At 48.8% G+C, this 132,970-nt stretch overlaps 3 protein-coding genes across 11 annotated transcripts; 2 read left to right on the top strand and 1 right to left on the bottom strand.

The window, feature by feature from the left end:
• Positions 1-1,941: 1,941 nt before the first annotated feature.
• Positions 1,942-6,611, bottom strand: Gsdmd (gasdermin D). Of its 6 annotated transcripts, none has more exons than XM_063231187.1 (11): positions 6,447-6,605; positions 5,060-5,279; positions 4,737-4,929; positions 4,074-4,242; positions 3,698-3,800; positions 3,446-3,499; positions 3,065-3,139; positions 2,808-2,980; positions 2,588-2,732; positions 2,411-2,484; positions 1,942-2,295 (listed from the first exon to the last, which is right to left on the bottom strand). In XM_063231187.1, the coding sequence occupies exons 2-11, from the start codon at positions 5,274-5,276 to the stop codon at positions 2,053-2,055; spliced, it is 1,446 nt and encodes a 481-aa protein (XP_063087257.1). In that variant the 5' UTR covers positions 5,277-5,279; positions 6,447-6,605; the 3' UTR covers positions 1,942-2,052. The 6 variants fall into 6 exon arrangements, with proteins under 6 accessions (XP_063087257.1, XP_063087258.1, XP_013001155.2 ...); XM_063231188.1 differs by having other exon boundaries at positions 3,446-3,481; XM_013145701.3 differs by having other exon boundaries at positions 3,698-4,242; positions 5,060-5,353; positions 6,447-6,611.
• A 26,044-nt stretch (positions 6,612-32,655) lies between these two features.
• On the top strand, positions 32,656-122,901 carry Zc3h3 (zinc finger CCCH-type containing 3). Of its 4 annotated transcripts, none has more exons than XM_003463670.5 (12): positions 32,656-32,814; positions 34,148-35,432; positions 37,170-37,366; positions 68,468-68,621; positions 93,773-93,960; positions 99,565-99,607; positions 99,680-99,838; positions 99,935-100,004; positions 102,261-102,392; positions 119,850-120,034; positions 120,570-120,910; positions 122,446-122,901. In XM_003463670.5, the coding sequence occupies exons 1-12, from the start codon at positions 32,727-32,729 to the stop codon at positions 122,475-122,477; spliced, it is 2,874 nt and encodes a 957-aa protein (XP_003463718.1). In that variant the 5' UTR covers positions 32,656-32,726; the 3' UTR covers positions 122,478-122,901. The 4 variants fall into 4 exon arrangements, with proteins under 4 accessions (XP_003463718.1, XP_063087246.1, XP_013001153.1 ...); XM_013145699.3 differs by having other exon boundaries at positions 32,704-32,840; XM_063231175.1 differs by lacking the exon at positions 32,656-32,814 and adding an exon at positions 32,932-33,226.
• A 5,184-nt stretch (positions 122,902-128,085) lies between these two features.
• Mafa (MAF bZIP transcription factor A) lies at positions 128,086-130,667 on the top strand. Its single transcript, XM_005008669.4, has one exon. It carries the CDS (start codon positions 128,461-128,463, stop codon positions 129,535-129,537), a length of 1,077 nt encoding a protein of 358 aa, XP_005008726.2. The 5' UTR covers positions 128,086-128,460; the 3' UTR covers positions 129,538-130,667.
• The last annotated feature ends 2,303 nt before the right edge of the window (positions 130,668-132,970 follow it).

The raw sequence follows: 132,970 nt of genomic DNA, 5'->3' as shown, positions 1-132,970 counted from the left end.
GAGTTCTCAAGGCGGCCTTCTATCCAGGTGTCACTCACATGTAGGGCTGGGTGTCAGGACACAGCCTAAATGGATCCCCTCAGGAGCAGCTCTCCCCCTCAGAAACCTGTTCACCCCACCCTTCTTGCGGAACCCAGGGGTGAATATGTGACACCATCTCCATCATGCAGAGGTTTATCTGCATCCCTTACAGGGTATGGCTGAATCATCCAGTGGGCAAGTTCAATAATGCCTGGACCCACCCTCAGATAGGGGCTCAGGTTGGGAGGCAACTGTGGTAAACAAGGCAATACCCTGTAAGCCCAGCTCTGTGGTACTAGGAAGAGCTCACACACTACCCTTTGGAAGACTTCTGGGATCCAGGCTGTCTTATCTTGTGTTCCCTGTTTTGGGTACATGTCTACCCCACCTACTTAGCCCTGTTCCAGAAGCTGCAGGCCACACTGAACTCTCTGCCAAGAAGTTTGGTTCACGTAAAATATATATGGCCCCTGGGAATGTGACTTTGCACTAAACCACCTCTGCCGGAATTGCAGGAAAACCACCAGTGGCCTGGCCCCTCGACAGGGATGCCACAGCTGCAGCATCCAAGCCCATCTTCCAGCTGCAGCTGCGGCTCAGAGGACCAGGGGTGGCTCTACCCTGACTCAGGCACTCCCTTTCCAGATCAGGCCCTGCCCTGTGGCCAGCTGGCATTGCTCTCACAGTCCTTGTTGCTGAAGACCTCATTGATGGTCCCAGATTCAAGGGCCAACAGTTGGGCCCTCCAAATGGAGCTTGGTTGGGCTGGAAGAACCTGCTTACAGTCTGGCCTTGAGGGTTTTGGGGCTTCAGAGTGGTGCTGTGGTGCCTACCTGGTCAGCGCTTTATAGGGCTTGATCCCATTCACCCAGGTTTTACTTTCAAATTACCTGAAAGGTTTTCAAAAGAGGACTGTGAACCTGAGAAGAGCTGAGCTTCTTCACCATATGTGGAGACTGATTTCTAGAGTTTTATAATCTAGATCTGAGATATTTTCAGTGTACTCTGCCTTTTGTTTCAATATTAATTCCACTGCTGGGTTTTCTTGGAGTTTCAGTATCGCAGCCATAGCAAAACCTACTGTTCCTTTTTGTTAGCAATTCCTGCAAATGAAATGGCCAGGTGTGGTGGCACATGCCTGTAATCTCAGAACTCAGTAGGCTGAGGTAGGAGGATTGCTGTGAATTTGAAGCCAGCTAGACTACAAACTAGTTCAGTGCCAGCCTAAACTTCATAAGGAAACCCTGTCACAAGACAGTACAAAAAAACAAAACCAAAAACAAAAGATTGCATGCCAGTGGTGTTCTAAGACAGAAGAGTGTAATGCCACTTTCTCTGCCTTCTACCAGGCTGAGACAGACTGCACAGGTGGACTGTGTTTCCTATCAAGCAAACTCACTCCTGGCATCTAAGCTTTCAGGGGTGACCATAGGACCCTGGCTATATCAATTATGCGCATTTCTCCTGAGGGACAGAGTAGCTAGGATGCTGGGTCCTACAGTAAGTGGACTCACCTGTGCCCTGAAACCCAGACTTCCCAGAGACCCACAAGCAGTTGGGAGGCCCTGATCTCTGTGTCTACAGGATGGTCATCACTTGCTGCTCGAGGAGCCTTTGTGTGGCCCTGCAGTTCTGGGTATCTGCCTGTCAGCTATTGCTCATAAATCTCTTTGCCCATCTTTCACAGGCAAGCAAGAGTGCTGGGGAGACTGGGGGCATGAGCACACCCAAGAGCAGGCTCTCCTCAACCTCAGGAAGATGGGGAGAGATGCTTGTTCTTGGTCTCTATGTCCCTTCGGGTCTTACAATGACATGGTTCCCACCCATACCCACCCTACTCCGATCCACCACCCTTCAAAACACTCAGTGACCATCCTTTCCTTTATACATCCCGCTTATTACATGGGCTGCCAAAGCAAACACATGTATATCGCATTTATTGAGTTCCCCATCTTGAGAATCATGGTGAACTGGCCCTGCAGTTGAGTTGGACTTTTGGCTTTCCTGAGGCTGCTAGGGTGTGGGCACAGGTTAGCAGGACTCTCGGCTCAGTCCTGACAGCAGGGCCAGGGAAGCATAGAGTGCGCAGGTGGGGCCTTGGGCTTGAGGCTCCCAGTGTATCTGGGGGGCGCCCACCTGCAGCTCCAGACCACATTCCTCCAGCAAGGTCCACGATGGTGCCTCCTCTCCCCAGTTACTCTCAGAGAGCCTGGGGGGCAGGGACACATCACTCTGCTTTTGCCATGGGGTGCTCTGTTCTAAGAGGTGGTCCACCTATTAAGATAAGGAGCACTGGGCCTAAGCCCCTGAACATGAAACACTTGCCCATACCACCTTTTCCAGAGGTACCAAGAGCCCTATTTCCTCCTCCACGTGGTGCCTTTCTCACCAGCTCAAGTTGTGTTGACAGGTCCCCTTTGTCCAGCAGCTTAGCCAGCAGCTGTTGCTGGGTTTCACTCAGTGCTGGGGAGAGACCTGGGCTGAGAGGATATTTTGGAAGTCCCAGCAGGGAACCCAGTCCTTCCTTTTGTGCTATACATATCTACCCACCCTAGGAGCTACTCACCACTCAGTGCCCCCAGAAGGTAAAAGACAGGGGCAGCAAGTTCAGGCACCAGCATCCGGGAGGGGAGCACCAGGCATTCAAGGATGTCATCTGCTGGACCATGCAGAGGCTTCACCTGCCTGGCGCCACACAGACCCTGTGCCAGCTACAGTAGAGGTGGTGGTGAGCCTTGGCTGGTTGGGGAAGACCTTGTCCCCCTGCCCGCTGCCACACCACTCACCAAAGCCTCTAAGTCCTCTAGGGCTGAGGGGTCGCACAGGATCTTCTCCAGGTTCAGCAGCAACTGCTGCCTCAGGTCCCTCTCCATCTTCTGCAGTTCTGCAGAGCCAGCTTCCACCTCTGTGCGCAGGCCCTGGAAGTCTTCTGTGATCTCCCATTTTTCAGAGACACTATCTGCATGGGACAACACTGGTCAGGAAAGGCACGCTCATGGAGAGGAACCTGTGGGAGTACCAGCAGTGGTCAAGGGGTACTGACCTGTCAGGAGCCTGAAACGCTCATGGATGAGTCCCAACACTGAGGAGAGGCTGAAGGTATGCTGTGGCTGGCTTCCTGGGAAGGATGTGAGATGGGAAGGGAGGACTGGGCTGCTCAGTGCTTGGAGGGGTCCCTGAGCCAGAGAGTACTGAGGCTTCCCTGGGCTCCCAGTCCATACCCTACCCCACTCCTAACACTGACCACCCAAAGAAATGCAGGAGACCAAGCGGTCCCACCATAACCTGCCACCACACTTGTTCAGAGGCTCTGCTCAGAGGCTACCTAGCTATGCTGTTCCCTGAGCATGAGAGATATCCTCAGTGGTAAAAGGAATAGGCTTATCTCACTGGACAGTCTGGGCTAGAGGTCCTCAGGTCTCACCTGTCGAGGGTGGCGGGAAGGTCCTCTGCTTCTTATCTGGGAAGTGAAAGATGCCTGGCAGCAGGTCAGAGCAGACAGGGAAAGGCAGGTCGTTGGGTTGCCTCTACCCAAGGGGCTTCCCTGCCAAGTGAATTCCTGCCCCAGTCACCCACACACCAGAGCACAGCTAGATGCCCACAATACTCTCTCCTCAGGCCTCCTGCCTCTGCCATAGAGCCAGAGCCCCAGAGACACACCCAGTCCCTCACTCACTCCAGTCAGTGTCAATGACCAGCTGGGCCACCCGGAATGCAATGATGCTGCCTGCAGGGATGGTCACTGTATTCTCCTGGCTGAAGTGGCCCTCACCATCACCCTGAGGGATGGATACAGGTTCAGGGCTGTGTTCTGGGTTCAGAGTTATAGGCATGGGTTTGGGTTGGGTACTGGGGACAGGCTTGCCATTGGTGGTGGCCAACTCAGCCTTTGGGAAGCTCTGGTTCTGGTCAAGTATGGAGCTGTGAGATCTCCTGGAAGGGTCTGGAAAGAATCCAGCCCTACTGATGCCGGCACCCTGGGATGTTGGTCTAGCCTCTCCTACTCCTGCTGCTGTCATGGGGTCAGGCAGGGCCCAGGGCTGGCCACACACCTTCAAGCACATGGCTGCAGGCAGAGCACATTGGCCTGAGCCCTCCAGCTTGCGAGTACAAGAGACCACCACCTCCTGTTGTATCTGCACCACTTCCTTCACCACATACACGTCGTCCCTGCGACTCCGAAGTTCCTGTAGAATCTTGTGTTCTGGCTGCCGCAGTCGCCTGTAGGAAACTCACTGGGATGCACCCACGACAGACTGGCTTTCCTCTCCAGACCCCACGAGTAGGCAGGGTCCAGCAGGGAAGCCATCCAGAGTCCGCATACACCAGGCATAGACATATTTCCTGAGCATACCTGATGGTGTCTAGGTGGGTACGAGGTGGTGAGAGGAGGTTCAGCGGGGAGACAGCACCCTGGGGGTGCTGTCCATACTCCACTCCCCGTCATGCTGTGTCCCTACCACTCGCTTCTTACAGCAGCCTGTGGACAGGCTCTGCCCACCCAACCCAGCCCTCAGGATCACTACTGGCAACTGGCCCACGTAGTCTCCTTCCTTGACGACCCACCATCAGCCACAGTACTCCCTTACCTCTGGGACTTCCCTACTCAGTGCTCACACAGACGACCTCTGGGAATTGTCCTAACGCACTCCTGTGGCCTTCCCAAGAACCCAGCTACTTTGGTTCAGAGGGCCTTTGTCCCCTCTGGGACTCACCTCTCTTGTTGCATGTGATCCCAGGTGTTTGGGTTCACACTCAGGGTGCACAAGTTCATTGAGGTGCTGGAGCTGCCAGACACTGCAGCCCCACCTGCGATCTTCCCTTGTCCTGGGACTGCCACCTCCACTTTGCCCTGCACCTTCCCGTCCGTGTTATCACAGATGTGGATGGTACTACCACGCTCCAAATCTGAAGCAAAAACAGATTTGAGGCCCTGTCCCACCGGCTATGGCCTTGTCCTGCCCCCTGGTAGAGGACACGGACCACTACCTTCTTCTTCCTGACCCAGTGGGCTCTGTCTCAGCGTGAGTTTGGATACCTGGCACGGGGACATCAGGCTCCAGGATGTCTTTGATTGATAGATTGACAGAAGAGTAACGGGGTTTCCAGAACCACGAGCTTGGGGGCTTCCTTCTCAGCAGCGAATAGGGCCGGAAGCTGGAAGAGTTCTGAAGGCTGTCTACGGGGATGAGCTTTCCGCTGCGGTCTAGCTCCCAGATCACACGCCGGACCACGTCCTCGAAGGCTGAAGGCATTCTCTTGAGGAGGACAGATGGGTCGGTCAGTGCTTGGATGCCTCCAACACAGGGAACTTCGGTCCTTCCAAAGTGGCCTGTGGTATTGGGGGGAGCTGCAGTTTGACTGGCTTTGGGATCTGCTCTGGAGACTGATGAAACACACTGACAGATATGACTGGATCAGGGTGGCATGGCCTTAGGTTCTAAATGGACCCCCGTCCCTTCCTCACCTTCTTTCTACTCTATTCCCTCCTCTGTTCCCTGGCTACTAGGAACTAAGCAGCTCTGCTCTGCCATCCTTTTTGCCATGAGGTCTCTGCCTTGGAGCTAGCCAATCGTGTACTGAAACTATGAGCAAAATTAACTTCTCCTTTAAGTTTTGGGTGTCAGGTATTTTGTCCAGTGATGGGAAAGCTGAGTAAAACATGTCCCTATCCAGATAATACTGGGACACATTGTGAGTGGCAGAAAGCTCTTGCCCCGAGTACTACCCAACACAGAAAGAAACATTGTCTACTTTGTCCCTGAGCCACTGTTTGTCTATCTGGGCTAGAACACGCCAGAATGAGACATTGCTCATAGCCCTTAGTGGGATTCGAGCTATCCACACCAATGTTGTGTGGTGGCCAGTGGTAGCCCCTCACAGCTAAGGGCTATATATCTTGTAATGCCAACAGGCTTGTGGTAGCTATTGTGGTCAGTGCCCACTCCTACTACAGCCTTTTTCCAGCTGAGGAGCAGAGAGAAATCCCCACCTCCAGGAACTTGATATAGAGCCCCATGGACAAGTCTGGTCAGTGTCCTCCAGGCACTCCTGTGCCCACAACTCCGTGAGCCAGCTATCCAGGGCTTAGACTTCAGAGGCCTGGCCCAAATCTGGCCTGCACCATACACCAGGGCCCTGAGTAAGTGCTGGAGTAGCCAAGTGCGGGGGTAGCCAGACTGGGAATCTGCTGCAGATGGGGGGGGGGGGCTGCAATAGGTCTGGGGTGCCTGTAGGGCTGCCTTCAGGGTCAAGCCCAAATACAGCCTGCCAGCCGTGTGTGGAGCACTGGGCAGCCTTCCCAGAATCTGGCGAGCGCCCTCTGTATCTGGGGTTTCTGGGCTTCCCAGAGCGGGTAGGATGGGGTAGGGGTGGGAGGAACGCACAGGGAGTGCTTGCTGCGCCCGCGCTCGCGCACAGCTCACCTCGGCCGGTACGGTACGTCCTGGAAGCGAAGGAAGCCAGGCAGCGAAAAGGGTCTCGACGCCTACTCAGCTCAGGACCCCACCCGAGATCACACGCCGACAGCAGATGTCCGGACCCAGAAGTGAAACCGCAGCCGGACGTAGCTGAGCGCCGCGGGCGCCCTCCCGGAACTAACTGCGAGCCCGCCCCGAGCCTGCCTCGTTTCCTTCCTCCTAGTAGCCCGGCTGGGCTGTAGGAAGCCCGTCTTCTCCGGAATGGAGAGCCTTTGCCACAACTGGTCCAGGTCCTAAAACTGCATAGCGCTCCAAAGATGCACAAAATGTACAAATTCCCTGCAAGCACGTGTAAAGATGCTCAGCATCCCCAGCACCAAGCAAATGCAAATTAAAACCGTAAGATAGTATCACACCCACTAGGATCACTCTCAGGCTGTCACATAAAACAAGTGACACGCAGTGGCAAGAAGACGTGGAGAATCGGAAACCAGGGTACATCGCAGGTGCGAATCTGAAAAGGTAGAGCCGCTTCGGCATAAACCCAGTAATTCCTCAAGCAGGTAAACAATTTACTGTGTCACCCTGCGATTTCATTTTTGGGTAAATACTCCCCAAAAATTGAAAGCAAGAGGTCAAACAAATACATGTTTATTCATGATAGTTGAAAGTGAAAATTGAAAAAAAAAAGTGAAAATAACCAAAATCTCCATCAATCTATGGGTGAATAAGAATATAGTAGCCAGGTGTAGTGGTGCACACCTATAACCCCAGCACTCAGGAGGCTGAGGCAGGAGGATCGCTGCGAGTTTGAGGCCAGCCTGGACTACAAAATGAGTTCAAGTCAGCCTGATAGTGAAAACTAGCCATATAGTGAAAACTTGCATCAAAAAATAAATAAATAAAAATAAAATAAAACGAAAAATAAAAAAGGCAAATGCATACTATCTCTTGCACAATTATGTGTGTGCAGAGCTCAGGGCTTCATGCATGCCAGGCAACAAGCAAACACTCTACCACTGTACTGCCCACATGGAATATTGTTTAGCAACTGAATGAAACGCTGACACATTGTATGAGGTAGATTATTCTTGAAAACATTGTAGAGATGGGGCTATAGCTCAGCAGTACAGTGCTTGCCTGGCAAGAAAGAGATCCTCAGTTTAATGCCTGGTACTAAAAAATAAAAAAAATAAATTCACAGAGTTAAAGAAGCCAGACACAAAAGACCACATGCCATTGAGTGCATATATGTTGGGGGGGCACATGCCTGTAATTCTGGCCCTTAGGAGACTGACACAGAAGTGTTGTCACAAGTTTGAGACCAGCCTGGGCTACATAGTGATTCAAGACCAACCTAAACTACTTAGTGAGACCCTGTCTCAAAAAACAAAACAAACAAAAGTCCAGAAGAGGCAAATCCATTTGTGATTTCCAGGGTCTTGTGGAAGGGGGAAAAGCAGTGACTGCTAATGAGTATGAGATTTCTATTTGGGTGATGCAAATGTCCTAAATTTGATAAAAATGTTCTAACATCGATTGTAGTGACAGTCACACACATCTGAATATGTTAAACCTCACAGAATTATACACTTTAAGTGGATGAATTGTGAATTGTATCTCTATAACCTCTACATTTTTTAAAATGTGGAAATCTATAGCAACGGTCAAGTTGGTCACAGGCTCCTCAGTACCCTATTTCTCGGGTCACCCTGGGCTAGTGTCAGCTTGACCAGTTTGCTGTACATCGTTGTCCTTAACCTCAGTCCTCACAGCCCACCCTGAGATTATGAACTAGGGTGTTCTTGTGTGGGGCTCTTGTGAGTGTTCCCTTTCCCACAGCTAGTGTTGTCTACAAAGTTGGTACTGTTTCACTCTTTAGCCCAGTTTTTGGTTTTTGAAATCTGTCAGGACCTTGGTCAGATCAGCATGCTGACCTTGGTCAGAACAGCAACTCAGCCTTAGCTGAGTTCTGTCCAGAGAATGTCTCAGTTGCTAGTCTTGGAGTATATAGAAGATAAACTTCATTACAGAAATCTGTGCATGCATGTGCCAGGTATGCAAATCCTGTAGTGCAGTAGAATAAGGAATCTTTCCTGGGGCACTTCAAAAGTCCTTGAAGCAGTGCTTATCTCAGACACACAGAGGTCTTCCCTGTTACTGTGCCCAAGCTCTAGCTTTGTCTGGATCTGACAAGAACCATTTCCTCTTCAGATCATCAGCTTTTAACTTTAATAAGCTTGCTGACAAAAGGATCTGATTCAGTGGGTCTGGCAGGCTTTGCGATGGACAGCAGGTCAGGGTGGGATGCTGGGTTGGTGGAGTACTGCCTGATCTCCAGCTGTCACCATCTAGTCACTTCCTGTCTCCTCTTAACAGGATTCAGGGCCAGGTGGGGCACTCATGGGGTGCCAGACACGACTCATGCTTTCCATACATTCCCCTCTTTGTAAAAGTTTTTTAAAGGCATCACTGATCAATCATTGTTTTCATTGTGCCTTGTGGAGGAAATACGGTTTTGGTTGTTGGTGTCACCTGTTCCCACATTGGAAGGAAATGACTGACCACAGAGAGTCAGCGTCATAACCCCTTTACCCACATTTGAATGACAAGGAGGTTTGGAAGGAACAACCTTAAGCATAACAAAACCAATAAGAACAAAAGGTTAAGAATAACTTTATAAGCCTCATCCTTCACAAAAAAAAATTTTTTTTTTGTCTTTTTGAGACTGGGTTTCACTATGCAGTTCAGGCTGGCCTGACCTCACTTAGTAGCCCAGGCTGGTCTCGAACTCACAGTTATGCTCCTGCCTCAGCCACCTGAATGCTTGAATGACAGGCATGCACCACCACGTCCAGCACAAAACTCTTTTTGATTTATGTCTTAGTTACTTTTTCATTACTGAGACAAAATACTTGACACCCACAAATTAAAATAGGAAAGGTTTATAGTAGTTCATGGTTTGTAAAGGTTGATTTAGTCCACAGGCAGCTGGCTCCAAGGCAAGGTCACCTGGAGGGCCATGGCAGAGGAGAAACAGTCCATGGCCAGGCAGGCATAAAGCAGCAACAGTGAAGCAAAACTAACCTTTCCCTTTTACCCCATCTGTGCTGCCATCCTTTTGGGTGCTGCTGTCCAGATCCAGGCTGGGCCTTCCCATTACCATACCTAGAACTATGCTACATCAATCAGTGGACTAATTTAGTATCACACACCTTAATCCCTTAATCTCAGTATCACGTACCCTAAATCTAGCCATATGTAACTTCAGAAAGCCCCACTTAGCGCAGGAGGTTTTGGAGGAACATCTAGACACAAGCCACAACGACTTACTCAGATTTCCTCATTTTGCTCCCAGCTGTCATTTTTCATTTTAGTAGGGCAAATTCTTAAGACACAAAAACCTTTGCTTACCAAGAAATATATCCTCATACCCATAACTTTGTTTTATTTTTCCGTCTTTGTCCTGTTTATTAGTTCCCTTCTGTAATAAGCTCTGTGGGAACTTTGGATTTTAAAATGTTCCTGGTATCTTTATAAAAAAATTTGTTTTTGACCTCGGTCCCACAGTTTGCTCTCAGATATTTACATTCCTATTAGGACTGGATGAATAACGGTTCTCCAAGTAAACTTGAACAGCAATACTATTTTAGTATATGCAGAAAGCAGGAAAAAGAGCAAGTTGGACTTCCAGGAAGATGGTGAAGTGGTGGGCAGCAGAGAAAGAGCCTCCCTGAGAATTCATGTCCAGACATTGGACTATAGCAATGTGAGGAAGAGATGAAAGAGGGAAGTGAGGCCCTGGTGGCCCTGAGGCCCTGGTGGCCCTGAGGCCCAGCAAGGATCTGAAGCAAGAATGAAAGCCCACAGGATGCGCTAAGAGAGAGACTTCAGTGAAGAAGAAGGTAGCAAGCGATTCTTTTTTCTGAGCCCTGACTAGTCACTGCATGGGAAGGGTGTGTGCCACAACACCCAGCCAGTTTATTTCTTCTTCTTTTTTTAAATTTTATTTTGAATGCAGTAAAAATACAACAGAACAAGATAAAACAAAGCCAATCAAGACAATGCAGTGAAATTGGTACAGAATTTCACGGTAGGATACTGGGATGGTAGTAATAGGTACCATGGTAAATTTCATATCTTCACAATAGTTGTCCAGTCAATTAGGTATAGCAAAATCAAACCAAAAACAGAACATTATAAAACCAGTTGAGAGTACTGAATAGAGCAAAAGAAACATAAAAACACAAAATACTGAAAACAACCTTTGCCTTCAAACAGAAGAGGGCAGAAGAACAAGCTACCTAAGTTCCACTGTGGCTGCATCTCAGGAGTATTGGTTCTCCTCCTGACCCATGCCAGGAGCGCTTCAGTTTATTTCTTCTTAAGGTCCTGTTTGCTTAAGGATATTTCAGATGCCTGAGCTTTGTTCTGTCTTCAGGCTGTTAGGCAATTTTTCAAAATGTATTTTTATTGTTATATTTATTTATTTCTGAGACAGAGGTTCACTGTGCAGTTTGGGTTGGCCTTGAACTTACTTTGTTGCCCAGCCTGGCCTCAAAATTGCAGCAATTCTCTTGCTTCAATCTCCCAAGTGCTGGATCATGGGCATGTGCCACCACACCAGGGGTTAGGCATTTTAACTGCTAGTAATTTTTCCATTCAGAGTTAACTACTGTGTCTTGAAAATGGATTAAGTTTCTATTTTTTACAATTTTTTCATTTTATTTTTACTTTACCTAGATTGTTTTTAAATTGTATTGGCATTTGTGTTCTTTTTTTGTGACAAGAGGTTGAGTTGAATTTAATTTGACCTCTGATCATAATAAATTATTCTGTTGGTATGTTAGGGACATTTGTTCATTTATTGTTTTATTTGTTTCTTTCAATTTTTTTTTAAGACAGAGCATTACTCTGTAGCCCAGGCTGGCCTTGAACTCACACAACTGGCTATTTGTTGTTGTTTTAACTAGTTTTTGGGTTAACACTGTCATGCAGGGATAAGATAGTACTCAACTGAAGTTAGGACTTTTTATAGATTGCAGTACATTGAGCTCTGTAGAGAGAGCACAGGGCAAGTGAGAGCTGAAAATTGTAATGTGTCAATTTTGCCAGTCGGGGTAAAATTCTGTGCCTCACTGAGGAAAACAGGTAATCATGGACAAAGGAGATTTTTTTTTTTATCGATACCAGGGATTGAACTGACAACCACATGCTTACAAGGCAGGCACTTATGCCACTGAGCTAAATCCCCAGCCCAGGGCAAAGAAGATCTTAGGAAGCCAAGAGGCAAAATGTCATCATACACAGTCTTTGTGCAAACTTGCCAAGAGGAGCATAAGAAGTACCCAGGTGCTTCTGTTAATGCCTTGGAGTTTCCTAAGAAGTGCTCAGAGAGGTGGAAGACCATGTCTTCTAAAGAGAAAGGAAAATTTGAAGACATGATAAAGGCGGACAAGCCTCATTATGAAAGAGAAATGAAAACTTGTATTTCTCCTAAAGGAGAAACCAAAAAGAAGTTCAGTGATCCCAATGCTCCTAAGAGGCTTCCTTCAGTCTTCTTGTTCTGAGTATCATCCAAAATCAATGGAGAGACTTCCGGGAAGATGGCAGCATGGTAAGCAGCATGGAAAGCGTTTCTCTCTGAGAGTCGCCATCCAGATGCTGGAATATAACATCATGAGGAAGACAAGAAGGAACGAAGTGGGTCCCCTGGACCAAGAAGAATCTCAAGTGTGAATTGAAGCCTGCAGAGAGAATAAAAAAACTTCAACGAAGAAGAAGGTGGTAGCTAGACTTCTTCCTGAAATGGGATTCACAGTACTAGAGGAGCTGTGCGAACCTGGGGACACAGGGTCACCATGATGGTGACAGCTGGCAACCTCAGAGGCCTCTGCAGAGAGACGTGGCAGTGGAGGGGAGCAGCGAATGTGAAGGGCTGCATTGGTTAGCAAAGAATGCAGAGGACTTAATCCTCTCAGGGGAGAGAGTGATTGGCCAGGAGCCATCTTGGAGACAGGCTGGATAAACCCAGAACCCAGAACTGCTGCTGGCTTCCCCTAGCAGCTCCCAGCTAGGCACAAACCTGTGGAAATTGCTTGGATTGCAATAAGCAAATGAGTCTGGTCTCAGGGCAGGCCTGCTGGGATAGATCAGTACGATTCAGGACTCTGTCTCTACAGGTTGTCTTCTAGTGAAACCAGATAGAATCTAGGAAGTGGATTGTTTTTCTTTTTCTTTTTCATTTTTTTCTTAGTTTTTGTTCTTTTCGCTTTCTCTTTTATTGTTTACATATGAGCGTGAGAGTGGTTCCTAACATCATTGTGGGTGTGCTTCTGTCCTGTTCTTCCTTTTATCTCTTCTATCGCTCTTTTCCTTCAGTCTTCTGCACCAGTTTCCCCAAGCTGGCATGATCCCCCTTTGTCCTCAAACCTTATTTCTAATCTCTTTCTGTTCTTCCATTTCTCTATTTTCAACTTAATCTATTTTAAATGTTAACCTGAATGGCAAAATTGACACATTAAAGATTTATATATTGCATTAATTATCTGGTTTGTTTCACAGTTTGTTATGTAATCACACATTTAGTTCATACAGTTAAAAGTTGCAAATTAAGAGTTAGCCCAGTTTGTTGTTTTCTAAGCTGTTTGGTACTATTGGTACCATTACAGCCAAAATTGACATAATTGTTGTAAACAGCTGTTGCCCTGATAATCCATGACTGAGATTAACTAAGGGTCATGGAAAATATGGTGGCACTGTGTCAAAGAACCAGGGACTAGGCTAAATGAGCAGCAACTCTGCATCTTCAACAAACTGAAGAGGTAAGATTTTCCATTAGACTCAAAACCCAAAAATCAGCTATACCTGGAAGATACTTCAGAGAAGTAATCATCATCTAACTGTCCTAAATACTACCAAGAAAGCAACCCACCATAGGCAACTTACAAGTATCACCTCAGGAATTAAACTAAAAAAAAGAAAATTAACGAGAAGACACTTAAACAAGAAATCCCAGACATCTAGTTCTCCAAAGGCAAATCCAGGGGGCAATGAAGTAGAGCAATCCAAAAGCCCCCCCCCCACTAGTTCTTTCTGAAGTGGGATCAACAAACCAATTGAATGAGGCTCTGGAAAAAGTGAAATCAGAAATAATCGCTCAGATAGCTACAGAGATTATCAAAATACACACTATGCCTATTGCTGTTAGAGCAGATATAGACAAAAAATAGATGAGCCTAGGAAAATAATGGAAGCTTAGCACAGGAAAGAAGTAGAGGGGCTGGGGATTTAGCTCAGCAGCATAATTGCCTGCCTTGCAAGCACACAGTCGTAAGTTTGATTCCTGGTACCAATTAAAAAAAAAAGAAATAGAACCCATAAAGCAGATTCAAGCAGATACCCAGGAGAACAAAAACTCCAGTGCAAATATTCGAAGCCGAGTAAGCCAATGTGAAGACAAGATCTCAGATATTGAAGACAGGCTTGCAGTTAACAACCAGGAAAAGAAAGATTTCTCAAAAATATCAAATGACCATGAGAAATCAATCCAACAGCTGCTAGATGAGACAAAGAAGAATAATTTAAGCTTAATTGGAGTGAATTTAACAAGGAGGAGATACCACAAATGACATTAAAAAATGTTCATGGACATCATGTCAGCAAACTTTCCTGATAGAGAAAAAGAAATTGACATACAAAAAACCAAGGCATATGGAATTCCAATTAGCAATGATCAAAAAAAAAATCTATGGCTAAGCATATCAGAGTCAAGATTACATAGATTCAACACAATAATAGAATCTTAACAGCTTTTGGAGAAAAGAAACAAATCGCCTATAAAGGAAAGCCCATCAGAATTACAGCTGATATAATCTCAAGTCAGAGAGCTTGGAGTGAAGTACTTTAAATTCTGAAGGAGAACAACTTTCAACCCTGATTGATGTATCCTCAAAAACTATCTTTCAGAATGGATGGAGAAATAAGATACTTCCATGACAAAGAACATCTGAGGATATTTATGACCACCAAACCAGCACTCCAAAATGTTCTGAAGGACATTCTAGAAAGAGATAATAAGGACCACAACTTCATAAATCCCAACAGAAGGAATCTGTTTTACCAGGGAAGGCAAATAATTAGAAGGGGGGGGGGAAGGGGTTGAGATCCAACAACAGGAAAATAACATGACAAGGATAAATCAATACATATCACTTTTACCCATCAATGTTAATGGTGTCAGTTCACCAATCAAAAGACACGTGCTGGAAGAATGGATCAAGAAGCAAGATCCAGCAATATGCTTCAAACAAGAAACACACTTAATTAAAAGAGAAATTGATAGACAGAAAGTGAAAGGATGGAAAATAATACTCCTTGTGAGAGGAACCCAGAAAAAAAAGCAAGGATAGCTATTCTATTTGCAAGCAAAGTGAATTTCAAGCCAACACTGATTAAGAAAGATAAAGAAGTTCACTATATCCTTGTAAATGAAACAATCTAAGAGGAAGAAATAAAAATCACAAATATATTTGCAACACATACCAGTGTGCTATATAAAACAATTACTAACAGACATGAAAAATCAAGTCCTAATACAATTGTATTAGGAGAACTTAATAACCCTCTATCACAAAAAAACCAGATCAGCCAGACAAAAAATCATTAATGAAATAGTAGAAAGGGGCCGGGGATTTAACTCAGTGGTGTAAGCAGCTACCTTGCAAGCACGCAGTCATGAGTTCAATCCCCTGTACAAAAAAAGAAAAAAAAAAAAAGAATGAAAGAAAGATTAGAACTAAATCAAACTTTTGAACAAATGGATCTAGTAGATGTCTATAGAATATTCTACCCTGCAACATCATAATATACATTCTTCTCAGCTGCATCCAGGATATTCTCCAAAATAGACCACATACTGGCTCATAGAATGTCGATGTCGCTCCTGGCCGGCAGGAAGGACACACGACAAAGTCTGGCAGTGGACAACCTTTTCTTTTATTTTCTCTCCGTACAGCCTGCCCTGGGATCGCTCCCAGCCGAAGCCTCCTCTGGTCCGCTCCCCGCGGCTCCTTCCGTGCTTCGCTCCGAAGCCTCTACCGGTCCGCTCTCCGCGGCTCCTTCCGGGCTTCTACTTCCCCCCAGGGGTGGCACCAGTATATATACGGATACAGTGTCCAATCATATTAAAGTAAGCAAGGCAAGCTGATTGGCTAACATATTATTGAGCGGGTTGTTTACGCGGTAAGCAGGAAACTAACGTGCTCGATGGGAGGGGTAATCTAACTCAGGCTTTACTCTTTACCACAGGCCGCATGATCGCTATATGCGGCGGCTCGGCAATGTGGTGGCTCCCAACATCTCCCCCTTTTTTATTTTAAATAAGTCTACGCATCGCAGCCCGTCCTGAATTGAGTGTAGAGGCCTATGCCCTGATAGGAGGCCCACCAAGGGCTCTCGGCGTCGGCCCGGGTCGGCCGTCCCCGAGTCTGCTGAGGCCCCGCGGCCCTCGTCCTTTTTCCAGGGCCAGGAAGGAACCGGACGGAACCTGGATGCACACAGGCATACACTCATGTCGCTCCGCATGATCCCCCCGGGGTGACATTTGGTTCGGGCGGAACCTAGTAATTCAGCGGCTTTCGTGCGGTATGGGGTAGGGCCTGTCTTAGGTTGAGTCATGCTGGGGAGGCATGCTCTTACCCGTCATTGACTCATCTACCCTGCTATATCATAATTTTTTAGAGGAGGAGTGTGGGAAGCTCACCGTCCCTAGACTCGGTCGTAGGCTAGGCGAGCGAGCCATGCATATGCCTGAGGATCTTCTTGTCTATTTTGGGCTACCGCTATTTCTATTCATCTTGTTGGTTGGTCTGTGATGGATCTCCGGTAGGGCAGGTCTGATCTTCAGTCGAGGGCTTTGTCACCCGTGTCGGTCTCTCCGGTACCCACAGTGGTTCTCGTCCCGATTCCTGCAGAAAAACACAAACCGCGCCTCGGTTCCAGCTGATTACCGGATCCGGGCCCATCCATTGTCATGCCATAGATAACCGCGCCTTTGGAGGCAGGCCTTGGCTTACTCCCCCTTTTTGTTTTTTATTTTTTATTTTTTATTTTTATCTTTTTCGTTTTTTTTTTTTTAATTGGTACCAGGAATCGAACTGGCGATTGCCTGCTTACAAGGCAGGCACTTATGCCGCTGAGCTAAATCTCCAGCCCCCATTTCCTCGACCGGCGTTTTTCTCAGCCTGCTCGGCAGAGAACTCTGTGTACCAGGCTCGCCAATCCAGGTAACTACCCGAGGGCAGACACGCCTTTGCCAGATGAATCCAGTCCGCGGGGGTGAGGGGCCCAGAAGACAGGTTCTCCAGCATGGCAATGGTGTAAGGCGCAGTCGGCCCAAAGGTTGTAACTGCATTTTTAAGTTCTCTAATCTGCTTTATCTCAAAAGGCTCCCATGCATTACGTCCCTGGCCCATAGCTACTTGTACAGGAAATATCCCGTAGGGGCCACTATCTATCCCAGGTGGTGGATGTACCTCATGAGACAAACGTCCCCCCTGCCAAAGCCGCCTGTAAAAATACCGACCCGCCGGCGGCGGAGCATAAGACGGCGGCCGTGATTGGGTGGAAAATGGGGGCCCGTGCATCACTTCCTGTTCTGGCGAAAGGGGAGGGAGCTCCCACGCGGCCGCCTCGTGGCGAGGGATCGCTTCCGGGAACAGCTCCCAAGGTGGGGCGGAAGGCTTCGCCTCCCTCTCGCGCCAGGGGGCGCTCAGGAGCTCTCTACTCCTCCGCAGACCAAGTTGAGCAGAGCGCAATTCGCGGCGCAACGCTGGGAAAGAACCTTGCGACTCCTTATCGAGCGGCCTATCCTCTTGGCATCTAGGCTCCTTGGTCTCATCGTTGTCTAAGCCTTCCTCGTTCTCGGAGTCAGACGACTCCGAGGCCTGAGCCCCGTCTTCCTCCTTTATATCTTTGTCTCCTTTGACGGACCCCTCCCGGGAGCTCCCTGACTGGGCCTGTTCGAATGCCCTACGCACTTTAATGAGCTCTTGAGAACCTTCCCTGCAACCACCCTCGCTCTTCAAGCATGCATATATCATTTCCCACAGTGGCCGAGCGAAGACCGAAGCCCCGCCCTCCCTTTCCGCTAGAGAAAGATCCCTGCCCAACTTCTCCCACGAGGGCAGGTTTAAGTGCCCTGTGGGCAAGAACCAGGGAGCGAAACTATCAATCTCCTCAAAAAAGCTCTCCAGCGTTTTGCGTCCCACCTTGAGGTCTCTGGACTTTAAGAGCTTCCGGAGGACCTGTACCAAGGGCTGGGTGTCGTTACTCGGTACGTTACCCATATTTAATATGTTACTCACCGCGTGAGGCCCAAAAATCCGCCACTTACGCGTGAGCCTGAGGGGAGTCTAAAAACCCTGTAGGTGCGCGCCACCCAGGGCCCAGGTTTATCCCCTACTCACCTGTCTCGCAGTGCTGTATCAAGGAACGTTGTCCACTACCACGTCTCGGGGGTGATCAGTTGTTCCCCGTACGGGCCACCAAATGTCGATGTCGCTCCCGGCCGGCAGGAAGGACACACGACAAAGTCTGGCAGTGGACAACCTTTTCTTTTATTTTCTCTCCGTACAGCCTGCCCTGGGATCGCTCCCAGCCGAAGCCTCCTCTGGTCCGCTCCCCGCGGCTCCTTCCGTGCTTCGCTCCGAAGCCTCTACCGGTCCGCTCTCCGCGGCTCCTTCCGGGCTTCGCTCCGAAGCCTCTACCGGTCGGCTCTCCGCGGCTCCTTCCGGGCTTCTACTTCCCCCCAGGGGTGGCACCAGTATATATACGGATACAGTGTCCAATCATATTAAAGTAAGCAAGGCAAGCTGATTGGCTAACATATTATTGAGCGGGTTGTTTACGCGGTAAGCAGGAAACTAACGTGCTCGATGGGAGGGGTAATCTAACTCAGGCTTTACTCTTTACCACAGGCCGCATGATCGCTATATGCGGTGGCTCGGCAATGTGGTGGCTCCCAACAATAGAACATGCTTATGTAAATGCAAAGGAATTTAAATTAACCCATGTATAATATCAGACCACAGTGCAATGAAATTGGAAATCCATAGCAAAAGAAACCACAAGAACTTCATAAACACATGGAAATTGAATAGTACCCTACTGAAAAACCAGTGGGCCACAGATGAAATTAAAGAAGAAATTAGACAGTTTATATAGTTCAATAAAAATACTGGAATTTATAGGACACAATGAAAGCCGTCCTAAGAGGGAAATGTATAGCAGAAAATACCCATATCAGGAAAACAGAGCAAGCACTTAATGCTGAACCTCAACTTCTAGAAAAATAATAGAAAGTTAAACCAGCAGCTCATAGGAAGGAGGAAATTATACAGAGCAGAACAGAAATTAACACACTGGAGACTAAAAAAACAATACAAAGAATCAATGAATCCAAGAGTTGGTTCTTTGAAAGATTAAATAAAATTGACAAACCCCTTAGCTAAGCTTATCAAAAATAAAGGGAAAGAAATGACTCAAATCCATGCAATTAGGAATGAAAAGGATGAAATCACAACAGACCCTACAGAAATCCAGAAAATCATCTATATCTACTTTGAGAACTTGTAGTCTAATAAGATGGAAAATACAGAAGAAATGGACAGATTCCTAGACACGTATGAATTATCAAACTGGGCATGGTGGTATTTGCCTGTAATTCCAGCATTCAGGAGGCTGATGCAAGAGGGTAACTGTGAGTTCAAGACCAGCCTGGGCTACAAGGTGAGCTCAAGGCCAGCCTGAACTGCATAGTGAGGCCCTATCTCAAACCCCCCTAAAAAAGAATTACTAAATTTGAATCAAGAAGATATAAAAATCCTAAATAACCTAATATATATCAATGAAATTGAAGATATAATTCAAAACCTATCAACAAAGAAAAGCGCAGGCACTGATGGATTCACTGATGAATTATATAAGAAATTTAGAGAAGCCTTAACACCACTATTTTTCAAACTGCAGCAAATCATCAAGAAGATTGTATACCATGGTCAAGTGGGATTCATCCCAGGGAGGTCGGGATGGTTCAGCATATGTAAATCCATAAATGTAATGCATCATCTTAACAGAGTCAAGGACAAAAATCATATGATCATCTCAATAGATGCAGAAAAAGCTTTGACAAAGTCCAACATCCACTCAAGATAAAAACCCTACAGAAAATTGGAACAGATGGTCTTTATGTCAGTCTGATAAAAGCCACCATGTATGACAAATCAACAGCCAACATCATACTAAATGGACAAAAATTGAAAACTATCTCTTTAAAATCAGGAACACTACAAGGATGTCAGTTGTCTCCACTCTTATTCAACATAGTCCTGGAAACACTAGCTGGAACAATTAGACAAGAGAAAGAAATAAAAGGAATAAAGATGGGAAAGGAAGAAGTTAAACTATCATTGCTTGTAGATGATTTGATACTCTACTTAGAAAATCCCAAAAACTCCACCAAAAGATTTCTAGGTTTCATATACAAATTCAGTAATGTAGTTGATTACAAAGTCAACACTCAAAAATCAATAGCCTTCCTGTACACAAATAACAAGTTTACTGAGACAGATATAAGAGAACAATACTTTTTACAATAGCATCCAAAAAAGAAAAAAGAAATAGCTAGGAATCAATCTAATGAAGGATGTAAAAGACCTCTACATTGAAAACTACAGTACTCAGGAAAAGGAAATTGAAGTGGATATTAGAAAATGGAGAGATATTCTGTGCTGTTGGGTAGGAAGAACCAATATAGTGTAAATGGCATACTTCCAAAACTGTTATACACATTCAATGCAATCCCAATCCAAATTCCAAACATATCTCACAGAATTAGAGAAAATAATCCTAAAATTTATCTGGAATCAGAAAAGACCTAGAATAACAAAGGCGATCTTGGGCAACAAAGACCAGACAGGGGACATCACAATTCCTGACTTGAAATTATACTGTATAGCTACTATGATAAAAACTGTGATACTGGGAAAAAAAAACAGATCTGAAGATCAGTGGAACAGATTAGATGATGCAGAAACAACTCCAGATACACTAAGCCACCTTATCTTTGACAAAGGTGCCAAACACATCCATTAGAAGAAAGAGAGCCTCTTTAATAAATGCTGCTAAAAAAAAAACTGGCTCTACATATGCTGAAAATTAAAACTGGACCCATATCTTTCACCATGCACTAAGCTAACATCAGAATGGACCAAAAATCTTAATATTAAAACAGAAACATTAAATTTGCTGAAAGATAGAGTACCAAAACCTCTTGAAGACATTGGTGTAGGCAAAGACTTTTTGAACAAAACCCCAATTGCACAGAAACTATCACAAAGAATCAACCACTGGGATCTCATCCTATTTAAAAACTTTTGCACAGCAAGAGAAACCACCAACCAAGTGAAGAGACAACCCACAACATGGGACAGAATATTTGCCAGCATTCTTTAGACAAAGGATTACTATTGAGAACACATAAAGGACTGAAAAAAATCAGTCCTCTCAGGTTTAAAGACCCAATCCAAAAATGAGCATCTGAGATGAATACACATTTCTCAAATGAAATATGAACAGCAAATAAACATGCAAAAAAAATTCAACATCACTGGTCATTTGAGAGATGCAAATTTTAAAAACGCTGAGATTCCATCTCACCCCAGAAAGAATGGCTACTACCAAGCAATCAAGAAATAAGAAATACTGGAGGGGCTGTGGAGAAAAAGGAACGCTTCTCCACTGTTGGTGGGAGTGTAGACTGGTGCAATCACTGTGGAAATCAGTGTGGAGAGTCCTCAAAAAACTAGGATTGGAGGTCCCATTTGACCCAGATATTCGCCTTCTGGCTATCTTCCCAGAAGAATTAAAAACATCACACCACAGTGATACGTGTGCATCCATGTTCATAGTAGCACAGCTTGTAATAGCTAGATCTTAGAAATGACCTAAATACCCATTAACTGAGGAATTGATAAAAAGATGTGGTATTTTTTTACAACGGAGTATTACTCAGCCATAAAGAAGGACAAACTGAGAATTTTATAGGAAAATGGATGCAACTTGAGAAAGTACTTATTAATGAGACAAATAAGACACACATGTATAAACATTGTATTGTTGCATTAGAGAAGCTGAAAGAAAAAACATATATGTGTGTGTACATATGTATATGTATATGCATATAAAAATAGTTAAGATAGTTATACTACTGATTTCTCTGAGTTCACTGAAGAGAAAGATTTGCGCTGATATTGTTCAGACAACTGAATGCAGATGTCTTGTGCTCTGTGTGAATGATTTGGGGATGACAATGCGCAATGTACGAACATACCATTGTTGCCCCTGATGGTCTTGTTTTGAAATTTTGTTGTAGTTTGTCTTTTTTTCATCTTCAAAATAAAATGAATTTGGAAAATAGAATAAAAAGGCCACTGTGATTAATTAAAAAAAATCAGAGGACAACATCTTGGCCTCTCCACGGTGATGTCACAAATAAACGGAGAGAAATGTGGAATAAACTGCGGCAGATGAGAAGCAGCCTTATAAAAAGCAGGCTGCTAAGCTACAGGAAACGTACAAAAAGGACACTGCTGCCTCCTGAGCTACAGGGAAACCTGCGCAGGGAAAAAGGGAGCTGTCAAGGCTGAAAAAGCCAAAAAAAAAAGGAAGAAGAAGGAAGGAGGAAGATGAGGAAGACGAAAGGAGGAGGAGGCTGAGGATGAAGATGATGATGAATAACGTGGTTCTAGCGCATGTTTTCCTTGTCTACAAAGCATTTAAGTCCCTGTACACAACTCACTCATTTTGAAGAAAAAATTGAAATATAAGGCTGTATAAGATCTTTTAAAACTGTACAGTGCCTTTTTTTTGTTGGGTTAACACACTACTGAATGTGTCTTTAGATAGCTCTGTCCTGGTAGTATTTTTAATAGCCACTAACCTTGCCTGGTACAGTATGGAGGTTGTAAGTTGGCATGGAAATTTAAGGCAGGTTCTTGTTGGTACACAGCACAAATTAATTGTATATGGTGATGGTAGTTTTTCATCTTCAGTTGTCTCTGACACAGCTTATATGAAATAATTGTTCTGTTAACTGAATACCTCTCAAATTGCAAAAAAAAAATTGCAACTGTTTTGTTGACATTCTGAATGCTTCTAAGTAAATAAAATATTTTGTTAGTTAAAAAGACTGTTATGATTATAAAAGAGGTGAGGATTGAGACTATTTTTTCTTTTTTTCCTTTTTTTCCCCCAGGTGCATGAATCCAAGATTGAGACTATTTTTTAAAAAATATTTTAAACCACTCTTGTAGTTTCTCGGTGTCTTAGTTACTTTTCTTGTTGCTGAGACAAAATATCTGACAAAGTTAGAGGGGAAAAAGCTTTATTTAGCTCATTGTTTGTAGATGTTTCAATCTACAATTCACTGACAAGATAGCACATGGCAGAGGGGCAACTGTTCAAGGTGGCACCAGATAGAAAAACCAACCAGGGAGAAAGAGACAAGCTACCTTTTGTCCTTTATATTGCATCCAATTACCAGGACTAGGTGTCAATCTAGTCATTGGACTGATCCAACAATCATCCACCCTTAACCACAGCACCCTTAATTCTAGCATTCAGTCACACATTCTAGATTCAGTCACCTTTGAAAAATCTCCATCTTGGGCCTTGAAACATAAAAAAAAAAGCCCCATCTAAACTGCATGAGGTTTTGGAGGACCATCTAGACACAAACCATAACACCTGGTGAATAGTAAATCAATTTTAACATTTTAAAAATTTCTTTATTGGCCAAAGTTATTGGTTTCTGTAAGGTGTTTGTAACAGTTTTATCAGAAATTGTATTACTGGGAATGAAGGTACATTTTTTACCCAGCATGACATAGACTTTTTGGGGGTTAGTATTATATCTAGTGTAATTTTACTTTTTTATGCCATCTAGCTGATGGTATCTAGTTGGTTGACTAGATTTTGTAGGGCATTTTTGGTATAGTTGATGAATCCCTGTTAATTACAACATATATAATTAATTTAATTTTTATTGTACTAATTGCAGACCATCAAAAGAGTGTTGATTTAAACACTATTATTATTAACTTTTAGTCTTGAACTTCTTAGGAACTTCCTAGGGATATTTAGTGAATCAATATACATATTTGAAATAAAGTACCCCGTTACCAGCGTTTTATTTTTATGGGCAGAGCCTGAATTGCAGGCCTTATGAAATGTCTGGGTGAGGAGAATAGCCAATTGAATTGAGACACAAGTCCCTGTGAAAGTAGTTTGTCAAGCAGGCTCTTTTTATTATAGGCCCAGAATATATGGTGGGGTTGAGTAGTTTTTACTGTGTGGCTCACAAATAAGGTTTAAGATGTTGACATAGGCCATAAGTTTTTCTATAGTATGTCAAACTTTGTCCCCTACCTAGAGAGGCAAGAGAGTGGTTCACACTTTTTATGGAGAAGGAGGGGACTGTTTTCTCATAATGGGGGAAGCAGTAGTGTCAAGGTCTTTTAGGTCTCTTTTCTCCCCTATATTTTGGTTTTGGTAGTGAGCCAACATGCAATGCATGCCCTGAGGGTCAGTATCCCATCAGGGAGGAAATGGAACCACCTGTCCCTGTGGGTATTCAGCTGTATGTGGATAACAATTATTTTTATTAAGGGCTTGTATTGTAAAATTAACACATTTAACCCATACTTTTGTATTTTTATGTTTAGTTTTTATTTTTAGAGTTTGTTTTAAATTTTTAACTTTTGTTATTTTTGTTTAGGGTCATTATTGGGTGGCCCCAATCGAGGTAGCCCTGAGTGCTCTAGAGGCTAATGTGTGTGTGTGTGTGTGTGTGTGTGTGCAGTATCTGGTCCTAATCTACACACTTCGGATGTCACCTTGGGTTTTTAAAATTTTTTTTTATTTTAAAGAGAATAAAACCTGAAATTTTATTTTAAAGAGAATAGAATCTTAGCTCAGTGGCATAAATGCCTGCTTTGCAAATGCACCTGGTACCAAGAGAGAGAAAGAGAGAGAGACAGAGAGAGAGAGAGAGAGAGAGAGAGAGAGAGAGAGAGAAAGAGAGACAGAGACAGAGACAGAGACAGAGAGACAGACAGAGAGACCAAACAAAATAAAACAGGATAAAGCTAATTAAAACAAATAGTGAAAGTGATAGAAGAATTCAAAACAGGATAATAGGAAGTCAGCAATGGCTACCATAATGCCTCTTGTTGTCTTTAAAATAGCTGCCCATACCATCAGACATAGGAAAATCAAACAAAACAGAATAGACTAGAACCAATAAAGACAAAACAATGAACACAATACAGGACTTTAAAACCAAATAATAGCAAATCCAAAATGGCTACCATAATATGTCTTGTCTTTGAAATAGCTGCTCTTGCCATCAGACATGACAAAATCAAACGAGACAAAACAAAATAAAACCAAACCAAACAAAACAATGAAAATGATACAGGACTTTAAAACAAGATAATAGGGAATTAACAATGGCTACCACCTTCAAAAGAAGATCACTCATAGATGCTATATTGTGTATTGTTATCTTCTAAATAGATGATCAGGCTACTGGGTGTAGGCCAGGAAAGTGAGTGAAACATTAAATGCTATAAGCATTAAATTATATTTTACTTCAGTAGCTATCATCTCAGCCTGTGTTTCTCTGATCAGTTGTTCGCTTATGGGGGCAGGGGGTGCACCTTGGCTCTTCTTATCTACGAGCCTGACTGTACTTTTTTGTTATTTATTTATTGAGAAACAGTCTCACCAGGTAGTTCAGGCTGGCTTTGAACTTGCTTATGTAGCCCAGGCTGCCCTTGAACTCATGACAATCCTGCCTCAGCTTCCTAAGTGCTGGGATTATAGACATGTGACCAGCATGCCTGGCTTTGTAATATATTTTTTGATTACTCTCTTGGTTATTTTTTGGTATGTTATACAGCTTCTACAGCTTCTGTTTAGCAATGGTATACATTCCTAGGCACCTATAGTCTTCAACTATTATATCACACAATGCCTAGGGACCCAATGGAGATATATACATATATGACATGATATTGTATATAAAGTCATAACTTTTTGTTGTTTTTTGAGATAGAGTCTTGCTATGTAATTCAGACTGGCATTGAACTCAGTGATCTTTTCTCAGCCTCCCAAGTGGTGAGATGAGATTACAGGCTTGTGCCACCATGCCCAGCAGATATTAATTTTTTATTATTATGGGCTTTTAGGGGCAGATTAGAGGAACATAAACAAAAACTCAGGGCAAAACCTGATGACTAATGAAAATCATCATGTTTATATGTGGGTGATGATTGTAAAATCATCATGTGTTTATCCTTTTGCTTGAGAAAATATACCCTACTGTACTCTTTTGAAAGTATTAGTCACTGTATGCTGACCTTGTCACCTTCCCAGAAAAAAAGGTTAAGATTACGACTGGTGCAAATGACACTAATCAGTGAAGCAGGTATTTTTTTTTTTTGTCTTTTTCGTTTTTATTGGTACCAGGGATCGAACTCACGACTGCCTGCTTGCAAGGCAGGTGCTTATGCTGCTGAGCTAAATCTCCAGCCCCAAAACAGGTATTTTTAGAAACCAGTTTACCCCCATAAATATGAAGCACACTTCAAACTCACTAGGCCACATGGGATGGCCCCTATTTTGTAGCACACTCTGCTGCTAAGATAGATTTTCTGCTTTGGCTGCATTTTTCATACTTTAAGTAAAATTTTGCTTTGCAACATATTACTCTTAACTCCCCATTTTCCTGATAGGAGTCCCACTTCTTCACTCTTTGTCTGAGTGAGGGCAGGGACCCAAAGAGAGGCAGAGAGTCATGACAGGGACACCCACTCCACCCCCAGAGACCCATCTCCCCCAACTGGTCACAACAGGCTCATTTATTTTCATCTCATTAGGTCATGTTTATTTTTGGTTTTTAGTTTGAATGGACCCATATTATTACTTATTTATTTAATATTATTTTTAGTCAACTGGGGCCTTAAGGGTGTCTGGGATTAAAATTAATGCTTTAGGGCCAGGGGTTTAGCTCAGTGGTGTAAGCACCTGCTTGGCAAGTGCAAGCTCATGAGCTCAATCCCAGGTACCAAAAAAAAAAAAAAAAGAAAAAAGAAAAATTAAAAAATAAAATTAATATTTTAACTTTTTTTTTAGCATGGCTTGTTTAGCAGCCTCATCTGTGAGCCTGTTTTTTTATGGCTTTATGGACTTCTCTTTTTGATGGTCACTTATATGAACTCTAGCCATCTCCAGAGGCAGATTTTTTAGTACTTGTCTGTTGTAGACATCCTGTCAGCCAGTATACTTCAGTTTGTTAGTTGCCTAGTTCCTGTTCCAGTTTGCTTCCATCTCTTAGAAAGGCTGGACACTGTGATACATAGCTGGGATAGGTAAAAACCAACCCCAATTGACAAGCCATTCTGCCTCTGTACTTCCTGCTTGCTTATCTCACATAAGCTCTAGACCACCAGAGATAAAGGCCTGATGCGGGAATGATCCTGATCAGTGCTCGTTGATGTAAATAAATCTGCCTCCAAATTCTGGGTGTTGCTTCAGTGTTTCTGCTTGCCATTGCAGTCTAATTAATTTTTATGTATTAGTTTCCTTTCTTTGTTATTTATAAGGCCCCGCTGTTTAGCTGTTCAGATTTTTTGGGTGTGTGTACCACCCCCTAACCATATTAAGAATCAGTGTATGTAGTGTCTTTTTGGCCTTTAAGGAACTTAAAGGCCTGATTAAGAGAACACAATTTGTAAGTTTGAGCTAATGAGCTCCTGTACAATCTATCTCTCTTACATACCGATTGTCTTTTTAAACTTAATTTTTTTTATTACTTGGGAAGACCCATTCATGAATGATATGATCTAATCTTGGAGTGGAGTTTAGTGGGATCTTAGTCTGATGTTTTATAATGTCTAAGCAGTTATGCTGTGGTGTCTCAAGGTCCCCCTTTGCCTTCCATAAAAAGCTGGCTGGGTTTAGCTTATATGACATCCAAGTGACATTTTTTTTAAAAAAACAGAACATCTTTATACTTTAATATTTGAGTCTATTAACCATTTTTTATTTTTATTGGTACAAGGAATGAACTCACAACCTTGTGCTTGCCAGGAGGGCGCTTATGCCACTGAGCTAAATCTCCAGCCCCACCATTTTTTATCTTTTTGATTTAATATAGTGAAAATCTAAGATTTTACTATTAAAGGCCCACTAAAAGTTGGGTTTTTTGTTTTGTTTTGTTTTTCTCAACTAGTAAGGCAGTAACAGCTACTGCTTGAGCACATTTAGACTGTAGATCCTGAATTAGTTTGTTTTGTTTTTTGAGACAGGGTCTCATTATATAGTTCAAGATAGCCTTGAGCTCACTATGTAACCTAGGCTGCCTTAAACTCACTGCGATCCCTCTGCCTCAGGCTTCTGAGTGCTGGGATTACAGGTATGCACCACTATGTCTGACTAGACACTGGGTTTAGAGATGAAAGAAACAGGTTGCCTTTTTCCCTCCTAAATTTGAGTCAGGATTACAAGAGTGTCACATTCTTGTCTATAGCAACAAACAAGTGAAACTGGTTTGTTCAGGATGGGAAGACTAGAACTGGGGCTGTGATAAGTTTCAGTTTATTTATACCTTGAATCTTATTTTGAGGATCATTATAAAAGATCAGGTTGTTTTCTTTTTATTTTTTTTGGTCTTTTTCGTTTTTATCGGTACCAGGGATCGAACTCATGACTGCCTGCTAGGCACGCGCTTATGCCACTGAGCTAAATCCCCAGCCCCATTGTTTTCTTTTTAAATTTAAAATATAGGGCCTGTATGGCTTGTGTCTAGATGCCCCCCAAAACTTCATGCAAGTCATAGAAGGGCCTTTGTCTTTTGGGCATAGGAGTCAATCTACAAATGAAAATAGACTGTCAAGCTTAGAATTTTTTAAAGTTTTCTTTTTGCTTTTGGAGGAGGCAAGCTGATGATTTTTGAGATCTTTTTGATATAGGACATAGGGCATAGCAAAGTTGGCTGGGGAAATGAACTGGACCTGTCACTTATAAAATCCTAGGACAGTGCCAAATAATTCTCAGGATTCCATTTGTGGAATTTCTAGAAGATTCCCACGGGATATAGACTACATAAAAGGGATGAGACACCATGGGAGCCCACTACTGTGACTTCCCACGATAGCCTGTGCTGCATTTACCGGATGCAGCACACACTTCTCTTTTTTCTTTTATCTTTTTGTTTTCCTTTTCTGCCCAAAGTTTGCTCTGCAGAGCTGGTTTCTCCCATATTCATTTACCCCTCATTTTTCAAATCAACTTTTGGCACCATTTTTGGCTGGTCTTGTCTAATTCTTTGTTCCTGGAAAGAAAGACCTAAGAATACTTTTGATTGTTGAGCCATTTCTAAAGAAACTGCCTGATAACACTTTTAGGGCTTTTTTTTTCCAATTAGGTGTCCTAAGTATCTGATTTTTAAAAAGCACACTGTAATTTTTTTTTTTTTTGTCTTTTTCCTTTTCATTGGTACCAGGGATCGAACTCACGACAGCCTGCTTGCAAGGCAGGTGCTTATGCCGCTGAGCTAAATCCCCAGCCCCACACTGTAATTTTTTTTATTAATTTGCAATCCTCTCTTCCCTAGAAAGTTGAATACCTTTACTCTGACACTTTGTCTTCCTCCAAGATTTTTTGTTATGATTTTTTTGATTTTTTGAGACACAGTCTGGCTATGTAGTTCAGGCTGGCCCTGAACTCACTATATAGCCTAAAATGGCCTTGAACTCATAGCAATCCTTCTGCTTTAGCCTTCCAAATGCTGGGATTACAGGCATGAGCCATCACACCTGGCCTCCAAGATTATCTATATTGTAATAATTATATTTTTGTAGGAGGTTGGGACTTCTCCAACACTGCTTCTAAGATTTGACCAAACAAGTTTAGGCGCCCATGAAGCCCTGGGGCAATAGTACTGTCTAACACACTGTTTTTCTAGACAGGGTCTCATTAGTGCAGGTTGGCCTTGAATTTACTTACATAGCCCAGCCTGGCCTCGAACTTGTGGTGATCTTCCTGCCTCAAACTGCTGAGTGCTGGGATTACAGGCATGCACTATGGTTTTAAATTTCTGTTTATTACATTTACTAACATATTTTACATTGCCTGTAACCTTTCATTTTGTAGATTGTGTTTACATATTGTATCATTGTCAGTCTAAAGGATTCCTTTAACATTCCTTATTGTGCAGGTATGCCCGATTTTTAATGTAGTAAAATATATACAACACAAAACTGTCATTTTAGCTAACATATAAAATTCAGTGACATTAATTGGAATCACATGGTTGTGCAAGCATCACATTCTGAAACTTTTCCATTAATCTAAACCGAAATTTTGTCCTCTTCAAGCAAGTTTCCCATTCTTCCCTCCTTGAGCCCCTGATAATCTCATCTTTCTGTCTTTAAGAATTTGATTATTCTAGGTATTTCAGGCATGTGGAATCATACAATATTTGTCCTTTTATGATTGGCTCATTTTACTTAGCATAAAGTTCTAAAAGTTTATCCACATTATAGCACATATCAGAACTTCATTCCTTTTAAAATCTGAAAATATTGAATTATTTGGATATAGTACATTTTGTATGGCCATTTGTCTGTGTATGGCTGGTTGCTTCCATTTGGTTATTGCCAAAAATGCTGCCATAAAAATGCACAAACATGTTTCAGTTAACACTTTACATTCTTTTGGTTGCATACTCCAATATAGGTTTGTTGGGTCCCATAGTAATTCTACTTTATTTTCTTCCTGCATTGAGTCATATCCCAAGCCCTATTTTGAGACAGGGTCTCACTAAGTCACTAAGGCAGTGCTGCAAGAACTTGAGATCCTCCTGCCTCAACTTCAGAGTGCTTGGATTACAAGTGTGTGCCACAAAGGTTGGCTTCCCTATTTATTTTGAAATAGAGTCTTGCCAAATTGACCATATTGGCCTCGAAGTTGAGGTTTTCTTGCTTTGGCCTCCAGTAAACCACCATGCTTGGCTTACATTTACTTTTTTTGAGGAGCCTCCATACTGTTTTCTCTTGGCACCTTTTAAATTCCTCCCCATGTGAGTATACATTGGTGCAACCATTGTGGAAATCAGTGTGGAGACATCTCATAAAATTAGGACCAGAGGTCCCATTTGACCCCACTATTCCTCTTCTGAGTATCTTCCTGAAAGAATTAAAAACATCATACCACCATGATATACGTGCACCCATGTTTATAGCAGCACAATTTGTAATAGCTAGATCTTGGAAACAACCTAAATGCCCATCTACTGAGGAATGGATAAAAAAGATGTGGTATTTTTATACAATGGAGTACTACTCAGTGATAAAGAAGGATTACCTGGCGACTTTCATAGGTAAATGCATGCAACTTGAGACCATACTCATAAGTGAAATAAATAAGATACACATATGTAAACACTGTACTGTCTCACTAGTGAGAAGCTGAAAGAAACAACATACATTTATGAATATGTATGTATATATGTACATAAAAATAGTTATACTACTGATTTCTCTGAGTTTGCTGAAGAGAAAGATTTGTGTTGTTACTGTTTGGACAACTGAATGCAGATGTCTTATGCTCTGGACAATGTGCAATGGTGCCCCTGATTGATATGTTTTGAAATTTTATTTTCTTTTATCCTTTTTTCTTTGAAATAAAGTGGATTTAAAAAAATAAATTCCCTCATAAGAGAAATAAATCAAACTCATATGTGTAAATACCAAATTGTCTCCCTAGTGTAAGAAATGGTAAGAGTATATAAGATACAAAATCCTCAATAAATACAGTGAAAGGGTAAGAATCTGCTCAAAGAGGAAAAGTACTATCTCAGGGAAAAGGAGGAAAAAGAAACACGAAGGGAAAAGAAAAAATATCTAAATTTGTATAAACACACTTAGGATAGCTAAGATGATTGTGCTACAAATTCTACAAGTTTGTAGAACAAAACAGTTAACATTCATAGGATTGGAACAATTTTGATGTTTGTGTCTGGTGACCTGAGGAACTCTTGAAGATCACTATGTAAAATATCATCCTTAGTTCTGTTTCTACCACCTTGTTCTGAAGGCCTATATTGTCATTGTTTGGGGCTCTTTGCCACTGTTATTTACTTGTTTTTGTTCCCCGTTTTTTCAGTAATGTTTTGTTTTTCTAATACAGAAAGGATAGGTATACATGTAGAGGCTTATACATACCTAGAACTTAAACCTAAATACTTTACAAAAATTGATCATGTGTGATGAAACGAACAGCTTTGAAAAAAAACAGACATTATGGTACCCCTTGCTGATTCCGTATTGTCATGCTGTGAAATCCGGTAATGCTTTTATTTTTTGTTTCGAGTTTTGTATTGTTTAATTTCAACATACATAAAGGTATTTTGAAGAGAACAAGAGACATTATGGCAGCCAGTGTTGATTTTCCTATTATCTGGTTTTGAAGGCCTGTAACGCCTTCTTTACTCTGTTCTGATCAGTTTTATACTATTTTGCTTTGTATGAATTCATTGTGTGTGAAGATATGGACAACTATTTATAAGAAAACAAGAGGCATTATGGTAGCCACTATAGATCTCCTGTTGTCTTGCTTTGAAATCTGTGTCACTTACATTGTTTTCTTCTGATTTGCTTTGTTCTGGTATATTTAGTTTTACCTTTTTTAAAATAATAAAAAAATTATCAGGAAAAAAAAAATTCCCACCTGTGCACAAGGGTTTACACATTTAACGCCCGCTTCCATCCACAAACCAGTCCTGTCTTCAGAGGCCTGAACACATCCCTACTGTTCTCTATCATTCTGGCCACAAGAGTGTCAACCAGAACTTCCTTGGTTTAGGGTAACATTTACCCAAACCAAAAGCAACTAGCGTTCGGTTCTAAGCTCTACAGGTGTGCCTGAGGCCAGGTTCACAATGGGCCAGACGCTGCACTACCAGCGCCAGCTGAGCCCACGGACCCACTAATTCCTGCTGCTCCCTAGTGACGTCATCGCCGCTAGCTCTGCGTTGCCCCGCCTTCGCTGCCGTTGCTAGGGCGACGGCGTAACTCCGCAGTCGCCGACCACTGGCAGGTAATAATCTCAGCGCTGAGCTTTGCTGTCCCAGTTCCGCCCGCGGGAAGTTGTCGTGCAGTGATGACGTCATGGGGGTCTGGCCGGGCGTCGCGGACTCCCGAGATGGAGGAGAAGGAGCAACTGCGGCGACAGATCCGCCTCCTGCAGGGTGGGTTGGCCACAGCTGGCCTTGGAGTGCGTGTCCCCTTCTTTGCCCACCGCCTATGGCGGGCTCTCTGCGAAATTGTGGCCCTAGCCAGAGGTTTCGACAGCCGGCTGGCTGTGGCGTCGGTATGACCGGGTTGGGTGGGGCCGCTGAGCTTCCGGTGGGCCTGGGCCGGTCCCAGGCGGAGCTTCAGCGGCCCGCTGAAGCCTGAGGGGCGGAGGGGTGGGACGGGCCGTTGCTCCGGGACCGGCAGAAAGACTCTTCGCCTTCTCCCGGGAGGTTGTACCTGCTCGCGCCCCCCTTACGCCCCGCGCCGGACGGCCCGGCTCCAGTCCCCGGTCCGGTGCAGCCGAGCCGGGTCTGGTTGAGCGTCTTGTTGCCGTGTTGGATGCCCTTTCTCGGTTCATGCACTGAGGTCTGTGATTCCAGAACGATTCTCCAAACCCCATCTTTCCCCCCCTTAAACATTTTAGACCCATGGTGGCCTTTCCCTTTTTGGGCGTTAAGGAGAAAAAACCAAAAAACAACCCAATCCTTTCAAAGGTATTCCCACCAAAAGTAGACTTAGCTAGGATCGGAAAGCACACATGGAGGAGAGTCCAGGTGTTTCCTGTTTTGGGCTACTTCTTGGACTTACCTCAGGCTGGCTCTTTGTACGCCTGGACATGTGGCGACAGTGTTTAACGGGAGGGAGGCTGCCTGCTGGGCTTGTCCCTATGTGCTTTTTTCTTGTATTCCTAATCTGCCCCAGGACAACTGGGGGGGACTTCTCTGAAAACAGTGGTGGTGGTGGTTTTGTAGGAGATATTGTGATGGCTGGCAGGTCACTGGCCTGTGTGCCCAGTGAGGGTGCCATAGGAGTCACTTCTGTTACACTCAGTCCAAATGATTAAGGTGCAGCCCTGATTCTTCCCACCTGTGGGCAAGCCCTAATGCCTCCATGGTGACTTGTGTCTTTTTGTCCAGGCATTACAGCTTGGGACCTGGCTAGTCTCTGCATATGAAGTGACATTTCCCCTCAAAAAATGATAGACCCAGTAGGCAGGCAAATAGAAACTATCACAGTAGAGGTGTGTGTTTTCAGGGTAAACAGGCAAAAAAAAAAAAAAAAAAAAAAGTAGAACTGACAGTCAAAAGTCAAGAAAAAGACAGGCCCATGGGTTTGGGCTGAATGGTTGGTGGTTCCCAGGCAGCATCGACTGCCTCTCAGAAGTTCTCGGGAGTCTGGATATATGAAGTCTGAGGTATTTTGCCAGGTGATGCCCTTCCAGGATAGTTATGATTGCTGCTTTTATTCACATCCCTGGTTAACTGAGCTGCAATTCTGTCTTCTCAGATCTAATCGATGACTATAAAAATCTCCATGGCAATGCCTCTGCACCAGGCCCGTCAGTTGCTTCCCGATGGCAGCCACCAGCTTACCACAGTGGCAGGGCATTTGGTACCTCCTACCCTCGTCCAAGTCGGAGGGGATTCTCCTCACACCAGGGACCTGAATGGCGTAAGAAGTATTCCCTTGTGAACCGGCCCTCAGGGTCCTCAGACCAAGCTGGCAACCATGCTGTGCAGGCAGCCCTTGGGGACAGGAGCAGCCAGGAACCTGACTCCCAGCAGCATGTTTTTGAGAGACAGGTCCAGCTAAGTGCAGATAAGAACATGGTTATCAAAATCAAACCACCATCAAAGACTGGTTCTAGTAGTGCTTCACAGGCCCAACCCGGCTTTTTGGAAGAATATGAAGATACCCTTTGGAGTGACCAACAATCTCATAAAGCTGAGGGTGAGCCCACTGGTACACAGTCACAGCCTTCAAGGCCAGGAAGAGACAAGGGGAGCTGTAGTGTAGAGGACCCACTTCTGGTCTGCCAGAAGGAGCCTGGCAAGCCCCGGGTAGTGAAGTCTGTGAGCAGAGTGAGTGACAGTCACCCAGAACTCCGACGGACAGTCAGTGAGAGCGCAATTGCTGTCAAGGGACACTTCTCATCTTCTGCCTTGCCTCCTGGAACTGGTGTGGCCCTCCGCCACAAGGTGGGCCCTCATTCTGCACCTAGTTGTGGTACGCAGCTCCCAGATCAACCAACTCCCTCAAACTCAGTTGTGGCTTCAGCCCGACCAGCCTTAGGACCCAGGCAGACCCAGGAGCCCTCACTCCCGTTGTCTTGTCGAACCAAGTTCCGGAAAAACAACTACAAATGGGTAGCCACCTCAGTGAAGAGCCCCCGGGTTACTCGAAGGACCCTCAGTCCCAGAGCAGCTTTGGAGAGTGTGAGCAGGGGTGCTTTTGGCACAGCTGGAAAGACAGAGAAGCCACAGCCCAGAGCCAATCCAGAGTCCAAGTCCAGGAAGCCAGCCATGTCCTCCAAGCCTGGGCCCTCCCCCAGCAAGTACAAGTGGAAGGCCTCCAGCCCCTCTGCCTCTTCCTCTTCCTCTTTCCATTGGCACTCAGAGGCTGGCAGCAGGGATCATGCCTCTCAGCTCTCCCTAGTCCCATCTAGGTCCCCTCCAGAGGACACACCAGCAGTAGGATCTAGCAGCTTGAAGTCGCTCTTTGGGGAGACCCCTCTCTCAGCTTACAAAGTGAAGAGCCGCACTAAGATCATACGGAGGCGGGGCAATACCAGGTATGTATGTCTGGTGCTCACAGCGTTCTGTCTGGGTGGGCAGGAGTGGGGCTGGGACTGGCTCTAGGGTTGTGGAATTTAAGGCAGTTGTGTCTTAGCCTCTACCCTCTCCTTGGTCTACAGTGCCACCTCTAGGGAGGAGGAGTGATGAAATTAAGGCTCATGGTGGGTGTATTCAGTGCCTCTCTTCTGAGAAGAGGGGTTGGAAGAGGTTGAGGGCCAACAGGGTCATGGTTCACGTTTCTAGTAGAAGTGAAACCAGGTATACTGTTGTCATGTAAAGCTGTGTAAGGCAAGGCTCAGGGTGGCTCAGAAGCTTGCCCAGGCCTTAGCTAGGTAAGGATAGGGATCTGGCCTTTGTGGTGTTAGTAGCCCTACCCTTTTTTCTGTTGGTGGGAGACCAGGAGATTGATGGGCAGCTTTTCTGCGTCTGCAGGATTTGAGGATGGATGGAATTGTGTCAGGCCAGGCACTGGGGGAGCAGCCACTTTAGGTGGGTCTGTCCAGGGTATAGTGGAGGGGGAGGCCATGGGAGGGGCATGGAGCTGCTCCCTGGTCTAGAGTTTCAGGCCACACATTTGAGCTGGGTGGTGACTGGGGCTCTGGGAACTGCCCTGGGGTGCTGAGGCCTTGCTGCTGTGCGTAGTCAGGCACTCTGTCCATGCCCAGACAGATGGTGGTTTTATTTGTCTCCTCTGGACAGCAGCTGGATGGAACTGCTATGTGGTGGCTTCTTTTAGCTCTATGGCCCCACTTAAAAACTGCTTGGGGGAGGGGGTCCTGGTGGAACAGATTGGGAGAGGAAAGAGATGGCTGTGACCAGGTGACCGGCCCTAGCCACTGCCTTGGGAGTTGCATGGTACTCTTTGATCTACTCTTGCATAGTTGGAGACTCAAAGGTGACTTTGTAGACCAGAGTATTTGATTTGGGGGAAGGGATTTCATTAGGTTAGCAGCTCAAGGCAAATGAGACAGCTGCACTTGCTGAGGGCAGACTTTCTGCCTGTGCCATCAGACAATGGCACATGCCATCCAGAAGTAATCTCCTTGCTGTGAGTCCCCATCAGGAAGTTCTTTCTGCTATCTAACCTTGATTTTGGCTCCAGGTCAGCTGCTTTGCTGGCTCTGACAGATCTGTCTGAAGACAGGTGCCATCTTCAGTTGCTTAGCCTGCCTCCTGTTCCTTGAGGTTCCTGGAGGGTGGCTTTGCTTTAAATGCTGATAGTTTTATGTGTTCCAGGGAGCTTGGAGAGGGAGCCTTGGAGCATCCCTCTGGCAGGCAGGCTGGGGATAGTGCCTAAGACTGATGGTAGTTTGTCCTCAACAATGCTCTTTTCTCTAGCTCTGTGCAATGGTTCATCTGGCCTGGGCAAGGGGTGAACATAATGGACCCTGCCCAGGTTTTGGATTCTCTGGGATGTGGATTCATCTGCTTCTTCAGCCTGGCTGCAGAGGGAAAGGGAACAGCTAGATAATGGGTCTGATTCAGTGGGGATGGCAGGGTCATGGAAGGCACTCTGGCGCTTGGAAGGACCCTAGCTTGCCTCTGTATCTGTTCCATTTCCCTGTAGGATCTGGGTGAGGAAGAATGGGTGAGGGAGATAGTTGAAAGGAGGTGATCTGAGGGAAAAGAGAACACATGATGCTCAGCTTTATAGGTGAGAGTAGCAGTGACACTGAGCCTGTTCAGAGTCACCTGGTGAGCTGTTGGTATTTGCCTGCTGTTTGTCTCTGCAGCCTTCCTGGAGACAAGAAGAACAGCCCTTCAGTTGCCACCACTGCCAAGAACCACCTCAACCTGCGGCGAAAACAGGCTCTCCGGGGGAAGAACAGTCCTGTTCTGAAGAAGACCCCCAACAAGGGCCTAATACAGGTCACCAGGCACCGGCTGTGCCGCCTGCTGCCAAGTCGGGCCCACTTCACCACTAAGGAAGGTATGCCCGAGAGGAGGCACTGGCAGTGGGCTGAGCTCAACTATGAGCTGTGCCTCTCCTGGACCATGAGGTGTCCTACTTGTCATCGTCCTGCCCATACTGTCAGAGGGCCTAAACCCCTAAGGGATCTCTGCCTGATGGGTTGTGAGCAGCCAGACTAATGGATGGCAAGGGGCTAGGGCTGCCCTGTAATTGGGGTAGGGGGCGGGTATCTAGACAGGAGTGTGGTAGCCTTTTCTACTTATTCTTTAGTGTGTGCCCACATCCCTCCTGGGGGAAGTAAGGTTGATGGTCACTCAGACCTTGTACTACTAGGTCTACCTAGGTACTACTAGCGTCTGCCTTTCCTGAGGGCCTTTGTCCTTAGCCTAGGGTCAACAGGGCAGCCCCTCCTGTCCTGAGCCAGCTTGAGAGCTCAGTTGTACTCACTTTCTGAGTCACATGGTGCTGGGTGCCATTGGAAACTTGTGTGAAGCTGAGAGTCTTCTGTGGTGGCCAGATAGGGCCTGAGTAAGGGGACATGGTCCCTTTCAGGACAACCTTGTCCCCCACTGGGAGACGATGGTGCCAGGACACAGTGAGGAAGCCACACCCAGGCTGGCATACTTGCAGATCTGTAGTGACAGATCTGGAGGGCTTGGGATGGTATTCACCTTGCCATGGAGAATAGGATTTGCCTGGGGCCATCTGGTCCTGTGGCTTCCTTTGGGCAAGTATGCACAAATTTTTGTGAAGTTTGAAGAGGATAGGGTGCCAGTAGGACTGGATCTGGGCAGTCGCTTGAGTTTGCATTGGTCCTTGTGACTATAATTTGAGCATGGTGCTGGGGGAACATCCTTGGCTGCTCAGGAAGGCAGACCAGCAGAAGCTGGGAGGAAGGGTACTGAGACCCTATGTAGAACTGGTCCTCAGAGGGGAGTCTAGGGCCCAGCATAGTGATAAAAGGGGCCTGTACTGTTGCAGCCAAAGACATGAGGAAATGGAGTAGAAGGATGCTGGCCTCCTGGCCATCCTGTGTTGCTGACTCTGGCCCTCTGCTGGGGCCAATGTGGCTCTTCCCAGATGAGCTCGGGAGATTTCCGATGGCTGTTGTTAGGTTCTGGATGGGAGTGTGAAGTGATGGTGTGCAGGTACACTCTGGCACGTTGTGGGACTGGTTGAGGAGCTCTGCGCTTTGATGGGGAGGTGGAGAGCCAGTAGTGTCATACTGGGGCGAGGTGGAGGTGCTGCAGGGCTCCTGTAAGGCCAACCCCACTTGGTTGTACCTGTGACCAATGTATTTCCTCTTTAGGCCTAGGGCAGAGTGGGGTGCAGGCCCAGGGATAGTGTCAGCTGCCCTCTGCCAGCTGGGACTGGAGCAGCATTTCTGATGCCCCAAGGGAGCAGCCAGGCAGGGAGGAGTGTGGGGTCCCAAGGTCACCAGGTCCATCTACTGAGTGGGGTGCAGGTTTGGGTTGGGCACTTTAGGGGTTGAAGGGGGCTGCAGCTGCTCTCTCCACTAGGGTTGGGGGAATGAATAGCCTGGTAATTACAGGCAGATATGGTGATGGTATGAAGGTCCTGTAGGGGGAAGGGCTTTTGTAGGCCTTTCACCTACTCACCTACCTGCCTACCCACGAAGTACAGTTTGGGCAAGTACCCTCAGATGGTAGGCAGTGGGCTGGCTTCTGGGTATACCGAGCAGTGTTCTAGTGGAGACATGGCTATCTAAGTTCTTAGAAGCAGGCTGAAAAGATGCTTTTCAGTGGCAAATGTGCTCTGGGAGCATGGAAGTGGGAGAGTCCCCCTGAGGGAGATAGTTGAAAGGAGGTGATCTGAGGGAAGAGAGAACACATGATGCTCAGCTTTATAGGTGAGAGTAGCAGTGACACTGAGCCTGCGGCATTCTAAGAGCATGAGGAAGACTGTCTGACTGGGATGTTGTCTAGCATCAGGGAAGGGAATGAGGCTGGTGGTGATAGCGAACCAGAACATACGGAGGATTCTTACAGGTCACAGTAAGGAAAAGCATTGTTTGTTCCGGTCGTGTTGAAAGCACCACAGAAGAGAGCTGGGACTTGTGTCAGTGTCCTTAGGTACGTCAGGGCTAATGAATGTGGAGTGGGCCAGAGTAGATGTTGAGTCAGAGGATCCTGAATGCAAGGCCTGTGATGTTAGGCTCTGAAGGGGACAGAGAACTGTGGAAGTTGCACACAGTGGTTTGAGAGGCTGCACCTACATCGTGGTATGCTCACCTGGTTTCTTGTCCCAGAGACTGCCAGGAAGGCAGAGGCCACAGGGATGGAGTAGCTGCAGGAGGAGGTGGCTCGTCCAGAGCATCAGCTTGACGAGATGAATGAGGACAAGTGTCACCCTGGACTGAAGCCTGAGTGGAGCCGGGCTTGCCCCGGGAAGTAGACATGTGGTTTCTCTAGGCTCCCTCCCGCAAGGCACTCTTGTCTCTGTCCCTGCCTTCTCAAGAACTGTGGTCTGAGTTGGGTGTGGTGTACATGTTTGCAGTTCCAGGATTCTGGAAGGCTGAGGTGGGAGGATCAAGAGTTTGAGGAATGGGCAGTGTAGTGAGATCTTGTCTCAAAGAAATAAAATAAAACAAAAAACAAAACAAGGTCCGGGGCTGTGGCTCAGTGGGAAGGCTCTGGGTTCAGTCTCTAGTAACAGTGAGTGGGTGGGTGTGACAGCCCTGGCTGTTGCCACATGTTGAAGTAGAGCCCTTCTGCTTCAGGAGGTATGGAACCCAGGTTCCTATGGCATGGCCACTAGGCAGCAGAGCCTCCCTCGGGGCAGGACCTATGTCTTCATCTGGCTGCTTGAAGTCTTCTTTCTTCAAAATGCTCAGTCTATCTCCAGCTTTCTTCTTCCATCAGTCCCTGTAGTCTACAGAGCATGTGATTGGTGGGCTCCTATGCTAAGGAGGGAGGGAGAGACCTTAGGCAGCTGCCCCATTCCCCTCCCTGAGGTCTGAGTTCAGCTCTGCCATGTGGCCTGGGGGCCAGCAGAGGGCATACTTGCCCCTTTTATCTCTTAGTCCACCTCTTTCTGGTAATTGATTGCCTAATTTCCTCTTTATGTGAAAGAAAGCAGATATCAAGTAATTTGCAGCAATAACCTGCTAATGCTGGGCCAGTATCGAAACTCTCCTGTTCATTTCAAGTGGCAGATAAAACACTAATACATAATTATCCTTGCAAATTGGATTGTTTTAAATAACCAAAAGGCTACGGCCAGGAGAAAGCGATCCCATCTCCCTCGAGTTACTCTTGCAGTGTAATTGCCGCGTTCAATCAATTTCCCTGGCATTAGAAATTCCATCACAATCAACATTAAGCTTTATTCATTGTGATGGCTAAGAGCCGGGCCATTTCTCCTCTTTTTCTTAACTGGCAAAATTAATCAGGGAAAAGATTTTAAACATTTACCCGTGTGAAAGAGGTCAGCCCTGCCACTATATTGCTCAGCAGATAAGGGGGCTAATAAAAAGAAAATTGAATTACTAATGATCACCAGGAACAGAGTATATAAAACCTGGCAATCGCCAGTTCAGGAGAAGGGAGAATCAATTTTCTTGGGACAAGGTGCGCTCATTTTTTATTTTGGCGCATATTATCAGCAATTTAATTTGAGAGCGCATAAACAGGAGGAAACAGTTAGGGAATAATGAGCCCGGAGGTGTAAAGTGCCGCAGGATATATGCTGTACACAATTTATTTGGCACAACAGATAATCACTTTAATTGAATTCAAAACTGCATTGTTCAGCAGCGTTGGCTGCTCAGCCTAGGGACTGAGTGTCAGGAAGGTTCCAGGCTGACTGCCTCCCCTCGAGTCCCTGCCTTGTGAGCCCTCCTGAGAGTTCTCTGGCTAAAGCTTGTTTGACTTGGAGTTAGACTTTGACTGGGTGTCGGGGTGGAGGTGTCTGGATGTCCCCTTCTTGACAATGTATATCTTTCCTTTCCTTTTCTCCCAAGGAGGAAGGTTCAGGTTTGAGGTACTCCCAGAGATGGGCCAGAAGAGCTATGTGAGCTGGTGTGCTGCAGGGTCCTGCCTGCTCTGTTTCTCAAGGAATGCACTAGGGAAGGCATTTGGGTAGAGGAAGCCAAATCTTCAGGAATCTCAGAAACGGTGTCCATTTGTTATACCTACAACTGAAGAAGTCTGAAGAAGTCAGTAATCATGGTGCGACTGCCACTGGTCTGGGTTGTGGTGGTGGTGTGGTGGGTGCTGAGGAGTGCAAGGCCAGTCCCGAGGCTCATTCTTCTGAGGATATGGCTTGGGTCCAGTGCTGTGGCAGCATCTGCTACCAGTCTCTGTTTCTCTTTGACCAGGTCCTGCCCATTCTGGCCAGGTCCTATTTCCTTACAAAAGCTATGTGTCTGTGTTTGTCTACCATTCACTGATTGATGATTGGTACTGGATCAGTCTTTATACTGAGTTCTGCCAACCCTTTTTATTTTTTATTTTGGACACGCTGTTACTGGGTTATCCAGGCTGGGTTCAAATTTGGGATCCTCTTGCCTCAGCCTCCTAGAGTACAGGGATTATAGGTTTGTACCACTATGCTGGATTATTTGCCTACTTTTGCAGTGTTATTTCCTCAGAGGTCCAAGGCTCTTTTCATTCAGGCATCGGCTGGATGCTGGTGGTTAACCTCCCCACCCCACTTTCTTTCACGTCACTCCCTAGCTGCCCAGCTACCTTGAGCTTCCTGTATTTTATTAGCTGCCGTGTGTATTACTCATGCTGCCCCATCAGGAAGGTGCTTTGCCTAACCCTGGCACTTGGGTAGGAGCCTCCTGAGGGGCAGGGCAGAAGGGAGAACCTTCCATCCACGCAGAGGGCCCTGGCAGGAGAAGACCCCACACATGTGGGAAGGTCTGCTGCAGGGTGGGCAAGGGTGGTTCTCTGTGATTCTGTCACCACATATGTGGGGATCCCTGTTGACCTCCCAGGCTGGCAGTGTCTGGCCAGTGTGTGGCAGGAAGCATGCACTATGTTGTGTCCTGGGGGCCTTCTAGAGTGGTGCCACTGTCTGGCTGGAGTGTTGTCACAGTCATTTAGCAAGGACCAGGACCATTAGAAGAAGCAACAGGCTTCCCTGCTTGGACCCTGCTCGTGCCCCCTGTGAGGTATGCTCCATGGGTAGGGGCTGGCAGTAGTGTGCTCAGGAATCAGTGGGCAAGAGGACCAGAACACCCCCTGCTACCTTGTACTTTGATCCTGTGCATGGTGGCATTTTCTCACTACCTGTGTCAAGGAAGATATTTGGGATAGTTAGTAGCAGAAATGTCAGCAACTGAAGGTACTATAAGCAAGTTCTATGTACAGAGCACTGTGAGCTACAGCTTGTCTGGCTGCAGCTTGGGAGCCTCGAGTTGGGCAGCCTCCTTGGGAGGCTAATGTTGATGGAATGCAGACTGTTTAGAGTCCAGACTGGTGGCAGAGCCCAAGGAGTAGCAGTGTTTGTCCCAGCCTGGCTTAGACATAGTCACTGGTTCTTGGCAGTGCTAGTTGGCACCTTTTCCTGATTTAGCTTAGGGCACAGGTCTCTTTGGTCAGAGTCTGTAGTTAGGAGGCCCAGCTGAAGTGGCAGATACTGTGGGGAGGATGAAGGAGGTGCCTCAGGCCTTGGGTGCTGGCTTGATGTGCTCAGGTTGACACCCTTGGTAGGGAAGGGGAGGAGAAGGCCAGGGGCCTGGGCAAGAATCTGTTAGGTAGCTGGACGTGGTGGCACATGCCTGTAATCCCAGCACTTGAGAGGCTGAGGCTGTGTGTTTGAGGCCAGCCTGAGCTACAAAGTGAGTTGAAGGCCAGTTTGAACTGATAGACCCTGTCTCAAAAACAAAAAGACTCCCCTCCTCCCCAAGTCTGCTGGGTCCTAGGAATACCCTACACCTGGAGCTCAGGTCCTGGAATTTGGCCAGGATGCCAGGTGCATCTAAGCTCTGAGTACCAGACCTGCTGCTGTCATTGTCTTGGCTGGGGGCCTTTAGGCCCCTGTGTTCTCTATGTCCGTCTCCCTATCTGTGGGAGGGGTTACCCTCTCTGGGGTTTCTGTGCAGATAGAAGAAATAGAGCCTTCAGAGCTTTGGACCCAGCGCTGTGTTCTTGTGTGTGTGGTGTGTAGCTGGTATTGCTGCTGCCCTGGAGGCCCTGCCTGGTGTCTTGGAGGTCTGTGATCCATCACTGCTCACTGATGTGCAGCTGGGCTCTTTGATTTTACGACAGCAAACACTGTTAAAGGGCATGAGAGCAGTTAAATCTGGAGTCCTGCTTTCATAAGGGAAAAAAAAAAAATGCTGAATTAGGCTCTGGGAAAGGCAGCCACAGCGATCATGCATAAATTATCAGGCACGCCGGAGGCCTCCAATTTTACATTGTCGTGCCCATGCTAATTAATTATTCCACAAGAATTAGTGTAGCAGTGCACGTGTGTGCCGTTTATGGTGATGTGGCTGTGAAGCTGAAGACCTGGGACTTCTGACCTGGTGAGGGTGGAGTCCTCTGGGAGCCTAGAGCTGGCATCCAGGCCAGGGTTCGTGTTGTTGTTCTTGCCCGAAGGGCTGGGAATATAGCTCAGTAACACAGCACCTGCCTGGCATGCATGAGCTCCGAGTTTGATTCTTGGTAACCCCCCTCAAAGATGCCGCAAGTGCCTGCCTTCTTACCCAAGGTGCAGCCTCCTTCTTTTTGCTGTGGATTAGCTGCCCTTGCTTCTGCTTCTTTCCCCCCCATGATGACATTGCCCCAAAGACCCTTCTATGGCAGTGTTGACCATTCTGAGTATGGGTAGAACTCTGTATATGTGGATCACAGCAAGGGAACTCCCATGATCTTCGTTGGTTCTCTTGTCTGGCCTCCACAGGATGCTAGGGTGAGGTCCAAGGTCCAGGTGGGAAGGCTATCCTGAATGCCTTTGATGTTTCCTGCCCAGCACCAGGTAGCCCTGTTGGGAGAGAGAGAGTACCAGTTGCAGCTGCTTGCCACTCCTCCTTCTCTGTGCCTTCCCTGTCCTCACACAGGCCCAGGGGTAGCAGTGTAATACTTAGTGGGAGGTATAATGAGGGCAAAGGGAGGTTGTCCAGCTGGAGTCTTCATGTTGGGCAGCGGTCCCTGGTGCTGGGCAGGGCTTCCTGAGGGCCAGAGGGTAGAGAGATTTTGGAGGCAAGCAGGGTCTGTATCAACAGGTGGGGTGAGGGGATATGAGCAGACTTCAGGTTGAACAGAGGAGGTCTGGGTCACTACATGTAGGTGGGGGCTGCAACCGTCTGACCACTGTGGGCCTATTGCTGAAGCCAACTGTGAATGTGAGCAGTGTCTTCCTGCTGCAGTGGGGAGCTGCCAAGTTTCTCCTGTCCTTCGTTCCATCCTGGCTATGTATGTGCAGTAGTTCTTAGAGGATCCATCTGTGTTGCTGTGGCAGAGCCTTTAGTATCTGCCTCTGTCAGGGAAGCAGCCAAAGAGGAGCAGCATCTGGTCTGCTGAGCTAGTACGGAATTTAGTTGGGCATCCTTGATTGTTTGTTGTCTAGGGTACATGTACCTATCTGGAGTGAGCCTGCAGAACATGGTAGGGCTGGACTCCTGGAGCCCCACCTCTTCCCCTGGCCCTGTTGGCACCTGGCCTCTTCTCCCTTGTGGGCAGCCTTCTTAAGGGGTGAGAGTTGGCTTGTCTCAGCTGTGCTGTCTGGAGGGTGGGGGAGTCTAGCCACTGAGGCCTAGGGGGCTCCTTAGGCCTCTCACACCTCCAGGAGGTGAGTTGGCTTGTGGGCTGAGTCCTGGCTTTGGATACATGCCATTGAAGTGGCCACAGGGCAAAGAGAGACCTCTGGAGAGGCTGTGGTGCAGAGGTACTGTCCACCTTCCTGCACCGATCTTCATTCTGAATATGAGAGGGAGCAGGAATTCTTGGTAGTCAGAGATGGGTCATGGATGCCCTGATGATAGGCAGCCCTCCAGAAACCTCTTACTGATGGCCGGTCCCAAGCTGTACTGGTGGGCTTAATGGAAAAGGCCATGACCTTGGGCAGGTCATCATCTTGGCTGTGGAGTGGCCTTATATGTGCAGTAGACCCCTCTCTTCTTGAAGTTTCTGCTTCCTGTTGCATTTGGGGCTGGAACTCTATAATACTCAGTGTAGGTTTGGTGTGTCAAGCGCTGAAGGTCTAGCTGTCCTCTAACTCCTGAGAAGAGCAAAGAGGCAATTCAGAGTTGAGGAGCTCTTTGTTCCCCTTGGAGCTACTCAGAGCCAGAGACAGTAACAGGGCCATGATATGAGGAGCTGTCTGCCTGGCTTCTTTCCCGCTTAAAGAAAAGTGGGCACAGGCTGGCATGATGGGGACATAGTGTTCCAGGGTGAGTCTGCCTTCTTCCTGCCCCTTGCCAGAGAGCTCTATGGGGAGCCGCATGCAGTGAAACCTAGCCAAGTTCCATTTGATCTGGGATACTCAGTGGAAGGAATGTTAGGGTCTCTGCAGGATTGTACAGCAGGCTCCAGGGCAGCAAGCAAAGAGTAGACAAGGAGGAAAGCTGGGTCTAGTAGACAAGGAGGAAACTGGGAGGAGCCTGCCAAAGGCCATGGGGGCAGTAGCCAGTTCTCTAATGCTATGACCTTGTGGGGAGAAGCAAAATACAGTTTTGTGGAGGTGGAGGCTGAGCTCAGTCCCTGCTTGAGGGTTGTGCACCGATAGCCCCTCTTTGTAGTTTGTGCTGAGGCCCAGCAGTGACATACTTAAACTCAGAGCTGGGCTGCCTCCTCCCATCTCAGGCTTAGAGAGGATGGGCAGGCAGCTATGTGTGGAATCCCTAGAGATGGACATTGCTTGGAAAGAGACTGGAAGTACTCTCTAGCTCTCTCCTAACCTTCTTTCCGCTTGAAGGGATGCATGGGCCTGGGTAAGGTTTGCTTTCTGGTGCTGACCCAGGCTTCTACCCCTAGCCTGGCCCCACACTGCTGGCCAGATGGCTATGCTGTTCCCTGGGCTTGGGAGGGATGGGAGAGTGTCTGGGCATTAGGCGTGCGGGAGGGCTTCTAGTCACCCTGCTTCCCATGTTAGGTCCAAGGGGCAGCAAGCAGGGTGACAGGCCTAGAGAGCTTCCGCTCAAAGTGTGAGTTGTCAGCGAGGCTGGCCAGCCTAAGTGTCAGAGGAAGTACTGGATGAGACAGAGGCTTGGGATGATTTGTCTGAAGCAAATGGTTTGAGATTATAGATTTCTTCCCTTAGCCAGGTGTGGTGGTACATACCTGTAAGCCTAGCACACAGATCGGAGGCCGAGGCAGGAGGATTGCTGCAAGTTGAGGCCATCCTGGGCTACATAGTGAGTTCAAATACAACCTGAACATAGTGAGATCCTGTCCCCCCCCCAAAAAAAACATTAAGCACTAAAAAAAAAAATTTTCCTTTTCCTGTAACTTTATGTTCTGTAAGTTGATTATTTTTGTTTTTCTTCAGAATATTTTTTTATTTGTGCATTATGTTTTTTTTTTTTTAACCTTTAGGTTATGTAGGAAGGGTATCCACCTATGAGGATTTTGAAGTTATTTTAATTAATGATTTCTAGCTTAATCTTATCATGTGTGCAATCTGACTTCAGACCGACATTTGTTCAGACTGTCTTACAGTTGAGCTTGTGGTTGGTTTTGGTAAACTTGTGTTTGGTAACTCTTGGGTTTGGGTCTGCAGTGCTGTAGAGTGAATTTTGTTAATTGTGCTGTTAAACTTTGTTTACTCACTGACTCTGGAGGAGGAGAGTGAGTTTAGTTTTCCAGAGCTATGTGAATGATGTGTTAGGATATTCTATTGTGCTTGTGAATCTGTTGGTTGCTGGGGTGTAAATCTGGCATTAAATGTCTTGAGGTTACTTTGCAGGGGGTACAAACCAATTTGGAACTGTATCTCCCTGATAGATGGATTTTTATTTTTATTTTTTTAGGTGTTGGTGGTACTGGGAGTTGGACCCAGGGGTACTTTACCAGAGATAATCCCCAGCCCTTTTGATACAGGGTTTCATTAAGTTGTCCAGGTGGTACTTGAATTTGGGATTTTCCTGCCTCAGCCTCCCGAACTGCTAAAGTGCTGGGATCACATGCATGTGCCACTATGCCCAGTATGGATTTAATCTGTACATGTAGAAATACACAGGAATTGTGTATATGTATATGCATATATATTTTCGGGGGGGTTTCTGTGTTAGGTTTTGTTGTATAAAGAAAAAAAAATTTTTTTTAAGGCTAGTTGGAAATTATCTTTTGAAAATCTGTTACTTTGGTGGGGGGCAGGGTTGTACTATGTAGGTCGGGTTGGCTTTGAACTCAGCTTCCTGAGTACTAGGTTTACAGATGTGTGCCACCATGCCCAGCTAATCTGCTTACTTTTAATGTATTAATTAACATATATAACTTAAATGTGCCATCATTCCATTGGGCTTTCTTTTGTTCTGCCAGCTCTGCTTCATTCTTGTCCTTTAAGATTTTTTTTTTAGTACCAGGAATTGAACTCATGACTGTGCACTTGCAAAGCAGGTGCTTATGCCACTGAGCTAAATCCCCAGCCATCCTTTAAGATATTTTTTAAAAATTATCTTCTAGGAGGCTAAGGCAGGAAGATCATGAGATCAAGGCCAACCTGTACTACATAGTGATAACTTGTCTCAAAAAAACAAAAATCATAAAAATTTCCTTTTCTTTTCCATTATTTGTTTTTACACATTCTTTTATTCTTCATTTAGTGGTTTCCCCACAGGTTCTAATATATGACATTATCATTATTGATCATTATAAACTAATACATAATCACTCCTGAGCTTGAAATACTTAACTTTTTCCCTTTCATCTCACTTGCTAAAGCTGTCATGATTTTTTACTTTTCCTATATTACAGGCATCACAAGACATGTGCAGTCAGCATTCACTTGCACTCACATACCTATTCTGCTGTGTATTTCTCTTCATTTTCTACAGTGGGAGACTACATCTTTGAAATAGTCCAAGTGTACTAGGAACTAGTTCATTCAGTGTATGTTTATCAGAAAATATCTTTATGTGTGTGTGTGCGCACGTGCGTGCTTACACACACACACACACATTGCTGGAGATGGAACCCAGGGCCTCGTACACGCTAGGTAAATGCTTTACCACTGTCTACATCCCCGGCCTGTCCTTAGTTTTTAGAGTGTTTTTGAGGCAGAGTGGTGGCATGTGCCTATAATCTCAGCACTCGGGAAGACTAAAGAGTCACAAGTTTTGAGCCCAGCTGGAGTGTCTTGGCAAGACCTTGTCTCAAAATAAAAAGAACTGAGAATGTCGTCTCATTGTGAAGACCCTGGGTTCAGCCCCCAATTCTGAAAGAAAAAGGTTTTTGCTGGATAAAGAAATTTTCTTGGTAAAAATTTTCAAGCAGGTGTGCTGGCACATAGCTATAATCTTAGCATTTGGGAAGCTGAGCCAGGAAGGATTACTGGGTGTTTTGTTTTGTTTTTTTTTTTTTGGTCTTTTTCGTTTTTATCGGTACCAGGGATCGAACTCACGACTGCCTGCTTGCAAGGCAGGCGCTTATACCGCTGAGCTAAATCTCCAGCCCCCGATTACTGGGTGTTTAAAACCAACCTGTTGGGAGGCAGAGGGAGGAGGAATGCCATGAGTTTGAGGCCAGCCTGTGCTCCATAACCTGGACAGTTCGCCTTGATGTATCAGTTGATGTATCAACTCTGTCTCAAAAAAAAGAAAAAAAAAAAAGACATTTTAAGAGTTAGTGTAATTTGTGGTAGAATACTATTATGTCTGAGGTTGGGTCAGTCCCTGGCACTGCCACCTTCAAAAACAACAAAAAACCCCAATTCTGAAGGGTGTAGCTTGGCGGTGCAGTGCATAATATGTACGACGTGCTATCGGGGTTCAAGATGTACACTGGAGAGGAGAGGGAAACATGGCATTTATTTTCTTTCTGTCTTCGACAATACCATTCTGTTGTCTTTTGATGTTGGCTGCAGCTGTCACCAAATCAGCTGGCCTGCCTTGAGAGGTAAGATGTCTCTCCTACCCTTTTGTTATTAAGAATGCTTTCATTTTTGGTTTTTGGCAGTTTCTTGGGTATGCTTTTAATTTATCCTGGCCAATATTTGTAATATTTCTAATTTACTTATTTTCCATTCTACTTTGTATAATTTGCCACTAAATTTTCCCCTGAAGTCTCTGTCAGTTACAGTTTTTATTTATTTATTTGTTGTCTTTTTTTTTTTTGTCTTTTTGAAACAAGGTCTTGCTATGCAATTCATTCAAGCTGGTCTTGAACTCACTTTGTAGCTTAAGTTGGTTTTGAACTTGTAGTGATCCTGCCTCAGCCTCCCGAGTGCTAGGATTACAGGTGTGTGCCACCATGCCCAGCTTGTTTTTTGAGATAGGTCTTGCTGTGTATTTCAGGCTGGCCTTGAACTTACTGTATAGCCTAGGCTGGCCTCGAACTCATGGTAATCTTTCTGCCTTAGCCTCCTGAGTACTGGAATTACAGGCATGTGCCATCATGCCTGGTTCATAATGAGCTTTTTAAAAAAACATTTTTAATCAGAGTGTGGTGGTACACACCTGTACTGTAATTGCAACACTCAGAAAGCTGAGGCAAACGATTGTTGCAAGTTGGAAACCAGCCTGGGCTACATAGTGAGTTCACAGGCAGCCTGAATTACATAAACAAGAGACTCTGCCTCAAAAAATAAATGAATAAAAATTGACACAATATTTCTCTTTGTGTTGCCCAGGCTGGCCTTTAACTCTTGGGCTCAAGTGATCCTCTTGCCTTAGCCTCTTTTTTTTTGTCATTTTTATCGGTACCAGGGATCGAACTCACAACCACCCACTTGCAAGGCAGGTGCTTATGCCACTGAGCTAAATCCCCAGCCCCACCTTGCCTTAGCCTCTTGATTAGTGTACATGCACTACCATACTTGGTTCATCTCATTATCTTTTAAAGTGTAAGTTTGTAAAAGTAATATTAATCCTACAGCTGTTTACTTTTATTTTGCAAGGTGCTGGTGCTGGAACCCAGAGCCTCATGCATGTTAGGCAAGTGTTCTACCATTGAGCCACACCCCCAGCCTCCCAGCCCATGTTTAAAGACCATTGTTATTATTCATTTCACTGTATGATGTTGGTGTTTTATTCCTCTTAGGTTTGAGTCAAATCTGAATTCCTCATATTTGGTTGTTTTTTATAGAATGGCAGATAGTGTGTCTGAAGATTTTTGAGATAATTTGAGGCAGGATGATGTAATTTTCCTTCAAATGCGGAGAGGGCAGTGTGGAGAATATGCTGAGGAGTGAGCATGACCAGAAGGCTGCCTGGGAGTGTCTTTAAGGAGCCCCCAAAGGTTCCTAATTCCTTTTGGGGGCCTCCAGCTTTGCCTCAGCAGCACTGCCACTGAGTGCTACTTGCACAGTGATCTGAAATGACTGGGCAAGATCTGTGCCAAGAAAAGGGCCAGAGGGACCAGTGGAACCCTGCTTAGCCTAGCCTGGCAGCTAATGACCCACGTTCCTGACCACAGAATGGGTCACTAGAGAGCTCTGCCAATGCTGTCTGTGTTTGGTGGAAGAGAAATGCCTATTGTGAGTTTCTTGGCAAACCATGTGTGAACAGGTGGCTCCTGACCTGTAACTTCTCTGAGATTTCTGGGATGTAATGGCAGTGAGGTCTTCTTGTGATGGCAGAAGAGATGGTGGCCTTTGTTCTTCAGGTTTTTCCTTGCTCTAGCTCCAGGCTCTGAGAGTGGTTTGGGGAGCTGTGGTGGGAACTTTGAAGCTCAGTCTGGGCAAGGTGTGGGATAGCAGAGGTAAGGCTGAGAAAAAGGCTGGTATGCTGTGTACCTAAGTACACAGGAGCTTTGGGTGTGCACACAACCTGGGCAGCAGCTGCAGAGTGAAGTTGAGCACGGGTGGCAGCAAGCCCCTCAGGGAGTCCCAGGGAGAGTCCAGGGCAATGGGCCCTGGTGCTTAGGCCCATGAGGGAGTAGAGATGGTTTCTCATTTTGTTTTAGGACCTTGACAAGAACTGGCTGCCTCAAGAATGCACTGTAGCAGAGGGGCCTCTGCTGGTGCTAGGCCAGGCTGGGGAAAGGCATTGGCCCACGTGAGGCAAAATTGATCTATGGTAGGGACAGGCCTGGCTAGATCTTAGCCTCCTGAGCAACTTTCTCCAATTCTCATAGTCCACTCTGGGGTAGCACTGGTGTCAGCTGTGTGGCCAGGAGAAGGAGCAGGGCTGGGTTGACAGGGCTCTGGGTCTGCTCCTCTGAGTCTCTGTTCCTTGCAGGAGCCATTGTGCTCATTGTCTGAGACCTGCTGGCTGACAGGTCATCTGCTGTGCCCTCCATTTTACCTCTGGGGATGTGCCCTTCAGAGCCCCCCAGCACAGCTCCAGCTCCTTGGCCTGAGTCTTCAGTGGACACGGGGAAACATATGGATGTGGATGGATTTCATCTGAGGATGTACCCCAACAGTGGGTTTTGAGCTGTGCTCTTCTCCTTCCTCTGCTCCTGTGATCTCTGTGGTGGCTCTGCCAGGGGAGGGATATGGGGTGTGTGGGTATAGCTGTGCCAGAAAGATCTGGGCCACATGTATCTCTCCAGCTTTCAGAGCATCTAGATGGCATGGGCATCCTCAGAGAGGAGACTGTATCCACTGAGACCTCCTACCCCAATGGGTCTTTTACTTCTTCATACCCTCTCTTGTGTCCATAGAGGGAGCAGTGACTCCTCAAGACTGCTGGTGACTCATTTGCTCTCAAGGATCCTCATTCTTTGCAGGAGGCTGGTGTCTTCACCAGCCCTGGGCCAGGTAGAGCCTGGTGGGAAGTTGGCCATGCCAGAAAGGACTGAGAAAGCACTGATTTCTAGAGCTTCCTGAGTGTCACCCTGCATAGCCTGGGGCTTCTCAGGCCTCCTGGCCTTCCAAATTGAAGATTTGGTCTAAATGCACAGAATTGATGGAATCTGCAAAGGAAATCTATAGCTGGATGCAATGATCATAAATTCAGCAGCTGCTAATCATTAAGTGTCCGTTATTTGTGGATTTACTTGGATGTCTGTCTCCCAGGCCTGGCAGGAAAGAGTCCTGGCTTTAGAGATAAGCTCTCTTCTTGTGCTTTTGACTTAGGGATCTACAGGGGTCTACACAGAGGCAGGGACTGGGCATGCCCAACATGTTTGCTTCTACTGCTGGCTGGTCCATGCAGCATTGGGACAAGATCTGTAGTTCAGGTAAGCTGTAAAGTCACACTTACTATGGGGGTCTTGTGGCTCTCTTCTGCCCCAACCTCTACCCTGAGCAGTCTCAGGGTTGCACAGTCACCAGTGTAGGGAAGGTGCTGCTCATGTGTAGGTGGTAGTTGTATGCCCACAGCATACAACTTTTTTTGTGTGTGTGGTACTGGGGCTTGAACTCACAACCTCAGGCTTGCCAGGCAGGCACTTAGGCCACTGAGCTAAATCCCCAGCCCAGCCAGGGTTGTCTTTTCTTCCTGGACTGTTATGCTCTTCTGAGGCTACTGTGGGCTCCTTGGACTACTTTTTTGTTGTATTTTGTTTTTTGAGGCAGGGTCTCACTGTGTAGTTTAGGCTGGTCTTGAACTCAGAATGTAGTCCAGGTTGGCCTCAAACTCTCAGCATTCCTCTTGCCTCAGCCTCTCAAGTGCTGGGAATGCAGGTGTGTGCCACCACACCTGGTTGCTTGAGCTCCCTTTGCTGTGCAGCCTGTTATGCCCTGCTGCCTGGCCTGCAATTGGTGTGAGGGGAGTGGTCCTGGAGATGAGGCTGTTACACAGAGGCTGTGAGCTCTTAGCTTCTTGGCCAGATACATTTGGCTAATGGAGCCTGACTATGTTCCTATCTGGGTCCGGGCACCTCCCTAGGAGGTTCTCTCTGTGGCTGTGATAGTCCTGCATCATGGCGTGTTTGGATTTACCAGCTGTTGAGTTTCAGAGATCTGAGAGGTGCTGAGGGAGTGAGGCTGAGAGCCCACCTGGTTCTGCTCCATGTCAGCCACCCCTCCAAAGCCCGTCTAGGATGTGCTGAAGAATCTGGTACTGTAGGCATCACAGTGCCAGGGGTCTGTGTCCCTAGTGTACTTGCCCTTCCTAGCTCATCAAAGTGTGTTGACCGGGAAGGGAAACTTGAGATGCACTGCTCATGTGTAGATTGGGACACTGCCCTGAGTTAGAATGCTTGTGTGAGGGACATTGGTCTGGTAGGACCCCCCCCCCCCCATACCATGTCTGTGCAGATACTTCAGGCTGCTCTGGCTTTGTGATCAGCACTCCCCTGCCAGCCTATCTGTTGTCATTTTGGGCTCTGCTCATCAAAATGAATCCTGGAGCTGCATAGCTGCAGGGGCCTCAATGGGATCTGGTACTTTTCTCCTAATTGCCCCTCTGCAGCAGCAGCAGAGCTTTTATTTATTATTTTTTTTTGAGACATGCTCTCACTGTATAATTGAGGCTGACTGGTACTTACTCATAGCCCAGGCTGGCCTCAAATTCACAATGATTTTCCTGCCTCAGCTTCCTGGGTGCTGGATTACAGGTGTGTGCTACCATGCTCAGCAGTAGCAGAGCTAATAAGTGAGCAAGTGTGGGAGTGGGCATAGTGGCCATGGCTTCTGTAGCACGTTGGAGTTGCCCTTGGGCAAGCATCCTGGGTGGTATAAAGTGTGACCACAGTTACCTCCTGGAGCGGCACCACAAGGTAGGATTTGGGAAGGGTGGGTGTCCTGGCAGCTGGCAGCAAAGGCCTTGCAAGTGACTTAGGATGCCCTGGAATTCTCAGAGGCTCCTTGAGAACACCAAGCGGGGGCCATGGGGTCCCTATATGAAGATTGTCTTTATTCAGCTTTAAGTCTGAAGGCTTGATGGGTGGGCAGGTGGGAAGGTCTCCAGGGGGTACCCTTTCTACTTTGTCTCTGCTGAGAAGTCTGTGGAACAGTGGCCTTCCCCCAGTTACCTTCCAGATATGGAAGGTGAGAGAGTGTTAAGTAGAAGCACTTCCATGGGGATGTGAATTCAGCTCTTTTTTTCTTTCCTTCCTTTTTTTTCTTCTCTTGAAAATAGGGTTTTGCTGTGTCATCCAGGGTAGCCTTGAACTTTCTGTGTAGCCCAGGTTGGCCCTGAACTTATGATCCTTAGGCTCCCGAAAGCAGGGATTACAGGTGTGTGGCATCATGCCCAGATAATGAGTTTAGCTCTAAACTGCTGGTTTCACAGACTTGGTAGGTCTTTCACTTGTTATTTGTCCTTGTTGCAGCCCTGGAGACTCAAAGCAAACATGGATGGTTATATACAGTGGAAATCACATGGAGTGGGCTATAGGACCAGACTGGACCTGTCACAGTGCTGAACTGGTGAGGTGATGGTGACTAGCAGTCCTCTGGCTTCTAAGACCTTGTTTGGCTGCCCCTAGGCAGGGCATATGGTAGAGGATGTTCCTGTTCTCACAGCTATTCCCTGCCCCTAAGGAGCCCTGCCTTGAATCTTATCTGTCAGTTCCTTTGGCACCAGCATCCCTAGAGGAGGCTGGAATTTGTGCTGTGAAAGTTAGTCCAGGTAGCTGCTTAATGGTTTGGAGGACACTCTTGCCAAAATCAAAGGCAATAATTTTTTTTCTCCAGTACTGGGGATTGAACCAGTGGCCTTCCCACTGAGCTATATCTCCAGCCCTTTTTATTTTTTTAATTCTTTTTTTTTTGGGGGGGGGTCGAATTTAGGACCTTGCCCTTACCAGGCAGGTGCTTGATAATTCTTGAGACCGGCGCTCATTGAGTCATCTGGACCAGGGTTGAACTTGCCTCAGCCTCTTGAAGTACTGAGATTACAGCCATGTTCTACAAAGGCAATACTTTTTGGTGGGGGGTGGAATGGGTGGGGAGGGGGCGGCACAATACATTTTTAAGAGCCAAGAAGACTCCCTCATTCATCTGTGGCACTCTGTGCACACACCCCAGGTACTTCTTGAGGTTTATTTATTTATTTATCTTTAAATCCATTTTATTTCAAAGAGAAAAAAATTTTAAAACACAATTAGGAGGCAACAATGGTATATACATTGCTCATTGTTGAGCCATCTTTAAAAGCCTGTTGTAAACATTAATGACATCTGCAGTGATTTAGTCACGCTGAGACCACAGGTGGTTCCGTTCTGTTCAGGGGTAAACTTGATCTCGATGGAAGCTGGCCAAAGGCCATGTTGGGGGTAGCTGCAGCACTGGTGCATGCCACTCAGAGGGGTTCAGGCCCTGCTACTTAACCAGCAGCAGCAAAAGGACCTTAGAGACATGTACTTGGGCAGGCATGTTTCTTCTGACCTGACGCCTCCATAGAAACCAGCTTTCATGACACCCCCACAGAAGAACTTCCTCTAGTAATCCTCACCAACCAGTACTGCAGCTCCCTTATCATATGGGAGTTATTTCTCTGGCCAGAGCCTGGGGCTGCAGTGAGAGTAGAACAGAAGAACTCTCATCTCCATTTCCAGTGGAGGAGATGTGACAACCCCAAAAGGTACGTGTGTGCTCAGCGTGCACCTTTCCTGGGAACCCTTCCTGGGACTCAGACCTTAAGGGGCCCAGTACAGTGCAGGCCAGCAAGCTGCTTACCTATCTAAGCTGCTGTCTTGGTCGCACCTCTTCAGGGTGTTGTAAGAATGAAAGGAGATAAGTTCAGAGAGGCGTCTTCCTTGAGGAAATCCTGGGGGACCACTCACCATTCCTGAAGGCTGTTCCCACCTTCCCTGCATCTTGAGGGTTGTTCCTGGACACTGTGAGGAATGGGAGATGCTGTGCAGGTGCAGGAAAGGTTGTCTCAACCCGCTTGGGCACACTGCCCTCAAGCCAATCCCCTGACTCCCAGGGGCTCTCTGGAAGGTGGATGCAGACTGGTGTAGAGCCTATGGTGGTCTTTTGGTGATTAATGGGTACCAGGCCTTCTGCGGCACCTTGGAATCTGGGGATTCCTACTAGGGGGATGATGGAGGCTGCCTCTATAAACCTTCTGGAGTCTACTTCTGTGCCCACACATACGTGACCTTGGCCCCTGCGCTTCTTTTCAAGAAAGAAGGCAATTCAAGTCAGCAGATTATTCTAAAAGTGCTCCCTGCACCACTCAGCAGCAGAGTAACCACACTTCTATTTGTGCAGAAGTGTCCGGAGGAACTGGGCTCCCCTGTGGCAGCAGTTTTGCTCTTGAGAACACCCTGGCTGTAGAGAGGGCTATAACTGTGGTGGTCAGTGAGTTTGATGGGCTCTGCCTGCTGCTCTATAGATCTCCCCCTCCAAAGGCCTGCCTCTGGGCCCCACCCAGCACCTTGTCATTGATACTGTGCACTGATGAGCATTCCGCCAATCCCCTGTAGGTCCACCATGGCTGCCCCTGATTGATCAAGTGGAGAAAGTATGTTCATTTGGGGAAGAGATCAGTGGTGGTGAGGCCACTTCTTCTCTGATGATGGGCCAGGGTTTGGGTACTGCTCAGACCTTCATTATGGGTGAGCTGCGGGCAGAGATGATAGCTGTGTCCACAGTTAGGGCAGAAGGATGAAGTCAGGGATGGTGGTGGCTTACACTTAGCTGTTGAGTGGGGCGAAGCAGCCTCTGTGTGCAAAATTCAGCCAGACGTTCCCCATAATGGGGTTTGCTTTAGACTCTATCTTCCCCACTCTTCTGTGGGGGCTGTGGTGTCAGCCAGTTGGAAGTGGGAGAGAGTCAACACTGCTCAGAGAAACCAGCTCTGTCTGAGGGCATGAGGAGAGATAGGCCAACGAGTACTCCTCTGGCTGGAGGAGTACTGGACCTGGATATCTCCTAGCAGCCTCTCTGAGCAATGGCAGAGCTGCAAATTGGTGATGCTGTGTGCTGCACTCCCTGTGTGTCTGTGAAACTGAGATAATAGTAGGGTTTTGTGGGGGCATAGGTTGGTTGCTCCTGCCTCCTGCCAGGTTCCTCCTTGGGCCACTCAACCTCTGACTGTGCCTTCTACCTGGGTAGGGCCAGTAGTGCCCTTCCCACAGCCAGGCTCAAGATGATGGGAAGGCTGGGGGAATCTATAGAAGCTGCCTGTGGCACCTGGGATGCCATCGACTCTGAAGAGGCTGGGGCTGGAGACTTTGATTTTGGGGCCACGCAGATGAATTAGGGGGCTTCTACCTTTTGAGGGCCTATCTAGGGATCTGTACCAGCCTGTTAGACTTCAGCCATACGCTCTAATTCTAACCTTAGTGCTGGCTACCATCTCAGACCACAGCACATTCCCTCTTCTTCTCATTCCCTCTTCTTTCCTTCCGTTTTCTCCCTCCCTCCAAGGTCCTTGCTAAGGAGAATCCCACAGGTGATTGTACCCTGCACGTGGCCTGGTGTGGTGCCTGCTGGCCCCTGCTTTATGGCCCCGGCTTGCAAGATGCTGAGTAGATATGGTGGAAGTGGGCAGGCATTGCTGCTACTTTTTTGGCCAGTTGGGGAATACAAACTTCTGGCTAAGTGCAGACCTCAGGCTGCAAAGAGAGGCACCTTGCTGGTTGGAACTGTGGCTTCCTGGGTCAAGCTGAGGATGATTCTTAGCCTGGCAGCCCAACAGAATCAACTCAGAACTTAAACAGTTCAGATTTCAGGGCCTCTCAGAGATGCAGCCTGGCCTCTGGTTTCGCCTGTCTACCTGGCTCAAGAGCTACCTGCCTTGTGACTTGCTTAGAAGGGCCTGGAGCCCTGTGGGTGAAGCTCCCTTGCAGCTGTCATGCTGCGGTAGTGAGGACTCACTGAGGGGCCACTTCCCAAGGCCTGTCTCCTGAGACTTGATGAGAAGGGCCCAGGGGCTCTGCCTGTAACCCAGTAGGCCTTGTTTCTTACACATGTGTGTTGGGAATCCTGCTGGCTCATGTGTGTACAGGTAGGGAATGAGTGTTCCAAGGAAGGGAGTCCAGGTGGCAGAAACTGGAGAGTGAGGATCAGCCCAGTTACATGAGTTGGTCATGCAGTATAAGGACAGGAATGCCAGCTTCAGAGGCTGGTCTGTCTCCTTTCCATATGTTCTGCCACAGCTGGGCCTGAACTTACAGCTAGTGAGTGGGGTCCCCTGTAGGCTGGGGCCAGGAGTCAGTGCAGAGGAATGAGATGAAGCAAGTTATCATGATCTAACAAGGGCTCCCAGCCCAGGAAATCGACGTCCTTGTTCCAGATGCTCCTTAGGGCCCAAAGTAGGGGCAGGCCATCCTCCTGGCACTTGCGGTCCAGGGACCTGACTGGATGTGACGGGAGCAGCCTGGGATGCTGGGGAGGTGGGGAGAGCTTGAGCTTATGGCTGTCATAAGCACGTGCCCACTATAGTTTTGTTCTCTGAAGGAAGTTCTAGAGAGTGAGATGGGCCGATCACATTTGATTGCACACCTCTGACAGTGTGTACCCTTCCCTCTGGTCTTGTGTCCTGCACTGTCTCCTTTATCTTGGGGGCCCAGGAAGTCCGTTCAGGTGCAGCCTTCCTCCAAAGCTGAGGATGTGTGCATGTCGGGACAGGGGTTTTCTGGGCTCCAGCAGTGGGTGGCACCACCTTCCCCTTCCCTCCATTGCTTTTGAGGTTGGGTAGAGTGATGGTTAAAAGAGGAGGAAGACCCACCCTCTGTAATCTATAGTGACTGTCATGCAGCAAACTACTCCCATTTCATACAGGCAGGTCAGGTGTCAGCACGCGATCGATGGCTCGCACACAATAATTACAGGAACTAGCGGCTTGTGTTGCTTGAGTGACTTTAGGAAGAGTAGGGTCTCAATCTTCCCTCTAATAGGGCTCTGACAGTCTGAGGTGGCGGTGGTGGCAGCTTCGTTGGTGCTGTATCTGGGCCTGACAGTGTTGTCATTAAACACCAGGTAGTGTGGAACAACAGAGAACATGGATCCCACATGGGGACAGGGTAGCTGACAGCAGTTATTTGTCATCACAGAGCTGCCCAAACTCCTCAGACTGCCCTGTAGACTGCTGCTTGGGGTGACTTATGGCCCTGTCTGGGCTGCTATTGTGATTTGATAATCTGTAAATGTTTGTCAAAGATGAATCCCTTGTCCATGGTGCTGCAGGGAAGGCTGGTGGCAAGGTGGCTGTACGCTCTGTGGTGTGGGACCAGGGCTTTCCCATCCTATGCTCAGCCACAAACCCTGAGTGACATGTGAAGGATACCCCCAACTCCCACTGGGCTTGGGACTCCCTACCCACCTTTGCTGTGGGGAATGAGCATGCATGTGTGTACATGTGTATATCTCCTGAAATGATTTGGACAGTCAGAAGATCTGCCCCTGTACTTCCCAGATGACTGCAGTTTCCCTCTGTGCTGACAAGGCTTTGATGCAGGCTTGTTTGCCAGTATGGGACTCTGGCAGAGCCTTTCTAGTAGCTGATGAGCCTGCCATCTGTGCTTTGTCATGGTAAGAAGCCCGCTTCTGTCCTCTAGGAGTCTGTTAGATGCACTGGCTTCTAGTGGCGTAATGTGCAGAGCCAGGTTGTGTGAGTGTTCTCAGACAGGGTCCTGGCTGTCCTGCCAGTCACTCTGTGACCACCACCAGACATGAAGGCCCAAGCCCTCTGCTTGCAGTGGGTCTGTTCCTGTGTTTAAAGTGCTGAGAACTATCAAGTACAGGAAAACTGGAGTGATTTATTAGACTCATAAAAATTCATACTTTGTGACTCCAGTCATCCCACTTCTGAAGCTTGTTAGAGCATAGTCCCTGGCAGCTCCTGCCGCGCCAGCATGGGGGTGGGGTGCTCACCAGGCACCCACTTCCTTAACTGCCATCCTGGCTCATTTAGAGAAATAGACTGGTTCCTGAAAGCACATGAACAACCATTCTTGAAGGACAGGTGAGCAGATAGGGCTGTATCACAGGTGGGCAGGAAGGTAAAGCCATGGCTAGTGCTCCTGTACCTGAATGTCCAGGCTGAGACTGCCCAGATGCTAGGGCACTGAGCAGGGACAAGCCCTAGGTCTGGCTGCAGGTGGTCAGTGCACATGTTTACAATCACAGGTAGGGGTCTGCTCTCACAGATAACAGTCTGTGGGAATAGATGAACGTGGTTGGGTACAGTCAGGTGGGCAGTTATGTTCCGGTACTTGTCATGTACAAAATGTAGAGTGCCTCTGCATTTGTTCCCAGGCTTGTGATTGTGGCATTGGGACCCTGTCACGTCCTCGAGATGCCCCTACAAAGACTGTGTGGCCTGGTGTCCACTTGATCTGGCCTGGGCCTGTGTGCTGACCGTGGGCAGGCTGCTCTCCACCTCTGGGCCTTGGTCTCTTACCTTCAGTGCACTGAGAAGCTTGTGGGCCATCTGCTTGGCTGTGTGACTTAACACTGAATTCTGTGCGAGGACGTGAGCAAGAGTGGGCTTCCCCTTTCTTGTTGCTGAGCTGACCAGCATCTGACAAGGACTGCCTTCCCTGGTCCTCCCCTCCAAAACAGCAGGGGTTGAAGGTGTTGAGGGAAGGGTTGGCCTTCCTGTGGCACCTACCTTATTCTGCTTTCCTCCCAGCTGCGGAGTACCCACATCCTGATGGTGCCACCAGCAGGGAAGCAGGTGTTATGCATGGGCATCCTGAGACCTGTGCTTATTAGCACTGATCACTGTGTCCCCTTGCTGTGTCTAGGGGCCCTCCTGCTGCTTGCTCTGTGGAGGTCTGAAAATCAGCCATAATTGCCCACCTGGGTATCGGAGCAGAAGGTCAAGGCTGGACTGCTGGATGGGGTGGGGGCAGGGAAGGGGCCTCATGAAGCAGCCTGGGCCCAGACCAGACAGTGACCTTCTTTTTCCCTGGGTGTGCAGTGGTTTAGAACTGGTAAGTAGGGTGCAGTAGAGTCTGCTCTTTTTTTTTGTCTTTTTTCTTTTTATTGATACCGGGGATGGAACTCACAACTGTCTGCTTGCAAGGCAGGTGCTTATGCCGCTGAGCTAAATCCCCAGCCCCTGTCCGCTCTTTTTATTGACTGCCTCCTATAAATTGTGTTTGTGTCCTGGGCCCCCTCCTTTGGCCTAGTCTCAGAAAATGCCCTGCTAGAATGACCTTGTCATGGAGCTGGGTTTAGTTACTCTGGTCAGGGATTTCCAATTCTGTAGTTCTCACCATGGTTGGACTTTGCAGTGGTCCCAAGTCCTGGCTGCTCTGACTACCCCATATGGGTGTATTGTGGGCTACGATGTGCTATTCTGACCAAGATGTCACAGGGCCTGACCCCAGGTCTTGAGGAGCAGGTAGGTTATTCTGGGCAAAGCCTCTCCATCCCAGGAGCACCACTCTGCTTGTGCTGCTCTTAATGAGACAAAATCCTGCTGACACTTGTCTTTACTTTAGTTGCAGTAGTGGGCACTGGGCTCCCGCCAGCCTGCAGGCTTTGCAGACAGCTCAGATGTACGTCACGGTTTTAAATGCAGAAGCAGAGTCCTCAGAAATGTATGTTGGCATTCTCTTTAAAATTTTGTGGCTATTTTTCCAAGAATGCAATTCAGCAGTTGCTAGGGCAGAGTCTGCCTGATGGGCCCCCATGTTGGTGGACCCTGCCGCACTGGCTCTGAAGAGTAGTCCCAAGTGTCATTTTCCTGTGCCTGCATCTGTGTTTTGTGTGCAGCAGCCTGAGGGATTTGGGGAGGGCAGCAGCCACCTGGGTACCTCCCTGTAGGAGCAGAGATGTTTCAGGGCTTTCCTCTACTACCCTAGGAAGCTGGAGTTGATGGAGCTGCGTAGTAACCCTCCCCTACTATGCTGTCTCTGTCCACTGAGGGTCTGGCCCACAGAGACTGAGTTCAGGCCCTCACTGCTGTGTGGGTTTGCTGTCTGGACCCAGCTGTCTGGCCTTTATTTTCGATGTTCTCCAGGCCTGAGATGGTAGGGACAGGACACTCATTGAAGAGGGGTCTTTGAGCTGAATATCCAGGGATGGGGAATGGAAATCTGGGCCACACAGGTACTGCCGAGGGCTTGGTGGGTGGGTGTTAGCCATGAGGTACTAGAGAGCTTGCCAACCCCAATTCCCTGCTTCTCCCGTCTTCCCTCTGCATTTCTGCCAGGAGCCAAGGAACTCTTGCCTGGGGTTGACTTTGTTTCTCAAAGTCACTGCACCTCTCTGGTCCTGACTTACATGTAGAAACTTCTACCCCCAGCTTTTTCCTAGCCAGGATCAGAGTTGGCTTGTTGAGAGTGTGTACCTGGCACTGATCATCTCTGACTGTTGTAACCGTCACGAATTAGGCATTAATTGTGACACAGCTATGCTGTGGCAGAGTATCTTTCTTATGGCCCTGGTGTCCTTTTACAGCTGTGGGGGTAGAGGTGCAGCTTGCTGAGCCTGGGGTGGCAGGAATGTTACCTAAGGCACCTGTGACTGACGTTAGCAGTCTTCTGAGTCGGAGGTGGAAGGGATGGTGTTTGTGGTGAAGGAAGAATCTTTGCAGGGTGGATGGGTGCCAAAGAGGAACTGGCTTACTACCTGGTGACCTGTTAGGGAGCACTTGCCAAACCAAGGTGTCTGGTGTAACCCTGCCCCTGCCAGTACATGGTTCTGGGACTTCATCTTCCTTCCAGGCTCTCTCTGAGCCATCTGACTTTAGGGCATCCAATAGTCCCCCTTGCTATCTTTGCCAAGAGGGACTTGTAACAGTGGCTTGCTTCTCCCTCCCTCATGATCACATTGTCTCTTCTAGGCCATGGGGGCCAGAACAGGTCCTGGGCTGGTACAGAGTTTGTATCTCATCAGAAGCTAGAGTGAGAGGAGAAAAAAGACCTTTCTGATCACTTGACATTGGTGCAAAGTGAGTCGAATATATAAAAGTTGTCTTTGGCTGGCAACACTGTGGCCCATCAGGGGCTGCCCTGCCAGAGCCTGAGATAGGTGGCCCCAGGGCCTCTTTCATTTGGGGGGTTGGAGACCAAGGGAGAAGGCAGGAAGGGAGGATGGTTTATGGCATAGGACAGCAGAAATCAATGTGACTTCTGTATGGGCTGAACCACGACAGCCTTTTAAAGCTGTCTTTAGCCAGTAAAGGGTATAGACAGTTTGGAGATATTGAAGAACCGTCAAGGGTAGCTGTTGATAAAAAGCAGATTAGGCAATATACAAAGAAAGTTGAATCATACTGAATTAGGGACAGAGAGCCTTGCTGGCAGGATGCCTGCAGCGTTGTAGCACCACAGCTCCAGATTGTCTCTGTAGCCTGACTCCCTGCCCCCAGCTTGGGAGGGTCCCTCAACCAGGGCAGCACTGCTGACCTGAGAAGCTGGCACAAGGCATCTGGTGGTGCCTTCGGTCTTCCTATGGGGCTGGTGCCCTGCCCTGGCCTGTCATTGGTGCTGCTGCTGTCAGGAATTTGGCGGGGGTCTAGGCTACTATTAGGTCATATTCTCCTCTTGAGCCCTACTTCACTTGTCCCATCAGCATGAGTAACTCCTTTGACTGATTTTGGCAAATTCTGTGCTCAGGTGTCATTTTCTGGTCTTTTCCTCAGCTATCCCTATACCCTGGCTGGGATGAAGGGGTTTCTAGAACTGGACAGTTTCTTGAGCAGATCCCTGCTGTGAATAACCTCTGTAGTCTTCATGCTTGTCACCTCAGTGCCAAGGCCCTGGTGCTTCCACCTCTAGCCCTCTATCAGAAAGGCCCAGTAGGGGGTGAACACGAAGTTGTGGTGCCAGCCTGGATCATGGTTGAAGGCTTTTTGGGTCTTTGTCCCTGTGTGTGGGCAAGGCCCTCATTCACTATCCTCTGTTTTTTCCTGATGGAGCTGGCGCTGCTTGTGTTGGCTGCTGGGGACTGGATAGACCAAGGACACTCACTTTGGCTCTTGGTTTGGTCCAGTGTAGTGGGACAAGAGCAGTTTCTGGTTTGGCAGCCTTAGGCAGCTTTTACACAAAGCAGTAGTTCCAGTTTTATCTTATTCATTAACCAGTTGTGAAATTAGCAACTCATTTTGTTCTAGTTATTTCCCTTTGAAGTTCCATAAAAATCTGAACGGCCTCTCAACTATTGCCTATACTAAAACAGAGTGAGAGCATGACCTCCACCTGCATCCTGACACCTGGGAGTCCTACCAAGGAAGGAAAGCCAGGTCAGCGGCTCTGCAGACTGAGAGTAGCCCGTGCTGGATAGGAGCAGACTCCTGGGCTCCCTAGCTTCCCATCCTTCTCATAGCACCTCCTTGGTGCTCAGTGAATGGCCTCTCTTGGGGTACCCTTGGGCAACCTCCACCCAACCCCCAGTAGTCTGGGGATGGGGAGGCCAGAGGTTGGAGCCGCAATGCCTCAAGCGGGAGCTGGAGCCCTGCTGATAGATGGGGCTCATATTCCATTCAAATATGATGCCAGCAGTTTTTCTGTAGTTTGTCTTCCATTGCGGTAGTAAAGTTTTTAATTAGGAAAGCTAATGAGATCGATTAGTCATTAGAAGTGACCTCTGGACGGCGGGCAAAGAGGGCTGCATGTGTGGGCCTGATAACGCGGCATGGGCATCATTGGCAATAAAGGCGCAAGGGGCTTGATTTGAGTGAAGCGTGCCATGGGGGATACATCATGCGGAGAAAAAAATTACAACCCTGGGAGTCTGTAATGAAGGGAATTAAACCAACATCCTATCTAAATAACATGATTATCTACACAAAACTCCTCAGCCAGCAAGGAGGGGTAGGCTGCCCCTGCTGTGTCCTCAGGGAGGAGGGTTGAGGCTGTTCCTGACTCCTGGCTTGGCTGGCCTGTAGTGCTGTGGCTTTGCTACCTGTTCACTGGGTGGGGCCAGCCTGTCTTTAGTACCCTTTCTGGTTTGCTGTACACCAAGCATAGTCTTAGGAGCCCTTGCTCTTACTGGTTGTGTTTTAGTCCCCACACCCATCTGTCCAGCTGAGCCCATCGGGTTATTGTCATGAGCACATCCAGGAAAGTTGGGGATGTGACTGGCCTAGACATGTGCTGTGGGGGGTGTGGCCCCATTTGGCAGTGGCATGGCTACATCCTGCCCTCTAGGAGTTCCTGCCCTCAGACTACACTGTAGGAGAGATGTGGGAAGCACCTGTTCCCTTGAGCAGTGATGAGATCACTTTCAAAGGTAAATCTACTTTGTTCCCTTGTACTTTTTTGGTGTAATAACTGGACAAAATAAATAAGATGCAGAAAGTCAGAAAATCTGAGCTGTGATAGGCAGATGAAGATGTTCCTACTATGGCTCATCAGTAGGCAGGAGTATGAGGCAGCTCTATACTTGGTACTGCTATGTCCTTTGAGCTGACCCTGCTAGGTGGGAACTGTCCCATGAGCAGTGGGGGAAGGGGTCTTCCTGGAAGAGGAGGTAGCTTCTTTCTGTGGACCGAGGTCAGGGGGAGGTGATTTTAGCCAGAGGGACCTTGTGTTTTGGGAAACAGGAGTAGAGTCTAGCCAGGTCTCTGGACTCCCAGCCCAGGCTCCAAGAATGACAACTCCAGCATCACCTGGTTTCTGTTTCTGCTTTAAGGTGTGTGTGTGTGGCTCTGTCTTGGTTACTTTTTTCTCATTGCTGAGACAAAATTCCTGACACCCAAAATGAAGGAAGGAAAGGTTTATTTAGCTTGTAGGGTTTTTTTTGAGGTTTTAGTCCATACTCAGTTGGCTCCAAGGCAGGATGGTATGACTGAGGTTTAACTGTTTATGGCAGTCACAAGTGACAAGAGCAAAAAGAGAAAAGCACTGCTCCTTCCTGTGTTTATTGTAAGCTGACCACCCATCTCTGGGCAGATGCAGCACTCACATCACCAATCCCAGCACTAGACAATGAACCAATTACAAATGCTAGATTCACCTGCCTCCATGATTGCATGAGGCTTTGGGGGGACATTTAAACACAAGCCATAACACTCTGGATTTATATCCTAGTGGCTGTGGGCAGCCTAGGGACCAGACCAATGGGATGTGGTCCGAATGGCAGTAGGTTGGCAAGTGTGACCTGAGGCTTCTCTACAAATGTGGGCACTGGGGTTGCAAATATAGATGGAGTTCTGAGCTGTGTTTTGACAGATATACCTCCTCCAGATGCTCCCCAGCTGGACCAGGGCTCCCAGGCAATGAGGTCATCGCAGGGTTATTGATAACTTAAGGTGTCTTATGTTTTCTGGCTCTTAGTTGAAACAAGCTACTATATTGATTTTTGTTGTACTCTCCTTGCTTGTAAGACCTTGAAAATTCAATTCAACAAACATTTATTTATTGACACCTACTATATACCAGGCTTCCCCTGTATCTCAGGTGTGTTGGGAGATAGAAGATGGTGCTCAGAGTTGGAGATTTTCTTACTTTGGTCACTCAGGAGGACCAGGAGATTCCAGACAATGCAACTTCACACTTCGTTTCCATAGCTTCGGTTTTCTCCTTACTGCTTCCTAAGCTAGAGTTCTTGGAGATTCAAAAGGACAGAAAAACAGATGGAATAGGGACAGAAATAAACAAAGATTGAGAGAGGGGAACCTGTTACTGGGGTTTAACAAGAACTGTCTTCCAGACATTGTTATGGCCTTCTCTTGGCAGGCAGCTGCCTCTCATTCCTATCATTAACCAGAGGTGACCCTTATGCTGAGCACCATCCACCCTGACCAAGGCTGAGCATGTGCAGCCTGCATTCCATCCCCTCCAAGCACTGCATCTGTGACAGATCTTATGGGTTAGGTTCTGGGAGGATTTTGATGCTGTGTTCCTGTGTCGCCCAACATATTTTTGATGGAGGACCCAGTAGAGGTTAGGAGTGGCTCTTTTTTTTTTTTTTTTTTGGTCTTTGAGACAGGGTCACACTATGCAGTTCAGGCTGGCCATGGATTCACTTTGTAGCCAGGCTAGTGTCGAATTTGTAATGATCCTCCTTTGGCCTCCCAAGTACTGGGATTACAGGAGTGTACCATCACACCCAGCAATAAAACCATCTAATTCTTGTTTTTTTTTTTTTTGTTTTTATTTTTGTTTTGGTACCTGGGATTGAACTCTTGACTCTAGCTTGCCAGGCAGGCACTTTTGCTGCTGACTTAAATCCCTGGCCCATGAGGAAGGGTCTTTTGTCAACATATTGACAGGGACAGGCAGTTGTGTTTCTTGCTTTGTAGGTAAAAGTGTGGTGGTATTAAGGTCTTGTCTCTGAGGTCTAATGGCCAAGATGTTGTAGGAGGTTGGACTGTGTGAGGTATGCTGTGCAGGCCTCTGAATGAGGAGTCTCAGAAGCCATTCCAGTGGCTGGTCTTGTGTGACAGCATTGACAACCTAGGGGGCAGGATAGAATACCCAGGGCAGAGGAATGCTTTCCATAGATTGGAAGGGAGCAGATGCCACCTGGGTGGATTGGGCAGGAGCTCTTTCTGGAGGGGAGCAGGCATGAGAAGTGGCCATGTTAGCTTTAATTATCTGGGCAGTTAGAGCTGTACATTATGCAAGTCGGGCAATTAGACACGTTCCTCGAAGCTATAGAGAAATTGCTGGCTATCAAGTGAAAAGGAACTCAGGCAGAGCAGAGCCCTGCTAATTGCCTGAAACATTCAGTAAGGAAAAAGCCGTTGTGGATATCATGCTATAGAATGTTATGAAAACAGTGATTAAATACATAAATCTGTCCGGCACAGGAATAGAGTAGTACCTAGAGAAGAGGTGAGCTGTCAGTGCCCCTCCTGTGTGTGTGGGAACAAGGCAGGGGCACTAGCCTCCTGGACTAGTCATGAAGTTTGAAGTCTGAGGATTCCTATTTTAGGTGCTTGGCTGTGAAGCTTCTTAGTCAGGGCCTGGCTTGCTGGATTTCTTTCTTTTTCTGAGGGCAGTCACTCAGCACCCCTATTTGGCTGGTCAAGCAGCCATAAGGAATAGAGGGCCTGGACTCTGCTTTTCTGACAGCTACAGCAGCCGTCTTCTGAGGCCTTGGCTTTCACACTCTGGAGTGTGTGTGTGTGTGTGTGTGTGTGTGTGTGTGTATGCTGAATGGGGTGGGCTCAGGTGAGAAGTGATGGAGAGTTCTCTATTTGTAGAGGAGGTGTCAGGGAGGCCAACTTTGAGGGCACCCTCACCAGCCTTGCCCTGGTTGGCCTCTGACTCCTGCGTGTGCCCTGGGTTTTCTCTACAGTGTCCAATACGCACACTCTGCGGACTCCACCTACCAGCAAAGTGATCAAGACCCGCTACCGCATTGTCAAAAAGACTTCAGCTTCTCCTGTCTGCACCCCACCCTTTCCCCTGTCTCTGCCCTCCTGGCGGGCCCGGCGGCTTTCACTATCCAGGTAGGGAGACCTTGTTAAAACTTCTGATGTCCTGGGCACCAGGCTCTCTGTATATTGTGGGCAGCAAATTTGGGCCTGAGGGGTGTAGGAATCAGGGAACTGTGTGATACCCAGCATGTTAGTTAGTCTACACCCTAATTCTATAGCACTTTGACACCAGATATACAGTTATCCTGCATGTATGGTGTACACAGAGGCATTTAGGTGTATATGCCACTGCTGTTTTTAGCAAGCCTGTTAGCTGGTGGGGGCTCATGTACCACAGAAGCAGCATCACCCATACAATTGAGGCCCCAGTGATAAGTTGCCTCTCATCATCTGTTGGAGAGAAACTTCTAAGCAGGCTTTCTGGAAGCTGCCAATACACACATTATTGGGGGAGTAACTTGAGGCTCCTCCACATTCAGTCTGGGTCACTTATTGCAGTTCTGCTCCCAGTGCATGCTGGCCTTCCAGTGGCTGTTGCACCTGAGAACAGTAGGCTGGGGCATCCCATCGGAAGAATGTTCTGTGCCTGCCTTTCTGGGGGCTCTTTTTGGGAAGGCCCTAACACCCACTGATGGAGGTGGCTCAAGCTCTGGGTTCCAGGAAGCTGGAAAGGGTCCCTTCCTTTACTAAGGCAGGGATGTCCCACCTCTAGGTCTAGGGAAGGGTGGCAGCTGATTGGGTAAGAAAGAAGAAGGCAGTGGGAGAATTCAGTCTCAGTTGTTTCCAGGGGAGCCTGGAAGAGATTACAAGGTAAATCTACCAGGCCATATGGCACATCAGACACATCCAGGGGCCTGCTACCTGTGTATGGTGGCTGCCTGGCCATTGCTTCTGCTGCTGCCCAAGACAGTTGCAGGCCTAAGGTGGTTATAGGGGCTCTATTAGGCTATGTGGCTAGAGTGTAGCATGGGCTAGAGGCCTGTGGCAGGTGAGCCCAACCAGCTCATCCATCTGAGGCCTACCACCTCTTCTCTCACTCAGGCCACACTAGGGTTGCCTCTGTTGCTGACTATTATGGAGGCAATAGCTAGAAGTATATTTTAAATTAATTTTACTGCACTTTTGGTAATATTTTTGTTTTAAATAGATTTATAAGCATCTTGGGGGCTATTTCTACAAATTTATGAAGATAATTTTTACTCTCTCGATAAGGTTAAATTTACACCTGCTATTTCCATATTAATTCACATTGCTAAGTGGATCTAATTTTCTTCCGTTCCTCTATCTGGTGAGCATGGCCTTTCCTAATGCAATTTCCCCTTCACTAAATCACTGTGATCGGGAGTCATGATCGAGCTAAATTAACTTAAATTAATTTACTTAATAAGAGCCCCAGATCATCATGAATGAGGTTCAGATTTATTGATTCTTGGCTCCTAAGAACCTCCCCTTCCTGTAGTCAGCATTCAGCTTGATGTCCCTCCTCTCCCGGAGTCTGGCTGGGGGCCTGAGGTAAGCCTGAGGGACCTAATGCACCTCTCCCTCCAGCCTTTGAGAACAAGGTGATCCCAGGTTTGGGACCATCTGTGCTCACCCAGGTGGGCCTAAAAGAGTCAGTGCCGAGGCCCTAGTGGATTGAGAAAGTCCTAGAGGATACAAGTGACCAGTGTAACCCTGAGAACTGACGCTGAAAAGTCCAGCCCAGTGTGCACTATGCAGTGTGTTGCAGGGCTTGTGTGCTGTCCACAAGATAGGAAGCAGCCAGTTCAGCCAGGCCATTCTCTAGTCTCTCTGTCCTTCGAGGGTGGTGCCTGGTGTGGTTCCACTGTGAGTGTGGGTAGGCAGGAGGCTGAGAGGGTGCTGATCTTAGGCAGTTCAAGTCTCACAGCCATAGGAGAGTTCTAATTCAGTCCATGACCAGGGGCCTGGCTATGGTGCTGACCTCAGTGCTTCCCTCTGTATGAGACCATAGAAGAGCTGACCCAAGATTGATGTGGTAATTGCAGGTGTGTGGAAGGCCCTATCTTCTTTTCTGACTGTCTCACCCTGGTCCTGTCCAAATGCTTGCTGGGCCCTGGATACAAGACTGGGGAGGAAGCTGAGCTGAGGGCTGCAAGTGTCAGGAGGGCCTGTGAAGAATGGCAGTTGCAATGGACTGGGCCTCCCTTGCCCAAGGTTACCAGTGCCTATGTGGCTGCTGGCTCAGCAGAGTGACCACCAGCTGCCCAACCTGCTGTTGGCTCTGTGTGCCTGGGCCTGGCTTGTTCAGGCAGTAGAAAGGGTCTGTCTGGGACAGCAGAGACAGTCCCTGAGCTGGTGCCTGCCTCCCTGCTGTCTTTGCTCCAACAGAACTGGTGGCCACCTGCTTGTGGTTGGCAGGCTTGTGACCTCAACCTCTCAGCAGGCTCCTTCTCTTCCTCAGCAGTGGGAAGAGTTGGGCTGGACCCATAGACTACCATAGACAAAGGGCTGCCTTAATGATGAAAAAGTGGGGCCTCCCACCAGACTTTCCTTGGTTTCCCAGCTCTCTGCCCCACCATGGAAAAAAGGATGTTCCTATAGGGATTGGTAGGGATCCTGGAAACCTCTGGGCAGATTTGGAGGCTGGCAGACACATGTGGGAGGTGCAGCAGGGTGTTAAGTGCTACTGGCCAGCTTTTGCTCGCCCTTTACAGATCTTCACTGTGGTTGGAGGTTAGGTCATTCCAGGGAGCAGGAGGAAGCTGCCATCCAATGGAAGACCCAGTGGGCTGAGTGACCTGGGGCTTGCCTTTTCTATTCAAAGCCTCAGTTTCCTGATTTATCCTTGAAACAGAATCTGTTTTAAGGTGGCAAAGAGAGGAGAACAGGTGGTAAATTCAGAAGCCATGGGCAGCTGAGTGGTAGAAAGGCTCTTGGAGTCCAGGCTGAGCCTAAAGGCCCTGAGGCTGCTGCCTGGAGAGCAACCAGTTGGCCAAATCCTCAGCAGGGCTTATTGGCATGCTGTATTCATCACCCAGTAGCCAGGTGGCCTTGGCCCCTGCCTTCCTTGGGGACGGCTACCAAGCTTGAGACTAGTGAGGAGCCTGGAATCGTGGAGACTGAGGGAGGACAGAGAGGTAGTAGTGCAGTCTGATGTGGCCAGGCTCTTTGGAGCTCGTCTCACGCCTCGGTGGCAGCCTTCCTTGTCCTGCCTTAGGCTCCCTTCTGTACCTCTCTCTTCCTGCCATTCCCTGCTACATGGCAGAATTCATACCCAGCCCTGCACCTAGCCATCCCTGCAGGGCCCTCGATAGCCCCTTGTTGCTCTGTTAGGAGGCAGGGGAGCCTTACCAGCCTGGACTGTTAGTGCTGCTTTTGTTTTAGGGAGAAGACACAGGGTGATTGTTCTGTTTTCCCAGAACCCACAGGCAGCACTGAGGCTTGAGACGGATAGTGAGTCTACTTCCATTGGTTGCTATCCCTGGGTATGCTTTTCTGCCCCAGGAGGTGATTTTACTCTCAGACTGGGGCATCTTATTCCTGCCACTGGTATTCTTGGACTGGACATGGAGGGACAGGGATACAGAGGTTCACCTGGCTTCCATGTGGTCAGGTTCTCTTGTCTAGTTAGCACTTGTCTCTTTTCAGACAGGAGTCCACTGGTAGGGCTGTTGGGCCTTTTGAGGCTACTGGTCAGGGTCTCTAAGAATGGGTGTGCCATCCAGGCTACAGCAGATGAGGTCACATGCTGCCCTGGACAGGTGAGTACATAGAGGCCAGGATCAGTAGGACAGGGGATGAAGGGATTACAGCCATTCTGGGGCAGAATTTTGCCTTGAGGAGCAGGATATATGGTGCTGGGTCCATCCTAGCCCTACAGCTGCTTGGGTGCTGGGCAGTAGGTAATAGGGCCATGCTGGCTATGTGCTGCCCATTTTTGGGTGGTTGTTCCTCTGCATGTGTTGCTTGTCTTGTCCTTGGGGAAATGGACAGGATGGGTCTCCAGGAGTCAGTGCACAGGCTGCTTTGTACCCCTTCATCCATTCCATGGCTACACACACTGCTAACCCCAAGGGACCTAGCCCAGAACCAGCATGTAAGCATGGGTTTCAGGCAGAAGGTCAACAAAGAGACCTGGAGGAGCTTCTCCCCAGGGCCAACACTCATACCAAGCAAAGGGTTAATTTTTTGTTGTTCTGAGATTTGTGGATTTGCCTGCACCCCTGCCAACTCCCAGCAAGTTCATTAATCTGAACTGAAGCTGAAATGTGACTTATATCCCTAAACTGCCTGTCACTTTTTTTCTCTTTCCAAATTCATTTGACATGAAAGTGCGAAATAAACAGAAGCCGCTGTGCTTAAGCAGATGAATCGGGAGGCTTTTCCATCCCAACTACAAATGGTCCTGTCACAGGGCTGCTGCTTGCTGGGCTGCCTTATTTTATTTTATTTTGTGTCTATGTGGTAAATCTTAAGTAATCTCTATGCAGTTTGATGAGGTTTAGGCTGAGATTTTGAAAGGCTCCAGAACGCTTCTCCAAAGTGACGTCTCATTAAAGAGGATGCAGCCCAGGATGGGAGGTATCCCTGCTGCAGTGGTCCTGGTTTCTGTGCTTCTTCCTGTGTGCGCATCTCCTTAATGAGCAGGAGCTGGCCCCTGCCCTGCTCTGCCTCCTGTCTAGTTTCTGGTATGGGGACCATCTTCGTCAGTTGGGCAGCCAGAGCTGCCATAATAAAGTGTCACTGACCGTTACCTCTCATGGTTCTGAAGACCAGAAATCAGATCAGGGTGCCAACAGATTGCATGTCTAGTGAGGGCTTGTTCCTAGTTTACTGAAAGGAGAGCATCTCACTGTATCTTTTTAGGCAAGAAGAGAGGGACAGAGAGAAGAAAGGTAAGGAGAGAGGGGAAAGGAGAGGAAGAGGGAGAGAAAGAAGAAAAGGGAAATGTGGGAGAGAGGATGAGAGATGTGTCACCTATTCTCTGTTCTCTAGAGTCTCCTACAAAAGTGCTAGTCCCATCCTGAGAGCCCCCTTCAGGACCTCTCTAATCCTAATAATCTCCCCAAAGCCCCACATTTGAATAGCATCCCCTTGCAGCTGGGTCTTCATTGTTGGGCTTTTAAGGAGTAAAAAATTCATTGGATGGCAAGGTGTATCCTGCTGAGGTCAGCTGGAACTGGGATTCCTAGTCTTCTGACACGCCTGGGGAGGGTGTGATGGTAAGAAGTGTTTGGAGTGAATCCTCTGGGAAGGTTAGTAGCCTCTTTTCTCCAGGGTTGCTTCTACTATAGCCCATGCTGGGGTTTGGGCTGTTTTGGGAAGGCGTGGTTCATCCCCTGCCCTACACATACACTCTGACATACACTCTGGAGGTGTGCAGAGACCGTAGGTGGTTCAGTCTAGGCTAGCACCCTGTTATTGCTAGTAGGAGGTGGCCCCAGACACCAGGGGGATATGTATGTGTGTTGGGTTGGGAACCCACTGGGACCTGGACAACAGTTCTCCCAGTAGGGTTGGCAGTCATGTAGCATGTGGACAAATGAGGCAGGTGATTTCACAGGTGGCTACTATGCTGAGACACGGTGAGACAGTGAGACCTGCCCAGGACGGAGAGATCTGGAAGGCTCCCAGGTAGCCCCTCTGGAGGTGGAGGCCTGCATGGTGGGGATCTTCCTGTGGCACCAGAATGTTGAGAGGCAGAGACCAAGGAGATGGGTGTGGAAGGAGGACTTATGGGTCTGTTCCTGGGCTACAGGTAAGCATCAGGACTCAGGCTGTGCCCTGTTCCCAAATGAGAGCAGTGTGCAAGGAGTCAGCACTGCACTGGGTGCTTCTCTGAGACACTGGGGCTGAGATACTATGTGCAGCTCCAAGGAACATTTCCCCCTTCTCTCAGATGTTGGGGGCTTTGCCCAGAAAGCCAGAGTAAGTGTGTAAGTAATCTGACTGATAGCTTGGGGCCTTATGATGGCACTGCTTGTGAGTAGCTCAGACCTAGAGGAGTAGCAGACAAGGACAGTGCTGTGTGTCTGTGAAAATGCTTGAGAGTAGTGGGTGGCACATGTCTAGAATCTGAGTACTCTGGGAGGCTGAGCTAGGAGGATCACAAGTTTGAGCCCAGAGTGGGCAATGTAGCAGCCTAGTGATACTGCCTCAAAAAGGATTTTTTAAAAGAGGGCTGGAGACGTAGTTCAGTGCAGAGGTCCTGAGTTCAATTCTTGCTGCTGGAAGAAAAACAAATGAGATTAGCATTTCTGGCTTAGGTTGGTTAATAGAGCAGCAAAGTTTTGAACTGATTCTGTTAAAAACAAGAGTGTCCATGTGGGGGATGAGGGGAGCTTTCCCCTGTCTTTGTGTTGAGCACTGGCATTGGTGCCACTCAGAGTGCCTAATGCCCAGGGAGCTGCAATCCAGAAAGCACTGCCATGGAGTCTGTCAGATTGTCTTACTTTCCTGTGATAGGAGAGGTGACTGGCCTGAGTCTTTGGCCTTCTGCCCAGAGTGCTTACTCTGCTGCAAGGAACTTTCTTGACTGGACTTCCCAGGGGCTATGTAGGATCCAGGGTATGTGTCACCATGTCACTGTTGGACTCCCTGAATGGTACCTGCTTTCCAGGGTCTCTGGGAAGCTACTGCTGGCTCTGCTGTGTGGGCACAGTGCCTAGGGAAACCAAGTCATGAATATGGCTGGTCAACAGAGGAAACTTCCTATAGTCCTGAGGGGTCATCATCTCAGAGGCTTCATGTGCTGGGAACAGGCCTGGCCATGAAATTTCCTAGCAGAACAGGTGGGATTGCTGGTGTCCTGGAGCTGAGGCTAGCATGGGGCCATTGCCTTCTTTCTACCTGCTATTTACCTTAGCTCCATTTCTTCTTCTCCATGCAGGAAAAAGCTGTCCTTTGGGATCAGATTCTATAGGTGAGCTAGGGGCCCTACCTCTGGCTGTGGTGGGACAGAAGTGAGGAGCTTAGACTGAGGGCACTTACAGCAGGGCAGAGCTGGGACTGGCCAGTTGCTGTCCCTGTTCGGATCCCTGGAGGCTGGTGTACTCAGTGCCATTGACCATTAGGCTTCCTGTCCCTTGGTACCAAAACCCAGGATGCCAGGTTCTCCTTCTAGGCTTTTCTCTGGACTGGCAGCTGCCTTTGCAGAGTTCCTCAGCATTTGCAGCTTTGGGCTTGGTGGTGCCCCTGTCTGGTGAGGACTCAAAAAGAGTGATTTGTGTGATATGAGCATACCTAAGGTGGTGTGCTTTGCGTTTGTACTACAGCGCCTCCCCCATACCATCAGGCACAGTCTGAGTAAACCCTGTCCCTGTTCCCCTTATTCTGAACCTGCCTGTACTGTACTCCCCTATTCTGTACTCTTGCCTGTGTGCCCTGTAGCTCAATTCCTGGCCTAGTCCCCACAGTGTGCAGGGTGTTAATAGGCCTAGGTAGAACACATCGGATGTGCAGCCAGGAAAATGGTGCTGCTCATAATGGAAAGAGTATTTGGGAGTACAGCTGCCCATTTGGGTCCTGGTACTGCCTGGGGGTGGCTTGGGACCCATAATAGCCTCTCTTGGCCTTTGCTTAACACTGGGTATGCCAGGTAAGGCATCTCATGAGTGGACACATGCAGAGGGTGTTGCCCCAGGTCAGCTCTGAATGCAAGGGGCCCTAAGTGTAGAGGTCTCCTGACTTGGTTAAGTCCAAGAGAGTAGGGATGGTGGTGTCTGGCACGGCAAGACCTGGGAGAACTAAACCTCTGAAGGATCATCAGAGAGAGGTTGTCATATGGGTTGGCCCCTCATGTCCTTGTCTTGTGGGTATGGTAGCCTTTCTCAGAGTCTGGCAGCAGGCCAAGGCCAGTGCCTGACCTTTTTTTCCTGGGTGCCAGGTAATGTCCTGGGCAGGCCCTGGGTAGGTACACTTGCTGCCAAGGTAGCAAGCAGCTTGCTGCCCTGGGCTTGGCCCAGGAGACTTCTACTTTGCCCCTTGGGCCATTTTCTTATGTATTCACTGACTCTTCCTGCCTGCCTGGAAGATATAGTTCTGAGCAGGTCACTCTCCCTAGGCTGAGAGGTACAGCAGCAACTGCCCTTGGGACCTTTTTGTGGCTGTGGCACCCGCGCGTGTCTGAGAGGTCACAGGCACAGTTGGGGTTGCCATGGCAGAAGACATAGCGTGCCTTGTTCTGGGAGACCTAGGGAACCTGCAAGAGGCCAGGCAAGTGCCAGTGCAGATTTAGCTGGGTCTTGAAAAGAAGGGACTGGCCTCAGATGACAAGAGTGTGGCCCCAGAATTGAGAAGGCCTGGGTGAGGTAGGCTGGCTGCCCTGGTCCGGCTCCTGTTGTGGGACTGCGCTGAGTGAGTGGTGTGGATCCATGAGGACTAGGCAGCATCCTGCTCCCCTATCAAACTTGCACCCATTGTTCTGGATTCCTCAGTAGTTTTCTAGCCCTCTGCAATATGGTGGATCTTAACTGTGTGCGGTTCTCTTTGCCTGGTGTGTTACTTCTTCAATTTTCTTTCTTTTTTGGGGGGGAAGGGGGCTACCGGGGATCAAACTCACAACCTCGCACTTACCAGGCAAGTGCTTATACTGCTGAGCTAAATCCCTGGCATGTGTTACTTCCTTACAGTGGTCTGGGCCCAGGCTTCTTAGGCTATAATCTGTTGTTACCATTACTTATCTTGATCTTAGTCCTGTCCTTGACATAGGAAAGCCCCTCAGGGTGACCAAGTCCTGTTGTCATTCCTGGGCACTGCCTCACTTTCAGTGACACAAGGTGTTCACCCTGGCCAGGAGTCAGCCACTCCTCTGCAGCATTCTGGCCCAGTAGTGTGGTCACTCTAGCCAGTTCTCTGCAGTTGACCTGCAGTGCGAAGGTCAGCACCCCATGACAGAGCATGCAGCAGCAGTGTTAGGGTCTGGCAGCCTCTGCTGATCAGAAGGACAGAGCTTTGTGACTGCCTGTGCTCACGTAGGGGGTTATCCCTTTGTCTGTATTCAATTGCTCCTCAGTCTGTGTGCTCATTAGTACAAACTGATGCAATAAAAAATGAGCCTACCAACTAGATTTCCACATTTGTTCATGGTTCTTTAGGTAAAACTTACATTTGATGAGATTAAGTATCCAAGTCTGTGAGTCTGGACAAATGCTTGCACCTGTGCTACCCTGTCACCCAGGGTCAGTCTCTCTTGCCCCTTCTCATTTGAGTCCCTAGCCCTCAGCAGCCTCCAGCCCTCAGCAGCCTCCAGCCCTCAGCAGCCCCCATCTGATGTTTTGCATTGTGTTTGCTTGCTTCTGAAACAGCACGTGTGACTATCTCCAGCCTCCCTCACCCACTACTGGGCCTGCTTCAGGCTTCTATCCTGTCATGAATCTGTAGGGTGCTTGTTATCAAGGAACTGCCCAGCTTGCTGGATGCTGATGTCTTAGCCATCTTCAGTGGACATCCAGGCTGTTTCCAGCTGGGAAGCATGTATGAGTGGACATTTGTTCCCTGTAGTATGGAATTGCTGGCTTGTGGGGAACTTTGCATAAAATCACTCAGCTTTGTCCCAAAGCAGTGGTACTCTCTGTTCTTATTATGCTTGGCATCCTCAACTTTTTAATTCCCACACTCTGCGTGTGTGTCAGTGGTTCTCTGTTTCCCTGCGACCAGTGATGTTGAACACATTCACAGCCCACTTGAAGGCTGTTTGTTCTCTTCCTTAGTGAAAGATCCATTCACGTGTTTTATGCTTGTTTCTAAATGGTGGTTTGTCTTTTGATTCTTAAACTGCAAGAATGCATATAGATTTTTAAAAGTGTGTCCCCTTGTTTCCCTTGCTGGGTCATCCAGTGGAGTAGTCTGGTTATTTCCTGTGCAGGAGTCTCACTATGGACATGAGCTTGTGGCCCTGTAGGTGCTGTCCCCTGTGTGTCTGCCTGCAGTGGCATCCACAGGCCTACCTCCACTCTCAGCCTCTGCTCTGTGTTGAGCAGAGGACCCCAGCATCCTGCATACCCTGTGGGCCCTGGTGCAGCTAACTGTGCTCTGCTGTGTTCCTGTGCCACTGGTCTCTAAACCCTGTCACCCTGGTCCTCTGTGGCCTGCTTGGGGTTGTGGGTGTCAGTCTCCTGGTTTGCATGAGTCCCATGCTTGAACTTCAGGGGACATTTTCTGAGTCTCTTCTTTAAGCCCACTCACATGTTCCTAACTATCGTGGTCAGAACTGACTGAGCATGTCTGTCCAGGCCACCATCTGTCCCTAATATCGGGGCTGTTCTTTCATTCTGACACCCTGAAACTTGAGAAAACAGGTAAAGAAACTAAAACAGGACTCCACTGTCCTCTGGACTCCACAGCAGTCTCTACTGACCTCTGTGGAAGGATCTGGAGAGGCACCAGGCATGGTTAGCCAACAAGCAGGGATCGTGGGGCCCACCCTGACTCGGGGAGGACCCTAAAGGTTGACTCCAGAATCCTTCCACCTTACCCTGGCCCCCAAGTTTCCCCACATGGTGTTCAGGCAGGTCTCCTCTGGTAGGTTTTTTAGAATTTTATTTTATGAGAACAGGCTGTTACGGCTCCCCAAGTGCTGTAAAAGTTAATGTGATGGCCTCCCTGCGCCTGTGCTCATTTTTATAATTTTTTATTTTATGAAACAGGACAGGGAGCTTAGTGACTTATTACTATTCATTTCGTTTCAATGCAGTAAATATTGATTCAGTTGGGGGTTTTCAATTTAAACCACTCGGCGATTATATAAAATATTACTGGCCTCTGAAATTATGCTTACCGATCCCTTCGGCTGCTCATTAAGGAGGGAGTGCAATTTTTAGATCCCTTTGCCTTCATCATTCTAATAAATGGGCTGAGATACGCTTTTGCACGGAAGGTGCCATAGAAGCTGCTAGCAGGGGCTTGACAGCATGGATGCAACTCTTAATTTGGAAGTGGTTTCAAAGCACACCTTGGTTATTTATTTATTTCTGTCTGTTTGAGGCAGGCAGGCCTTTCAGCTCAGGCCCTCAGTGGTGCTGGGGCTGCAGGCTGAGTCAGTGTCCTGAGCTGGATGCCTGCTGTCTCTGCCTCTGTGGGTAGCCTGAACCCCAAACCCTCCCTCAGAGTTTCAGGATGGGGTTGGGAGAAGAGCTAGCTTGCTGGGGCATCAGCTGCCTGTGAGGGACTACTTGGTCCTTCAGGACTTTGTCCCAAATAAGGGAGGCAGCTTTTTCTTGGCGGTCTTGAAGCCCTACCCTGACTGATAGGTCAGGGCAGAGATAGGCTAGGACTCAGGCCCCTCAGAAGGGACCACTGGATGTTAGGGCTTAGCCTCTTGGCTGCCAGCACTAACTAATGGACAGAGCATGGCCATGTGCCCACCATATGACATCCACAGAGGTGCTGAGGGCAAGTTGAAGTCCTCCCCAGGATCCTCTTGAGTCAGAGCAGGAAGCCAGCAGAGGTTTCTGAGTCCAGGTATGTCTCTTTGCCCTCTCTGTCCCCACCCTGGTGAGCAGCTTTTGGCGAGGAGCTCCAGGGTGATCCAGTGGTCCGGATAAGCGCATTCCAGACTGAGAGCCCTCCAGGAGGGCAGGACTCTCTGTGCTTACCAGCTAGGCAGAGCTTGAGCTGACAGCTGCCTCCCAAGGTTGCATAGGTGTTTAGAGGGACAGGACTGAATTTTGTTCTCATGAGTCACACCCACCCCCATGACAGGTGGCTTTCTCCAACATCCTATTTGTGCCTTAGTGGGCTGATGACATGGCTAGAATGGCTTTGGTGAGACCACCAGAGGAATGCAGAGGAAGAGGCAGACCAGGGGCAAAGGTTAAGCCCAACAGGTAAGGTCAGTGTCTTGGCTGTGGAATGGCCCTGTGAGTGGCCCTGTTGAAAGGAGGGCAAGTGTAGGCTCTATCCTGTTGCACCCCAGGGGAAGGCCTGCTCCCTGACCCTACTGTACCCCACCCATGGAGCTCTGTAGGTAGGTGAGGCGGTCACTTGAGGTGGGGGGGCAGCCTGTCTTCCAAAGCCAATGCCTGCATCTGCTTTCTGCTCTGTGCTTTTATCTTCCTTAGCTTGTGACCTCTTTTGTGTTGTGTGTCTCCTGGCCGTGCTTGGTGCTCTTTGTCCTGCCCATCTGTTCTGTGAATGTCTGTGTTTTTTCCTTGTTTCTATTGGTTTTGTCCCTGCTCTGCACTGCAGATATGTTGTTGTTCTGCAGCAGGCCCTCTGTGCTCTCACTCCTTACTTAGCAGGCTCTCATGCACTGTTTCCCTGTGTGTCATACTGCACTGTGGTGTTGTGGCCCTGTGCACAGGTGGGAGACTCATGCTGCCAGGCAGGCAGAAGCCAAGGACTATGCATCAGAGGCACAGATTCCCTGCCCACCCTCTGTGGCCTCCCTTCATTCCCTTTGCATGCAGAAGCCCGCAGGGACTTGCCTCATGGGGAGTTCGACAACAGAGTAGGAGGTTGTCCTGTCGGGAGGTCCTGTTAGGTTTCTTACATGTGATCCTTAGAAAATTGCCGTCAGCCTAGGAGAGCCTGCATGTCACCTCCTGGCCAGCAACAGGCCTGTATGTGACTGCAGTTGGTGCCAAGAGCCCCTGTGTGTGTGGAGGGGCAACTGGTCCTGAAAACACAGAGCAAAGGATGCTAGAGTTACCATCCTAATGGCAAGAGACATAACATTCTTGTCACTCAGCACCACTCAGGTGACTTACATCATTAAATACTTTTTTTTTTTTTTGGTCTTTTTGAGACAGGGTCTCACTATGCAGTTCAGGCTGGCCTTGGGATCACCTTATAGCCCAGGCTGGTTTTGAACTTGCAACGATCCTCCTGCCTCAGCCACCCAAGTGCTGGGATTACAGGTGTGAGCCACCACAACCTTGCTTACATCATTAAATACCATTTTAAATTCCACTTTTACTCAGGCTTCAGAGGCAGTGTTAGTCAAATGATCACTGTCATGTCTAACTCCTGTGGATAGCAGCCCTACAGCTAATCTTATCTGAGTCTTCTTTACTGGCTGATGAGTAGAACAGCCTTGTGCCAGGATGCGGGGAGCACAACACTGCTGGGGACAGGGCCCATGCAGTGTCACCCAGAACGACAGCCAAAGGGCTTTGTGCCCATTTTCCACTCAGAGCCCAGGTGGGCTTGCTTGGGCCCCACAGTGCCATGATGGGTAGTAGTATGTCCAGGCCTGGTGGGGGCTTAGTTGATGATGGCGCTATGAAGGAGGGAACGAGCTTACTTCCATAGGGCACTGAAGCACTCATTGGAACACTGGACCTTCAGAAAATGGGAGTGTGAGGTCCTTCCTTTGATTTGTATCTCTGTCTGCTCTTGTCCCCCTTGAGTTGCCCTGTGTGGTTTTGGAGATGAGACTTCAGTGACTCTGTCTTCTCAGCCCACAGGTTGTAGGCTGTTGGTGGTGATAGAGGGTCTCTCCTCACTCTTGCAGGTGGCTTTGTGTCTCCAGCTTCAGAGACTTCTGTCTTCTGCAACATGTTTCCCTAAAGCCTATGCCTGCTGCGGCTGTTTCAGGTCTCCAGGCGTTCCATGTATACCTGGGGCCTGCCTGAGGAGCCTGGGGCTCTGAGTTTCATTTAAAATGTTATGTGGGTTAGAACTACAGTCTAAGAGATCTCTATTATCAGGGACCAGCCCAAGGACCCAGCAGTGGTGGGTAGGGGGCCCTAGCTCCTGCTGAGCCACTGCTGCCAGGCCTGTTTTTTGGCTGGCTTTCTCTAAGTCAGCAGGGTGCCCGTGGCTGCCTGCCCACTCCCCAGAGCCAGCAGCCCTTGGTGTAATTTGCAGTGGGATGTCTGTTAAGATTGCGTCCACTTCCCAAGTCAGCACTTAATTGGCAAGGCACTTGATTTAACAGCGTGGGAGCCTCCACCGGAAAAATGGCTTGAATAAATCACTGCCTGACGCCAGAAAATAGATATAATCTCAGCATTAACTACATTAATAGTAGCAGGAGCCGAATTAAGAAAGCCATAAAGCATAGATGGGGGCTATAAATTATGGCCTGCTCCTCCTCTCCGCACTTGGGTTGTTGAGGGTGGGCTGGGCCGGGGTGAGGCAGGAATTCCATGAGTTCGAGTCTACCTTGAGGTTAGTGAGTGACCTACCTGTAGGGATGTCTGGGTCTTGGGGCCTTGCTCCCCTGCAGGGGCAGCAGTTAGGGGCACAGATGTCTGAGCTGCAGGGGAGGTTGGCTGTGTGGCCAAGCCTTTCCTTCTATCCAACTTGTTCTGGGCCTAACTGAGCAGCCTCTGCCCAGTGTGCTGCCCTGTCAGGCCCCTCCCTGTCATCAAAAGGAGTGGTAGAGCAGAACTGTACCCTCCCCCTCATTCCAGACTTGTTGCCATTGTTCTCTGGTGTTTGCACTGAGAAACTCTCAGAGTTACAACTTGACCAGCACTGTGTTCCATGGCAGGTCTGGTCTTGAGACTGCTGCCCTTATTACTGGGACTATTCATCAAGATGATACTGGCTCCTGCCAGAGCAGGCAGGGTACTGTCTGGGCCACTGCATAGGCCCAGGTGTCAAGGAGAGCCAAGCTGGGCATACTCTGCAGGTGGCAGGCTGGCTTCAGTCCCTGCCAGACACCGGGCACCTGAATAGAGGCAGGTGCAGTCAGGTTTCATTTTAGTTTGGTTCATAGTCTTTGTCAGGCTCAATTTTGTTTACAAGTATTGTTCATTTGTCTCTGGCTTGCCTGTTTTTATAGATTTGTGGGACCCTTACAATCTTCAGAGTATTACCTTTTATCATTTCCCTTAGCTTCAGTTTTGCCTTTCATTGCATGAGGATTTATAGCAGAAGCTTTAACTTTTCTGGGCACCGAGTCTGTCAGCCCCTCAGATTTCAGGCATTGATTTGCTCCAAACACCAAGACCACGCACTGCTCCTGGTCCTTCTGGCCAGTTTTTCCACAGGTACCTGCATCTGGTCCCTGAAAGTGAATGACAGGTTCTGTAGCATCCAGTCCCTTTATTCACCACTTGCTAGGGGCTGGATTTTGTTCCACCAGATTCAACAAGTTAAAGCCCTTACTTTTCACTGACCAAGTTTAGATGTCAGATCGTTAAGAAGTGAAGAGGGTTGATAGATCATACGAGTTTGGTGCCAGAGCCTCTATAAGAAGAGGAAGAGACAAGGGATATGTACAAGAACAGACCCCATGAGAAAAACCAGAAGGCACTGTTTCTGCAGGCCAGGAAGAGAGGCCTGACCACAAACCAGGCCACCAGCACCTTGGTCCAGGACCTCGGTCTCATGAGGAAATGTGTTTCTAGGATTGGGGCTGTGCAATCTGCGGTGTTCCAGTGGAGCAGGGATATGTACAAGGGATATGTACAAGATATGTACAAGGGATATGTACAAGAACAGACCCCATGAGAAAAACCAGAAGGCACTGTTTCTGCAGGCCAGGAAGAGAGGCCTGACCACAAACCAGGCCACCAGCACCTTGGTCCAGGACCTCAGTCTCATGAGGAAATGTGTTTCTAGGATTGGGGCTGTGCAATCTGTGGTGTTCCAGTGGAGCAGCACCTTGGATCCCCAAGCCATCCACAGTGCCATGTGTGTCAGTGGCTGCTTCTTTCTCCCAGCTACCATTGTCCATGATATGGGTTCACCATAGCTTGTTCATTTTGGTGGTTAACAGGCATCTGGATTACTTCTTGTCTTGTCTTGGCTGTGTGTATAGCTACTCTTAGCCTTGTGGGGCATGTCTCTGGGTCTTGAAGAAGACCCTTTTTTCTGTGGGGTAGCCGCCTTGAAAGGGCAATGGGCACTGAGCTTTAGTACATGAGGTCAGTCCGTTTCCCATTTTTCCATAGTGGCTCCAGCCTGCAGTCGACTGCAGCGTAACATATCGCAGTTGTCTCGCCGTTCCAGCCAGTTTTCCCTGGGCCATCTTCTCTGGTAGAGCCATGCTGGTGGGTGTGAGGTCTTAACTTGCATGTCCTGCTGGGTAAATGATGTAGAATGTTTTCCTATTCTTGCTGCTTCATGTGCTCTTTGTAGAGATCTTCTTTTCCTTGTTCTACCTTTTTTACTATTTGTTGGGGCTTTTTATATGTTATAGGTATATTTTTCATTTACATTCTTACTCCTGTCTCCCTTCTTTCTTTGTTCTGGGGATTGAACCCAGAGCCTTACACATGCCAGGGCATCTTTTCTTTTAAGAGTAATGTCTTTTTTCTACCCTGTTTAAGAAATATTTGCTTACCCAAGGTCATGTTTTCTCCCAGAAGCCTAGAATACTCACATATAACCCTGTGATCCTTCTTAATTTTTGCTTATGACTAAAGGTGGGTGGGGGGGGTAGATCAAGGTACTTTTCTCTCTAAGAAGGTAACTTTATTGAAACAAACCCCCTTTAGCCCCCCAAGTACAGAGTCATCAGCTGTCATCTAGGTGACTGAATGCTGGGGCTGTCTCCATCCTTGTAATGAACCCATCTGTCTGCTTAATTGTTCCTGAATGTTCATGCTTGTAAGTGAGCTTTAGAAACACTGGAATTCTTAGAATTCTCTCCCCTCCATCCTCCAGTCAATAAAGCTGGACTTTATTCTTAGCATTTCACCCATTTGTGCAAGGTCCTAGGAGAACCCAGCCTTATCACAACTGCCTCCTGTTCTCAGTGCAGCAGGAGTAACACTCTGGGCTCCACATGTGGTCAGACACCCACTGTGACCTTGTGAGAGTTTTCATGGCTTACCCTGTATGTTTTGCTGGCTTTGCTGTTATCTTGAAAGGCTATTGATGTACATGCGTCTTTACTGCATAATCAGCTGCTTGTATCCTGCTAATTCTAACAAAATCTTGTTGTTGAACCTCAAAGGTTGTTCTCTGATATTTGTATGGACACCTGTCTTGGCTAGGCTTTCTGGCGCATAAGACTTGCCCAGGTCTCCCCATTCCTGGGGAACTGGTTAGATTTTTTTTTTTTTTTTTTTTTTGCATCATCTTAGATGGAGCCCTTCCATGAACTGGGGGAGGATTTTTACCATAAGTCTCCGTAGACAACAGTGTGCCTCAGACACCTAAAGCTCAGCTCTGCCCCTCACAAGCCTGCGTGGGCTGAGGGTGCTCTTGGCCAGCAATGGGAATCCTGGGTGACACTAGGTACAGAGGATCTAGGGCACTACTTGAAGTGAACCCAAGTTCAGTCCACCAAAGGTAGCTGTGCTGACTGCCATGCCTCAGCCCCTCTGCCCATCGAGCTGAACTCTGCACTCTAGTAGGGCCATTAAGACGCAGTAATACCTGTTTCTTTGCAGCTGACATACAGAACACCAATAGCTGGAGCTGAAATGGATTTTTAAAAGTGTCATTTTATGGAGAATTTTACTTTCCATCTTGTTGTTTATTAGACTCTTAAAGGGAAAGCTTGTAATGCATCCATTGATCGAAATACCAATTGAATAGATGTGAGCACATAAAATAGTCCCAGCCCTCATAATGGAGTAGCACATTTGTAGGAAGTGCAATTAGTATCACCTACCAGTACACCACCTGGTCTGGTGAGGGGTGCCTCTGATCACTGTTAGTCCATATCAGGAAGATAATGGGGCAGGGTAGGGTCCCTCAGGAAGGAGCGGTGGCCTGGCAAAGTCCTTAGGTGATCAGCAGAGCCCTACCAGGCCACCCCCTGCCCCTGGACTAGACCTATTCCACCTTCCAGCATAGCTACCCACCTGCACCCCATCCCATTCATCTTGCCTACCTGGGGCCAGGGATTGGCCTGCCATCCCCATGTAATGCTGTACACATGATCAACCCCTGTGTGTCTTCATCTTCACTCTCATTGTGACCTCTGCCAGTGATGCCTGGAGCTAGCCCCCTGAACCTGGGCTGCAGGGTAGGTAGTGTGATGTGGGGGAGAGCAACTGGAAACTGGATGGCCATCAGTCATGATACTGCTACCAAGGAGTAGCAGCTGCTGCCTTGGGGCTCCTGGGCCCACTCCAAGCTGGCTCTGTCCCTGAGGGTGTAAGTGTAGGAGTTTGAGGCATGGTACACTAGGCTTGAGACAGTCAGTGATGTGGGTAGACTAAGATCTTTGAAGATCAGGAGGCCACAGCCTTCATGAGGTTTGTGTGTCCACTAGTCATGAAGTTTTAACCTCAGTGATCTCTAGAGCTAGGCCTGGGTACCTAGGCACAGTTTCTGGGTTCCAGAAGCAGGATAACTGCTTAGTTACCCCTTGTGTGCCTATGCTCTGCCTCACTCCTACCCTGAAGGATCATCTCCATTCCAGAATCCAGGACATTGTGCACTGCCCCAGGTGGCCTGGCTTGGCCTGTTGAGGTGAGGGCTCCATCCAGGTAGGTAGAGAAGCCTCTGGATGGGGCCCGCACAGCACACCTAGAGGGAGGTTGTGAACTGATCTGCATGCTTATGTGTACACATGCACACACACTGGCACATGCACACTTTCCCTCCTGAGCCAAGCAGCCCAGGGAGGGGGAATGTTTCTGGTGGAAAGCCCCGCTAAGCAGTTTAGTGCCTGTCACGGCGGCTCCGCCTGACCTACTTGGGGATTCGCAGTGCGAGCTGCCTCTTCTGCTGACTGTGCACTCCTGTTCGCTTAGCTCCGAGCTTCAAAAACCATGCTCCATTTCCTCAAAAATGCTTCTCTGGTTGTTTTCTCTGCTCCCCAGCTGGCCTGCCCATCTCTTCAGCTACCACCAGCCAGAGTAGTCTGACCTGGAGGCATTCGGGTCCACAGCCTACACACTGCCCGTGCATAGTCAAATACGTTGGGGTCACTATCCTGCTTCCGAGAGTCTGAGTTCACAGTCCTCCTTGTGTATCCTCTGACCCCTGCTTCCCTCCCTAGCCCTATTCCTCTCTTTTCTTTGAGACATGGTCTTGCTATGTAGTACAGGATGGCCTGAACTCAGCTGGCACACAGCCTTCAATCCTCCTGCCTTAGCTTCTTGAATACTGGATTATAGGCATACACCTGACCCCATAACTCCCTGGGGCTTAGCCCATGCTGTCTGTCTGTCTGGTTGTGTTCCTATCTTCTCTAGCTCACTTCCCACTCTGCTGAGTGAGATTGTGTTTGCCCGGGTCAGCAGCACTTTTGAATAAACACTATCAGAGGTCAGCTGGATGCAGCTCCTTTGAGGACAGGTCAGGGTCTATAAGACAGGTACAGAGGAAGAGAGTAAAGGCTGAACAAGTCTTTCTTTCTCCCTTTTTTGGGGGGGGGGTGGGGTGGGGTTGAACAAGTTGTACACAGAGGGCAGAGCCAGGTCACCCAGCACCTGGTGCAAGGAAGGGAGGGCGTTACAGAGAACAGGTCCCTGGTACTCACCCCACTGCCCCACCTTGTACCATCCCCCATTGTCCCTGTGTGTAACTGACTAGGCCTTCCACTGTTTCCTGCCCTTCCCAAGAGGCGCTGGGAGTACCAGGGCAGGAACCCAAGGCCCTTCTTAGGCCCTGATCTAGGCCTGGTGTATATTCCCTTAGCAGATTCACAAAGCTACTCCTGGGCAGCACAGCAGTGCATCCAGCAGGCATGACCCTGTTCTCTGGGTCTCTGGGAGTCCTGTGGTGCCTAGGACAGGAGGGTCATCTTGGTCTGGCATTGTGGAAGGATTCCCTGATGACATGACACCTGAATTTGGGCTCAGGGTGCCCGGCAGAGGGACAGGTATGCGTGGGCCCAGTGCCAGGAAGGAACACCATGCTTTCTAGGATCAGAAACTTCCCAGCCCACCTCATATGGCCTTGTAATAAGGTCATCTTGAAACCAAGAGGGCCTCCTGCAGAGTTTGGGAAGACTTGATTGAATGTATAATTCCAGACCAAAGGGTGTGGCAGGGTGGTGGAAGGGACCCCAGTTTACATGTTAGGGAGACCAAGTTGATTGCCAGATGTCAGTAGAGGCCAATAGTGGCCTGTCCTGGAGTGGGACCTGTGTGTGAGGGACCCTTAGCCAAAGCCAGTTGTATTATCCCAGAGAGGGAGCACAGCCTGTGAGGGAGGAGAAGGGTCTTGGATGAGGGTGAGTGTAGATGTAAAAATTTGCAGGGAGGAAAGAACAAGCAAAGGATTTTGTTTGTTTCTTTTTTTAACATAGGATTTAAACAGATAGCTTGGGTAATAGTGAGACCACCTAGACAGGGGTGGGGAAGTACAGAAGGGTCCTGGCATGGACCCTCTGGGGCCTCTTGGGAAGGACAGAGCTTCCTCCCTGCTATACTCTGTTGCCTTATACTTAGGAAAGAAATAAGCTTGAGATGCCTCTGCTCTATAATGTTCTCCTTTCCTTGTACTGAGTGCTGAGTTACCTACCTCTGCCCTCTGTGATATACTTACTCAGCCGCTAGTCTCTGCCTCTGGGCCTGACTTGTAGACCCAGACCTTTCCTCAAAGGAGCTGCATCCAGCCTACTACAGGTGGTGTTTATTTACAGATGCCATTGATGCAGCTTTTGGATTTGAAAGTTCCTTGGTGGTGGCTAGGCCACTCAGGAGTCGTCTGATCGTGCCCTGCCCTATGTGATCTAGAGCGCCCCACCCCCTCCCTATCTGCTGGTCCCCAAGTAGTGAGTCAGTCCTGTGGCCAGATTCCATGCATGGAGAAAGTATGGAAGAATAGCACCATACTTCTTGAGTACAGAGGGCCCAACTTCCTGGAGGGCTGGATTTGCAGAAAGGCTCATGGGCAACGCTTAGAAGGTTCCACCAGCTGAGCTGCTGGTGGTCAATCAGTGCTGAGGCCTTCATTCAGGGGCAGGCAGTGTTTTTCATTATGTGTGCATGTGAATATGTGTACACACTGGAGTATGCAGGCTCTATTTGCTTATCTGCACATGCACATGCATAGACCTGGCCAAGAGTCCCATCCTGGTGGTATGTGTATGTTATGTGACGGACCTGGGGAGTGCAACCATGCTGAGACAGGCTCTTGGGTGGGTGGGTCCTGGCCATCACATGTTGGAATTGTACTGACTTTACCATGGCAGCACCCTCAAGGAGAGGCAGATCGTGATGTCCAGAGTCAGCCTTTAAACTCAAATGCAAGCTGGGTATGGTGGTGCACACCTTAATCCCAGTATTTGGGAGGCTGAGACAGGAGGATTGTTGTGAGTTGGAGACCAGTTTGGGCTACAAAGTGAGCTCAAAGCCAGCATGAGCTGCATAGCAAAAACTCTGCCTCAAAAAGACAATAAACAAATGAACTCAAATGCAAGACAGTTGATGGTGGTGGACCTGACTGAGGTGCCCTTAGAGGACGTGGGAGTCATACATTGGGCCTCTGCCCATAGCTGTGCCCAGCCAGAGTGGCAGACCTGCTCCATGCAGTTTTGGGTATCTTAGGAAAACATAGCCTCAGAGACAGCCCCTCTCTGTCATCCCTAGACCCGTCAAAAGTAGGGAAGAGTCAAACTCAACCCTGTGACTGCTCTTGCTGCCTCTCTGGGCAATCTCTGGAAGTTTCTGCTGCTACTGAGGTACTGGATGCACAGCTTTTTTCTTTTTTTTTTTTTTTAATGAACTTACTTTTGTTGTGTGTGTGTGTCTTTCTCCCCATCACCACTGCTTCTCATTTAAAATGTTATCTCCCCCCACCTGTCCTTTGTGTCCCCCCAGGGGGAGAGGGGAGGCCCAGCCTCACCCTGGTGTAGTCAAGGTTATGGTGATAAATCCTGGGGCATTGTCACTTCTATTCGGAGTAAATTGGCTGGCCGCTTTCGGGCTGAAGGAAAGATAATTTGCTGTAGTATTTCAAATGGATTAGAAATGGATTTGAAGGGAAAGTTCATGCCTCCCATTACAAAGGCGAGAAAGAAGACTATCTTAAGGCACTGTTCCCTCCCTGGCCTTCATTATCCACGCTTAATACCTTTCCTATTTTCCAGCGTTAATGAAATTTCCTGGCGGCATGGGCCCGCTGGACGGATGGGAGAAGCCTTTAGATCTGCGGCTCCCGTTGCAGAAAAGGAATTACAGAGCTGTGCCGTGAGGGCAGACGCTCGCAGGGTCCTTGGCCCCACTATTATCTCATTAATTTTATCCCCTCTTCTCTGTACAGTTCGTTTCCAAAGGCTGTCCTCTCCATTAGGGTAACAATTTACTGGAGTGCTGTGACACCCATGGCAGTGAAATGCTACAAGGCCCCACCTGGCGCCCTTCTGCCTCACGTTCCAAAGCCAGCAGGGCCCGGGAGGGATTGGCAAGGGGAGAGGCAGGTGGATGATCTTAAGGCAGGCCCCTTCGCTTCCCCTGGTCAGGCCCAGAGTTTCTCCCCAAGTTCTCCCCTAATCAGCATTCCAAATGCAGATGCTGCACAAGGCTTCCAGGTTCCTTGGGTAAGCGAACAATGGGGGCAGTACCTGTCCCTATTCCCTAGAGGCCCTGGGCCCTGAGGCCACTGCCCAATCTTGGGGTCCACAAGCATATGTGCATGCATACCTGGAACATCAGCAGAGGAACTGCCACATCTCCTGTTCAAGTAGAACCACAGATGTCCCATTTCTGCTATTAAAATGCAGTGAGTTTTTAGGAAGGGACAAGGAGATAGATTGATTGTTCATGATCATCCATAAGAATAAACATGTGGAATAACCAAGACTTTCTGGGGAAGAAGTGTAACAGGAGCCTTTCAGCTTTATGAAGCCATGGTAGAAATCAGTCCTTAATGAAGCTGGCTTCTCCACCTGCAAGTACAGGCAGCTGGGTGTGCTTATTGGCCTCAGCCTGAGCCCTTGCTGGCTTCTGGTCCTTTGCTAGCTCCAGCCAGAGGTTCCTCGAGTGTAGAACCAAGTGGGGCAGACTTTATGGACTGAAACTTCATGGAAATGGAGGTATTCTCTGCAGTTTTGGCAGGGGAGCCTGCTGGCTTATAGCTACATCACAGTGCTTTAATCCTTGCTGTGTCTGTGTGGTTTACACTGGGGAAGGGTGGGCAGGGAGCAAGCTCTGCCCCTTTGATGCATTTTTCAGCCCTCCAGGATACCTTTGGAGGAGGTCTCAGAGAGGGTCCTCAATTAGAGAATTACCCCCATAGGTGAGTTCTTGCAGGGTTGGTCCCCAGAGAGCAGTTAGGCTCTGGTCTGGCACCTGTTATCCCTCATTGCTTTCTGGAAGCTGGGGACTGACTCAGCTGCTCTATGAGCAGAGGTGGGGCACTCTGGACAGGTCTGCCTGGGGCTAGGGCAGGGCCTCGTGAGGCAGAAACAGGGCTGGCCATCTCACCTCTCAGCACTGCTCTAGCCCAGGCCCTGAGGGCCGGCTATGGCTGCCAGGCTGGGACAGACCCAGGAGCCTTTTGGCCTCAAGCCAAGTAAGCTGAAGCAGCCACTGCCCTGGTCCAACTTCTTGATTGTGGCTTAGAGTCAATTTAGAATCTTTTGTGCCTTGGCCATAGCTCTCACAGTGTAGCTAGACCATCTCTGAGCAGGACTGACAGAGTTCTGTAAGTGAGAGGCTGATTCAGAAGAAGACCATTTGTGGCCTGGCCCTTCCTCACACCCTAACCTGATCCCAGTGCAAACTGAGGGTACAGGAGCAGGTTCCAAGGCCAGATGACAGCCTGGACCCCTGAGCCTGACTGAGTTACCCTGGAAATGGTTGGGGCCAGCAAGATGCTTCAAGGGGTTGCTGGAGCATGCAGTAGGTGGGTCCAAGGGACAGGCAGGCAGCTCACCATAGCTGGCCCCTTGGCAGGACTCTTTCCCTCTATGATTGGTGTTTGTGAGTTTGAATTTTAATTAAGGAAAACTGGGTTATGTGCCTTCTGTGGCTTCCCTGCCGCTGTGTTTGTACTTACACCGCAGCTTTAATCCCCTGAATGACCAGCTCACTTTGCTCACATTATCTCACTAATGGGCCCACTGTGGCCACTGGCTGGCGAGTTATCCCAACTTGCAGATGGAAACTGAGGCAGAGGGGCTGTCGTGCTGAATTCTGGGAGAACAGATGACTCCATGAGCAAGGCTGCTGTCCCCAAGATCTGCTTTCTGGGTGGCTTACCCTGGGTGCAAGGCTGGCTCTGACAGGCAGTGCTGTAGGTATCCTCTCCAGCCAAGGGAGTGAGCCTCCATCTATTGTTGCTTGGCAGCCCAGATCTGGGGGCATCTGTCAGTGGCATTGGCTGGTTAGCTCCAGGCAGAACTTGGGGTCTTGGTGCTAGTCCTGGATGGGCTATATGGGTGTGAAGGCCAAAAGGGGCATGCTGGAGGATCCAGAAGGAAGGGTCTGGCCTGTTGTCAGGCCAGGGTCGGCTACCTTCATTTCCCACTAAAGTTGTGTCCAGGGCTGACGTGGAGGCTGCTGTGGACCCTGATGATGGGCAACTGGCACCCAGGTTTGCCAGTTGGGTGCAATACATATAGTCAGAGGCCCTAGTGTTGTAAGCAGATTCTGAGTGAATGTGGAATTAAGCTTGTATTAACAAGTTACTGCTGAAATGCATCCTGAGGGTCTGGTCTCCATAGTGGACCCTGTGTGTGCCTGGTGCTAGGCACTGAGCCCTCTTAGAGACAGCCTGCCCACATCACAGTTGGGCATGGCCTTTCCCCAAATTGGCCTGAGCTCTGGCAGGACAGACCCATGAATAAGGAAGGGAGCGTTAGGGGGCCTCTGGGACTCAAGATCTATCTAGCCTAGGTCTGCTGTCCTGTTTGAGCTGTCATGTGTTAGTCCTGTGCCACAACTCACACACTCCCCATAGTTCCCTGACACAGCTGGCGTCTGGCTGGGGTCTGTTAGGCTGTCTTCTGCATGCTCTCTTTGCAGCACTCTGAGCAGTAAAGGAAAGTGGGCAGGACAAGGGGTGGTCCCTGCTGACCCCATGGCATCTGCCGTCTGAGGACAGTGTCTAGCGATGGCCACCAGCCTTGGCAGAGATCCAAGGGGCCAGGGCCCTGCTCTACTTCTTATCACTCCCTTGCAGTCCAAGGAAGCCATCCCTGGGAGGGCACTGCCAACGCTAGTTCATGTTGATTGTGTCCAAAAGAAGGGTACATGCTGAAGCAGACTGTTCCTTCGCTGTGGCCCTTGGTAAGCACAGGGGTTCCTCACTGGTTTGGATGTTGTCTTGCTCTGGGACTTCATGTCCCATTCTTTGGTGTCCCTGCAAAAAAGTGGGGAACAGAGGTCTCTTGGTGGTTAGACTGATAGCCAGTGACTTTCCTGGCTACTTTGTATCCTAGACAGTGTCCTGGACTGGGTTCTACACCTAGTGCTCATCCTGGGCCGTGTTTGATGGGCATTTTTCCGTCTCTGCAGGTCCCTAGTGCTGAATCGCCTGCGTCCAGTTGTCACTGGGAGTGGCAAAGCCACATCTGGCTCTCCTCGATGGCGGAGCAAAGGCTACCGCTGTATTGGAGGAATTCTGTACAAGGTGTCAGCCAACAAACTCTCCAAGACATCCAGCCGACTGGGTGATGGGGGTAACAGGACCCTCCTCCGCTCAGGTGAGGTGGGATACTGGAGACTGTGTGGTGAGGCATGGCAAGCCTTAACATTGAGGCTTTCCCAGGCCTTGGCTTCAGGCTTTTCCTTACAAAGGGGACACAGTGACAAGGTCAGGGGCCTGGGGTTTCCAGGAAGTCAAAGGAGTGCTTGCTCATGGGTAACATCCCAGTCTGGGAATTAATTTTACTCCTGGAGACACACACAGCTTTGGTAGCAATCTCTATTGAGGTCAACAGGGCAGCCAGAGCAAGGAGGGTGCTGGCAGGCCTTCTGCCCACCGTCCCCTGGGAAGGCTCACATGGTGCCTGTCTCTCGCTTGCCTGAGCAGCCCCCTATTTTCTATGGGGGGGCGGAATGGAGTGCCTGTGTTTTGCTCCTGGATAAAGGATGAGCCAGGTATGGCAAACACGCCCGGGCGAGCGAACACCTGAGACCGTGGTGCCCTAATCGCATTGGTGATGCCTCGACAACTGTGTCTAGAGGCAGTCGCTGCCACCACCACAGGCCTGCACGGCAGGGGAAACGGGCTGAGGAGAAGGAAATGCCTTGGATGCGCTTATTGTACAAATTAACTAGAAAAATATTTTGGTTTCAGTCCAATTTTATCCCCTTCCTTGTCCAAAGGGGAAAAAAAGGCAAGATTGTAGGTGGTGGTGTAAGTAGAGGAGGCCCAGTTGCATCCAGCCACCCCATCCACCTACTAAAGGGGCTGGATTGGGTAGAGCGCAGTGCTCCAGGCAAGGTCTTCGGAGGTCAGGGAGATGTCCTTCCCCACGGGCCGACTCCTCCAGCTGCCCCACCTGGCTGTGATCCCAGGGCCTATCAGGACCCATGAATTTCACACTGCCGTTTTTTTTTAGGCAGGATGTCTTAGGAATAGGGTTTCTAAGAGCAGCACTGGGCACAGGGCTCTGCCCTCCCATAGGTCCCTTTTCCCTATCCATGCTTTGCAGTGATCTTACGCCTCTAGCTCCTCTTCTGCTCCACCCAGTGAGTGGTCTTGAGGGCATGTGAGGAGCTAGAGTAGTAGGCCCAAGGTGTGGGTCAGTGACTGGGCCTCGTAAGCCCCAGGGTATGACACCTCGGGTTAGGGGAAGGCCCACTCAATGCCCTGTGGTCCCCACTGTGGTCATTTCTGACTCCAGAGCCACATCCACCTGCAAGTGACCACCACCTCCTGACAGATGTGTCCCCACTCCCAGTGTGGCACCTGGTCCCATGCTGGTGGCTTCTCCCCTCATACCGCTGTATTCTTCTCTGAGTAGGTCCTGCTGTTCACGTATGCTGGGCTGGGTGAGATGGAGCTGTGCCCACCACACCAGCTCTTCAAATACCCTCATGTCCACAGGAGATGGGGTGAGAGATTGAGGCCAACAGGGTGGCTGGCAGTTTGGATTTGATCTCTTTACCAGCATAGCACCCTCCACTGAAGGATGGCTGGGGAAAGTCAGCCTGCTGCTCTGAGCCTGTGAGGGAACAGGGCAGGCTGGGCTGTCACTCCTTGGGAAACTGCCTCCCTGCACTGGGACACCTGGAACCCAGTGCTGAGCTTTGCAGAATGTTCCCGTTTGCACATGTGGCAGAACCTGGCAGATACAGGGCTCCTGATGTCATGACACTGTAGACTGTCCATCCCTTGCCCACTGGCCCCCACCTCAGCACCACCCTTGACCTTTGAAGCTGGCTGACAGCGAATCCCTAGCCCCTTCAGGTACCTCACACTCCATTAGGGGCAACCACCCAAAAGCCAGCCTTGGTGCTCAGTCCCAGAGAGGGCAGCAGGGGTCCTGAGGCCTCTTCACTCTTGCCAAACCAGCTTCAGCTGCCGCTGTGGGATTCAATGCTTCAGTGGGACTTAATCCTTCCCTTCTCAGGGAGGAGATGTGGGGCATGTAGTCAGGTACTGAGCCTTAGGAGGTGGTCTAGTCAATAGGTGAGCTGAATGGACCTGACTGCAGCTGCCCAGACCTCCTTTGTGGCCCCACTTCACTCAGAGGAAGGTGGATTGCTCTGAGCTGTGGGCTGCTGCTGACTAGCCTACTTAGATGAATTATAATTAAAGAAATAAATTTCCTCCCCTGGCATCAGCAGTACTTTGACTTCTGTAAGAAAATGAAGCCTACCTTGGGAGGAAAAAGCTCTAACCCCTCTTCTGGCTGCTCCTCCACACTCTTGAAGACAGAGTCTCAGCAATCCTGAAACTAAACCCCTCCCTCCCAGGTCCACCTGCTGCTCAAAGCATCCCCATGGACCCTTCTCCTCTACATCCTTAGGCTTTGGACCTGTACCTTCAGCTGATGGCCTGCCAGTTCCTGTGGTGGTCAGGAGTCCCAAGTCTGCCAGCAGAGCTACCTGCCCTGATCCTGGCTGTAGAACTAGCTCTGCTTGTTCTGAGTCCCCAGGGCCTCAGAGCTGAATAAGGAAGAGGTGGGCTGTGGTCCCCTCTCTGCCACGACCAGCTGTCGCATCTTCTTGTGAATCTGGTCTCTAGACTCCCCTGCTGGGGTGCCATAAAGTCACACAGAAGGGCGCATGAGGGAGGCCTTATCAGGTACGCTATCGAAGCCAGAGCTCTGGGTCACTGAGGCTCCATCCCTGGATGCCTCCCTCTGCCATTTTTGTCAGAGTGAGATTATGTGTACTGTGCCCTGGCAGGGCCTAATGGACTCTCAACTGAGATGGCCCCTGTTTTGACTCCCTGGGAGCATGTCAGGGACATGCTCCTGCTGGGTGGACCTGAGCAAGAACCAGGGACTGAGGAGCCTCTTGAGTTTAGGAGATGAACTGTTTGCCCCAAGGCTGCCTTTAGAGGACCACTGAGCAGGTGGGGGCACAGTGAAGCAGATGGGGCAGCAGGGAGCCAGCATCTATTTCAGGAAGCACCTAGGAAGTAAGGCAGCACCTTGTGCTCCGAGGTCAGGTTGATTAGACAAGCTCTTTGCACCTCCCTTGCCTCCTCCAAGCCAGCTACTTTATGTGCATTTTTAACATTGCAAAGCATTTGGAAAGGTGCCTCTAGTTCTTGTCAAAACTCCTACTGTGAACCCCATGCTGGCATGTTTTTAAAAGCAGAAAGTGGAAAGAGGAGAAAACCATCCTCTTCAGGTCCTGATAGGCAGTGTATGATGCTTGTGTGTCCCTGACCAGAGCAGATGGCACCAGTGTCACTGGCAGCCTGAGTGACAGCCCAGGAACCAGCATACACTGTCAGATTATCAAATCACATGTCACTTGTAGCTAAGGTTGGCAGGTGCAAGGGCGCATCCAGGCCACCTGGACAGGGTTCCACTGCCACCCTGTGGACAGGTGTCCCCAGCAAGAACAGAAGCAACCATAGGCCCTCCTTCTTGTCCCTGTAAGACTCTTTTGACTTCTTTCGATCTTGCTGACTCCCTACTCTGTTCCCATGTTTCTGCTTATGCCCTCAGTACCCCATCTCCACCCCAGGGTACCATTATCAACGCCTACCTGTTGCTGGGCTAGGGGAACAGGGTTCAGCTGCCCAACAGTGAGCACTTCCTTTCTGCAGGGTCTCACTGCTCAGCCCTGGAGGTACTCTTTGATCATGAAGACACTGAGGCAGAGTGAGGGTGACGGCTGACCAGAGGGACACAGGGAACTCCAGGAGGGCAGTGTCTGTCCTCCCGCCTTGTCCAGCACAGCCTCATGCTATTCCCTGAAACTCAGGATAGTAGGCCGTTCCTGTCTAGTGGGTACTGATCTTGTGTTGGGTCCAGTATCCCGGAGGTGCCATCATGTGGCACTGCCTAGCCCTCCCTGGGGAGGAGCTGAGCTTCCAGTCTGTGCCACTAGAAGGAGTTAGGATCTAGACAGGCTATGGGCTGTGCAGATCTTGGGGAGTGAGGGCCAATGAGGACAGCTAACAGATACCTTGAGGGCACTGATTGAGAAAGCTGCCCCAGGGCAGCAACCAGATATGTGCATTTTTAACACACTAACAACCCTCCCCATACCCATGTATCCTGGACTGCAGGTTTCTTCGGGGCACATGCAAGAAGACTATGTGGTCTTTAGAGCCAAGCATTTTGGAATATCCCTTTTTAAAATCTGGATAGCGTTGTCATCACCTCAGGTCCTCAGAATTTCTGAGTGATGTCATTTTTGCCTCCTGGCGCCGTATTCATTTCAGCAGCTGCTCTGTAGGAAATTGGACCTGGTCTGGGAAGGTCATGTGCGTATTTGAGGAAGACAGGGAAGCAAGCTTGAGCAGGCCCTGCCCTGCTCTGCCCAAAAGCCCAGGGCTGGCCTGTGCCTTTAAAAAGCAGGTAGCTGAAAAAGAAGGGGGCGCGGCTGGGGGTTTAGCTTAGCGGCATAAGCACCTGCCTTGCAAGCAGGTAGTCGTGAGTTCGATCCCTGGTACTGAGAGAAAAAAAAAAAAAAAAAATAGAAAAAACAGGTAGCTGGCCAGGCACAGTGGCACATGCCTGTGATTCCATTTCCTTGGGAAGCTAAGGCTGGATGATCAAGAGTTTGAAGCCAGCCCGAAAACAATTTAACAAGATGTTATTTCAAGATAGAATTATAGGGGCTAGGGATGTAGTTGAGATAAGCTCAGTCTAGGCCCTCCCTGCAAGTGCCTGCCCCTGCTACATGGGCCCTGAGTCTTGAGGAGCCATCCTCTTCATACCACATTGATTACCTCGGAAAGACCTGAGCAGACCCCATGTTCACAAGGCACCAGCCAGAACCACAGCCTGCATTTCAGGCTTTGTCACCATATTCTTCTCTGTTGTGTAGTTTTCTTTTGATTTCATTTTGTAACACTTTAATGTTTGTTGGTTTGGTTTTTTTTGTTTGTTTGTTTGTTTGTTTTTTTTGTTTTTTTTTTTTTTGTATCAGGAATTAAACGCGGCCTCCCTTGCCAGGCAGGCACTGTGCCACTGAGCTCATCCCCAGCCGTACAATCCTTTAAAAGTGTTAAAGCTCTTCTCTTACAAAGCCAATTCATGTGTGGCTCATATTTGCCATCTTGGTCTAAGTAAACTCCTCCAGTACTGGTCCTCTTCTTGTCCCACTTCTGGGCTCTGGCAAAGAGAGGCACCACCACTGATATTAACACCATTCACAAGACATCTTCCTGGGTGGCCAGGCTGAGGACAGAGCCTAGAGAGACATCCGCTGGCCAGTCATTGCCTCAGCCTAAGGTCCTTCCCCATGAACAACCCAGTTGTCCATGGAACCCAGGGAGATCAGGAGCCAGTAGGTAGGGAGATCCACTCACTGTCCAGCTAGCTGGAGTCAGCAGGAGCCAACTGGCCACCTCAGTCATTCTTGAATAGCCACTGCCTTTCAGGGGCTGCCGGGCATACTGACTCAGAGGGTACCAACAGGAATCTTGTACTGTCCCACCCTTGAGCAATGCCAGACCTGGGACCCAGTGTTTTATGTTTATAGTACGAAATGCTGGAGCTGTGCCCCAAAGGAGGTAGTAATGATTTGCAGAGTGTTGGGGACCCCCAGGGGGCCTTAGTCAGATGGGTCAGTGGGGAAAGGGTATGAGGCTTAGCTCAGGGTTCAGGGGAAGTTGGGCAGGGCTGCATACTAGGCTTTGCTTGATGTATCCCCACCTCTTTCTGCTATAGGCCGATTGGACCCTGCCAGCAACTGCAGCCGCTCCTTGGCCAGGTGCGTCCCCTGGGGCTGGATATGGGGGCTACCTTATCCTCCTTGGGCTCATTTAATTCTTCCTGTCTGCAGCCGGGCCGTTCAGCGCAGCCTGGCCATCATCCGGCAGGCTAGGCAGAAAAAGGAGAAGAGAAAGGAATATTGTATGTACTACAACCGCTTCGGCAGGTGCAACCGTGGTGAGCTCTGCCCATACATCCACGACCCTGAAAAGGTTGCTGTGTGTACCAGGTGCCCTGCCTAGTCTTGCTGCATGATTTAGGGGATGAGGGAGGGGCTGACACCATCCTAGCAACCCTCCCCATACCCATGTATCCTGGACTGCAGGTTTCTTCGGGGCACGTGCAAGAAGACAGATGGGACCTGCCCCTTCTCCCACCACGTATCCAAGGATAAGGTGAGTGTCACCTGGCCAGCAGGCTCCCTTCCCCAGACACTTTTGGTTTTCTCTGGGCTAGAGATGGCAGCCTCTGCTGCCAGTGTCCCTTGCCTCTCACCTCTCTACCTCTGTGTCTGGGTAGTATCACTGTGATCTCTCACCACACAGAAGGGTCTCTCTTTTCTATTCCCCAGTACCCAACCTTACAAGACCCACCTTCCTTATACCCCCATGACATACACAGGGGAAGGCTACCCTACAGGTACCTCCTGGGCACAGGGCTGAGGCCTCACCTGGCTCCTCAGGCCTAGGCTTGGCCAAGATGTGATTCTATGGGGGCCAAAGGCTCTCCTCGGTAGAGTGGATGGGGCAGCAGGGAGGTGAGCCCTGGAGGAAAGGGCTGAGAGTGCTAAGGGCTGGGCTCAGTGCTGGCTGGACACACAGAGCCTGCAGGACACCTGGAGGCCTTACCCCATACACAAGGCCGCCCTGCTGGCCCCTTTGAACATGGCAGCTGAGGGGAAGAGCCAGTGTGCAGCTACAGTGTGAGGGAGGTGGTGTGGGCGAGGCCCACTGCTGTTCTGACAGCTTTTCCCCTTGAGGAGCTTGGAGAGAATCAGCATTTTTCTTCCTAATCGAGCTTCGAAACTCTGTCGTGAGCAATTTGGAAATTCACGTCGAGTTTCGGGTTCATTAAGCGCCAGCTCCAAAGCCGGCACACACTCCAAGCTGTCTGATATGTGGGCCCGCGCCAGCGCCCTGAATTAATGTTATTGTTATTTGTGTGGACGTGGCGGGGTGCAAACAAGGTTAATTGAAATGAGAATGCAGTTTCCTCTTGGTAACGGCCCCACTCTGACAGCCAGGAGGAGCTCTGCTTGGTGTTAAGAGTTGGCTTTATTATCCCTTTTTATTAGAGCTAATTTGGGCTCTATATCAAAAACCACATTAAGGGAATTGTCTACAGCCACACTACCACCATCCCCAAATGGGGCCCCCAGCCCCTCTTCCCTCTGCGGCTGCAGTTAAAAGACAATTAAAAATAAACTCTTGCTCGGTAAATCACCCTTTGTTTCTTTGATTTCTCCCTCCTTCCCTCTCAGTTTCAGGGCTCCTGTGTGGCTTCTCCTTCCTCCTTAGCCTCAGACAGGGTCCTGCCTCTCCCTTTCCCCACTTCATTCTAGAAAAGTGACTGCTTTTTACATCCTCTTAGTTCCAGGACCCTGGAGTGCTTACCCTTCCCACTGTTGGCTCTCTGCTGAACAGCCCCCAGCTGGCCTGGAACCACATTGTGGCCACCGGGAACCTGAGGGGCTAGGGTCTGACACAAGACATAGCAGGAGGGACCCCAGGGGATGCCCTCTGTGGCTACGTGTTGACTCACCTGAGTCTGGACAGTGACACTGCCCCATTTCCTGGGCAGCCCAGGAGGGAAAGGGGGCTGGTCCACAGGAGAAGCAGGAAGATAAGTTACTTGGAAAATGTAGAGACCCGTCCCCACAAAAACACACATGGTCTGCCCCTGCTTATTTCCTTTCTTGGTGGCCCTAGCCCAGTACCTATGTCTTAGGCCTGAGTTTTGCCAAGCTGGGCAGGGCAGGTTGTATCTCTTTCCCGTGCTGGTCCAGAGGCTGATAGCAAGTGGTGATCACAGCCCCAGTTACCTGACTCTGTGCTGGAAGTGAAGCGGGGCATTGAGCTGCTAGGTCACATGCCTGCCCATTTCTGTCAGTAGCAGTGAGGGTGGATCACACACACTGCCTCAGGCCCCTGGGTCTTCTCAGACCCTTCCTGCTGACCCTGTGGTCAGTGCCAGACCCAACCTGTTCCAAGGCACGTGTGTCAGGTGACCACAGACTCCTTGGCTGGGTGTCCAGCCCCAAGGCTGTATCACACATGCTGGCCCCAGGGACAGTGTGATGCTGAGGGCTTCCAGCAGCTGTCTTACCTCAGCTCCTAGCCCAGATGCTAGGCAAGCTCAGAAAATGTGAGAGACCAGGCATTGCCCACCTGGGTCCAAGCCCTTGCTGTAGTCTGCTCAGCTGTAGTGTCCTTATCTGGGCAGAGTAAAGGCAGCCATGCTGGCCACCTGACTGTGCAGTAACCCCTGCCACTCAGCTCCTGCTGACCATCACAGTGCATTCATTTCTCAAGAGGGCCTTGTAAGAGTCTCTAAGCAGAGTCTTTGTGGCTTACATCCAGCTGTGAGGCCCTGGATGGGGCCTTTGGAGTAGGATCCACTCTCCTCACTTTTACTCTCCCTTCCTCCTACAGATGCCTGTGTGCTCCTACTTCTTAAAGGGAATTTGCAACAACAGCAACTGCCCCTATAGCCATGTGTATGTGTCCCGCAAGGCCGAGGTCTGCAGTGACTTCCTCAAAGGCTACTGCCCGCTGGGTGCCAAGGTGAGGGGCTGTGGGTGAGTGTACAGGTATGCATGAGTAACTTTAGCTACCTGCAGCCTGATCTTCTTCAACATTCCCAGCATCTTCTGTGGTGGTCATGTGGCTCGTCCATAGCCCTGAGGTGGTCACTGTCATTACGTCCACCTTATAGGTAATACAGAGGTCTAACAACTTGCCCAACGTCACACAGCACCAGGGCAGAGTGGAGTTTGAGGAAAAGTGTGTCCAAGAGGACCTGTGTCCCCCAGGGCATCAAGGGTGCACAGTAGGGATAGAGTGATGGCTGGGCCAGCAACATCCCCAAGAGACTGCTGTGGGGTGAAGGGGACATCAGAGATCTTGAGAATCACAGGGCTGTGGATGGATGTGGAGTCAGTGGCTTCCCTGGGATGGCAGGTGGTAGACGTATGATCTACTCCCACTTATTTGGGACCGAGGAGCCACACTGAGGCCAGAAGTGTCTTGTATAGCAGCTAGAGCCCACTGGAAACACCTAGGGCCAATAGCGTGTCAGGGACCCAAACAGGAGGGCTGTATCTATGCTCAAAGTGCAGCCAACTTGCCGTATCCCTCACACCATCTCACCTGTTGGCTAGGCCCTGTGGGAACCCTCTTCCCACAATCCTCCATACCTGTGCTTCCACCCTCGGGCTCGTGGCAAGGGTGAGGGTAGACATGCTCTAAGAGGGCTCTAAGAGGGCTCTGTGGTGCTGGCCTGAAACAGAGTCATCATGCATATTTTCAGGCTCCACAGCTAGACTCACTGCTGCCCCTTCAGCTATAAAATCTCAGGAAGGTTGGCCCTGCCTCAGGCCTACAGGCTAGAGGGGAAATCCCCAGTGAAGTTGGGGTCACTAGGACACCACGCCCTCTGTCACTGGCTTCATACTGTAGGTACCACCCAGAAGCAATCCTGTACTTTCTGGTCCAGCTTTTACCTTACCTCCTCTCATTCTACCCACCCACCAATGTAGCCATGGCGCCCCCTTCTGAGACAAATACTGAGGGTGCTGGGAGCCAGCCTGACTCTGCTGTAGAACTGCACTGGCTGCAGGAGGTGTGGGGGCCTACAGAGCTGACATTTACCTGGAAGGGCACCAGGCCTGGCAGGGAAGCCCCTCCTGGAGGTGGGCCTAGATAAGTAGCTCCAGGCCCTGGTCCAGGTGGGGGCAGATGCCCATGGAGGGCATAGATGATTATCATAAAATATTCCAATTTAAATGAAAATATCAAAGCGATATTTAAATCTTGCTTCTATTAGTGGAAGTGCTTACTGTGTCCCTTTCCACGTGTCAGCGCTGCGTTGCTGCTGCATGATGGATAGCAGCTTGTAATTATATATGGGGAAAGCGCTGAGCCGGCCAGATCCAGTGGGAGGGGAGGCAGCAACCTGGGCCTGTGAGGGTTAATTTTATTCTCTAAATAATATAAAAAATGCTGAGTCGTCACCTTGTGCCTGAAGTAGAAGTCCTCAAATGGGCCCCAGAGAGTTTATAATATTCCACTGAATCAAGTGAAATTGTTAACCTTGCTTCATAAAGCCATGGCTTGTTAAAGAGGCGCATTCCCTTTTCTTTTGAATAATTTAGGCTGGGAGTAAATCTACATGCCTTTCCATCCTGGGAACCATGAGGCTTTCCAGGGTCTGTGGCTCAGAGGTCAGCTTCTGCCAAATGCCCAGCTCCATGCTGGCCAGCTGTCCTGAGCACCTGGTCTTCAGGTCAGATTGGTGACTGCAGGACACCTTGGGGGCACGTGTGTCCTCCCAGTTAGTGGCAAGTGGCAGATATGGCATGTGTTTTCCTTCAACTGCTGGCAGTTGACTACAGTTTACCTCCAGCACTTGATAGTTGTGACACCATCTACACCCTCAGAGACTCCTTCCCAATTATCTGTGCTTTGTGGGAGGTTCTCAGAGTCTCTAGGAAATCCTGCCTATGCCACTAGCCTTGACAGCACTTGATGTTTCTAGTGCATCAGAGTCTTTCACGCCTGCAACCTCACGTGCAGGAGGGATCACACTCACCCCTCTGTTCCATCACTGTGTGTCCCAGTGCATTGGAACCTGTTTCATTATTACAGTCTCTGTTTATCTCAGCCTGCCTGGATCTGGCCAGCAGGAGGCCGTCAAGCTGTTCCTGTCCCTTGCGTACACCTCTAACATGTCTGTAGTGCTTTCCTCCTTTCTGGCCCTGTGGTAAGATCCAGCTCTGAATAGCCACTTACCCAAAGAGCTGTGATTCCTTCTGGGTGCATTTAAAGCTGTGCTCAGTAGCTGGGCATGGTGGTGTACACTTGTAATCCCAACACTTGGCAGACTGAGGCAGGAGGGTTTATACAAGTGCGAGCCTACATAAAGAGACCCTGTCTCAAAAAACAAACAAAAAATAAAACTGTGCTAAGCCAGGCATGATGCTGCATGTCTGAAATCCCAGTGCTCAGGAGGCTGAGGCAAGGAGGTTCACTGTGAGTTTGAGGCCAGACTGAGCTACAGAGTGAGTTCAAGGCCAGTCTACATAGTGAAATCCTATCCCAGATGAAAACCACAGCAACAATGAAAGCAAAATAAAATAAAACAAAACTAAACTAAACAAACCTGTATGCTCAGTGTAGTTGTGGCTATGCTGCCTGCAGCCAGTGTATAGAGCTGTGGGGGTCCAAGGGGAAGCACATGCTACATGTGTTGGGTTACACCCGCGTGTTTTGGTCTCAGGCCCCGTCCTGAGGTGGCCTGGGCTGAGTGTTAGGTTTCGACTCCTGCTGAGTCACAGGGCCTCCCTGCCTGTGATCTCTTGGTCAGTCACAGACACTCCTGGGCCCTCTGCACAGCTGCTTCCTGGTTTTCCTGCCTGTCACCAGGCATCATTTTCACCAGTGGTGTTCATCGTCAGGCTGAACTTTGTATTTTTTGTGAGACATGGTCCTTCCATTTTCCCCTGGATTGGTGCAACACTTCTACTACCCATGGTCACAGAGCCCCCACAGCTGCCGCATTGGACGTCACTAGCCTGATGAGGCCCTGTGCAGCCCGCTGATCTGCTACCTGGGTGAGGTGGGCAGCCACCTCAGCTTGTTTACCTCAGTGTATTTCTTTATTTGGGGTTTTGTTTTGTTTTTTGAGACAGGGTCTCACTAATTAACCCAGGGTGGCATTGAACTCACAAATTGTGAATTTATGAGTTCACATAAATTGTAGCCCAGGGTGGCCTCAAACTTGTGCCACCATGTCTGGCTTTTTTTCGGGGGGTGGGGGCAAGATCTCACTGTGTAGTTTAGGCTGGCCTAGAACTCACTGTGTAGTTTAGGATAACCTTGAACTGAAAGCAATCCTCCTGTCTCAGCCTCCCAGGTACAGGGATTGTAGGATTAATTGAAACATAATTAATCTTTATGAAGTTGGACTAATGACTCTGCTTGCCTCAGGAGACTATAAGATCAGAGGAGGGGAGGGAGGTAGCTACAGGCTACTGGACTGATTCCTAGAGATCAGCTGTTGGGCGCTTGTGTGTCATGGGAGACCTCACCTAGTGTCACTTCATACAAATCACTTCTTCTACCTGTTTATTTTCTCCCTCTGATGTAGTGGCCCCAAAAGGAAATGATAAACTGCTTTATTGAGTTAAAATATGTATAACATAATTCACCCACTTAAGTATACAGTTCAGTGGTTTTTTGGTTTTTTTTTTTTGTCTTTTTCCTTTTTATCGGTACCGGGGATCGAACTCACGACTGCCGGCTTGCAAGGCAGGCGCTTATGCCGCTGAGCTAAATCCCTAGCCCCAGTTCAGTGGTTTTATGCATACTACTTTTGGGAGGCAGTGCTGGAAATTGAAGCTGGAGGCTTGTGCATGCTAGCCAGCGCTCTAACACAGCTACACAGCAGCTCCTACATTGTTGATTTTTTTAGAAATTGTAAAATAGTACATTTAAAGTCTACTGGGGGTTTTTTGTTGTTTTTTGGGGTTTTCTTTAGGAGGGAGTTGGTATGTGGGATTGAACTCAGGACTTCAGGTTTGCCAGGCTGTGTTGCTGAGCTGTATCCCCAGCTAAAGTCTACTGTTCTGACTTTTTAATAATGTAATTCTTTTTCCTTTGTGATACTGGGAGTTGCATTCAGGACCTTCACACTGAGCTATATCCCCAGCCCTTTTATTTTGAGATCTCATCAAGTTGCTAAATTACTCAGGCTGGGCTTGAAGTTATGATCCTCTTGCCTCAGCTTCCAGGAATTATAGGTGTGCATCTCCATACCTTGCTCACTTTAACGATTTTTAAGTGGATAATTTGGTGGTTTTAATTACATTCACAATATTTACAACCATTGTTACAATCAAATATTTCCATAAGTTTTTCATTACCCTAGACCAAAACATTTTAAACCTATTAAGCAGTAACTCTTCTTTCCTCCCTGCCTCCAACCCTTGGTAGCCTGTATTAGTCATTTCTTATAAATATTTATTCTTTATAAATATTTGTTCTTTTGTGTCTGGCTTCTTTCACTTAGCATTGTGTTTTTAAAGTTCATCCGTATTGTAGCATGTGTCAGAACTTTGTTCCTTTCCATGACTGAATGATACTGAATTAATGTCACTACAGGTTCTGTCTGTTCATCTGTTTATGGATTGTAGATTTTTCACACCTTTTGACTACTATGAGTAATGTAATGAACATTGACATACAGGTATCTGCTTTTACTTCCTTAAAGAATAAATCTAGGAGTGGAATTGCTGGATCAAATGGTGATCCGTTAGATTTTTTTTTTTTTTTTTTTTTTTTGGTCTTTTTGGGACAGGGTCTTGCTATGCAGTTCAGGCTGGCCTCAAGCTCACTTTGTAGCCTAGGCTGGTCTCTAACTCACAACGATCCTCCTGCCTCAGCCTCCCGAGTGCTGGGATTACAGGTGTGATCCGTTAGCTTTTTAAGGCACTGCCTTGCCGTGTTCCACAGTGCTGGGCCATTTGACATGCCCACCGGTGCTTAATGATCTTCTTAGCTCTAACCATTTTTTGTGTGTGAATACTTTAGGATTTTTAAATATATAAGAGCATGTTATTTGCAAATAGGATGCAAATTTTACTTCCTTCATTTCAACTTAAGATGCCTTTTCTTTTTTCTGTCTTCTTATTCTGGTCAGAATTTGCAGTATCATGCTGTATAGAAATGACAGAAATGTCTTGTTCTCATCTTAGGAAAAGCCTGCATTTGTCATCATTGAATATAATATTAGTTTTGGCTTTTCACGTATGCTGTTTATCATGTTAAGGATATTCTTGTCTGTCTCCAGTTATTGGGTGTTTGTCACAAAATGGTGGAGTTTGTTTTATTTTTGTTTTTGTTTTTTGAGACAGGGTCTCACTATGTAGTGCAGGCTGGCTGTGAACTGGCAGCAGTCCTCCTGCCTCAGCCTCCTGAGTGCTGGAATCACAGGCATGTGCCACCACCACAAAGTCTTTTTCTACAATTGAGATGACATTGTCTTCAATTGATGACATTTTCTTCAATTGAGGTGACATTGTCTTTTTTCCCCTTCTGTTAAAGTGATCAATTAATGACTGACCACACTGAATGATTAATCACAACCACATTGGTATTTGTGTGTTAAACCATCCTTGCATTCCAAGAGTAAATCTCACTTGGTCATATTATATCCTTTTAATATGCTGTGAAATTTGGTTTTCAAATTTGTTGAGATTTTTGCATTAATATAGATAAAGGACAATTATCCTCTATTTCCCTTTTCTTATATTGACTTTCTGTGATTTTTGGTATCAAAGTAATGCTGATGTCCTAGAATGAGTTAGGAAATACTCCCTCCTCTTCAGTTTTTGGGAAGAGTTTGAGAAGAATTGGTGCTGATTCTTGCATGATTTAGAATTCACCAGTAAAGCCTCTGGTCTTGGGATGTTCTTTCTTGGAAAGCTTTCATTTACTAGTTTCATCTTCAGGTCTGTTCAGCCTGGTTATTTGAGTCAGTTTTGGTAGATTGTGTATTTCTAGAAATTGCCCAATTTCATCTGGGTTGTCAGCTTTACTTACGTAAAATAGTTTGAAGTATTTCCCAATTACTTTTGATGTTTACAGGATCTAAAGTGATCCTTCTTTCATTCTTGGTATTAGAAATTTCTGATTTTTCTTTTTCATTTTCAGTTTTGTTAGAGGTTTGTCAATTTTATTGGTGTTTTCAAAGAACCAGCTCTTTGTTTCATTAATTTTTCTCTTGTTGATTTCATCACTTTCTGCTATTATTATTTCAGAGTACTCTGGCTTCTTTTTTTTCTTTTCCTCTTAGTTTTTCAGATGGGAATTTAGGTTTCAATTTGAATTGTTTTTTCCTTTTTTCTAATATATTTACTCAGCTGTATCCCACAAATCTTGAGGTATTCTCATTCAGTTATGGTTTTTTATTTCCTTTCAGACTTTCTTTTTGACTTGTGGATTATTTATAAGTATGTTGTTTAGTTTCCAAATGTTTGAAGATTTTTTTGTGTTATCTTTCTGTGCTTATGGTTTGATCCCATCATGATGAAGATTATACTCTGTATGATGTTAATCTTAATTGCTTTACATTTCTTTCTTTTGTCTTTTTGCTTTTTTTTTTTTTTTTTTTTTTTGAGACAAGGTTTCATTATGCCATTCAGATTGGTCTTGAACTCACTATGTGGCCCAGACTGGCCTTGAACTCATGTGGGGGCGATTCTCTTGCCTCAGCCTCCCGAGTGCTGGGATTATCGGCATGCACCACTATGCCCAGCTAATTGCTTTAAATTTCTTGATGTGTGCTTTATGGTGTAGGATATGGTCTGTCTTGGTGAATAGCCCATGTACACTTGGAAAGATTGTGTTACGTGCAGTGGTGGGGAATCCAAAGCCTCAAGACCTAGCTTCTGTTCTTAGCTAGCATTTTCCCATAAGAAGTCGAGTCATTGCTTGCGTTGAGTTAAAAATGGTTCACATTTAGACTTGTAACTTTAGTCATTATTTTAAGGTTTATTTATTTTGTACTCAGTTCTTTAAGAGATGACCACAAATTTTTCTATTCTTTTCAGCTATTATATGTGAGAACATTAGGCTCCAGCAACATATTGTGTAAAGAAGTACAGTACAAAGGAGTACAGCACACCAAGAGTAATATGTTTTCTTCTGCAGTTATTTGTTCTGTAAACTTCTAATAGATTGTGCTATTTGAAGATATTCTTGTTGGTACCACACACCTGTAGTCCCAGCACTCAAGACACTGAGGCAGGAGGATCGTTGTGAGTTTGAGACCTGTCTGGGCTACAAAGTGAACTCAAGGCCAACCTAAACTGCATAGTGAGACTTTGTCTCAAAAAGAGAAAAAAGGATATTTTGAGTTCTAGATCCTTCCAATTTTCTAACTAAGTGAGTCGCTAACTATAATCATGGAACTTTTCATTTCCCCTTTATGTTGATCAGGTTTTACCTTCATATTTCACATCTCTGTTGTTTGGTATCTGTATATTTAGAATTGCTATATCCTCTTGACACATGAACCTTTTATCATTGTATGATGTCCTGTGTCCCTGCCAACTTTGATTGCTCTGAAATCTTTCAGGTATTGATAAAGACACTTCTGTTGGGGCTGGAGATTTAGCTCAGCGGCATAAGCACCTGCCTTGCAAGCAGGCAGTCATGAGTTCGATCCCTGGTACCGATAAAAATGAAAAAGACAAAAAAAAAAAAAAAGACACTTCTGTTTTGAGTAAGTTTGTCTGAGATATCTTTTTTTTTTCTTTTATTTGAAGTAACTTTTTTGTAGACAGTAGATAGTTTTTTAAATTCATTCTGCCAATCTCTGCTCTCTAATTCACATATTTATACCATTTACATTTAGTAGTTATTTAGGGCTTAAGTCTGCCATTTGACTTGGTTTCTGTACTTTGTAGTTTTTATTTCTCTGTTTTGTTTTACTTTCCTGCCTTCATGTGAGTTACTTGAAAATTTTAAAAAATTATATTGTGTTATATATTGTATGTAAATATATGTTGGTATTTATGTTATATAATATATGACTAATAAATACGCAGCATATAATGCACATTATGTAACATGGCTTTCTTAGTGGTTGCCCTAGGATCACACTGTGTATTCAAAACTTAGCGAAGTCCACTGCAGTGGCAATTTATCAGTTAAAGTATAGGAAGCTCACCTTTCTTTATGTTCTTTTACTTTTCTTCTCTTATTCAATAACCCTTGAATTCTGTGGTCATACATGTTTTTTCTACATACATTTAAAACATTAGATGCTAGGCATAATGGCGCACGCCTGTAATCTCAGCACTTGGGAGGCTGAGGCAGGGGGATCATTGTGAGTTCAAGACCAGCTTGGGCTACAAAGTGAGCTGAAAGCCAGCCTGAACTATGTAATGAGACCCTGTCTCAAAAAGACAAAAAATAAAAAACAAAACACATTAGACATTCTTATAATTTTTGCTTCAACCATCAAACTTAATTTAGAAAATTCAAGAAGAGAAGGAAAGTGTAGTATATCTATCCATATTTTTGTTTATCCTATTCATTTCTTCCTACCATTCAAGGGTTTATTTGTTTGTTTTTTCCATTGCCTCCTTTGTGTTTAGAGGGTCTCCTTTAATTACTTCTAGCTTTTCTTCTTTTCAGACAGGGTCTTGCCATGAAGTCCTGGGTCTAATCTCATCCTCCCTCAGTCTGTGAAGCTGAGACTACAGGTGCTGGTACTGCACTTGGCCCTATACTTTTCAGTGTAGGTCTGTGGGTGACAAACCCTTTTAGTTTTCCTCCATCTGAGAATATCTTTTTTTTTTTTTTTTTTTTTGTCTTTTTTCGTTTTTATCGGTACCAGGGATCGAACTCACGACTGCCTGCTTGCAAGGCAGGCGCTTGTGCCGCTGAGCTAAATCTCCAGCCCCTGTCTGAGAATATCTTGATTCCCCTTCTTTCCTGAAGGATAAGTCTGTGAATGTAAGATTCTGGGCTGATAGTTCATCCTGAAAAATGGCTTGCTGTTTCCTTCCATCTTCCTTGGAGTCTGACAAGCAACTCACTGTCATTTGAGATTTCCCCTTAGATAAAGTGTCATATCTCTCTGGCTACTTTGAGAATTGTCTTTAGCTATCACAAATTTGACTATAATATATTTGAGTGGATTTCTTTACTATCCTCATTGGAGTTCACTCAGTTCTTTATTCCGCTTTTTAAAAAATACTAAATTGGAGAAGTTTCATTATTTCTTTGAGTTATTTTTCTTTTTTTTTTCTGTATCTCTAGTTGCCTGAATGATGGTTCCTTTGTTGTAATCCTGCAGGTCTCTAGGTCTCCTAAGTCTGATTATATGTCTTTAGCTCAGATTACTGAATTTTTTGTCCATTTCTGTCATTTATAATCTGCTGCTCAGCCCACATGCTGAGGTTTTTATTTCAGATATTATATTTTTCAATTCTAAACTTTGCATTTGGTTCTATTGTGACTTTTTGTTTTCTGTTGTCATTGCCTCCCTTCCCCTCTTTCCTCTTTTTTTTTTCTTCTGGGATAGAAGCCAGGGTCTCATGCATAGTAGGTAATAGCTCGACTACACAGCTGTACCTCACCTTGCCTTGAACGTGTTATATTTGCTTATTGACCTGCAGCTACAATCCATGTCCAATGACTCTGACACCTGTGGGTGTTGGCATGTGTCACTTATTTCTTCATTCTGTGAAAGTCTTCCATGTTCTTGGTATCATGAGTCATTTTTCCATTGAAACATGGGCATCATTACTGTCACTGGGGAGTAGCAGGAGCTGCTACCTTGTTACCAGGTGGGAGTGAAACAGTTGTTCGCAGTTGGCCTTGGCAGCTCTATAGAGGAGTCGCTGCTGTTCCCGGGAAGGTGCCTCTGTGCTTACTTCACACTTAGTCCACTGGCACCTTCTGTCAAGGATAAAGACATATCCAGTCGACTGTGGATATGTGTGGAAGTGGAAGTCGATGTGTGGCAGTGGAAGTCTGAGCGTTCCTCCACCCAGCAAGGGTTGGGGGAGGCCACCCTTCTTCCTGATTAGTATAAAGCCTGGGCCGGGGATATAGCTCAGTGGCACAGTGTCTGTCTGGCAAGTACAAAGTGGTGAGTTCAATCCCCAGCACCAAATAAACAAATAAATAAAGCCTGGACTCCCATTCGGTCAACCAGGGTTTTGGAGGTATTTGCTGGAGTAGGTTGCCTGTCTTGCAGAGCTGTCCCTTCTCTGTACTTGGCATTTCTGGGTGGCCTGCTCTGTCAATTCAGGACTGGGACGTATGAGGCAAAGTTGGAAACCCAGCGACCCACTGTGTTGCTGTACTGGGGGTCTGCCTGCTATTCTGCACCATTTGGAGTCCACCCAGTGCTTAGCAGAGGGCCAGGAACACTGTGCCTGCTCCTTCCTGGCATGGGGGTCCTTTCTGTTTCTTTTTATGCCAGTCCTGGTTCCTTTTTTCCTAAGATAGTGGCCCATTCCATCTAGGCTGCAAGGCACAGATGTGTCAGAGTGTCTGGCACCCTGCAGGACCAAAGCTCTTTCACATCACCATGTTCTGTCTGTTCTACCTAGGACAGCCTTTCTGGGACTCATGCTGGCCTCTTGAAAACCAGCCCCTTTTTTCTTTCTTTCTTTCTTTCTTTCTTTCTTTCTTTCTTTGTTCCTTCCTTCCTTCCTTCCTTCCTTCCTTCCTTCCTTCCTTCCTTCCTTCCTTTCTTTCTTTTTTTCTCTACTGCAGATTAAACCCAGTACCTTCACTCTGAGCTACACTCCCAGCCCTTTTTATTTTGAAATAGGGTCTCTCTGAGTTGCCTAGGGTGAGTTTAAACCTGGGATCTTCTTGCCTCAGCCTCCCAGAGAGCTGGAATTACAGGTGCACACCACCACCCCCTGCTGGAGGATGGATAGTGTTGTTATCACAGATCCCTCATTTCTTTCATTGATCTCTATTATAATTTCTCTGTCAATTCCTCATGTTGGGTTCTGCAGCTCCTCTCTCACTTCCTGCCTTAAGTTCCCAGCACTGACTGGGCTCCTGTTTTGCTCCTGTTTTGTTGGTAAAAGCAACAGGAGGATCGGGCTCTCCCTCTTTGCATGTGGTCTCCAATGCCCTTGGCTGTACTCAGGCCCCTCTGCACACTTGCCATGGAAGCAGTCCTGTTCACACCTGGTCCTCTCCCAGCTGCCTTCCCTTTTCAAGCTCCAGCCCCCTGACCCTCTTTCCCATGGTGAGGGGATCCTGGTACCAATCCTCTGCCTCTGCCAGCCTTTTGACCTTAGCTCTTGTCCTCTGTCCTTGTCCTGTCACAGCCACACACACAGTGCCTTCCAGCCACCCACTGACCCAGCCTCTATCCATTCACTCATCCACTCACGGTAAGTATCCCCCTCCCAGGCCCCGTCCTGTGACCCCATTTTCCTCCCTCCTCTCCAGGGGCTGCCCCGGCCCTGTCCTGAAGTGGGCAGTTCCAGAAGGTGTGCTCCTCAGACTCACCTGTTGGAGCATCTTGCCTCAACACCAGAGTACCTAAAGGAGCCCCAAGTCCTCCCCTGACCGCTGTTGCTTTCTTTCAGGTGCCGGCCCAACTCGGCCTGCACCTTTGAGCTCAGATCCTGTCCTTGTGGGGCTCTGATGCTTTGAACAGCTTCAGGGTCCAGGTCCCTTCCTGGCTTTGTTAACTTGCTGCCAGCCCTTTGTGTCAAAAGCTGCCTCTGTTGGCGTGTGCTGCTCCATGCCTGGCAGAAGTCTTGTAGTCATTTATTGTATTTAATAAACTTCTAAAAAATATTTGTTAAATTTGTTTCTTTATAAAATAAAAAATTTTGTAACAAAACAATAGTTAACATATCATTATCTTCAGTGTACTTACTCAGGGACAAAAAGAGATTCCTACAAAGGAGAAACAAACAGATCTTAGCAGAGTTTCAATGAATTAAGAGAAATTGGGAGTATAAATGAAATGAATTAGCATATATATTAAAGTATTCTTGATACCAAGGAATAGGTAACTTAGGGAATTATTTGAATTTAATAAACTTTACTTTGAGATCATTTGTATTTACCAAAAACATACAGAGATTCCACAGGGAGTCCCATCTCTCTCTCGTTAGCATCCTCCATAACCACAGCCAGTCCACCAATGTCAGGGCTGAAAGACTATCTTAAGTGCATTCTCTGCCAACTTCCCTCTGAGCTGCATGTAGATTTCCTTCAGTTTTCCACCAGTGTCCATTTCCTACTTTGCATTTACTTACCAAATTTAGGATGAATGATAGAGTAGCACAAAGGAGGCCTTGACCAGGGCAAGGTCAACAAAGATGGGTGGAGGTGCACTCCAGAGGTGTGGGTAGGGCATCTGGAACCTCCTCCAAGGTGGGAAGGAGGCTGGTGAATTCAGTGGAAGCACAAGGTCCTCTGGTAGGGTTGGTGCTGGACATGGCCAGGGCCTGGTTCTGGACAGACTGACAAGTGAGAGGCTGGGCAGCTCTTGGCCACACTGACTGTAGGGTTTGCTGTGGACAGGCCAGTGGAAACCGTCCATTTCTGGCCAAAGAGGAGCAATACTATTCAAGTCTACATGGTTCCTGTCTTCTCCACACCAGCTGCAGGAACACAGCCACCTGCCAGCATGGCCACCACCATGCGCAGTGCGTCCCTGAGTTGGGCAGCAGCAAGGAAGGACTGTGGGGAGTATCTTGTGTGCATAGTGGCCCATGCCCTGTCACATGCTCTGGGACAGAATGCAGGCTTCTACCACCACAAGATTCACTCACTGTTGTCTTTGTGCCAGTGAAAAATGCAGGTAGGGGCTGGGGATTTAGCTCAGCGGCATAAGCACCTGCCTTGCAAGCAGGCGGTTGTGAGTTCGATTGCCGGTACCGATAAAAATTTAACAAAAAAAAATAGTAAAAAGAAAGAAAAAAAAAGGCAGGTGACTGGAGTGCTATTTGCATGTAGTTTTGGCTTTGCTTGGGGACTGTGACATGAGGAACAGTGCTTAGAGCACACATGGGCGGAGCCACATGGTTGGGGCTGCACAAGAGCCCTTGAGACATTAGGCCTGCTTTCCTTCTCACTGTTGGATAGACTCAAAGTTACTTTGCATGTCGAACTTCAAGTTCGCTGGTACCTCTTCCTGTGTTTGAGCTCTTTGCACTTTTTGTCAGGTACTATTCGGTGAGGGTGGGCATTTCTGCATGGGGTCTACTTTTTCTTACTGACTTGGAAGAAGTCTGTGAATATGAGATAGGACCCTAAATACAAGAGGTAATTGGGTATTAATGTTCTGTCAGGTGCATAAGTAGCACATGTCTTCTCCCAGTTTATGGGGTTTTTTTTGGCACTGGGGATCGAACTCACAACCTTTTGCCTGCCAGGCAGGCACTTGTGCCATTGACCTGAATCCCTGACCCAGTTTGTGGTTTTTTGTTTTTTGTTTTGCTTCTTTATTTTAATGAACAAAATTACTTGGTTTTAGTGGGTGTGGTCTTATCAGTCTTTTCTAGACAGTTTGTGCCCTTACTGTCTTGTATGAGAGAGCCTGCTCTATCCCAAATCCTGCTAAATTGCTTTCTCTATTTAGACCTGGACTCTTTAATCAAACTGAGGCGTGAGCCAGGACCCAGCTGCACAGGCCACAGCACCACACTCAGGCAGCCTGTCTTCTCCAGTGGCTGTGTAGCTCCAGCCTGTGAGTCAGGTTCTTCCACATGTCTGCTTCCAGCTCTGTTCTGCTCAATTTATTCCTAATAATAACTTCTATTATTATAAATAGCATACTGGATTTTTAAATTTTATTTTCTCACTGTTCATTGGCATATAGAAAAACAATTTTATGTTGATTTTATTTCCAGCGACCTTACTAAACCATTATTAGCATTTATAATAATTTGTAGAGTCTCTTGGATTTTTCTAAATAATAACATCATTTGCAAATAGTGACATTTTTTCCTCTTTTTGAGTATACCACATTTTCTTTTTCTTGCCTGATCTACTGGCTGCTGAGGCCAAGTACCTGTAGATTTGGGGAGGGGATTTCTCCCCAATGATGCTTTCAGGAAGGTTCCTTATATCAGTTTAAGAAAGTTCCCTTCCGTCACCAATTTGCTAAGTATTTCTTCTTTTAACTTTGAATTGGGGTTTAATTTTGTTGGGTACTTTTATATGTATTCAGGTGATTACATAATTGCCTTTTTAGCCTGTTAATGTACTGATTCCTGTTTATTGATTTTAATTTTTTTTTCTTTTTGTTCATTTCTTGTTGATTGGTGTTCTGATGTTAAAACAGCTTTATTTGTCGGTCTGTCTGGTGGGTGAGGGTCTTTGTACCTGACCAGACTCTAGCTTATATAGGACGTTTGCACTGTGCTTATGAATGACAGTGGCCCGCATGTCCTTTTCTCAGCAAGTCCTGGACTGGCTTTGGTTTCAAGGCTATTTGGCCACATAAACAGTTGTTCTCTGTTTTCCCATCCCTTGCATCAGTTCATGAAAGATTGGCATTCTTTGTCTCATATTTGGTAGAACCACAAGTGTAACTTCTTTGGTTTGGAGCTTTCTTTACTTCTTAAGTACTAATTGAAATTCCTTTATAGTTAGAACTTTCACGGGGGAGGGGTTGCTTGTCAGGTTTTTTAGAATTTGTAATGTTCATTTGTTTTCAAACTATCGTAGTCTGTTCCTTGTTTCTCACCGGTGTTTCCCATCCTCAGCATCAGCTGTGATTCATCACCCCCAGTATTGCTTGTGTGTCATTCTCTCGACTTCCTGATTAGTCTTTCAGAAAGCCACCCTTCAACTCCATGGGCTTTAATTACAACTCTGTTTTGTTGGATTTTTTTCTTTCTCTCACATTCTGTGGGTTCATTTTGCCGTTTCCCACTTACCTTTTAAGATGAGTTTTCTTCTGTAAAATAAGAGTTTAAGGTTATGTAGTTCTAAGTCCTGATGTTGTCCACCCATGAATCGTGATATGCTGTTTTAGTGTTACTGCTTGGTTGTAAATATTATCTAACTTTCCTTAGTTTGATGAATTATATAATGGAATTCTTTTTTTTTTAATTTTCAGGTTGTGGGAAGGGGAGTTGGTTGAGCATGCTTTGCATCATAAAGGTGCTCAGGTGAAGATCAGGGCTTAGGAATTGGAGATTTGCTTCATGCTTGTGGTTTCCTAGAAGTTTTTTTTTTTTTCCATTGTTTTATTTTTTCTTCTTCATTGTTTGCTTGCTTCTTTTCTTCCTGTTCTCTCTCTCTCTTTCTCTCTCTCTGTGTCTCTCTCTCTTTCTTTCTTTCTTTCGAGAAGGTCTTGCTATGTAGTTCAGGCTGGCCTTGAACTCACTGTGGAGCCCAGGCTGTCTTTGAGCTCATGGCAATCCTCCTGACTCAGCCTCCCAAGTGCTGGAATTACAAGTATGTGCCACTATACCTTGATTTGAGAAAAATATTTACATTTTAACCTAGAATTTTGGTTGTTTTAAGAAAAAGGTTAGTTCAGATCAGCACTGTCCAGTGAAAATATGTATGAATTGCATGTATAATTTCAGGTTTAGTAGCTACTTTTAAAAAGTGTTTTAAAAAAAGACACAGATTATAACAAAGCACTTCCCTAGCATATGCAAGGCTCTGAGTTCTGTCCCTAGCAACATATACACACACACTAGATGAAATATATTTTATTTAACTCAGTATATCAGAAATACCATAATCCCAGCTACTTGGGAAGATAAGGCAGGAAGATTCCAAGTTTGAGGCCAGCCTGGGTAACTTAGTGAGACTTAACTCAAAATAAAGTAAAAAAAAAAAAAAAATAATAAGGCTAGGAACATACTAGTACTGGCTTAATCACCAGTCCCACTCCAACCCTCCCCCCCCAAAATCATATCATAAAAAAAAAATACTTTGTATTCTTTTTTTCCTTAAGTCTAAATTCTGGTGTGTTTTACATGTACATTATATCTCAGCTGATATCAGCCATGGTTTAGCTGCTCATTGGCTACTACATAGGGCAGCACAGGTCTGCTATCTCTGGCCATCTCTCAGCCAAGCACTTTGTGTCTACTGTGGTCCATAGCTGTAGGTGACTCTCACCATCCACCTGTTTATACCCCACCACTGTCTCAATACAGGGCCCTGGCTCAAGTGCATTCTGTTAATAGGTCTTTTTTAGTGTGGCAAAAGTGTCTGTATCTGGTGCACGCCTGTAATCCCAGCACTCAGGAGGCTGAGGGAGGAGGATTGTTGCGAGTTTGAGGCCAGCCTGGGCTACATAAGCAAGTTCAAGGCCAGCCTCATTCTGAGACGCTATCACAAACAAACAAAACTGGCAGCACCATCTCCTGTGCCCTCTGCCTGCAAGACCGCCCTGTATTTCAAGGCTTCACATCATTCGCCAAGCCCAGCACTGAGAAGCTCAGACTCCATGTGGAAGGGGTGTGAATGAACCCTTCCCTGAGTCTGTCCTTTGGGTGGAAAGTACACATCACAGGGCAGTGACCCAGGACCGTGGGGTACTAACTGTGAGCAGGCATCTGCCCTGGCCTGGTGCTCAGTCCTGGGTGCCAGAAGTCAGGACATTATATGCAGGACCACTTCTGGTAGGAATGTCACAGACCTAGGGGAAGTGACTTTTAAGACTGCAGTTTGTAGCTTTAGCTGGTATACCAGTCTGATAAGTGTAGCACCACGGCCCATCGGTTTCTGTCTGGGTTCTAGTTGGAATTGAATATCAGCTGCACTCTGGCTCTCTCACCCATCTGAGCCAGCTGAGGAAGGTAGGGGACCCCTCCTTGGGAATGGGCTTGGGCTCCCAGCAGCCTGCAGGCTTGGCAGGCCACAAAGGCAGGCCGTGATCACCCATTTCTGTCCTGGGATAGGGAGCCCTGGCTGGGCCCAGGTCCTAGGTGCTGTGCAGAGGCTTCTCACTTTCCTATGGCTGGCAGGCAGAGCTGAGACCAAGCCATTTCTGGGGGCACCTGCCTGCCCGACTGCCCCACCTCCCTGCGGGTATAATTAGCCCATGACAGGTGCTATGGATAGCATGCCCCACCCGGCCCTGACCCAGTGCTGCCTGCCCTCAGCTGACCTGCTGCACCCCCTTGCCTGGGCCCCAGGCCTGAACCCTGTGCCATGAGTCTCTGAGGCCTCAGGCCCCACCCACCTTCCTCTGTCTCTCACCACATTTGTCACAGTGGACTGGCCCTGTCTGGAGGGGTGGCAGGTAGGCAGATCCCTCGGCAGTGGCCTGGCCTCAGGTTCTGGGAATCCCCAGGCTGGCTCTGGCCCTCCCTTCAGTCTATACTCAGGGGCCCAGATGGAGCTGCTATTGCCTGGTAGCCTCCTCCTTCCAAAATGAAGCTTTTGACTTGAGCCCCAGTGGATAGCCTGCAGGGCCACCAGATTTGCTTTGGTGTTGGACCTAGCCCACCACATCCCCCAGCCCACCTAGTCATACTTTTCTTCCCCCAGTGCAAGAAGAAGCACACACTGCTGTGCCCTGACTTCGCCCGCAGGGGTATGTGCCCCCGAGGTGCCCAGTGCCAACTGCTTCATCGCAATCAGAAGCAACACAGCCGGCGGGCAGCTATGCCTCCTGCCCCAGGGCCCAGCGATGCAGCACCCAGGAGCAGAGCCTCCACTGGCCATGGGCCCAGGTGATGGGGCAGTGGGTGCTGCATGGATGATATTGAGGACCTTCTGGAATGAGGCCCCACCCCAGCTCTTTGAGATTCAGATCCAAAAGGAAATCTCAGTCCAAGGCAGAAGGCCTTCAGGGATGCCTTACACCCTGTATGGAGCCAGGGGCATTCCCAGCCCTTAGAGGGAGATAGAGGCTTCAGAGACCCATTACCCAGGGAAATGGAGGGAGCCAGGTCCCCAGGAGCGTTTTAGGGATCTCTGTGTTATGCTCACCTCCCATGGAGTATAGAAATTCCTCTGCAGACAAGAACACCAAGATCCAGAAAGTGGGAGGCTGAGGTGATGGGGCATAACGGGCAATCCTGAGCCCCCTTGGCCAGGTATCCTGATGCCTTAGGCCACAGGCTGTATCTTAGAGCCTCAGCACTTGAACCTGTGTGGTGATGCCCAGTAGCTCCTGTAGCAGGAAGTGGGAGTAAAGGGCCAAAAGCCTTGTCGGTGTCACAATCCCTGCCCACCTTCACTTCTGTTGTCCCTTCTTTCCTGCAGGAAGCTCTTAGCAACTCAGCGCCATACCAGAAAGACATCCAGTTCCCCTACCTCCCGGACTGCACCCCCAGCCTCACCTCCTCCCTCTCCACGGGGATTTGCTTCAGCCTCTCCCTTGTCAGCGAACGTTGCCTCTTCTTCTTCCTCTTCCTCCTCCTCCTCTTCCTCCTGTTCCTCCCACTCCTTAGACCAAGAGGAGCCTTCTCACCAAGATGAGGCCACCTCATCAGGGACTGGCTCAGGCAGCCTCTGCAAGCTACCAGCCTTCATCTCCCTGCGGGCCTCACCAAGCCCAGGAGGCCAGCCCCGGGCCCCCAGGAGGCCCCTCACCAAGGACTCAGGTAAGAACAAGCCCAGCCACTTCAGACACACTTCCCAGGGTCTCCAAGTACAGGCCTGGAAAGTCAGTGGGCACCATGTGTGCACCTGCTGGCCAGGAGTGGACCAGTGAGGGGTGAGCGCAGTGGTGGCCACACACAGACCACCCGAGCCGAGGGCTGATTTAATTAGAAAGCAGCCATTTCTGTTAATTTGTTCTGGAAGATCACTGCATACTCCTGGAGAGAACAGATGTTCCCTCTCCCCAATGAGCATTTGGGGCTTGGTAAATGGCTCCACTCAGCCTTGTTTAGGAGAGAAAAGAGGATTTTATGACTGCAAACGACCCTTTCTGTAAACATTTTACAGCTCTCCGCACGTTTGAGTGACGATAAACCCCACGCAGCTCGGCGGGCTGCAAATTTGTGACCATACGGCTATCATTTTATTGTCATATTTCACGGTCGTAACGTTAATGGAAGATGCTTGCTGCAGGCTTCTGTAACAGCTCTGCTGAGCACGCTCAAGCGCCTGCTTGGAGGGGCTGCCTCCTGGTTACATCCTCCTGGTCAGATGTGGAACCTGGCCAGCTGGGCCCCCACCTAGCTGGGACTTGGACAGGGAGCCAACAGCTCTGATCCTTCTGCCCCTTAGAGCTCTCCCTAACCCCAGTCACCTATTGCGTTCTTTAAAGATCAGAATCCCAACAGCCAGTCCTAGGATCAGAGGAGACACAGGGCTCTGGGGGGCATGTGGGCTACTGGGGCAGGCCAGGAGCAGACTCTGGGACTATGCAGGGCTTGGTCCCAAGAAGCTGAAAGGGCAGATGTGGCTGGGCTGGGATGGGTGGCTGAAGCAGCTATCCAGTAGAGATGGAAGCTGAAGGCTGGTGGAATCTGCAGGCTGGGACCTGGCTTCTGGCTGAGCAGTGAATGGAATCATCAGCCTGTCCTATAGGAAAGGGGACATGGACAGCATGCCCTGCCTATGGGCAGCCACACCAGTGTCGCTGCAATCTGTGGCCCAGGGTAGCCTAGAGTATTTATGTAGGAGGAAGAAAGGCACTAGGGCCCAAAAAGTATGCCCCTGCCCCCTGGGCACTAGCCCCCTGGGACATGTCTCCATCCTCAGGCCCTTTCTCTGGGGACCCTCCCTCTTCCAACACCTAATGCTGCTGCATAGCTCCCACCCTGTCACCCAGCCACCTGCTTGCACACATTCAGCTTCTTGCATGTGTCTGGCAACTATTCCCAGGTGTGAGCACAGTGCATGTCTGCATGTCTGTTTGCATCTGCCACATATAGCTCAGGCCCATACCATTGTGGCTCCTACCTGTGGGCATTCCCAGACTGCTCCTCCTGGACCCTGGGGAGAGGTTCTCAGCCCAGTGGCAGTCGGCATGTGGGCAGGAGACCACAGCCTGGTGTTTTAAGCCCCCACTGGGCAGGCCTGTGCTGGTAGAGTCTCCCTCATCCTGAACTCTGACCAGAAACTTAGGGTGTGGGTGGTTCCTCCTGGCTGGGGTCACCTGAACCTGAACTTTGCTCTTTCTGTGCAGGGAAGCCACTACACATCAAACCACGTCTGTGAGGGACCCAGGGACCAGCCCGCACCTACCTCAGACTCATCCCCGGAGAGCATGGAGGCTCTGCCCACCATTCTGGCCCTCTAGGAGAAGCCACCACCACCAACCCTCTGGGGTACTGCTCTGCCTGCCAGGCTCCAAGCCTTCCCTAGTCTGAATGCCCACAACCTTGTCTTCCTTCCTTGGGCCAAAGTCTTGCCTAGCTGGACCCCTGTACCTCACTTCCCTTCCCCTGGGCTTCACATCTAGGACTTGCCCCAGCCCTTGCTCCTTGAGGAGGTATCAGGCAGGGTTCACCCATGGGCAGTCCCCCATCATGGGTATAGCCCCCAGCCTTCTCCGCCCAGGACTCCTAACTGGGAAAGAGCCCCTGGTCAGGCCTCTCTGGCAGGCTTTTATGTTCAGCAATAAAGGTTTTGTCCTGTGTCAGCTGGCCTGTCCTGACTGCTGCCATGGGGCCCTGGACTGGTGGGAGATGGGCCAGCTCTCCTCGGGCCCAGGTTGGCCCAGAGGGTCTAAGGCAGCCTGTCTCCATGGTCAGGTCAGCAAGGCTGGATGAGGGGAAGCCTGGGAGGGGTCTCTGGTGACATGGGTTGGGCAGGCTGGAGCCACGGCAGGGAGAAAGGAAGTCAGGCCACCCCAAGGAAATAGTTTAACCAGGACGCTGACTGAGCCCTGCATCCTCTAACAGCAAGCTGGCCCTGACAGGAGGCCTCAGTTTCTCCCCTCTGGGCTCACCCACAAAGGCCACAGGGGCAGACAGCCTCTGGTGGTCTCCTTGGGCCCCCAAGCTTGTTTGGGCCAGTACAGAGCTTCTGTGGGTCAGCATTGCCCCATGCTGCTGCCGCCGAATCACCACGTACCTGGGCCTCGTGTTCCTGCCTACAGCTCGGGGCTTGCTGCGTCACAAGCCCCTTGGTCACCAATAGGTTCCTTTGGCCAAAATAGGTCATGGGGCTGGGCCCACACCTGGGTGGAAGGGACACTCTGCCCCCACAAGGCTGTAACAAGACCATGCAGTCTGGCTGTCCACCAAAGCCCCTGCCCTTTCGCTGACCTTAAAGGGACTCACAAAAAGAATCTGGCCAGAGCACAGGCCCAGTGGCCACAGTCATTTCCATAATGATCATCCCTATCACCACTGTGAGTTCAGCAGGCTGGTAGGCTCTGGAACTTGGACTTTGCCAGGAGGAAAGCCATAGCTCCACCTGATCAGTAAACAGCAGAGCCTCCGACAATGGAACCTGGGTGGGCAAGGCTTGGGGTAGAGGTGGGACCACACACTGTAACCCCTGGAGACCTGCTCAGGGGTCCCTCTGTCAGCCACAGCCTGGACCCTGAGGTATGGTTAGATGCCCAAAGGGCTGCCCCAGGGTCCTGCTTGTCTCCCCTCAGGTTTCAGGGGTTCAGGGCTAAGCACCAGTAGAAGAAACCACCGGGGTGGGAGCCGTCCTGCAGTAGCAGGGTTCCTGGAACCATAGCTCACCTGGCCAGCCACAGCTGCAGAAACACTTCAGATCCACCTGGACAGAGCAAGCAGACAGCAGAAGTGAGGGCTTGGGACACTTCCACCTCCTGCTTCTGAGCACAGAGAAGCGAAGGGATGGCAGAAATGCCATCCACGTCGATGCCCACAGCTCCCAGTCCCACATGGCATGGCCCGAGGAGGACCTTAGGCTCTTCTCTAGGCGCCTAAAAACTACTCATGAGGATCTGCATGAAGACCAAATTTCTGACAACAACCTAGGGATCGCTTCTCCCTCCCCTTCTTGGGCAGGAAGACCACATTATAGATCCAAATGGCCCGAGGTTCACCTGCCCCCTGCCTCCCTACCTAGCCTCCACAGCCAGCAAGGGGACATTGGCTGGCCCTCAGGCCAGGCTCTCCAGGAACTCTGACTCCATGAATGAACGTACCCTTGGGTTTACTTCCATGCCACCAGGGAACATCCCCTACAGGCAGGATTCCTAATGAACCTAGTGGCAGCTAGACTTGGCAGTGCTACCACGGCCCTTACTTAAGATAGCCATAGTAGGTAGGGGCCTGTGGATAGATCCTACCCACCAGCCTAAAAGGGACACTAAGGAAATCCATCTTTGGGTCTGGCTACCAACTTGCCCTTTCCACTGTGGCCAGGACTTCAGCCCCTGACACAGCCATTCAGGGCCCAGCCACAGCTGGGGGTGATGTGTGTGACATTAGCCTGAGACCTAGGACCCACTGTCTTCAGTGCTACCCACTGCTCAAAGCAGCCAGTGAGAAGGCTCAAGAGGGATGGGCACTGCCTTCCAGCAGGCTGTGTGAGCTCTTAGCTCTCCATTATCCCAGGGCTTTCTTGGGAGACCTGCCTATCGCAGTTCCTGTGACTCTTCTGAGTGTATCTGTTGGTTACACTAAGAGTCCTCCCCCTGCCAGTCCCTAAGGTCACTAAGAAGAGGCCCAGGTCCATGGGAGGGGCCACGAGTGGGTGGAGCAGCACTTTTAAAACAGCCAGTTGTGCAAAAGGATCAGGATGTCCTGGGAGTGAGCCCTGGGAGTGTTTTAAAAGTTCTCCTGCAGCAGAACCACACAGGCCCCAAAGCTAGAGGCAACCTAGAGGTCCCAGGGTCCCTCAGAGGAGGGCATGGTCCTAAGGCTCTGCCATGCGCCCCCTCTGACAGGTCTCCAGCTGCTGATGGGAGAGCCAGGGTTATTGCTTCTCTAAGGAAGCTGTGACCCCTGTCAGGAGACCTGGAGGTATGGCTCAGCATCCAGGACGGCTATTACGGGGATAAGGGGGTTCTGGGTCGGGGAGAGCTGAGAGGGATATCATCGTCAGGAGGTGGGAGCCTCTTCTGAACTCTGTGCCATCCAGATCCTCTGCAGGGCAGTGCTCACAAACATTCACGTCTGTCCCCAGCAAAGCATAAGTGAATGCTTGGCATACAGTAGGTGCTCTATTAGTACTGGAGTAGGGACAAGAAAGATGTGGGCAGGCTGAGTGAGGGCTCACTCCCAGGACATCCTGATCGTTTTGCACAACTGGCTGTTTTAAAAGCAAATGAGAACCAGGCGTGTTGGCTCACTCCTGTAATCCCAGCCCTCGGGGTAGGCTGAGGCAGGAGGATCCTTGCAAGACCAGCCTGGGGTACAAAGTGAGCTCAAGGCCAGGCTGAACTACATATCGAGACACTGTCTCAAAAAGACAAAAAACAAAACAAAAGTAAGTGAGGATGGACGTGTTAGGAGGACTGCTGTGAGTTTGAGGCCAGCCTGGGCTACATAGCAAGACCCTGTCTCAGAAAAAAAAAAAAAAAAAAAAAAAAAAAAAAAAAAAAAAACACGTCAGCAAGTGAGCCCAACCTAGTCTGCTTCAGCTTGGTCTTGCCTACCACCCCCTAGAACTCCCCAGTCCAGAAACATGGAGCTTCTGTGGGAAAAAGCTTGAGTTTCCTGCAGTCACTTCCACATGAAAACCTCTCGGTGATATTTACTCTTACCCCCACAAACCATATTTGCGTGATACAAACTCAACACAGTGACCTGAGTGACTGAGCAGGTTTCAGGCTCCTCATTTCCTCTTTTTTTTTTGAGACAGAGTCCCCCTGCATGTGCCACTACATCTGCTTCTGCACTCAGTACAAAGCAACTTGCGATGGATCTCGGTAACATTCGAAAACCCCACCTACTACCTGTTACAGAATACAAACAGACTGATCCTGCTTATGATGCCCTGTCCCAGGACAGTCACTGGGGAATCCACTGCGCAGACAGCTAGCAGGAGCTGACTCTAACCTTGACCCAGCCATCCTGGCCACTCCTCTTGGCCTGCAACCACTCCTAGACACAGGCTCCCTCCCAGCTCCCTAGTCTGCTTCTGCCTCAGGGAGGGCCTCCAGCGATCCTCCCCTCTGAGAGGCCTGAGCTCCCATGATGAGGGTTAGAGCTGGGGGTGGGGTTGGGGGTGTCCACCCAATGAACTTCTATAAAACCAGGTGGAGCTGCTAGCCTCAGAAGCTAAGTCCAGGACCTTGGAGATGTCTGATCCTGGATGTGGGCACTGGTGCTTGGCTCCATGAGCCCAGCAATGTTCTTACATCTCCAGCCCTGTTCACACCTTCTTCCAGTGGGTACCCTGGTCATTCTCACTGCTGACCACTAGAATAAGTAGGGAGAATGGATCAGCCCCCCTTCACTGCCATCCTTCTTACCCTCTCTGTATCCCTTGCTGACCTCTGGTGTTCCTCAGGTGGAGGATGTGGCTGGTTTTGCACAGGCTCCTCTAAACCTACTGCTCCACTGCCTGGAAGGCACTTGCCCGCCTATGCCAGTGCTGAGGAAACGAATGAGCGACAGGCCTGCGAGGCACCAATCTGTAAGCAAAGAAATGAGTGAGGGGTGGCTACCTATAGGCCCAGACACAGGTTGTAGCTGTGATCTGGGGGAGCTGTCCTAGTTTCATGCGAGTGAGTGTGGAATCTAGAGAAATGCTGGGGTGGATGGGTTGGGCAATACAGAAGAAGACCAATTCGGGGTCATCTCAAGCTGCAACTCATGCATATTCTGCAGGAGTCAGGGCCTGGGGTGTTACAGCCCCAGAGCCCCATCGCCATCCTCCTTGCCCCCCCCCACCCCGCCGTTGCTCCATGTTTGCTTGCTCTGGATTGCTTCCAGCATGTATGAAGCCCTGGGCAGAAGAAATTGTCTTTAGGTCACTCCCATCTGCCCGCGCCACCAAGCGCCTCCAACCTTCAGGCTGCCTGAATCGGGACGGGTGGACACTGCAGTGTGAGATTCCTCCCGGAGCCTGGCAGCTCTCAGATCCGTGTCCCGACAGCCCACTCCGCTTCTGCGCTCTCTATGCCCCTCAAGGAACGTGTTTGATAACCTCAAAGCAGCGACCTGCACCCCCATCCCTGGGTCCTTCGTGCCCTGGTCCCGCGGTGGTGGCGATCCGCGGAGTCCGCGATCCGCGCGCGTCCGTTGCCACCTGCACCACACACTCAGAGTCTGGCGTGTTGTACGGTATGTCTCGCAGCCTGAGGTGCCAGTAACTTTGTTGACTGAATTCCTGAACTCCCCGGAACTGAAGGGCTAAAAATAGCGCGCCGCGCCCCTGGGCCGGGCAGAGTCACTCAGAGTCATAATGCCTGGAGGTCCCCGTGCTCAGGGTGCCACACCAGCTGAGCAGGACGCCGTTCCAGACAGGTCGGGCCAGGCGCCAGGCACAGAGATGGCTGAGGGGTTCGACCGAATGGGCGCCCTTACGGGTATCTCCTGGACGCGGCCCTCACGGTCCTGGCTGCCTGGTCCCAGACAAGAGGCCCCGGGAGGTCGCTGTCAGCCACAAGGTCCCGCATCTTCCGCCCATGCAGTGCTCCGAAGCGGCCACCAGGGGGCCCTGCCCACTTTTCTCATCAGCTGCCTGTTCTCACCCCTTCCCACAGCTGTTTCCCGCAGGAGATTGACAGCTGGGCTCGGGGTTGCCATAGGGATAGGCAAATAAGGGCGGCGGGGCTGGGGCTCCGATTGGCCTGGGGGTGCGCTCTCCTTCCCGGGGAGGCGGGCCTGGGCGCTTGGCTCTATAAAAATGCGCGGCTCGGCGCTCCTCCGTGGGAGGCGGGGTTGGCCTACTGCGCGGGCGGGGCGCCGGGCGGGGCGGGGCGTGGGGCGGGGCAGGGCTGCCAGAGGCGCGCCCGCACTGTCACTGGTCGGGAGCGGATCTCAAAGGTCTAACAGGAGGAGGCTCCAAGACCCTGCGCCCGCCAGAAGTCGGCCCATGGACGCCTGACAGGCCCTGCCAGTGGCATCCCATGCACGCCGTCCCTGAGTTGTCTGCGTGAAACTTTTCCCTGCACTCTCGGCGCCCCGGCCCGAAGCCAGCGCCCGCCAGGACCGCGCCCCGTGGGGAGCCGGGGGTGGGGGGGGGAGTCCGGCAGCTCCCCCCCCACCCCCCGCAACCCGTCGGGGCGCGGCCGGTGGCGGTGGTGGGGCTAGGGCCCCGGGCGATGGCTGCGGAGCTGGCGATGGGCGCCGAACTGCCCAGCAGCCCACTGGCCATCGAGTACGTCAACGACTTCGACCTGATGAAGTTCGAGGTAAAGAAGGAGCCGCCCGAGGCCGAGCGCTTCTGCCACCGCTTACCTCCCGGTTCGCTGTCCTCGACGCCGCTCAGCACGCCCTGCTCCTCCGTGCCCTCCTCACCCAGCTTCTGCGCTCCCAGCCCGGGCACCGGCAGTGCCGGCGGAGCGGGGGGCAGCGGCGGCACTGCCCAAACCGGGGGCGCCCCCGGGCCACCAAACGAGGGCCCCGGAGCTGTCGGGGGCACCTCGGGGAAGCCGGTGCTGGAGGATCTGTACTGGATGAGCGGCTACCAGCACCACCTCAACCCTGAGGCCCTCCACCTGACCCCGGAGGACGCGGTGGAGGCTCTCATTGGCAGTGGCCACCACGCGGGGCACCACGGAGCGCAACCCCCGGTGGCCGCCGCGGCCTACGAGGCCTTCCGGAGCCCGGGCTTTGCGGGCAGCGGCGGGGGCGGCGGTGCGGACGACCTGGGCGCGAGCCACCACCACAGCGCACACCACCACCACAGTGCGCACCACCACCACGGCGGGCACCACCACCATCACCATGGCCACGGCGGCGCGGGCCACAGCCACCACCACGGTAGCAGCAGCGCCGGTCACCACGCGCGCCTGGAGGAGCGCTTCTCCGACGACCAGCTGGTGTCTATGTCGGTGCGGGAGCTGAACCGGCAGCTCCGCGGCTTCAGCAAAGAGGAGGTGATCCGGCTGAAGCAGAAGCGGCGCACACTCAAGAACCGCGGCTATGCGCAGTCGTGCCGCTTCAAGCGCGTGCAGCAGCGGCACATTCTGGAGAGCGAGAAGTGCCAGCTGCAGAGCCAGGTGGAGCAGCTGAAGCTGGAGGTGGGGCGCCTGGCCAAGGAGCGGGACCTGTACAAGGAGAAATACGAGAAGCTGGCTGGCCGGGGTGGCCCCGGGGGCGTGGGCGGCACCAGCTTCTCGCGGGAGCCCTCGCCGCCGCAGGCCGGGGCCAAGGGCGCGCCCGACTTCTTTCTGTGACCCAGGACAGGCTTGCACGGGAGCTCTGAGGCCCGGCACTGTGCCCCTCCCTGGGGTCGCCCCCAGCTCCGCCCGGCTCCGTGCACCTGCCGAGTTACTGTCCCGACGTCGTCGTCGAGGTCCTTCCGCGTCCGGGGAAGCCGAGCCAGGTCTAATTTCGCTCTCAAGCGTCCACTGTAAATAGTCGAGCGGCCCTCCGTGCCGTCCCCTCCCAGGCAGACTCTGCCTGCTCTGTGCGTCTTTTCCGTTTTCTTTTCAGCCACCTTTTCCTTGCCCCCTTTTACTCCTTTTCTCCCTTTTTAAAACGTTCTCATTTTCAAAGGGTTTATATTTATTTTGCTTGGTAATTAGAAAAGAAAACTTTCCCCAACCGGTGCACCCTCGAACTCCCGCGAGTCCCCGCATGCGTCGCTCGATAGGGGCCCGACCTCTGCCTGTCCTAGCGCCCGCTTGCCCCCTGCCCTGCCCGGCGTTCCCACAGGCGGGGCCCGGGTTCCTTCCCTGCTGTGTTCGGTCCTGGGCCTGCTGCTCTGCTGTACTCGACGGGGGTGGGGGGTGGGGGGAAGGGGGTCACCGTGCTCAGCCGGGTGAGGGCTGGCCCGGACTCCCGCGCTGCCATTTCTCTATGCACCAGATCGTATTTATGACTCCTAGGGAAATATATCTTATTTTAACCTTGAAGAGAAGTGAAATTTAAAAAGTAATGCACTGTATTTCTAAAAGAAACTTAAAGAGGAGGCTTAAGTCTGAACCTCCTGGCATGGGTGGGTGGAGAAAGTGTTTTTATTTTAATTTAAACTGTTTCGTTTTGTTTGTGGAATTTTTTTTAAAGCTTGGTCTCTCTTTGGATTAGCTGGAAATGGGTGGACAGGAGGCGAACCCTCTAAACTGGGTGAGGCCCTGCCAAGTGGGGACCCTGATTTTCTAAGGCCCCTGCCCTCTGAGACTACAACCTTCCTGGGTCCTTCCTTCCCTCGATCTTGCCAGGCCTTCTAAGCAGGACAGGCCAACTCGTTGAAAGTTTTGTTGTGTTGTTGGTTCTTGTTGAGTTCTTTTTTCATTTGCTACGAAACTGAGGAAAGGAAAAAACCATACACAAACAAAATAAATCTGGTTAGATCCAAAAGTTACCAGAGCCTGGATGATTTGTCTGTGGCTTTTGTTTTTGCCACATTTCGCCTCGCATTGAAAGAAAAAAGTCACTGGATCAGGCTTGGCCTTAGCTGTCTGTGGGTGACTGGCCTGGGCATTACCAGGGAGACACAGACCAGGTGGTAAACAAGGTGGCTGTCATCTGGCTGTTTGCCCAGAGGGGAGTAAACCCCAGAGAAAAGGAGACATCCTGAGTGAAGACCCAAAGTTTAGGGGCCTACAGCTGCCTAGCCTTTCAGAGCGTACAGATTTACACCAGGAGAAGGGCAGCGCGGGATGTCCTTGGAATGCTGAGATATGACTGAGTGTGGCCTAGGGTCCCCACCCCACCCCCGGAGGTGGAGAGACCTTTGGAAATCCTTAGGGGACCAGGCAGCAGCCAGGCTTTTGGGAGACTGTTTGTTCCCATCCATCACCACAAGGAAGTGTGTTGAGGGTCCTTGTTTTGCAAACTGCTCGCCTGGCCTGGAGGGGCTGTGCCAATGTGTTCTTTCTCTCACTGGGCTGCTTTTCTGTCTGGAAAATGGAGGCTCCCTCTTGGAGGCTGCGGTTCTCCTAGAGTGAGAGTTTCACCATTTCAGTCCTGCGCCCCAGAAAAGGCAGTTGTACCTGTCCCTGCTCTCCCCGTTTTGTTTTAGAATGAGCTTCTGGGAGACCAGGTCTGTGTGTAGTTGAGTGAAATCCCAGCCTGTGTCTCTGCAGGAGAAATGCTGTGGGAGACAAAAACTGCAGGTATAGGATTTGCCTTAAAGGTGTGACAGGGACCTGAACCTGAATGATCCACTCAGCTTTGTTTGGGAGGATCACCCGCCAGACATGGACACCATTCACAGAGATGGTCTTCTGCATGAGGGGCTAAGAGCTATGGGCAAACTTATGGCTGGGGACCACTGACCTGTTTTGGATACCTTGAAGTCCCTAGTCTAGAGCTAGAATACAGAACACCTCAATTTTTATTGTCACTACCCTGAGGAGTCGTTTGCATGGAGCCTGGCAAGAAAAAGTGCAGCTTGAGGACCAGCAGCAAGCAGCTTTCCTGAAAGGGACAGCGGTGGCAGCTGTGAGTGCTCTTGCTGCCCCGTCCTAGCCTCTTAGAGCCCGAGCCTGGCCTCTCCAGGACTTCAGGCTCAGGAGTCCCACGACCCCACAGGATGTGTATTGGGTCCCCCACAGTCAGTTTCTTCATCCCATTTCTCTTCCCTCCCTCTTTCCTCTGGCTTCCCGCTCCGATGGGAAGCTGAGCAAACAAATGAGTGTGAAAGGGCAGCCTGAGAACCATGGGCTCAGGAGCAGCACCTACTCTGGCGTCCAGAAGTGGACTTTGTTTTCTAGAAACCATTTTGGGGACCCCCAACTCCTTATGTGGGAGATGATTTTGGCTCCAATCCTTGCTCAAGGAAGGCTGGAAGCTGGCCCAAGCTCTCCCACCAGTGGAGAGTTGCGGGGAGGGAGCTGGGAGTCCTGGGGCCTGTGCTGGGAATGGTGTGTCCCTGCTTGGAGGGAGGGGTGAGGACAGGGAGTTGGAGTAGGTGGGCAGGGGCTGTGATAGAGGCTGGTGGCCATGAGAGCTGCCGGGGGAGTGCTCACGCATGTGTGTGCCATGGGTATGATGGGCGTCCATGCTGTTAGGCTGAGCACTCGCAGCACCTCTGCCCAGCCAGGGGCTACCTGGACCACGTTCTAAGAGGCAGCTAGAGGTCACTTGGGACCTTGAGGAGGGGTGACTGTAGGGCCAGCTTCTGTTCAGCTCTGAGGCCCTCTTGCCTCCTTTTGGATGGTCCAAAAGGCATTTGGGTATCTCTGTATTCCTTAGCTTGGCGTGCTGACATCCGGAGCCCGAATAGGCCTGATCTCCTGTCCCCCACACCTGTCTTACTTACTGACAGGGCTGCCTGGGGCGCTCAGGTCAGCACAGACTCATTGTTGGCCTGCAAACTACCTTTCCACTTGCCTCCTGGGGGACCAGGCAGGGATTAAGATGATGGAAACAAGCGCAGAGGAACCCAGAGACAGACGGTCCCTGTGCCCAGGGAGAAGGAAGGAGGCTGGGTTCTGGTGTGGCACATTATTGGGGCTGCCTGGGAGACCACTTGGGATTGAAGCCCTCCTGTTCACAGAGCAGTGGAGCTGGACACAGCAGTCTCTTTTCAGACAGGAAGAGGAGGCTGAAAGCTGGTGTGCTGTGGACTATGACTGGGTGCACATGAGGAAGACCATGCTCCCACGAGGCCACCAGGCAGCACACACAGCCCAGCCCGCACGTGGTACACAGTCCCAGCAC

The sequence above is a fragment of the Cavia porcellus genome, unplaced genomic scaffold, assembly GCF_034190915.1.
Source record: "Cavia porcellus strain 051 isolate PalLab524CR breed Dunkin Hartley unplaced genomic scaffold, mCavPor4.1 scaffold_19, whole genome shotgun sequence".
In the NCBI taxonomy this organism is placed as follows: Eukaryota; Metazoa; Chordata; class Mammalia; order Rodentia; family Caviidae; genus Cavia; species Cavia porcellus.
This window is presented reverse-complemented; position numbering and strand designations above follow the sequence as displayed.

Excerpts from the sequence above, each read along its gene's own strand:
- Gsdmd (XM_013145701.3), bottom strand. The coding sequence starts at position 5,276 with ATGCCTTCAGCCTTCGAGGACGTGGTCCGGCGTGTGATCTGGGAGCTA. Across the intron at positions 2,733-2,807 it reads TAGAGGACTTAGAGGCTTTG|CTGGCACAGGGTCTGTGTGG; the intron begins GTGAGTGGTGTG and ends CCTCTACTGTAG. Across the intron at positions 2,296-2,410 it reads TGTCAACACAACTTGAGCTG|GTGGACCACCTCTTAGAACA; the intron begins GTGAGAAAGGCA and ends TTATCTTAATAG.
- Mafa (XM_005008669.4), top strand. The coding sequence starts at position 128,461 with ATGGCTGCGGAGCTGGCGATGGGCGCCGAACTGCCCAGCAGCCCACTG.
- Zc3h3 (XM_013145699.3), top strand. The coding sequence starts at position 32,735 with ATGGGGGTCTGGCCGGGCGTCGCGGACTCCCGAGATGGAGGAGAAGGA. Across the intron at positions 37,367-68,467 it reads CCACTTCACCACTAAGGAAG|TGTCCAATACGCACACTCTG; the intron begins GTATGCCCGAGA and ends TTTTCTCTACAG. Across the intron at positions 99,839-99,934 it reads AAGGTTGCTGTGTGTACCAG|GTTTCTTCGGGGCACGTGCA; the intron begins GTGCCCTGCCTA and ends CCTGGACTGCAG.